General features: G+C 40.3%; 1 protein-coding gene, 2 long non-coding RNA genes and 1 pseudogene across 3 annotated transcripts; all 4 read right to left on the minus strand.

Annotated features, from left to right (window-relative positions):
- Nucleotides 1-13,644: 13,644 nt before the first annotated feature.
- Nucleotides 13,645-33,039, minus strand: LOC120608585 (uncharacterized). The gene is made up of 3 exons (XR_005654435.1): nucleotides 32,124-33,039; nucleotides 16,463-16,562; nucleotides 13,645-16,087 (listed from the first exon to the last, which is right to left on the minus strand). It is a non-coding gene; the product is annotated as an uncharacterized LOC120608585 (long non-coding RNA).
- A 12,403-nt stretch (nucleotides 33,040-45,442) lies between these two features.
- LOC120608584 (uncharacterized) lies at nucleotides 45,443-58,929 on the minus strand. Its single transcript, XR_005654433.1, has 4 exons — nucleotides 58,870-58,929; nucleotides 49,921-50,114; nucleotides 45,896-46,237; nucleotides 45,443-45,553 (listed from the first exon to the last, which is right to left on the minus strand). It is a non-coding gene; the product is annotated as an uncharacterized LOC120608584 (long non-coding RNA).
- Nucleotides 49,609-49,728, minus strand: LOC120608643 (uncharacterized; annotated as a pseudogene).
- A 10,884-nt stretch (nucleotides 58,930-69,813) lies between the features above and the next one.
- SPTSSA (serine palmitoyltransferase small subunit A) lies at nucleotides 69,814-88,568 on the minus strand. The gene is made up of 2 exons (XM_039870521.1): nucleotides 88,337-88,568; nucleotides 69,814-71,173 (listed from the first exon to the last, which is right to left on the minus strand). The coding sequence occupies exons 1-2, from the start codon at nucleotides 88,551-88,553 to the stop codon at nucleotides 71,070-71,072; spliced, it is 321 nt and encodes a 106-aa protein (XP_039726455.1). The 5' UTR covers nucleotides 88,554-88,568; the 3' UTR covers nucleotides 69,814-71,069.
- Nucleotides 88,569-103,971: the final 15,403 nt, after the last annotated feature.

Consider the following 103,971-nt stretch of genomic DNA (forward strand, 5'->3'; position numbering starts at 1 on the left):
CCTCAGTCCATGAGGAATCTGAGTCCATGGCTATGCCCTGTCAGGCCACAGCATCTATTAATTCTTTTCTTAATATGAGAGTACCAAGAGACATGCCAGTGGATCTCCTGAGTTCTAAGCATGCTCTTTCCTGTCCTCATTATGGAGTAGCAAACCCACCTCCTCATGATGATTAGGGTCAATTACTTCTGCCACTATAACTCCTTTCTTAGCCTACTAATCCAATGACAAGAAAAGCATAAAATGTTAAGGTACCAACATACTTTTAAGTTTAGGAGGACTCTGACAGAGACTCCTGATGGCAGTATCCCCATCTGGAAACCAGAACTTCTAGACTCCAGAACTTAAAATTGCAGTGACAAGAAGCACATATTCCCCATGTGAGTCACTGGAATTGATGATGAGAAGGACCACTCTTTCTTCCATCCCTTGGAACCCAGACTCATGCTCTACACAAAACCATGTAATGGTCATTAACTCAAAAGAAATATTGCACCCTGAAAGACAGTGTTCCAACCTTGTAGATTAGCGTCTTCAAGGTGACACTTTAGCCACCCCTTCAAGAAGCTATTCCAATGTTTTTCAACCTGTCAGCATACTATGCACTATATGGTAAAATTAGTGACTCCATGATCATATGTCTGTTATACTTCCTCCACATAAAGTGAGTATACCTTGGTCAAGGTGATATGTGAGATCCCTTGTTGGTACATCAGACACACTGAGAGCCCTGAGATAGCGGTAAATTCAGTACTCTGGGAGATGTTGGATAGTGGTACTGGCTGTGGAACTGAAGACAGAAAAGGAACATCTATACCTAGAATACAGTTTTATTCCAGTTAAGACAAATTGTTGAGAGTCTTAGTTGTTCTGGTCAAGATGGCAAGTAGGTAAATGCTATGCTTGCCTCTTCCACATTAAAATTACAACTAAATTATGGAACAGTCCACCTAGAGAACCATCTGAAGACTAGCTGACCCTAAGTCTTATAACCAATGATATAAAGAGGCCACATGGAGACTGGCTGGAAAGGCAAGAGACACAAAATGGGCTGGTCCCATACTCACATGTGGTCTTTGATCATTGGGAAGGATATGCTGCAGAGGTTCCCTCTGGAGGAGCAAGGAACCCCAACCTAAAACCGGGACTCCCGGCTCAGAATTCCAGTGCTGGGAAGAGGAGTCCTCACAAAATCTGTAAAAATCAGTGGGGCTTCCAAAGACCTGGGTGAGAAGGAAGGCAGCTGGAAACCCCTTAAAGGGCCTGTGTACAGATTCGCTAACTCGCAGGCAGTCCCTCTGGGTTGCAGCAGAGGGACAGCAGTGTGAGAGGTGCCAGAGACATACCGGGAAAGACTGAGTTGTGTGGCTACAGGGTGAGGACTAGAAGAACAGCCACCATTGTCCCTTTGTTGAGCCTTCCTCCTGTGCAGCCTATACGCAGGCATCATCTTGCCTGTGTTGAGCCCTCCCCCAACACAGCCAAATCTAATTGTGCATTGGCCTGGTGAGATCTGCTTGCTCCACCTCTGTGATTCCGAGTGCCTACCCCACCCAACTCGCAAATTGTCCTTGGAAATTTTGTTACCAGGCAACCAGCCCCACCCTACGCTCTCAGCAAGGGACGCCTTCTGCAGCAATCGACAGGCTTCAGCTCATATACCTCAAGCGACACTTTCGGTGGCTGGCAACCGGCCCTGGCCTGAGCAACGGTATTTCTTGAACAAATCTTGGGGATCTGCAAGCCAGAGGTGGGAAGTGGCTAGCCTCAGTATGATCTGAGACTTTCGCAAGTGATCACGGGCTCAGCACTGAAAACAAATCTGAATCTGCACTAACCTGGGAAACACACTCATCCTACCCTGGTGACTCCCTGGGATCCCACCTCATCCAACTCAAGTTACCACTGAGGTTCTTTCAGCTGCTGAGACTTATGGGCAGCAAGCAAGCAGCCTCAGGCCTTGAGGTGCCCTAGGCCTTTTGCTGAGCTGCCCCAGGCCTGGTACTGGTGGCAGCCTGTCTTGGTTTGCCATATGGCCTCTCACGCATGCCTCTAGGTCTGGCACAGACAGTGATCAACCACAGACAACTTTGTAGATCCTACCAGGTAGCGCCGGGCTGTTCACAGGTAATGGCTGACCTCTGCCTGCAGGGAGCCCCTTCCAAGGACCTCCAGAATCAACACACCCAGAGGCTAGTGTTAGACCTCAATAGAGCACCACATGATTAGCCCCACAAGTGACATACCCAAAAGTCCCCCTGAAGGAGCGAGGGGCCCTAGCCCCACACAGGGATTCCCTGGCCCAAGGTTCCAGTCCCAGGAAGAGGAGTTCCCACAAAATCTGACTGTAAAAATCATTGGGAATTCTAAGCATTTGGGTGAGACGCAAGGAACCTGAAAACCTAGGTGTCCCACTTAAAGGGCCCATGCAGACTCACTGGCTCGCAGACACACCCTGGGCTCCAGCAGAGGGTCAGTAGCTCCAGGGTTGCAAGAGACATACGGGGAAAGACTGACTTGTGAAGCCTCGGGGCAAGGGCTTGAGGGACAGCCACCATTGTTCCTTTGTCAGGTCTCCTCTGGAGCATTCACAACGGGTGCCATCTTGCCTGTGTGGAACCCTCCCCCACACGGCCAGTCCTAAATCTGCATTGACCCAGTGAGACTGGTAGATCCACCCCTTTGCTACCCGACATCCTGCCCCACCCGACCCACAAATTGCCCCTGGCAAGCCCATTCCCGGGCAATCAGCCCCACCCTGCTCTTCCCCAGGTCCGTGCATCTGACTGCAATCAACAGCCCTCAGCTCTCTGGACCTGCACATCCCAGGAGAGAAATTTCAGCGGCCGATCACCGGTGCAAGCTAAACTGGAGGAACAGTTTGTTGCCTGAAAACCAGCCCCACCCTACCCTGTCAGCACGGGGTGCATTGGACAGTCCTCAGCTCCAGCATCTCTGGAGAGACTCTCAGAAGCAGACAGTGTCGGCACAAGATGCAGTGTCTCTTGAACAAATCTTAGGGGTTTGCAGGTCAGAGACAGGCAGCAGCTGGCCTGAATACAATCTGAGACTTTTGTAAGGGGCCAAAGACGGCACTGGCTCCAAATCCTAATTTGCATTGGCTTCATGGGATTGGCTCAATCTACTCCATGGCTCCCTGAGACCCCACCCAACTTACAAATTACCTCTCAGCAGGAGGCTCTGTTAGCAATAATCAACAGGCCTCTGCTTATATACCTCCAGAGTTGATCCCAATGGCAGGCAACCAGCACCATCCAGAGGTACAATATTTCTTGAACAGATCTCTGGTGCCTGCAGGCCCAAGGAGGGCAGTGGCTGACCTCGTTGTGATCTGAGACTTTTACAGGAAGCCACAGACTCAGAACTGGCACTAAACCTGAATCCACACTGGCCAGGTAAATAAAGCCGGCTTGCTTTACCCCAGTGACTCCCTGGGTCGCTGCCTCACCCACCTCGCATACCACCCAAAGACTCTTTCAGCTGCAGGCAGCCTCAGGCCTTGAGGTGCACCGGACCCTTTGTTAAGCCGGTACTGAGGACAACCAGCCTTGGCTCACAGAGTGGCCTCCCCCACTTGTCTTCAGACCCAGCATAGGCAGCAACCACCTGTGGATCACTTTGTAGCTCCTACCAGGTAGCCCTGAGCTATCAAAGGCAGCAGCTGACCTTGGCCTGCACAGGAGCCCTTCCCAAGGGGCCACAGAACCAACACACCCAGAGAATGGCATTAGACCACAACAAAGCATCACCTGACTAGCTCCATAAGCAGCATATTCAAAGGGTGGTTTCAACAGGTACACAAGCCTGCTGGAGCGAATTCTACTCCAAGGGGTCAGCCCCTACACAGCAGTTTATATCCTGTGGGCATGGCCAGTCCTCATAGTCAGTCAGCCCAAGAGTCAATCCCAACTATTGACGTGTTAACAGCAATGAAGGCTTAGCTACAATAGGAGAACACACACAACTCACACAAAAACACACCCAGAGCCCCTAGCACAAGTGATCAGGAAGACTGCCACTGGGCCATGAAGGACACCTAATACATGAGGCCATCTGGCCAAGACTAGAAGACATAACTTCCTAATATATAGAATTGAACACAGAGAGGCAACTAAAATGAGAAAACAAAGAAACATGCCACAAATGAAACAACAGGAGAAAACTCCAGAAAAAAACTAAATGAAATGGAAGAAAGCAACCTACCAGATACACAGTTCAAAATACTAGTTAAAAGGATGCTTAGAGGGAGAATAGTTGATCTCGGTGAGGACTTCAACAGAGAGATGGTAAGCATAAAAAAGGACTTAGAAAACACAAAAAAGAACCAGTCAGAAATGAAGAATACACTAGAAGGAATCGACAGTAGACCAGTGAAGCAGGGGATCGAATCAGTGATTTGGAAAGCAAGGAAGGAAGACAACAATTGGAACAGCAAAAGAAAAAAATCCAAAAAATGAGAATGGTTTAAGAGACCTCTGGGACAACATTAAGCATACCAACATTCGTACCATAGGGGTACCAGAGGGAGAAGAGCAAGAGCAAGGGATTGAGAACCTATTTAAAGAAATAATAATAGAAAAGTTTCCTAACCTGCAAAGGAAATAGATATACAACTCCAGGAAGCACAGAGTCCCAAACAAGAGGAACCCAAACAAGCCCACACCAAGACACATCATAATTAAAATGCCAAAGGTTAAAGACAAAAAGAGAATCCTAAAAGCAGTAAGAGAAAGGCAGCTAGTTACTTAAAAGTGTGCACCTGTAAGACTTCAGCTAATTTCTCAAAGGAAACTTTGCAGCCCAAAGGGATTGGCATGAAATATTCAAAGCAATGAAAAACAAGAACCTACAACCAAGACTACTCCACCCAACAAGACTATCAATTAATATAGAAGGTAAAATAAAGAGTTTCCCAGACAGGAAAAAGCTAAAGAAATTTATCACCACCAAGCCAGTATTATAAGAAATGTTGAGGGGATCAATAATCACTTTAAATGCAAATGGATTAAATGCTCCAATCAAAAAAACATAAGGTAGCTGAATGGAAAAGAAAACAAGACCCATGCATACATTGTCTCCAAGAGACCCACTTTAGATCAAATGACACATACAAACTGAAAGTAAAGGGATGAAGAAAGATATTTCATGCAAGTGGAAATGAAAAAAAAAAAAAAAAAAAGCTGGAAAAGCAATACTTATATCAGACAAAATAGACTTTAAAACAAAGGCTAAAATAAGAGATAAAGAAGGACATTACATAATGATAAAGGGATCAACACAGCAAGAGGACATAATGCTAGTACACATTTATGCACCCAACATAAAAGCACCTACATATATAAGGCATATACTGACCAACATAAAGAAAGAGATAGACAGTAATACAATCACAGTAGGAGACTTTAACACACCATTGACACCAATGGACAGATCTTCCAGACAGAAAGTCAACAAGGAAACAATGCCCTCATATGACACACTATATAAGATGGATTTTTTTGGTATTTTCAAAGTATTCACCCCAAAGCGGCAGAATGTACTTACTTCTCAAGTGCACATGGAACATTTACCAGGATAGACCACATGTTAGTCCACAAAACAAGCCAGTAAATTTAAGAAGACTGAAATCATATCAAGCATTTCCTCCAACCACAATGGTATGAAACTAGAAATCAACTACAAGAAAAAAACTAGAAAATACACAAATACATGGAAGCTAAATAACATGCTACTAAACAATAAATAGGTTAATGAAATCAAGGAAGACATGAAGAGATACCTAGAGACAAATGAAAATGAAAATACAAAAACTCAAAATCTATTGGACACAGCAAAAGCAGTCCTAAAAGGAAAATTCATAGCAACACAGACCTATCTCAAGCAAAAAGAAAAATCTCAAATAAATAATCTAACCTTACACTTAAGAGAACAGCAAACAAAATCCAGTTAGTAGAAGGAAGGAAATAATAACAATCAGTGGAAATAAATGAAATAGAGTCTAGAAAAATACAAAAGATCAATGAAACCAAGAGCTGGTTCCTTGAAAGGATAAACTAAATTGATAAACCTTTAACTAGACTCATCAAGGAAAACAGAGATAGGACCCAAATAAATAAAATAAGAAATGAAAGATAGGAAGTGACAATGGACTCCACAGAAATACAAAGGGTTATAAGAATTACTATGAGCAATTGTACACCAACAAACTGGACAATCTGCAAGAAATGGACACATTCCTAGAAACATACAATCTTCCAAAATTGAGTCAAGAAGAAACAGAAAATCTAAACAAACTGGTTACCACCAAAGAAATCGAGTAAGTAATCAAAAACTTCCAAAAAACAAAAGTCCTGGACCAAATGCCTTCATAGGTGAATTATACCAAACATTCAAAGAAGAAATAACACCTATACTTCTCAAGCTATTCATAAAAAATTCAAGAGAAGGGAAGGCTCCCAAACTCATTTTATGATGCCACTATTACCCTGATTTCAAAACCAGACAAAGACATTACAGAAAAAAAAAAAACTATAGGCCAATATTCCTGATGAACATCGATGCAAAAATTCTCAACAAAATATTTACAAACATAATTCAGCAATACATTAAAAAGATCATACATCATGATCAAGTTGGACTTATTCCTGGGATGCGATGTTGGTTCAATATCCATAAGTCAATTAATATGATACACCACCTTAACAAATTAAAAAGATAAAAGTCATATGATCATGTCAATAGATGCAGAAAAAGCTTTTGATAAAATTCAGCATTTATTTATGATAAAAACTCTCAGCAAAGTGAGAATAAACGGAACATACCTCAACATAATAAAGGCCATATATGACAAACCTACAGCTAACATCATACTCAATGGGAAAAGCTAAAAGCGTTTTCCTTAAAATCAGAAATAAGACCAGAATGTCCACTTTCACCATAGTATTGGAAGTCCTACCTATAGCCATCAGACAAGAAAGAGAAATAAAAGGTATCCAGAGTGGAAAGGAAGAAGTAAAACTGTCATTATTTGCACATCGCATGACACTATATATAAAAAACTCTAAAGATTCCACAAAAAAAAAACTCTTAGAACTCATTAATGAATTCAATAAAATAGCAGGATACAAAATTAATATTCAGAAGTCGGTTGCAATTTTATACATCAATGATGAACTATCAGAAAGAGAAATTAAGAAAACAATTCCATTTACAATTGCATCGAAAAGAATAAAACACCCAGGAATCAATTTAACCAAGGAGGTAAAAGATATGTTCTCAGAAAATTATGTCATTTAAAAAAAGAAATTAAAGAAATCGAAATAAATAGAAGCATATACATGCTCATGGATAGGAAGAATTAACATTGTTAAAATGTCACTACTACTCAATCCCTATCAAAATACCAATGGCATTTTTCACAGAACTAGAACAAATAACCCTAAAATTTATATGGAATCATAAAAGATCCCAAATAGCAATCTTGAGAAAGAAGAACAAAGTTGGAGATACCATGCTAACCTGATATCAAACTATACTACAAGCCTATAGTAATCAAAACAGCATAGTAGTGGCATAAAAACAGATACATAGATCAATGAAACAGAATAAAGAACCCAAAAATAAACCCACACCTATATGTTCATTTACTCTATGACAAAGGAGGCAGGAATATACAATGGAGTAAAGACAGCCTATTCAACAAATGATGTTAGGAAAACTGAACAGATACATATAAAAAATGAAACTGAAACACCTTCCTACACCACAAACAAGAATAAACTCAAAATTAATTAAAAACTTAAATGTAAGACCTGAAACTATAAAATTCCTAGAAGAAAACATAGGCACTAAACTCTCTGACATTGCTCTTAGTAATAGTTTTTCTCATATATTTTTCAGGCAAATAAAAATAAACAAATGAGACTACATCAAGCTAAGAAGTTTTTGCACAACAAAGAAAATCAACAAAATGAAAAGACAATCTGCTGAATAGGAGAAGATATTTGCCAACAATACAGCAAATAAGGGATTAATATCAAAAAATTTATAAAGAAGTCATACAACTCAACACCCAAAAAACAAACAATCCAATTTAAAAATGGGCAAAGGACCTGAAGAGACATTTCTCCAAAGAGGACCTACAGGTGGCCAATAGACATATGAAAAGATGCTCAACATCACTAATCATCAGAGAAAAGCAAATTAAAACCACAATGAGATATCACCTCACACCTGATAGAATGGCTATCATTAATAAATCAAAAAACAGGTGTTGGAGAAGATGTAGAGAAAAGGGAACTCTCGTGCACTGTTGATGGGATTGCAAATTGGTACAGCCACTATGGAAAACGGTATGGAAGTTCCTCAAAAAAATTAAAAATAGAACTACCCATGACCCAGCAATTGTACTTCTGGGTATTTATCTAAAGAAATACAAAACACTAATTCATAAAGATATATCCACTCCTATGTTCACTGCAGCGCTATTTACAACAGCCAAGATCTAGAAGCAACCTAAGTGTCCATCATTATAAGATTGGATAAAGAACAAGTGGTACATATATACGATGGAATATTACTCAGCCCTAAAAAATGAAATCTTACCATTTGCAATGACATGGATGGACCTGGAGAATATTATGCTAGGTGAAATAAGTCAGACAGAGAAAGACAAATACCATACAATTTCACTTATACATGGAATCTAAGGAACAAAATAAACCAAAAAAAAAAAATTAAAACACACTCATAGATACAGAAAACGAACTGATGATTGTCAGTTTGGGGGGTCAGGGGAAGCATAGTGAAAATGATGACAAGATTAAGAAATACAAATTAGGCATGCGAGATACAACACTAAGAATATAGTCAATAATATTGTAATAACTGTGTATAGTGCCAGATGGGTACTAGACCAATTGGGGGGATCACTTTGTAAATTATATAAATGTCTAACCACTATGCTGTATACCTGACACTAATATAAAATATTGAATGTCAACTCTAATTGAAAACTAAAAATTAAAAAATAAGACAAACTGTTGACCTTTCAAGAGTGAGGGTGTCTGATATAATCAACTGGTGACCAAGTACCTGCTTGGTCTCCTTCAGCTGCTTACTATATTGAGGACTCAGACTAGATCTCTGCTGCTGACAGATCAAATATTACTTCGGAAACTTGGCGGAGTGAGAGATGTTCCCAGATCTCTCCCCTTGAGATAACAATAAGCTGAACATTTAAAACTCAACAAGAAACACCCAAACTGCACACCAGCACGTCTGAGCGTGGGATCTGTGCATAAGAGCTACCATAGGTCAGAACCCCGGGTGTCAGGCAAAGAAGCTGGGAGAAACAAAGAAGCTGCCTCTCACAGCCACCGGAGCTACCTGCAGGAGGAGGGGGAGAGGAGAAGGAGCTATGATTTCCCTGAACAGCCCTGCCTGGGAAAACTGTGAGCTCCCCGTGGCTGGCTGGCAGAAGGGCCCAGATATCAGGGCAGAAGGCAGAGAAGTGGCCAGCAGAGAAACAACAGTTGATTTTACCAACTGCGGTTGCAAAACAAAGGCTGAGCCACCATTCCCAATACCCAACACAGAGGGCCCTTCTCCCCATACCCTCCAAGACCCAATACCGTGGAGCTCCAGGGGAATCTGAGAAAACTTTACCAAAACTGTTGCTAACCCTGACAGGGACTGAAACTGAGGGTAGTGAGCATGATTAAATATCAGTCAGAAAATAAAAAGGCATTTTTAAAGCTTTATATAAAACAGGGATCCAAAAGGCTTAGACACCACCTACTGGAAACCAAAAGAAAAGTGCCTTCTTTGCTACAGGCTAAAGAGATATCTTTATATAATAAATCTTCTTTCTGGAAAAACAGCAGAATACACTTCCACTAATACCCAGATGGAGAAATAGTCCATTAAACATCACGAACAACCAAGGTGACAAGGCATCTCGGAAAGAAAAAGAAAAATCTCCAGAAAATAAGCTTACAGACATAGAAATATGCGACTTAAATGACAGAGAATTCAAGACGGTACTTCTGAAAAAACTCAGTGAGTTCTGAAATGAGTCATATCAACAATTTCAGGAATTGAAAAAACAACTAGATGAGCAGAGCAAAGAGATTGAAACCCTCGAAAAGAACAGAATAGATCTTGCGGAGATAAAAAACACACTGCAAGAGTTGAAAAATGAAATAGCAAGCTTTGGAAAAAGAGTCAACAAATGGAGGAAAGGATCAGTAATATCGAAGACAGAAATCTAGAAATAAATCAGGAGGAAAAAGAGAGAAACCGAAGAATGAAAAATAATGAAAGAGAAATTCGAGAACTAGCTGATACCATCAGGAGAGGAAACATAAAAATAATAAGCATTATGGAAGGTGAGGAAAGGGAACAAGGATTAGAAAGCATTTTCAGACATAGTAGATAAGAATTTCCCAAATCTAAGGAATGATCTGGAGCTTGGAATTCACGAAGTCAACAGAACACTCAATTATCTCAACCCAAAAAGGCCTTCACCAAGACACATTGTATTAAAATTATCAAAAATCAATGACAAAGACAGAATTCTCAGGGCAGCCAGGGAGAAGAAAACAGTAACTTATAAAGGTAAACTCATTAGATTATCCTCGGAATTCTCAGTGCAAACCTTACAAGCCAGAAAGGAATGGAATCAAATATTTAGACTATTAAGTGAAAGAAACGACCAGCCTAGAATAATGTATCCACCTAAGCTCTCCTTTAGATATGAAGGAGAAATTAAGACCTTTCCAGACATACAAAAATTGACAGAATTCTCCACTACAAGGTCTGCACTACAGGAAATACTGAAAGGGGTCAGCTCACCCAAAATAAAATGATTAAAAAAAAATACATAATTAGGAGTAAAGTGACTATCAGGCAAATAGAAGCAGACGAGTGCAACCCTTACTAAGAACAGGGCATTATAAATTTAAATAATAAGAAGAGAATTGTTATAACAAGATAGTAATGAATGTTCAGCATACATAGGGACAAATTGAGATAACAATGACTGAAAAGAGGGGGATTCAAAGATCTAAATTTGCAAAGGGGAATGGAGATAAGGCACGCACAGAAGAAAAGGGATGACTATATATATATATATATATATATACTATCTTTTACATATTCGTAATGGTAACCACACACCAAAGATTCAGAACTGAAGTATATAACATAAAACAAGAAGAACCAGAGGCAAAAGCCAACCAAAATAAAGAAAACAGAAACACAAGGACAAGGAAGCAGTGGAAACACTGAGCTACTAGAAAGCAAAAGATAAAATGGCTATAAGAAGAGCTCGTATTTCAATAATCACCCTAAATGTAAATGTATTGAACTCACCAACAAAAAGGTACAGAGTTGCAGAATGGATCAAAAAACAAAACCCAACCATATGCTGCCTCCAGGAGACACATCTCAGCTCCAAAGACAAATATAGACTCAAAGTGAAAGGGTGGAAAATGATATTTCAAGCAAATGGCTTTCAGAGAAAAGTGGGAGTAGTGGTACTAACATCAGACAAAATAGACTTTGAAATAAAAAAGGTAAAGAAAGATACCGAGGGATACTTCATAATGATAAAGGGAATCATGCACCAAGAAGACATAACACTTATTAATATCTAGGCTCCTGATCAGGAAGCCCCGAAATATGTAAAGCAATTACTAACAGAACTAAAGGGAGAAACAGACCAGAACACTATCGTAGTAGGGGACCTAAATACCCCACTGTCGGATATGGACAGATCATCCAAACAGATCAAATATTAAATAAGCGGCAGTGCCTAGATCAACCTTAGTGAAAGAGAGCCCAACACATGTATAACCTTTACCTCCATTTATAGACCCCTTGTACAAATGCTAGGTGACGAAGGACAAAGGCTGGCTGACACTATTGGATGAGCCCACTTGATAACCTGGTTGCCCAATGTCTCCTCTGCAGTGGATGCTCTCTACAAGGCATTAATATGCAATGAAAAACACGCTGACACATTTGGCCCACTCTCATCGGTGCATCCACATGCCTCCTCTGAAGACCAGGGAAAAGAGTTTGGGACAGTGCTCCTGGTCATCCATTTTATGAGAAAAGCAATGTTGTCCAAGGGAAAGATACAGTGATTCCTAGACAGTAGAGAATGGTTTGGGGCCTGGAAAAGGGAAGGTGTACTATTGGCCTTTCCAGGTCAAAGGAAGCTGCTTCTGGTGGTCTGCACAAATTGATATGAGTAGTAGAAAAGTATTAGCTAGGTCTATAGCTGCATACCAAGTGTCAGGGGACTGTGTTAATTTGCTCTAATAAAGATTCTATATCCAAGGCAGAAACTGCATTAGAGTCACTACCTGATTAAGATTACAATATTCTTTGTCATTCTATAAGATGCATCCAAAGGCTGCACAGGTGAAACAGGTGAGTTAAATGAGAAAGTGCTGGGTATCACCAACTCTGCCTCTTTTAAGTCTTTGAAGCAATAATACCTATAATTTACCCACAGATGCATTTTTGCTTCTAGTTTACTCCCTTGGTAGAGAGGGGGAGTTCTAGAAGCTTCTATTTAGCCCTGCCTGTCAGAATGGCCTTTAGCTCAATGGGTCATAGAGCTGATGTAGGTATTCTACCAGTTACCAACTGTGTATATCCCAATATTACATTCAGGAATTGGGAAAATAACCACAGAAAGGTTCCAAATTTAGAATTAAGTTTCTATTTATCACCTGACCATTGTACGTCCTCACTTTGACTGCTGAGCCCCAGTAGCATTTTACTTCCTCAGAAATTGGCATCAATACAGAACCAGTATCTAGTAACAACCAAAAGGTCTGAACATTGCCTTTTCCTCAATGTACAGTCACTCTAGTAAATGGCCATCAGTCCCACTAGGAAAAACTGGGGGGAAGATTTACAGTATATGCTTGTGGCAACATTGCAAGGTTCTTCACAGGGGACCCAGTGTCCTTTCATCAAGGGACTCTGAGTCCATGAATGGCTTAGGTATGGAAAATGGGTGGATTGTCATGACTCTCCATTGTGGCAACTCAAATCAGGTTGTTGGCCACCATATCTGGAGTACATTTTGTTATTGTTGTTTTCTGCTATACAGATGAAGCGATATTCTAGTAGACTGCTCATTTTTTTATTCATCATTACACCATGATCACTTGGCCTCTGTGAGAGAACCCTGCAGGCCAAACCATTCTGATTACCAGTGAAGTTTACTGAGTGAAGTGGGGCTGGTGCACAGCAAGCAGATTGTTAAATTGCCACAGCAACTTGTAAGGGAGTGAGCGCCATTGGGCCTCCGCCCGCTGTTAGCAAGCATTCCATGGGAGGGAAAAGAAAGTGGGGAAAAATAAGCACTCTAAAATCAGGCAAAAGCTCCTTCCTTCCCTGTGCTGTGCAGTATCCCTCAGCGCCCTCTACTGCTAAAGACCAATATTATACCAGATGGCAAAAGAGAAATGATTACACATAGTCCGGCTCCAAAAATCACAAAGCAGAACAGAAAAGAAAAAGTGGATTTGGTGCTAAGAGATAATAAATTGGTAACCAGCACATATCCTCACTGTTCTGAGACTTTTGATCACTTACTCAACATTATGCCAATGCAGTTCTGGCCTTTCTACCTCCTTCACTGTGGGCCACCATTTTTTACAAGCTTCCGGGAGTCATCCAGCAGCATATTGAGACTGGTCCAGGAGCACTTGCCAGAACATCAAATCCTGAATCACAGGAGAGTATTTCATAGTAACAAACTCTCTCATTATCTAACTCTGTAACCTACACTCCCAGGCCATCACTCCCAAGACCCATGCCCAAGCCAGTATACTAGCCAGTTCCCGCAGCTCAGCTCCTTTCTCTTCCAGCAGGGCCAGCATTTCCCCAGTTGAGGCATGATAATATTTGACCAAAAGTATTAGTCTAATGGCCAGGAAAGGAGGTGAAGGCAGATCATGAGGATAGCATGTACTGTGTTGTAAAGCATCTGCTTCAATCACAATCTCTGTATAGTCTTTAGACAGGGGGAGGTGCTGCTATCCTCTATCAAGAGGAAATGATCCATTTCTGCAGGCCCAGAGGTTCAGGAGAATCTGGCAATGCAAAGGTCCCTAGTGCACCCAGTTGTCCCCATCCCAAGCCTCAGGGTTTCACACCTTCCCTGTCAGGATCTTGACTTTCACATGAGAGAAGCTGCTAATGTAGTATTCTCTGAAGTTCCATGCTCTTACACTCAGATCCTGAGCTTTATCTTAAGCTTGGTCCACCCTCCAGTTGCTGCACTGGAGGCCTTCAGACTTTCACACCTTACTTTATTTTGGTAATAAGCTTGTCATTTTCTCTCGTCTATGCATCAGTAAGCACTCAAAATCAACTAACTCTTCCACTGTCCTTTTAATTACTATTTCCTTCAAATCTCTCAATGATTAGAGTTAGTGCATAAACCAGAACACCCTCTTCCATCTACATCTCTATCTCAATTCATCATGGGTGAAAGTGTTAGTATTTGCAAGGGTACAGCATGCCATACTATAGAACGCTACCTATTACAATGATAGTTCTCATTGACATCTGGCTAGTGAGTTATCCAACTTTAGAATCCCATCCTAGAATCTGCTGCCTAGGACCAAATGTCTTAGGGAAGGTTCAAGTGCAAGTGATGTATTAAGAAAGAATCCCCTGGAAAAACTGGTAAGAGAATTGAGGGAGTAATACAAGGAATGGCAGGAAATCGAGCAAGGTGCTATATTAGCTATCTATTGTTGCATAACAAATTACCCCAACACTTGGTTGGCATCAAAAATCAACATGCATTCGTTATCTCACAGTTTCCATGGGTCAGGAATCCAGGTACAGTGTAGCTGAGTCCTCTGCTTCATGGTCTGTCATAAGGTTGCCATCAAGGTGCTGGCCGAGGATCTGCAGTCTCATTTGAGAATTCAACCTGAAAAGGATCTCCCTGCACACTCACTCAGTAAATGTTGGCAGCACATAGTTTCAGATGGGACTGAGGGCCTCAGTTCCTAGCTAGTTGTTTGCCAGAGGCTGTCCTCAGTCCCTTGTCATGTGTGTCTCTCCAATAAGGCAGCTTGCTTCACCAAAGCAAGCAAGCTGAGAAAGCAATAGAGAAGAGGCTAGCAAGACAGACAGCACAACTTTTGAAACCTGATCCCAGAAGTGACATCCCATCACCTTTGCCATATTCTATTGGTTAAAATCAAGTCACTATCTATCCCAGACTCCAGGAGCAGAGACTCCACAAGGTATGAATACCAGGAGGCGGGGACAATTGGAAGCCATCTTGGAAGCTGCCTACCACAGGTGCCATCTCAAAGCCCCACAGAGGATAGCTTCGGCATGACTCCACAGGGGAACTCTAGAGAGTACATTGTTCCAACCCAAGGCAAGGGAGCTAGAGCTTTAGACTCCCATCCCCATCAGTCACTGGTTAAGGGTCACCCCAAGTGGGTCACAAATTTCCAGGAACTTCCAGCTCTTTGTACATGCATGTAAGGTGGGTCCCAGTGATCTGAGGGCAGTCCTCCAGAAGAAGAGTGGTGGGGACAGGCTGTTGGAGGTGAAGCACAGTGAATCGAGTTAAAAGGAATCCAAGGGGATCTAGGCAGTAAATTATCATCATGCACCACAGTGAGTGAGAGAATGCAAAAGGGCACTTTCCATGCAGCTATCAGTAGTTAATAATTATTATGCACCTATTATTTTGTGTGGCTATTCTAATCAAACATCTTTGATTTCAAGTAACAAGAACTCACTCTCTTTTTGGTTATTGAAAGGCTGCTGGGCAACTGCTCACAGAACCTAAGACAGTCTCTTGGCTCAAGAGGACTTATCCTGAGAATCTCCCTTTCTTTTTCTTTCTGAATCCCTATCTCACTTTTCTTTCTGGGAACAGATTTTTCTCTACCCACTGATCCACATCCACATGACTTACCATTCCTGCTCTTAAATTCACCTTTCAGCCCCTTCAATGACCTTCTAGGATCATCTCTCTACAAAGAGTTAGCTCGATTTTTCCAAATTCCTATAAAGAAAGAAATATTTCAAAATACTAATTTAAGTTATCCATAAGTGGTAGAATTGTGAATAGTTTCATTTTTTTATATGCCTGTTTTTCCAAATTTTCTACTATGAACATGCTTTACATTTATAATCAGCCAAGGAAAAAACAGCTGGCCTGCATTTTCTCTACCTTGTCCCAATCACCCATCACCAACACCTCTTTCTTTGTATCTCCCCCTCACCCCTACCTGGTAAATGAGCTTTGGGAAGGTAAAGTATTGTTAGCATAACACAGCTAAGTTAAGCAATAAGGGGCAATCATTATCAGCAGTGGAAGGTTTAACATCTTATGTGTTATTTTCTCTGACAAATCTGAAGGACCTCAGAAGTCATATACCATTCCTCCAGGATGAAGCTGGGACCCAGGAGGGTTGCTGGTTTTGTGGGTCCGGCGAGGAAGAAAGGACACCCAAGGTGGACTCAGACTGTTGTTGAGTCTGTGGAAAAAGTAAAAAGTTGCTTGGCGCCCTCCTGTGGACTTGGTGTGTAATCATGAATATGTAATGGCATGAGCTAGTTCTCACTGATCTACAAATGTTACAGGTATAAATAAGGAATAGCAAGCAAACAAAACAAAACTGCAATCTGAGGGATCATATGATAAGTAACAAATCAGAGTCAATAAAATAAGTGTCAGGGGACACATCTGATTCTTCTCCTGGGGTCGCTGTCCTCCCTCTAGTCCAGCCCTTAAATAAATATTTTAGAAACCAAGAAAAAATGCTAGTGACACTATAGCTCTCTAATATTACATATATATATGGGACACTTTAGGACCCTTTTGAAATTACTGCTAATCCTTTTAAGTCGTATCTAGTTCTAGCCTGTGCCAATGGGTAGCAATGAGCATCATCCTAGCCTATAACGTGTCAGGCTGCAAATAAGCTTCATAATAAGGGAGAGAACATTCCTCCATCTTCGAGTATGACTGCAAATAATCTTATCTGAACATGTTGAGACCTTACCTAACTTGTTTTTAATATTAATAAAGGAAAATTTGACAATTTCTCTCATTATAATATTATACACTCTTGATTCCAGAAATTCTTCCCTGCGACTACCTAACATTTCTCCTGTGGTCATTAAGTCCATTTTTTCTTGTTCTATTCTTCCCAGTAGTGAGGAACAGCTGCTTAACATATTCCTTAGGAACCCTTCATTATGACATCCCACCATGATGTTGCCTATCTACTCTTTGAACATCAAGTAATTCATGTTTAGTTGACCTTTCCTCATACACTTCATTTTCTCATTTCAATGAAATCTAGGATTTCCCTTTGAATCTACTCCAAATTTATTGCTCTCTGAAACCATGGAACCAAATCAAAATACGAACTTCTAGGTGATTTCTAAGCATGTTATAAATGAAGGAAACAGATATGTTAAAGGATTTCTTTGCTGTGCTAGAATAAATGGCTCTACTGATGTATGCAGTTAAAAATTGTCTTTTAGCGCGAACAAGTCAAACAGGTTATGTCAGCTGTGAAAGTCATTGATACTTAGTAAAATGGCACCACCTAGTGTCCTGGATTAGTAATAACATCAACAAGAGGAGAGTAGGAAGAAACTGTAAATCAATTACAGTGCAAAATGGCAACTACAGAAACTAGCAAGGCCAAAGCAATTTGATAACAATAAGTCGACTGACTCTGGGGACCATAATTCTCAGTCTATTGACTGGGCCACGAAAGCAGCTTAACAAATAACATAGCCCTTTTCCAGAGAGGAACACACTGTTCTGAAAGTGATAGGTCACACTGGAGGTTTACAAAGAGAGAGGAGAAGCAAGCAAGCATTTACTTCACACCCGACTCTGCTCTAAACATTGTGCGTGCATTTTCTTCACTTAATTATGATATCTACCTTATGCAGCAAGTATATTATTCCTATTTTAAAGATGAGAAACTGAGTGCCAGAGAGGCTAAAATCTTACCCTTAGGTTACACGACAGGGTCAAGCCTGACTCTAAACCCACATTATTTTCCTCACACTGCTCCAAGAGAGGATGTATAGGAAAGATTCCCCTAATCCTTTTTTTTTTTTTTTTTTTTTTTTTTATCTATCTCTCCCCACAGGAAAGACCAGAGAGAAATTGCTGGTCCAGGGCCACCACCAGGGAGTCCTTGCTATAGTGTACAACTCTGTTGAAAGATGCTAAAAGAGAAACTTAGAAATCATGGGACATGACAAACACTGCCCTCCAATATGGACCAGGTAACAGAAGAATTTCCTGTCGCCCAGTCTGAACTAACTTAACTCTCTCTCTCAACACTCACTCTTTCCTCCCTCTCTCCTCTCCTTCCTCTCCATTATTTTTCTCTTCCTTTAAATCAGAAGCTCCTAGCTACCAGGGATAACACCCTTGATGTGTCATAGTAAGGGCTAAAAAAATATTGACCAACTGACTAAATTAAAGTACAATGAAAGCTCCAAGTAAATGTTCTCTGAGGAATCTGAAGGACCTGAGAAATCTATTTGTTCACACCTACATCTCTTTTTCATGACAAAGCTCTTGGTATTGGCACAGACAATCCAAAGAAGGAAGCCTGCATTCTCAGGAGAGAACAGAGGACTTCAACTCAAAGAACAAGAAAAAGCTGCCAAGGATTAAGTCCCTTTCAGACACAGGCTGACTGCTCTCATTGACTAATGGAGTTGCTCCCCAGGTTAACTAAGCAGCACGCATATCAAAGGCAGAGAATAGAGAGAAGGGGTCCAAAGTATTTATTTTTCTGAAAGATGGGCTTTGTGTGAAGAAATAGAGGATTTTCAGGACATTACATTTCATTCATGTAGTTACTTTTAATTCAGTACTTATTTTGCTGAAAGTTGGGCCTTGTGTGAAGAAGCAGGGGATTTTCAAGACATTACATTTTCCTTCATGTAGTTACTTTTAATTCAGCCACGCAGCCCATTAGGGAAACGAATGAATGAGGCAGTTAGACAGAAAAAAGTGAATGAAGCAGCAATGACATTGTCACCCAAATAAAGCAATAGTGAGCTTCTGATATAAAGAGAATAAAAAGATATTAAAAAATAGAATTAAAAAGAATGGGAAAACGCAGTGAGTTCTTTGGATACTCTATGGATAGTTTTTGTCGTTGATTTGTTTTGTTTCCTAAAGGAAATATCACTTGAAGTGTGATTATTATCCAGGAAACTTTTTTGAGAATTCTATTTCTAGAAAGAAATAGAAACCAAAAAAGAAAAAAAAATTAAAGAGCATTTTATAATTCTTCTAATATATATACATACATACACACACACGCACACACACACACAGTCAATTTTAATTTGTAGGCAACTAAAACAGTCTCAGAGAAAAGAAAATCTTAGCCTATTACATATTCCAGCCTAAGTTAAAGAAATAAACTAGTATTCTGTAAAGAAGTTAATTGAGTATCTGAAGGCTTCCCAATAAGTCAATAACGTCTTTAAATAGAATCTAGGTCCCTTAGCTTCTAGGTTTGTCCTAGAATCTCTATACAGCAAAAACTCATCATAACTATGTGGGCCTTACTCTGTGTGTTGCAGTGGGAGTGGGGGATAGACCGAGTCTAGAATCTAGAGTCATGCCTTTCAAGTATGAAGATGAACTCAGTGGCTCTCATCAGTATAACAGAGGTTTAAGAGGTTCCAGAGAAGTCACCATCTGTGCTCACCTCTCCATTCTCTCTTAAGGGGTCTCTGTAAAAACACAAATTTGCACAACCCCTGCCTGTGCTGAAGGGTACTTTCTACTCCCTAAGAATATAGTTATGCTGACTAGTCTTAATTAGGATGCAGATGAATGATGGGAAAAAAAACAAAGGGAATACCATGTGCAAAGACATAAGGGTATGAGAACATGTTTGTTCAGGTAAAAGCAAGTTATTCAAAAGAATTGGCACAAAGTGGGTGTTCATGACAGATGACACTGAAGGTACAGGCAAAGGAAAGATTATAGAAAATCTTATATAAATGCTCGGGAGGTATACACTTTACACTTCAGATTAGTGTTTCTCAGATATAAGTAATACAAAAAGAAAGAAATTCTCACAGACCCCATGTTCACTTAAATTCTCTTTAAATATTGTGGCAGGGACTGCTAATAATTCTCTAATATTCATTCCCTACATCTTCTTTTAGTTAATAGAATTCCTCAAATTTTACCTAGAGCTTACATTTCCCAGCCTCCTTTGCAACTGAGCATGGTCATATAACCACATCCTGGCCAGTTAGAAGTAAGTGGAAAGAATGCATACAACTGCTGGGCTACGTTCTCACACAGAAGTTGCTTACCCTTCACTTCCTCTATACTCCTTCCCACAGCCTAGAAATCCAAAGCAATGGTGACAAACCAGCTTCAACCACGTAAATGAAGGCAATGCTCCTGGACCTCACTGCTCACAGGATGGCCTGTGTGCCAGCAACATCAGAGCCACCTGGGAGTTTGTAGAAGTACAGAATCCCAGGCCCCACAGGACTTACTGAAACTGATTCTACATGAAGTAAGATCTCCAAATGATTCATATCCACATTATAGTTTGAGAAGCACCAATCGAGAAGGTAGAGAAGAAAGCTAGAAGAAACCTGGGTCTCTGAATGGCACTACACTACAGGACCACCTACTAGCTCAGACATTTATAAAAGAGAGAGTAGACCTACATTTGTTTAAGCCACCTTTATTTTTACCTCTGTTTGATCTAATGTACAAACTATATTAATATGTACAAACATAAAACATGGTATAAATCCCCATCCTTAAAGTTTTTTAAAATTATAAATGTATTTGTGTTTTCCTTTGGCTTTATGAAGCACCACCACTGCTAGATCACATATATTCTAGTGTTTTTATTGAGTAGTTGAGCTAACTATGTGCTGGTCCACAGCTATAAAAATTAAAACAAATTTATAAATGAAATAAAAAACATGACCGTAATATCAATAAAAATCCAAATAAGCAATTGTTTTAACATAATGGGATTGATGATGTTTTTCAGCTGGAAGAGAATCACTCTTCACAACATGGCATGGTCCTGCTGCTTCTACACAAACGCTTTCCAATTTGGCAGGTCTGAACGACCACGTGTTTCGTGGCAGCCCAATTCTCTTACCACTTGCCTCTATTTGAAGTACAGCAGATCTTCAAATAAAATCATTTCATTCTAACGTTGATGAGATGCCGTAGGAACTTAATTCTTGTTTATATCATTTAGCATCTGGTAAAATTGGTTTCATTATATGTTGTTTTGCAAAAGTCACAGACCCTATCGACTACGTTGAGGACTTACTGTAGTGTCAACAATCAATAGCACGAAATGCCATATCATTTGACTTCATTTGGCTTAAATGCGTCACTTATATACTGTTTCCTCTGTTTTTTTCTTTTACCAGGACAATTCAAAAAACACTACTTAACACCAGTAATTTAATAAACATAATTGCAAACACAGTTTATAACATAAGATGGTCACCCAAACCTAGAGAAAGAAAACATATTCACACACACACACACACACACACACACACACACACACAGAAACTTCACACAAAATGTCCATAGCAGCTCTAATTGTAATAGCCAAAAACTGGAAATGACCCAAATATCCTTCAACAGGCAAATGGATAAACATAAAATTAGCCATGCCTAATTTTACCTCATACAATGGAATATACTTCAGCAACAAAAAGAAACATATTGGTACAAGCAATAACTTGAGAAGATTGCAAATGCATTATGCTAAGTGAAAAAGAAAAGCTAATTTCAAAAATTTATATACTGTAATATTCCATTTATATAATATTCTTGAAATGATAAAGTTATGGTGAGGAAGAACAGATCAGTAGTTGTCAGGGGTTTGGTTAGTGGGAGGGTGACCATAAAGGGGTAACAACACAGTTTCTTTGTGGCAATGGGAAAGTTTTGTATCCTGTATGTGTCCATGTTTGCACAAATCAACACCTGTGATAGTATTTCATAGAATTATGCACACACACACACACACACACGCAAAACAGTGCATATGAAATCTGAATAAAGTCTATAACTGAGTTAAGACCGATGTCAATCTCCTGGTGTAATAATAATGTACTATGGTTATGCAAGATGCAATCATTAAGGGAAGCTGAATAAAGAGTATTCCGGAACTCACTATACTATTTTTGCTACTTCTAGTAAGTTAAAAGTATTTCGAAATCAATATTTTTTAATATCATAACATAATAACAAAGAGGCCCGTACAGAACATCGTGCAGATTTAGCATGACCCAGGTATGACAGGTATCCAAGAAATACTCAGCAAAAGGAGAATTTAAAAAAAGGAGAGAAAAATTCGCCTTCAAAGAGAGTGAAGGAATCAGACTTCAGAATGACTGGCTCACCAAATAAAAAACAATCAGAACTTAAAGGAAAAATACCCCATATCACTGAGGTTAAAGAAGCAACTCGCTCACATGACTGATATTCACAGAGCTCCTGACCTATATCTCCGGCCTGCAACGAAGCAAATATCAGGGATAAAACTGTTTGTTTGGGAGCCCAGTTATGAGAAATATTTAATCTTTTACTTTTGGGAGACCAGACCAGTCACGGTGACTCCGTTACTTCTGATTTCTCGGGGTGCAAAATGTGTTGTTTATGTTTTTGGTTTTTACTGTGAGAGGAAAAGAGTTTAGACGTTGGAAACAGAACAGGAGTTTATGCGCACACCTATGATCTGCCTAACGCACCTGCACTTGAATCCCTTGGGTCTCAGTGACTGGGGTGAGACTGCTTTTTCCTCACCACCCGCTGTGACCCCACTGTGCTGAGGCTCTGTTTGCTATTTCTGATAGTCAGCATTTGAGAAATTACAAAGAATGCAGTCAGCAAACTATAGGACTTGATGACTCTTACAGGTAAAGTTTAGAACAAATTATTTAATGAATGAATCATGAGAACTTAAGAGATGACAAAACAGCCAACATTAATTGGATTATATAATAGGCACTGTACAAAGTGCATTATGTGTCATTTCATCCTCACAACATAAGGTAGGCATTACTCTCACTCTCAGTAATGGAGCTGGGACTTGAACCCAGGGAGTTCTGACTCTGGAGTCCACTTTCTTAACCAGTATGCTATGCTTCCTGATACAAAATGATGCAGTAATTTCTGGGACCCAGATTAAATTTACTAAGAAAAAGCCATGCCTAATTACATTACCTCTTTAAACAGATCTCCTAAACAAATAGATCTGATTTAGGATAGACCTGATTTCGGCAAAGAATTGACAAGATTTTTATTATTAAAGAGTATTTTCACATAATATGAGATGGAACCTTGAAGGTGGGCCACAAGAAAGAGGGGCCATCATATCTAGGGATGCTGTAGCAGAAATTGAAGCTTCATGAAGCTGCAGTGCACAGATTTTTCCATCGGGTTTCTATATATCTAGTGTGTTCTTCCCAGTACATGAACCTCACCAGTGAAACTCTCCTTCATACCCAATCCCCAGTTTCTGTTGCCCCCAACTAACTGTGTCCTCTTACGGTTGGCTTGGAGTGCCTTGTGAGGAAATTGCACCAGGGGTCAGCAGAGATCAGCAAGCCTCTCCAGAATTAGAGGTTGTCCTCTGGGCTCAGCTCAGACCTCTGTCCTCAAGAGCAGCCAGGCTGAGCCCAAAGTCTGAGTGTGCAAACTTCAGGCTTCAGAAACTGCCCTTTCTTAGCCTCACCTGCCCCATCTGGCACCACAGCTACAAATCATCCTGCCTAGACAAAGCGCAGGAGGCAGGAGGAGGCAGGGAAAAGGAATTTCATCCTCACGGATTTGGAGAGGCCGGGACCTCACTTGCTTTAACACAGTTTTTTTTTTCAGGTCCTGGAAAGTTGCACCTTTGCAACTTTGCTTCACTTCTCACCAAAAAGGCATTAAGTGCAGATTCACAAAGATAAATGGATCATGAGAGCTTTGCTAAAAAAGGCTCCTCTCGTCTCTCATACCTGAAAGCTCATAGAGAAGCAAAGAGGATATGTGGCCTGAAAGGGGGATTTCCTTTCTATCCTCTCAAAATTTGCTTTAAGGACAACTAGAAGATTTGTGGGCCTTAAAATATAGATTCCTAGGGCCCACCTCTCCCCAAAGCAGGACAACTTTGGGAATCCTGAATAAAGATTGATCAACTATTGACACTTGAGTAGTGGAAGATGGTGAGTGAGTTGAAGGGACCGAAGCATTCCAGGTAATTCTTAAATCGGTGAACAACACGAGGCCCAGCATGAGGGCTCTGGCCTCCTGGGTGCCTGGGTTTGGATCCAATAGATGATTGACTTTTACAAGAAAGCTTCTTGTGACCAGAGAATAAGGTCTCCCTTCAAACTCTACCACGAGGGTTCAGATTTCAATTTACAGAGACCACAAATAGTGTGTCTTTATAACAGGTACCTGGGAAACTTTACCTGTCCTGTGATTTGAAAATGGTTGGGGGATACCTTGCATATAAATGAGCTAACTGCAGTTTTTCACTTTTCTTTTTTTAATGACTACCACACAAGTCTCATGTGGGACCTAGAGGCCTAGGTAACAGCCCTCCCAGGGAAAAAGCACTAACCATCCCTTTGTATTCCTCCTCCCCTTCCCCCACAAAAAAATACCTTTAATCCAGCCCTAAACAGTCCCCTTCAACTAAAAGGCAGTCCTCTGGGGAATGCTGATGGCCCCACATCTAAAATTACTGCCTCTGGCAATTCAAAGGCTCTGGAAGCTAAAATAAATCCCACAAGAGCAATTAACCCAGTTTAAGAGACCCTTGGGAATTTAGCTGTTTCTAATTTATCTGAGGTAATCCACTCTCTGTATAGATTAAAAAAAAAAAAAATTGTGAACTAAAATCCATAATCTCCAACATTCCTAATTTTCTGACATTAATCCAAACTATCAATACATATCTTAACTAGAAGGAAAATAAGTGTGAAGGCCAAACTAAAGAATCCTTTCTGCCTTAATCTCTCTGCATATTTAATTTTAGACAATGCCCAGATGTTCTTGAATTTTTCTAGTCTGCTTTCTTAGAGAGACTAGGCTACTAAGAAGTCCTCTTATGCCGATCTGACCAGAAGGATTCTTCTGGCAGTCAGTTTTTCCTAACAACCTTCCTTCATCATGGACACCAACAGGAAGTTGTCACAAATTATTCCAAATCAGATCTTTAAAACAAATGTTGGCATGGTCATCTTGACTCCCAACAACAGACACAGCCCATATTTGACCCAACATTTAAAGTAAGAGGGCCTCCTGGGCCATCACACGTGGAAACTCATGATACCTCCCAGCTCAAGACTCTGCAGTCTTGACTCGTGGAAAACAGTTAGGGGAAAAGTCTCAAAAAACCCTTGGCAGCCTACAGACATGTAAGAGCTGTGGTGGGGAGGCTCGAAACTCTTCAAAACAACTATCTAAGGCTCTTAAAGTCCCCTCACTAAGAATCTTCTCTGGTATAATTGTTGCCAACTAAATTTCTCACTTATCCTATCTCTGTGTCCAGTTAGTTCCCAAATGAGTCATTTTTAATGTCCCACGTGGGGAGCATAACCTGACGACACTCTCACTGACCGACCACCAGATCCCCTCAAATATTTTCTTGATTACTGCCCCATCCCTGCAAGCTGGACCTTAGCTCTACGGTTTTCTGGTAATAGCACCCGAGATTCTCAACATCCAGCTGACTCCTTGATAAACATCCCCTTCCCATCCTCAACTGGACCAGAGCAGGAAGTCCATAAATCTTCTTGATAAAAATCTGGCCTGCTACACCTCATCTCATCTCAGATTAATTACATCTGTCTAATAGATGGTATTAACAAATCAGAAAGAGGAGAATCAGAAAACCTGTAGACCCGAAAGGAATTGGTTGTATTTTTTCCTGACCCTGAAGGTATTTCAGAATCTCTTCTCCAATGTTTTGAAATCCTGGAATGTAGCAGAATGAGGAAGTAAGTGCAAGCGTTCTGATCACCAGCCCAGGTGCCCACATCACTTGTTTAATACAGATCCAGTTTTGGGAAAATGATTTCTCCAGGTCCATAATTTCTGGCTTTTCCCTTATCTTGCTTTCTGGCACAGTAATTGTGATAAATAAAACATAATTTACCATATTACTCTCAGTTAACCAAAGAGGAATCACTTCTAAGCTACTTGTGGGTATTTAATTCATTCATTCATTGGTTCAACAAATATCTATAGGCCAGGTTCTCTTCCAGGATTAGAAGAGGCACCAGAGAGTAAGCAGGCCTCTGCCTCCAACATTGCATCTAGTGGAGGAATCTGGACAAATAAATGGGCAATAATAATAATCGTCAAGATAACCTGGTGATGAGGGAAGCCCAGAGAGCACACAGTAAGCGGTCCTTACTCGGGCCAGTGGGTCAAGGGTAAAGAGGAATCAGCTGAGGAAAGAAATATTCCAGAAATGGGGGTAAGCATGTGAAGGAGAACCAGAGAAAAGGACATGGGTCAGTGGGGACCAGAATGTGGCCCCCAGGGGCTGGAAGAGCGCCAGATGAGAGGCTGGAGAAATAGACAACGCGGCGGGGGTGGGAATTGTGCTGTAAGAGGAAAGAAGACTTAATACTAAAGGCAATTGAAGCTATCGAAGGGCTTTAAACACTCATTCATTGTAGGGCCCTCACAGACAAAAACAAAAACGAAAACAAATAATTTCAGAGTGAGATGAGCACCATGAAGAAAGCAAAGCAGAATACAGAGAAATGAGGCATGGGGGCGTGGCGGGGGGGACTGCTACAGGGCCCTGAAACTGTCCACGCTACCTTTACTTTAGAAATCTGGACAACGTGCAGAAAACCCACTGGAGAAAAAAAAAGAAATCAGGAGTCTATTGCTTAATTCAGAGAGAAAAATCTGGATTGAAAAGATTATTTCCTCTACAGGAGACCACCTAGGAAGACCAGGTGCTGTAGGTGTGAAAAAGAAAAAAAGAAAAGAAAAGATTATTTCCTAATGGATCATTTCTCCAGAGGTAAATTGCATGAACAAAAATGAGGAAAACGTGATCCAGACTCATTTTTCACCCAATTTTAATCATCATAAGTAACAAGAGTTGTGGAAAGAACACTGTGAGTGAATTTCATGTATATCTTTAACAAAGGGATTGGTATTTTTAATTATTCAAAATCATCTTTCCATTGCTTATCTACATTATTGAAATTGATACTTTAGACTGAGTTGAGGGTGATTCTTTATCCCATTAGCTTACTTATAAAGGTAATAATAAGATTAAGGTTAAGCAAATATCTTATTCCTACAAGCAACCTTTTGAGAATTAAAAGAATTTAAACTTCTTTTCTGGATAGTTTTCCCTCTAACCTAGTAACAGACTGCAGACGCTGAAATTAACATTAACTTTTCTACATCCGGGCAGCCAAGAAAAAGAAAATCCTGTAAAAGTATTGGGATCACAGACACAAGGGAAGGAACAGCATCAGCCAGCTTATTGATCTCTGAGATTTGAGGGCAATTAAATGTGTTCTTTTGTTGACAGCTAGGAAGAACAGAAATGGCAAAATCATTTTCATCTGGCATACTCCGATTGCTACACTGCGGCTGCCTGAAGCATCCTGTTGGGAAAGGGTTGAGGGTTTGGTGACACAGCTCAGGTGCTCCAGTAATGACCGCTGTGAACATGGAGGATACCGCTGGCACAGAAGCTAAGAATTTGCCCACCTGGAGGTGAGCCCTACTTTCAGCCTACCCTGAGGCAAGTACACCCGCAGATTTAATTAGAATCATTTGGCAAGAATGGATGACCAACAGGGTGGAATAGGAATAATTCTGGTGCCAAGGAATTGTTTCCTAAAGCTCTTTTCCAAATCTAAATGACTGATTTTTATATTCTTAAGTGAATTGAGTTACCAAATCCCAGCTACAGAGAATCCTGCTGTTTTATATATAAAACAAGAAAAAATCATGCAGAGATTGCAATTCAATAGATTGGAACTGTACACTTAAGGTTTGTGCACTTTAGTGTGTGTGTAATTCAATTTTTTAAAACTTAATTAAAAATAATCCCTGATGCTGATGACCAGCCTACTCCAGAGCCAACACTGTGACTGTTTTCCTTGTTATTGTTCACCCCTCCATCTCCTATGGCTCACCCAGAGCCTGGTACTGGTAAGCAACTAATAAATAAAATTGAATAAACAAATAAGTGCTCTATAGGGGAATTCTTTTAATTTAATAAAGGCTCTAAAGGGGAATTCTTTTAATGCTTTTGCATTTTTTTTGGGTCCAAATCTCTCTTCTGGACATTGTGGTATAAAGTCTCAGGATCTCAAAATATTGTCCAAAAGCCTCGAGCATATTCCATATTTATTTCTCAGAAAAGTTGTTGTCTTCTACATAGCCATCTAAATCATGAAATGGACATGTTTATTGATCAGTCTATTTGTTTTTGCCTCCCAGCATCCATTTCTCCAGCTTTGGTCACAGCACCCCAGTTTTCCTCCAGGGATCCCACCCACTCAATTCACAGTTGCCTGACTAGATCAGCCCCATCCCCCAGCTCCACGTGAGTGAATGTCCAAACTCCACGGCAATTAGCGTAAAACATTCTCTCAGCTACAATAATTTCCTCAGTGGAAGAGAGGTTTGCCAGGCTCATGGGAAAGGGAAACTTCCTCTCACCCTCCACAAGACTGTATGTCAAAAAGATGGGAACTTGAAGATTCTAGGGACCATAATACAGACCCTCAGGGAAAAGCCAGCACAGAAGAACAGAGCCAGACGGGGCATCCTGCAAACATTTTTGAGTCCGGATTCAAGTCTCACCTGAAGCCAGTTTACCTGCGTTCTTCTCAGTTACAAGAGCCAGTGAATTCCTTTGTTTTGTTTGTTTGTTTGTTTGTTTGAGCTCATCTGTCTGTGGTTTGAGGTCACGTACAATGAGAAGATTCCTGACTGATGCATCTTGCACCAAGCACATTTGAAGGGGTTCACAAGTCTGGCTTCGACATCATCACTAAAATATCGATAAGGCAGCATCTAAAGCAAAAGGAGCTGCTTTAACCCAAAATTGAATTATCAGCGCTTCTGACCCTCCTTGGAGAGTTCAACTTTAACATTATCTGGAAGTTCCCTTCGTTTTCTAATATGTGAGAAGCGGCAGTTCTCAACAGTGTCTGAAGTGCATAGTCTGTGGTCTGTGTAAACTACAGAGAAAGTGCCACAGACAGTAAATAAAATGGTTAAAAAACAGTGATCTAAAGGACATATTCATTAACCTTCTCTCCAGGTTCACCTAGATCCATCTCAACATTAAATCAGATGATTAGAAAACAAGAAACCTGACCCAAATTATTCATTCTCCATAAAGGAATTGATTGATTAAATCTCCATATTGGGTCCTTTAAGACAACATAATGGCTTTGGCTTTATAGAGAAAAGAGGAAAAGGAGAGTCAATCAGCAAAAGAAATTGCTAGAGACAAAAGGTGAAAAATGGTCCATGAGAACAAAGAAAAGAATCCCAAAGAAGAATAAATATTAGGTTCAGGATTCAAGTATATAGAAGCCAGGTACCACTCATAAATTAACCACAGAAAAAAGAAAGCTAAAACAAGATTGTTATAATGCCTCAGAGCCAACGTATCTTTCCTGTTTTTCTTCTTATCTACATTGAGTTCAGGAAAGGGGGCAAATTTCTTGAAATTGAGGACTGTGGGCTGTTAGGCCTTGCATTTTACCTCCCAGGTTGCTTGGTGGTCCTATCTGCCTGCTACTACAAGCGGAACCCACCAAACGCAGGCCTGCTCACGCAGGGGCCTCTTCTGGGGCGACACTATCTGGCCAAGTGATTCTTCCATCTGACAAGGATATGAAGTGCTCAAAGGCAAGGGAGTTTATGGTTCTGGGTCACAACCTGACTACAAGAAACCCTACAAGGCAGGAACTACCCCTCAAGGCAAAGGAATTAACAGCAACTGAGGAACTTGAGATCTCGTGGGGAAAATAGTGAGGGGGCAAGGTCACAGAGAGCCTCTTCCTCCCTCACCTACTCAGGGCATAATAGGCTGCTCCTAGCCTAGGAGAACTAACTGGTTCCAGATCAAACAAAAGCGTATGTGTCATGTGCTGATAACCACATTGGCCAGGCTCTGAATAAGAGGGGAGACAGGTTCTTACACATCATTTCAGATCATATCATATCATCCTGTTCCATTTCTCTTCTGTCTGGACAATGACTATCTATTTCTCATGCTGATATGCCACTCCTGGACCACACATCAGAGATCCCCAACCATTTTGTCTGAGGTTTGAGATAACCAGTGTTCTAGCAAGGATTCTCCATAAAAACAGAACTAACAGGGTTGGTTGGTAGGGGGTTGGGGAAGAGATAGAAAGAGAGATTGATTTTAAGGTTTACACAATTGTAGGGGCTGGAAAACTCAAAATCCAGAGAGCAGGCTGGCAATTCCAGCAAGAAGCTGATGTGTTGGGTCTGAAAGCAATCTAGAAGCAAAATTCCTTCTTCTTCAAGAGACTTAAATCTGTTCTCTTAAGGCTTTCAACTGATTGGCTGAAGCCACCACATTATAAAGCGTAATCTGTTTTACTCAAAGTCTACTTTAATGTTAATTTAATGTTAAATGTTAATTACATTTTTTTAAAAAAAATATCTTCACAGCAGCATCTAGCCTGGTGTATGACCAAACAACTGGGCACCTTAGCCTGGCCAAGTTGACACACGAAATTAACCATCACCACCTAGGTGAGGGGAGGACGTTGACCACCGGGCTTTTTTTCTTTTCTTTTTTTTTTTTTTTTTTTTTTAACACCAACGCAGCACCGGTTTCTGAGAGAGAAGGAAGTGCACCATCAGATGTGTAACCCTAAAAAAAAAAAAAAAAAAAAACCCTCAAAAGGGATTTAGAAAGAGAGGAGAAGAGCAAAAGAGTGACAGTTCAACAACAGTAATTGCCCGGAAGGACCAAGCCTCACAGTCAATATTCTGAGCACAACACTCACCTTCTTAAACCAGTGAATAAGTTCCTCGACCTCCTCATTAGATTTAAGCCATTCAATTTAGTATCAAAGTTGCTCACGAGAGACAAAAAGAACTCCAAAGAAATCTGAAGCTTCACACATATATCACTTCACTCATACAATATCATTGTCAATAGTAACAATAGTATTGCAGTTTTGTAACCATTTTATGTAAGTGTAGAATAAAGCAAATAAGCAAAATATATTGAGAAATCAAGATTTTCAACATAAAAGAGATACATGTATAAAATAAAACAAAATTAAGAACCGAAACCCTGTATGTTAAATTAGAATTAGAGTCATTCATTCAAACACATGATTGTTTTCTTTAGTAAACTTCCTAGCTTCTTCCACTAAAAGCAATGACATCCTAGTAGCCATGAGCAAAATTAGGACCTAGATCTTGGTTTTTAAATACTATTCCATCTTCAAAAGAACCAGGGCTCCTCAGAGCAATGGCAGATTCCAGGGCTCAGGCAGAAAGCATACACAATAAGTCCAGGATACCTTCTGCCAGAAAGTAAAAAAAAGTACATAAAGACCAACAAGGTTCTTCTATCAAAAGGAAACAAGAGAAAAACAAGCCATATCAAGGAAAGTTGAACATACTCTATGAACAAGCAATTCCATTGTGAGATATATGGCCCAAGCCCCAAAAACAATGTGTTCACCCAAAGACAAGTACCAAATGTTAGTAGCAGCACTATTGTAACAGTCAGAACCTGGAATCATCCTACATGTCTACCTACATTAGAATGGATAAAAAGATTGCAGGAGCAATGAAAAAGAACCACAGCTACACACACTGTAGATGAATCTCATGAACATAATGAAGAAGCCAGATACAAAAGAGGACAAAATATACAAAAGAGAGAGAGAGAGACAGAGAGACAGAGAGAGAGAGAGATACAAAAAAGCTACAAGATTCCATTTACACAAAGTTCCAAAACAGGCAAACTGATCAGTAAGTTGGTACTTACTCTTGTTGGGGGCAGTAGTGACAGGAAGAGGGCTTCTGGGACACTGGAAATGTTGTTTCTTGAACTGAGATATGGTTACACAGGTGTTTGCTCTGTGAAAAAAGTCTTGAACCACACATTTGATTTTTTGTGTATTTCTTTATGGTGTATTTTAATTTAAAATATTTCCTTTAAAAAAAGCCAGCTCGAAGGGGCTCCCAATAGCCAAGTTTAATATAATTTGAAAATAAAAAAGGACAATGATTATAGCTGGTTATTAAGCGAAAAGACATGAGTCCAGAGGGTGGGAAGAGGATAAAGAGAATAAACAGCTCTTCTTTCAAAAGAGCCACAAAGAAATGTAGAAGGGATGACAAGATTAGATAACCATTTTTAACCCCCAATATAATAATCGATTGTGATAATGATCACTAATGGAAGCTAAAACCATTGTATGAAAACTCATTAGCAAACAGGGTATTCATACAGTGCCAAAATATTTCATCACAGAGACCACCTACCTTTACGAATGAGAGGTCTGGTGGTGACCATCTTGAATTTGGCATCACGAATAATGGAACAGTATAATGTAGCATGCCTCCGAATAGGATGCAAATTAAACAAACAATATAACCTGAGGAAGTGGATCTTCTTGGCTACATTAAAATCACCTGAGGAGATTTTAAAACTCCCAGTGCCTACGCCACCACTACCAAACCAACTATATCAGAATCTCTGGGATAGGACCCACAAATCAGTATTTTTTAAAGCTCCCCAAATGACTGCAATGTACAGTCAAAGTATTCTGGACAAAAATGCATACCCTGAATCTAACTTCCAGTTTATAGGATAGAGGCATACCTTGGAGATATTGCAAGTTTGGTTCCAGACCACCATAATAAAGCAAGTATCACAATGAAGAAATTTCTTTACTGGTGGAGGGTCTTCAGTTTGTAAAAATTGCAGCACCTGTGAAGCACAATAAACAGAGATACACCTGTACGGAGATTGAGCAATAATTCTTATAGAATAGAATCACCTGGAAAATTTTGAAACTAGAGCCACATCTCGAGCCTCTGATTTAATTAGTTTAGGGTGGAACTCAGATATCAATATTCTCTTTTCTAGGCTTTGTTTGATTTAAACAACCTCCAATTAATCAAGATAGGTGGTTCTAATGTGCAGCCAGGGTTGAGGATTACTAGGACAGAGGAACAAGTGAACGTCATGAGGAAACAGACAAATCTAGAATATAGGATATTCTGGAAGACCACTAGCCTGGAAGGTCAACATTCATGAGGGAGGCAAAAAGAGAAAAGAACTATTCTAAGCTAAAATAAGTAACAAAAAAAAAAAATGTAATGTGTGCATTAGTTGATAAAAACAGCTATAAAGGCATTTGGAGAATACAATTGGAGAAATTTAAACGTTGAGTTGATTTTAAATGGTTTATTTTTTCAGTAGGGATATGTTGCTGACCATTGAAATGGTGTATGTACACACACACACACACACACACACACACACACACACACACACACACCTTGAGAGTTCATTGTAAATTCCTGCATGTTTGAAGTAATTCATAAGAAAAAGTTGAGAAAATGAGAAATTTTTAAAATAGAAATACAAGCCTATTCACAAGGCCATCTAATTTCCTTCTGTATTACTTGTCTCTTGAGAATTTTCCAAGAAAACCCACTTACAACTCAACCTTACACAATCAACCACACACCCAACAATCAACCACATACCCAACAATTAAAGCTGCATTTCTCAATCTTTGGAAATTGCTCACTAGATTTAAATAAGAGTTACCGGGAAAAGATCTCTTATTCAAATGAGCTTAACAAAAGCTAAGTTATGCAGGGTTTTCTTGCTCATTTCAGAAATCTTAATATATTTTAATATGCATTGTCCATTGGGGTCAGGAAGGACACCTGTATAGTAAAGCAACATTTCTTATCCCTATTTTGTTTCCAAGCCTTTTTGAGCACAGATGCCTCTTAGCCCAGAGAATCTTACAGGTTAAGTGTTCTGCAGGCCTTTGGAAAAATGCTAGCATAAAACATCCTCTCCCTCATTTTACAACTCCTCTGTCTTCGATTAGCCAAGGAGTCTCTGGGTTTCCATCTGGGCCCTAAAGACTCTAATAGCACATTCGCAGCCGAACGAAATTCTGTCTCCCAACCAGTGCAACTTCCTGTTCACCAAAATACAAAATGTAATTTTTTTTGTTCAGAAAAACTACTTTTTAAAGAAGTATGCACTGTTATGTGTGTGTCTATGCAAACTTTGCTTCAACTGCACTAAAGATGTCTGCTTTAAATTGTGAGTTTCTAAAAGACCACTTATATATCTCCTCCCATTCGGCATCGAGGATGGAACCACACACCACAGACAGAATACATGCTGATACTCAAACATCGAGAAATAAGTGGATAAGGACTCTTGTCCCAGGGTGCCTCCGCCCAGCGCAGCCCTTATAGCTCTGTTGTTTATGCGCATCTCGCTGGTCCTCCCCGCCACACACACACCCTCAGAGGTGTGTATTATGATCACGGATGAGGTTCCTGAGGATCAGAGAGCCTATGAAGCGTGTCCACAGTTACACAGTGGACAAGTAGCGTGGCTGGCACCTGAGGCCCCGGAACCTGATACCAGTGCTTCCGTTCTCACACCAGACACTACTCTGCTTCCTGCACAGTCAGGCTCAACCCTCTCCTATAGTTCCTGCTTTGCCACACAGTGTCAGGACTTTCAGGGCTTCCAGGAAAAGCAGACTCAGTCTACCCCTGCTGCCAGCGGCCTGTGCTTTATGTGTGGCACAAGCAACCTGGCAAATGGCAAGTGCAGACTCAGAAGCTAAATCATCAACAGAGTCACCCTCTGACTAAGCCAAGATAAGATGGCCAGCCCCGTGGCATATTCAACTTCAAAAGATAGCTATAAAATGAAGGGCTAATGACAAGTGTGAACACAGAGGCTCAATGAGCCACCGCCCAGAACAACAGGGGCACACCTGAGGCTCTCCCAATCTCAAGGGCTGCCTGCAACTCTCACTGAACACAGCAGAAAATCCTGGCAATTCCCCACTCACTTCCCTCAGTGCAAAACACAGAAACACTGTAGATAAGGGCAGATGACATTCACTCTACTATGACCAAATTAAGACTACAGTGGTCCTCCCTTATCCCTGGGGTATATGTTCTGAGACCCCGAGTAAATGCCTGAAACCACAGACAGTACCAAACCCTGTACAGACTATACATACATACTTGTAATAAAGTTTAATTTATAAATTAGGCACAGTAAGAGTTTAACAACTAATAATAAAATAGAATAATTATAACAACATACTGGAATAAAAGTTATGTGTATGTGGTCTCTCTCTCTGAATCTTATTGTACTATACTCGCCCTTCTTGTGATGATGTGAGACGATAAAATGCCTACGTGATGAGATGAAGTGAGGTGAATGAGACATTGTTAAGTAAAATAAGGGTTACTTGAACACAAACCCTGCGATATCGTGACAGTCAATCTGATAACCCAGACAGCTACTAAGCAACTAACGGGCGGGTGGCATATGGAGCATGTATACGCTGGACCCAGGATGATTCATTTCCCAGGTGGGATTGAGCGGGAATCACAAGACTTCATCACGCTGCTCAGAAGGGCACACGATTTAAAATGTGTAAATTGCTTATTTCTGGAAATTTTTGTTTAAGATTTTTGCACCAAGTTTGGCCATCGGTAACTGAAACAGCAGAAAGCAAAACCATGGATAAGGGGGGACTACTATAAAAACCAAGCTTAAACTAAAGAGATGAGAACTCATTCTGAGCAGATATTGGATCCAGTATGGAATTTTCAATGGGCCTCATAATATTTCCCCAATTGCTCAGGGGGAAGGGAGGCTTCATACCATTCTTTGCAACTCTTAAGCCTACATCAGAGCCCCAGACTTTGGGGTAGAAGTTGGTTAAGGCCAAATTCATAGAGCCCCCCAGTTGCCATCCGCCCAGAGTTCACAGTCAGTCCAGGAATTTAAATTCCTGCCCAGTATCTGAGTCATCCTGTGATCCATACAGCCTGTGAAGTCATACACCAATAAAACGGTACAATGTAAAGTTCAACTTCAGACCATGCAAACTAGTTTCTCAGCTTACATCATTGCTTTCTTTGTTCATCCCCCATCAAAATGATGGACTTTACAGTCTGTCATAAGGAACATTTTTAGGCAACATAAATTCATGTTGTTCAGTGTCCGTTTTCCAACCACCTGCTCTGAGCTATGTGATTGTACAATATCCTGGTGTTGGACAGTTTTGTCCAAACAGTATGGCAGTCTTCCTTCTCTGATAAGTTCCAGAAATGATAAGCAGGTTCTTCTTATAAATTAAGTTGCAAGAGATTCTGAACTTTCAGACATCATCTGAAAGGCTTTATAGAAGTCTCTTTTTTCTCAACATTAGGAACTAATTAGATATTACTTATATAAGTTTATCAGATTTCTAATGCAAGATTTCTCTCTTCAAATATTCGATGTTTTAGAAGTCCAAATAGGCAGTCAAGACGCCCCAAGTTAGAAGGGGTGAACTAAACAAGACCTGTCCACAGGCAAGCATAGTGAACATGGCCTAGAAAGCCCTTCTTTCTTCCAGCGACGTGCCCCGATCATAACAAAGGTGACTGACAGTGACAGCATCCAATCACAGCTTTTCCTACCCCCTTTCGGTTGAGAAGTGGGCTTCCACTAGGGTCTGCCAGGGGCGCTTGAAAGTAACAAGCCTGAAAATATTATCATGATGTAATACAAACCGCATAAAAATATAAAACTAACCTACAAGCATTCCCTGTCTCGTCTTTTGTTGTGGGATGGAAAGCCGTGCTGCTCGGGCAAAGGAAAGGAAGCTTTAGAACATGACAGACGGCAGAAGGCTCTCTCAGTCTTCTCCCCCAGAATCTCCGGGGGCTCTGCCTACCTGTTAAGAGCACAAAGCAGACAAGACACTGCCAGCCTGCAAAGAAGGGCGTGGACAGACATTCTACTTTTAAGTAGGCAGACTGGAATAATGGCCATTATAGGGGCATTTCCAAAGTGGCATAGGTCTACAGTAGAGGGAGGCATTCATTCCATCTGTGGGTGTTGGGGAAAGCTACTCAAAGTGGTAGCTTTTGAAAGCAGAAAGGTTGAGAAAGTGAAAGTAAGGATATTCTGGGCAGAGAGAACCATGTCATCAAATGCAGCAGCGTATGAAACTACCCAGTGTATTTGGGAAATGGCACCCGATTTGGGGAGGGGAAGAACAAGATAGGACCAAGATGACAATACTTTTTTCGCAGGGCAGATTTTACTTAAGTGATTTGCCTATTTTTTTGTCCTCCTCTTTTTTCTTCTTCTTCCTCTTCATTTCTCTCTATCTCTCCCTATCTCTCTTTTCATTAAACATTCAAAATAGATCCTACGCAGGAACTCAGAGGAGGGAGCAGGGCTTTCCTAGCCTCAGAAATTACCTGCTTGATAACCAGACTGTGGGCGGCAGTGCTGAAGATTCCAGGTCACCATGGCCCTGGAGCTGAGGACAGCTCTTCCTGAAACTAGGTCTCTGAACCTTAAAAGTAGAACACTGCAGCCACTACATCGACACTAGTTTCTTTATCGACACTAGTTTCTAAATAAAAAAAAGGCTAAATTATGCCAAACACTTTTAGGCATCATCTCTAAAAACTCCCAAGAACTCTTGCTCTGTCTTGTGTCTTTCTGTATGAATCTTAGTGTGTCTGTCTCTATGTCATTTTTCTTTTTACCTTTAAGTATCTTCATCACTATCTCTGTCTCTTTCTCTCTCTCTCTGTCTCTCCTCTCTCTCCCTCTCCCTATCCCTCTTCTTTCCATTTCTCCTCTCCTCTATTCCCCTCCCCCTCCTTCTCTCTCTCTCTCTCTCTCTCACACACACACACACACACACACACACGCACACATGCACTCAATTAAATTTCAGAGCTCCACAATGCTTCCTAAAACAAAACACTCTTACCGGAAGCCTGAGGTCTCCAGGAATTAAAGTTAATTATTAAAGGATAAATGAGAGTAGCAGTAAAGAATATGGACTCATGAGTCAATCATACCTAGGCCCTTACAAGCTATATGACCTAGGGCAAGTTATAAACCTATCTGAACTTTAGCTTCCTTGTCTATGAAATGGGTAATGTTGTAAATATTATATAGAGCTGTTGTGAGGATTAAATATAATAATGCATATAAAGTTCTTAATACAGAGTCTGGTACATGCTAAGTAAATAGTAACAATGCCAGTTGCTGTCCTGGAACTCTCTGAGGCATCCCCCAAGGAGAACAGGGCAGTGCCATGTTCAGTCAAGCCCAGGCTGTGCAGACCCTGTGACTTCGAACTCATTTGCAGAGGACTCCTTACCTGAATGAAAAGGGCGCCCATTTTTCCCTCCCTGACAGAGCTGCTGGGCAACATCACAGGAACTTTTCTCCACAAATATAAAGGGCAAACTTTTGTCCTCACATCAGAGGGAAAAACAATCCAGTCCTCTAAAGGAAACATTTCATCCAGTCAGGAGGACACCCAACTTCTCGCTTTGCCAGTATTCAATACAATACTGGCTGTAAACTGCGAGCTTCTTAACTCCTGTCACCAGTACACATTGATAAAACAGGATGAGCATGAATGAGGTCATATTTGGAACAAGGAGGTCTTTAGGGAACAGGTGTGGAACAAATTATTGTGGAAAAGATATCTTTCTTTCATAATGTGCCAGAGAAAGACTGAATCATGGGGAAAGAATTGAAGACCACCAGAGTTCCATGCCTGAAATTTCTAAATTAGTAAGCACCCCACTCCCAGCTAACGACATTTCTCAGATTGCATGGGAAGAAAGGGGAACTTTCCAACAGGATGTTGAGCTGATTTCAACTACCTGAGTATGGTCTCTCTTCCCTCTAGGCAGCAGGCTGGGACAGTATCCTTCTCACTCCCTGAGGACAGACTCTATGCCATTTCATCCACTCACAGCCACCTTCTTGCTCCCTCCTACTGCTTCTGTGTGGCATCGGACAGGCAGCTGAGGCCGCTGAATTTGGGCCACAGGTATTGTTGCCACCACATCAGTCAGCGCTAAGCTGTCCCGAGCTCTGTAGCTCCAGATGTTACAGACACCTGGGAATACTCCTCTGCCCTCCAAATAAACCCCACTTTATCTTGTCAGCAAATAATAGCTGTGAGAACATTCAGGCTGAGCTGTAACAGGAATCCTAAGCTGGACCTTGACGAGGTCAGTCTTTAATGAAGGCCTCTTCTCTTCATATCTTTTCATTTCATTTCAGAACCATTCCTCAGAAATAAGAGGCTTCCCAGAAGCCAAGAGTTACTCGGCCCGCCACCTTATTACAGATCCCCAGCAGAAGGAATCACTGAGGTCAACAAACAGATCATTTACTTTCATTTCTAACAAAGTACAGTTAATTTGGGAGATGGATAATAGGGATGGTTGTACAATGTCACTGTACTTAATGCTGCCAAACTATACTCTTAAAAATGGTTTAAAAGCTAGGTGTTATGTTCTGTACGTTTTACCACAATTTTTAAAAATTAGAAAAGAGTAAATTGAATGTAACTTTTTTAAAAAGTAAAGCTAAGTTCCAGGTAGCTTCATGATTGCTGATTTAATATTATTAAATTATTTCTAAACGGAACCTCAGTAGTACAGAAAGATTACCAGCCTCAAGGATTTATAATAATTAAAATTAGAAAAATATATGCCCTTCTTATCAAAAATGCCCTTAAATTAAAATTCAGTGCACTCTCTCTGCTATATGAGTATCGTCCATGAGTAAGATTTTCTAGAGTTTGTCACTAAGCTTTTCTTGCCGAAACCGGTTCTTCCACAATTGCAGCTTAGAGGACATTCAGATCCCAGGAGGGTTTCCAGCTCTCCCTTTAAGAAAATGTGTTCACCAGTTTGTTCTCACCAGTTTGCTGCTCAGAAATGTCAACAGTCCCAGTTTCCTCATTAACAAAAGTAGAAAATATTATTTGCTTTTGCAGATGGTAAAACTGAAGCATGGGGAATCTAAAAGGCTGAGCCGAGATTGTTCCATGAGAAGTTCAGATCCCAGATGCTGAGGCCACCCTTTCCTTGGCTTCTGGCTTGAGATCATTTAAAAAACAAAGGTCATTCACTTTAAATGAATTAACTCCAATAAATATCCTCCCACATAAGCACCTACTCACTTGAGTTATACTTATTGGCTCACTCTTCCCCCAGGAGACTCCAACACAAGTCTCCTCAAACTGGGGAAAAGCCCTGAACGCAGCTTACTTTTAGGAAAGGGAGACAGTGGATTAATCGTTCATGTCTGTCGGTATCATCTACCAGGAGTAAAGAGTGACCTGTAGAAGGTCTTAGGGGTAAAGCAGGGGACAGCTCCAGCACAGCTCAGGTTCGAACTCACTATGCATGTCAGGCACATATGACAAGGCACATCAGCCAGGAGCAATCATGGAGGCAGAAAACCCAATGGCAAGCCTAAGAAAGAGGACAGGTTATAACCATCTCTTGGCTAGCTGTCTATAGAAAGAGCTTTTGTCCTGATGCCAAGCCAAGATAAACCAAGAACAAAAGGGAGAGCAATGGAATATTCACAGCTCCCTGCCACCTTATCCACAAAGGTGTCTGCTTCTGCCCTGAATTTCACATCTTTCCCCAGTCTCAGCCAAAAAATGTATAAATCCTCCTCTTCCCAAAAAGGATGATAATTTCCTTTGAGTTCTGGCTGCCAGCCCAACCCCCTCCCCACGGGCATGCTTGAGCTAGCCATTATCTCCCCTATTTTTCACCTCTCCCTTTCCATTGCCACATTCCCTTTCGCACAGTGGTTCTCAATATTTGTGAATCACAAATCTCTTTGAGAAGCTGGTAAGTTTTGCATGCCATTTCTAAGGGGTTGATAGATTCCCAGGCTCGTGGAGCCCAGGTAAGAATTCTCTGCTTTCACAGTGTCTTCCACCTTAGACCTAAGCTGCTAGTGGACAGCTCTCTAGAAATGGCTGACCTAAACCTAACTATGAATATCAATTGTTTTGTAGAACAACTGGCTTGGTCTCTCAAAGCATTCAGTGTCATGGATAATGGAGGGAGGGAGGAAGTTCTAAGACTACAGAAAGCTAACAGTCAAATTTCAATGCTTGAAACTTGATTGGAGCCTGGGTTTTAAGGAATATCTTAAAGGAACAGCTTTGGGAATCTGCTTATGGACAAGAGTTTGAATGTTATTGAGTAATGTGGATTTTCTTTGATGTAAAAATGATGTCATGATTGTCTAGGAGAATCTCCTTGTTCTTGGGAGATGCAAGTTGAATTATTTAGGGTTGAACTGTCAGGTTGTCTGTAGCCTGGTGCTCTTTTATCATCCATCTTGTCTTCTCGTTTTTCTTATCAGCTTACTCATACTTACTCATCTACTCTACTCACACTTACTTACCACGCTCACCCACAAGCTTAACTCCCAAATCAGTTTCTCTAGCTCAAAGCTCTGCTCTCAGTTCCAGACCTGCAGAGCCCCTTTGCACTTGACATTCCTATTTGAATGTTCCATCAGCTACTCACACTCACTACATTCAAAGCCAAACACATCTTTCCTCTTCCCAAAAGCGCTCCCCCCACAAAAAAAAGCACCTTCTCCTCTTTCTGTCTTCTCTATCTTAAAAAATGTCAACTTGACCAAGCCAGAAATTTCTCTCTTCCTTGCCCAGTATCTAACCAATTACCAAATCCTGTACACTTCATAAACTTCTCTTCATCTCCTCCCCACTGCCTTATTTTTGCCCTCATTGTCTCACAAGCTAAATATTACTGAAATCATCCTCCCTGGTCTTTCCTGCCTCCAATCTTGCTGCCGTCTAATCTTTCTTCCACCCTTTCACCTGAGTGGATTTTTCTAACATAAAAATCTGATCATATCAGTACACTGCTCCAAATTCTTTAGTATCTCTAAGATGAAATCTAATAAACTCCTTTTCCATGATATTCCAGGCCTTTTAGGATTTTTGTCCCACCTTCTTTCCAATTCTCTTCTTCTTCTGCACCCTACCTCACAGCCAGTTCTTCAAATGTACTAAATTACTATGGTCACTCTGAGCATGCCTTGTCCTTCAGAGCTGCTGGGCCTTTGCACATGCCATTTATTCGGCTTAGATGCCATCCATGCCACTCCTGTAACAACCCCTCCCCATATTGCATACCAGCACACTCCTACTGGAGAAGAAATGTTGGAGAGCCTTCTCTACATTCTCCAGGTCAATTTATGAGCTCCATTTCTCCTATGGCCCCATTAACACCGATACACAACCTCATCAAAGCAATTTAACTTATTGTACGATTATTTGTTTATGTAACTGGCTTCCCAACAGACTGTAAGATACTTAACAACATGAGACCTTATTTTTAGTTTGTTTTTTAAGTGACTAGTCCATCTGCAGTTGGTAGTAGGCTCTCAACAATTATTTACTAAAACATTGGCAGTCGTGGGGAGGGAGTGAGAGAAGGTGAGAGAAAGGGAGAGAGGAAGGGACATTGGTGGAACAGAGAGGATTTTTAGGGCAGTGAAACTACTTTGTGTGATATTATAATGGTGGATACATTTGTCCAAACCCATACAACGTACAACAGCAAGAGCGAACCCTAATATAAACTACAGACTCTGGGTGATTATGATGTGTCAGTGTAGGTTCACCAGTTGTATCAAATGTGCTATTCGGGTGGGAGATGTTGATAATGGAGAAGGCTACATATGTGTGGGACAGAAAATGTATGGGGAATTTCTGTGCTTTCTGTTCAGATTTATTGTGAACCTAAAACTGCTCTAAAGGAATAGATTATATTTTATATATATAGTTTCCCCTGAGGAATAAAATAAAGAAACAAAGAAAGAGAGATAAGGAAACATATAAATACCAGAGCAGACGAGTGCATAACAGCTATTCAGTGCCAGAATGAAAGAAGAAATGGACAGCCAGAAATGACCTCTGCAAAGAGTTTATTGAAAAACTATTTTGGATAAATTACCATAAAAGAACTGTTAACAAGAAAGAGACTTTTAAGGGGGAAATTAGAAATTCAGCCTTCTGTATTCAGTAGTAAGGGACAAGAAACTAGTCAAGCAGTGGAGATAAGAGATAAGCCAGGAATGAAGTGAAAAAATTGAAAGTCCCTTGCATTGATGTAGCAGGATAATTATTTAAACCATGAAGGCAGTAATATAGGTCTAAAATGTCACTGCCATTAATTCTAAGTTTTATTGTAATCTGTTATAGAAGAGTTCTCTGGGGATTATGAATAACTGCTTCTTGAAATGGAAACTCTGCAAAAACAATTGACATTTCTATAATCCCTAAAGAATAGGACTTGGAGAAAAAATGACTTTTCAGGTGGCTATCTGAACGTTAGTATCTGAATAGCTAATATTCATCCTTGCTTTATGTAGCCCTCGTTAATCAGTTCCTATTAAAGATAATGCCACACATGTAATTATATGGCATAGCATTATGTTAAATATTTAAGACTTTCATATTGTACCGTATCTTGGGTGTGGTGATATATTGTCCCAATTTGAGTCCATGTATCAATTTTTCATAGATTTTCATCTATATTCATGTCTCAAGGCCCCTTAGCAAATTAATAACCGAAAGAGTACAGACTCATCTGTTTGTAAGTCCCCAGTGAGTTGTGCAGCATACTTCTCCCCACTTGTTTTATCTTTAAAAACCTCTTCAGCTTTCAAAAAATATGCCTACCCTCTGTTCTCTAAGTGCTCTGGCTCCCACATTAGGTTTTTTTAAATATAATCACATGTGATTTAAAAATCATATCACGCTTGTAAACTGAGTTATCAAAACAAACAATAAAGGAAATAAACAAGACACTACAAGGGAATGCCAGATTAAACTAAACCCGAGATCTTGCAATAAAATCTAGCTGATCTCACTTATTGTGCATTTTTAACATACGACAAAACTCATCTTTAAAATAAAAAAAAAACCCTCATCTTTATAAAGTTTCCAAGTGCTAACGTGGGGTTTCATTCATTATTCCTTATAACAACCTTATGAAAAAAAGTCAGCACTGTCTAATTATACAATCAGGGAAACTGAGAAGACAAAACCCTTGTCCTAAGTTCCATGACAAAAGGCCGAATGGGAATTAAAACTCTCTGTTCACATGCTTATAGTCCATTTCCTTCTGCACATTATTTTGTGAAAATTCTGTTATCAGGTACCTGGCCTCCCCTGGGCTGCTCATATCAATCATTAACTACCATTACATCAATCAGCTTCCACGCTAAGTCCAGCCTGCTCTTGGGAGAATCAGAGTTGTCAGAACTACTGGAGATGGCTGCCTCTCTCTTAGATGGACCCATCCCTCTTCCTTCGGGAACTTCCAAATTTCCTTTACCCTTTCTTTTAAGCCAGACAAGCCCAAACATACTCTTCTAATTTGATGAAAATCTATTCAGTTGTTTCATTTCATGTGTTAAAGAGCAGGTAGAATTTTTTTTTTTTTATCTGCATGGGTGATATTGTCATGGACTCTGGACATACTGATGCTGCCAAACTCTGTGGCTGTCAATAATGCATGACCTGATGCAGTAAACGCTGCTTTGGTGTGTGCTGCTGGCTAGACAGCTACAATATTATTTCTCCATCAGTAGACTTAGCACGAGGTGCTTGTTAAAATGAAGATTCCTAGGTCCCAAGCCAGACATACAGAATCAGACTCAGAAGTGACGATGCATTTAAACCAACATCTTTGTGATTCTTACCCAGTCAGAAGTAAGAAAGCCCCAGGCTGGACTGGGACTTCTCAAACTAGACCACATGCTTCTTGAGGGCAGGAAGCAGCTCTTACTCATCCTCATAGCCCCAGTCTCTCTACCTTAGGTGTTTAATAATGTTCAATAATTAAATGCATATGATTGGCTGTGTTAATTGGTCGTGCATTATAAGTATCCAAAATATTTTATGTCAGAATTGGTTTATGCATAGTTACTTAGAAAGTAGTACAGACACTTATCAACTCTTTAAACTGATTTTTAGCTTTTCCTGGTACGTGGAATACAGAGTTGAATAAGCCAGAGGCATGACTACCTCTGCAAAATTCACTGTATAGACCTGCTCCATTCCAGCCTGAGGCTCATAGGTTCTCCGGTCACTCGGAAAACAGAAGTCCTTTGATCACTTTTAGGCAAAAATCCTAATCTGGTCAAATAGCCAATCTCAAAACTCTCATTCAATTAACACTTCTTAATTCCCTCAATTGGAAACCAGCTGAAGTAGAGTGTGTGGGGTAGAGTCAGCTCCTTCTATACCTCCTTCTCCATGCACTCTACTGCCTCTGGATCCTCCATGGGCTGGGGGAATGCTGGGAGGGAGAAGAGGCAGGGACACGGACAGATTACGCTGGTAGGGTTGTAATCTGAAAGCAGGCCTCGGTGAAGCAGATGCACAATTACTGGCTCCTCCCCCTCACAGGGGAAGTCCTCCTCCTCACTGAAGACCAACCCCCTGATACCTCCAACCACCCAGCCCCCACCTCCGATGTGAGGTGGTGCTTCCTCCAACTGGTCTCTAATGCCATCCTCTCAGATCTAGTTTTCCCTACTGTCCGCCTCCAACCTCTGAATGCTGGGTTCACTTTACCCTTCCAAGAAATCCTCTTTATCAAGATAATCCAAGTCCCACTTTCTCTTCTGTGGGTCCTCACCTGTTCACAACTTAGTTCCTCCACCGGTGGGAGTACGGTTCATCCATCATTGCCTTCTCAACTGATTCTGCCGGCTCTGGCCAGAAAGAAACAGGCACCAGTCCCTTCACCTGAAATTCCGAAGCACCCCATCGGGCTTGGTCCCCTGTGGAAGCTCTCTCTCCCTCCCTCAGGAAAGCAAAGAACTCTCACTGCCCGTCCCCATGATGATTCTTCACTCTCACTTGGAGCACATGAGGCACAAATGTTGGCAACACCAGTTCCACAGTCTCTTAGCGTGTCCTGCGTAGATGGTCCAACATCTCACAAGGAAGTAGAGACATTTGTCACTTGTCGTAGTACCTGGGGAGACAACTGAAAAGTCACATCTAACAGCTGCTACATTTGTCAGACTCTCAGTTACAAGAAAAAAGACTCACTCTATTCGTCTTAATTAGTGGAGGTTTGAGATAAGAATGCTGATGGAAATGAGAAACACTCAAATAGTACTGCAGCCTGAGGACAGCTGTACCCAGACCTCACAGTGACTAGAAGGCAATTCAGAGTGTTAAAAAAATCTAACAATCAGGAACTCTTGTCAGCCCCTTAGCAAAGGACTGCTCAGGCTCCCATGACACAGGGACAGAGCTGCCTCTCTATTTCTGCCGCCATCCTTTCTGCTGCCACCCACATGCCAGCTCCTATTCTAAGCTCTGTTCCATGGAACATAGTGTTTTAAAAGATGTTAACAGGTGAGAGTTCTATTGTCAAATAGATCTGGAAAGCACTGAGTTAACATTAGACAAGCTTCTTACTGTGGGATTCTCAGAGTCTTTCAAATGCTAAAGCACATGTGACTCTGTAAGAGGGGACATAGATGTGGTGTTTCCAAACACACTGGCCTAAGAAGCCTCATTTAAAGAACACTTGTTACTGGCTGTGAGACACAGCTCAGGCTACATAGGCTGGGAGCAATATATCTCCTTCCTCTTCCTCCTGACTTTGGCTTACTCGTGGCTCTGATGTCCCATGGTGCCCATGCAGTCTTTCAGCTCTTGTTCCCACAAGCAACTGACTCTCACTATGTCTCAGTTCTCTTAAAGACAAAGAAATTGTTTATTCCAGTGTAGTACCCATCAGAACAGTTGGGGCAGATCCTTGGTATTGAGCCATCTTATAGGCCATTGACCAACCCACAGCCTGACTCATCTTGGCCTGTGTCCACTCCTGAGCAGGGGTGGAATGAAATATGACCTCCTGCCCTTAGCAAGAGACGGTAAAGGGGACAGCACCATGACTGACCATTCTATAAACGCCACAGCCTCTCTAACGCTTTCGTGACAACCAGTCACTAATTGAATACATACAGCATTTGTAAGTTAAATAAATGTTTTTCAAGTGCCTTGAAAGTTTCCCAGCCTAGTGAAGTATACTACAACCAAAATGAGACGAGGACCCATATTAACTCCTCTAAGTTTCTTCACTGAAGAAGTGAGCCACATTTTAAGTATATATAAAATTTTTAAATAGATGTATTTAAATATACTGAGTATATTTAAGAGCTATGTAGACTATACAGTATATTTAAGTGTATATACAGTATTTTTAAGTACTATATAGGCTATATATTATGTTTTAAGTATATATAGTATACATAAGTACATAACATTGACTTTTTCCCTTAATCTACTATGTACCACATATGTCAAGACTAAATTATATTTCTATATTTTTTATTGCTATTTATCCATATCCTAAAAGTCTTTAATAGCTAATGGCACACCAATAGTAAATAAACTATCCAAAGATTGTTCAAGTTAAAAAATAATCCAATATATGCAAAAATGTTTTGTAGGCTGCTGTGTTTAAAAATGCATATTTGCAACACTGAATTTGAAATGTCCGTAGGTGTGGTTTGGTCTTCCTGGCATGTGTTTATGTGGCCCTGTTTCTATTGGGCAGCTCAGCCCTCCTCGTCTTCAACTCAGCAGTCACATTCGGCCCATGTGAGGAAAGTACTGGTTCATTAACCTCATTCCAAAGATTGGATCATAAAAATGCACCTCTTTAGCATTATAAAAACATAAGTTGGCCAATGTGACTGAAGGTCAATTTAAAAAGCCATGCAGTCTTTCAGTCCCTCTTTCATAGGGTCATTTGTGAGCCACAGTTAACATGCAATGGCCGGACAGAGGACTCCCCAACCAGGAGTTTGGTGAAGTGTAAAGTACAGGACCTGAAGTCAGATGGTGTAGCTCTGTGACTTCAAGCAAGTGTGTTAAATGTTCTACATGGCAGTTTCCTCTTCTATAAAATGGAATGTCGTATTTAATTTTCAGAAAGAGGCTGTGTACATAAAGGGTTAGCCCTGTGCCTAGAACACAGTCCTTGCTCAATAAACAGTGATGGTGCTGGTAATGATAGCAGCAGTAGCAGTAGTACTAGTAATAGTAGTGGTGGGGGTGGTAGCAGTAGTCGTGATAATAACAGTATAGGTATCTCTTTGGTTGTCCATTTATTAGTTACTTTTATGTCTGCCCAACATGCCTTTCCTCCAGATTCTAATAATAACACCCTCATTTGGGGAGTGTAGCTGCCTGCCCAATTCTACGTGGTTCTGGAGGAACTGCCACCCCCTTGACCCCTTGACCGTAGGGAGGACAAATGAATAAAGCAGAACCAATCAGAATCTTTCCTCAGGACTTTATAGAGATGTTGAGAGAGACAGCCTCTCAACCCTCTGGGGTGTCTGGGCTGGGATGACATAAACTCAGAGCTGTCCGCAGTCACGCTGCGCTTCACCTCCTGCACAACAGGGAGCACGTTTTGAAACAGGCAAGAATGGGGCCAACACAGAGAGCAGCAAAACAGAAAGGAAGAGAGAGAGAAAATTATATTTACATCCCTGGATCCAGCTCTATCCCTAGATTTACTATTACTGTTAAATAAGTCAATAAATTAATTCCCTTTTTAGGCTTATGCTAATTTGAATTGAGGGTCTGCTCTTTGCCTTAAAAGATTCCTGTCTGATATAAATATGTTTTTTAAAAAAAGAAAGAAAGAAAATGAGGAGGAGGAACAGGAAAAGGCACAGAAGCAATACCCAGAGGCACAGAAAATGAAAGGCAGCAGGTGTCTATGTCACTGCTACACTAAAGGGAGCAGAAGCTGAAGTGGCACAGCCACTAAATCAGAGGCAGGTGACCTGCTGGAAGACACAGAAAACAATGTGGCATCACTGCGATTTCTTGCCCACAGCTTAGCCAGTGGGGGAAGGAAGGTGACCCCTAATCTTGTTTCCCTGGCCAGGGTTGTCCCTCTCCCCTGCCTTGCCCCAAAATAGGGAGACAATAGCCAGCCAAGTTGGAGAAGTTGGTAGGGACCATATTACAGTGGTCTCACTGTGAAATACAAAGGAGCTTGGATTTTCTCCAGTAAGTCATAGGAGCCATCAAAAACTTTTAAGAAGGAGAATTATGTGATTTTTGCATTTTCAAAAGCTTTCACTGGCCTCAGAACTATGCCTGAATTGGAGGAGGACAAAGCTGGGAGCAGGGAGACCAGAGGAAAGTTTCAGCAACAAATCAAATGAGTGCTTGAATGAAGACAAGCCAGCAGTGACAGAAAATAGAAAATGAATTTTTTTTTTTTTTTTAGGCAAGGCAACCCTTGGTTGACCTCACAGATTGTAAGGACCTTGTCAGTTTACAATCCTTTATTTTTTTTATTTTTTATGCCTACAGCACCTGGTCTTCCTAGGTGGTCTCCCATCCAAGTACTAACCCAGGCCCAACCCTGCTTGGCTTCTGAGATCAGATAAGATCAGGCTTGTTTAGGGTAGCATGGCTATAGACAGAAAATGAATATTTAGCAGGTCAAATCTACAGGACTTAGTGATTGATTGTATGGGGTGAGGTGAGGGTGTGGAGGCAGGAAGCAGGAAGGAAACTAGGCTGTACAGTTACTAATGGACTTCAGGAATCCAGAAATGCAGTTGGGAGCTAGGCGCAGAGGAAGGGAAGGAGTTAATGTTGTAATGTGCTCACCTGGAGAATCCATGGTGATATCCAGGTGGAGATGTCCAGTAAGATATTAGGTCATCGGAGTCACCAATTCTGTGGTCATGGACATGTTACTTAACTTCTTAGAACTTCAGCCTCCTTATTTGTCAAATGGGCATAATATTCTCTTCTCAGAGATTTTAATTAACTTGTCCAAGTCAGCCCAGCATAAAACAGTCCTTAAACAGAAAAAAAGAACAGAGAGAAAGAATGAATTACTCTGAGGGTAAGATTTCCAGGAGGCCACCGGTCCTGGGGGAACCTTCTAGTTCTCCCCAGCCAACCACACCCCTACTCCTGCTATGTTCCTGGGAAGTCCTAAGACTTGGGGAGCACAGGCTTTGCCCTGAAAGTTTTCATGCAACTGAGCCTACCTAAGGATTTAGGCCCACTTTTTGGTCTTTGCATCTATTGTTTCTTTGCCTAGAACATCCTTCTTCCACTGCTTTGCCTAAAGAACTTCCTATCACCAGCCCAGATGTTATATCTGCCTCATCACCATTGAGCAATTCAAATGTCATCTTGCGATAAGTCTTCCTTTAGTCACCAGATTGTCCCTTAAGTAGTTGAAGTTTTACTTGGTGGTTGATTGTATAGGGTGAGATAAGGACATGGAGACAGGAAGAAGGAAGGAAATCAAGCATATGTACTTATGGATAAGTAGGCCTTATCTATAATGCCGGCTCATGCAACTTGAAATAATCTGAATTTAGACACCATTGAGGTGTGTGATGGTTACTAAGCTAGAGTCTCTCAGCTCCAAACCCATCTCTCTGTGCCCTGTGGTGCTGGGGTTGGGGCTCTGCGGGCCACATTTCCACTTGGCTAACGGTCTCCCTGTCAGGCTTTGGCAAGAAGGGGTGCTAAAGGGAGGCTGAGAGGCTGGACAAGGGAGAAGGGACTCCTTCCTGTGTGCTCACAAGTCCCGCGAGCATCGCACCAGCAATGTTTCTGCCCCCCTATAGCAGCATTCAAATCCAGTTTGCAGTTTTTCCATTGCTTGTAGTATTAGCCTCATCCCAGCTAGTGACTCCTTCCTAGATCCTAGAGGTCTGGTTCTCAAACCCACAGGGCCTCTTCTCCAAGCTCAGAGACACCAGTGCTGTCAGAGCTGCGCCTTGTCCTCATAGGTCTGGGCTGCATGCCACAGGGCCCTTCCTCCAAGTTTCTAAATTTTAATAACTCGGTCTTTGTTCCCCAAGTCCTGTGAGTGCTACCTGCTTCCTGTAGTTAATTTGAACTGACTTGACTGAACAATGATGGTAAAAGGTGTTTTAATGTAAGCATGTAATTGGCTTAGATCCATATATTTTATAGGCTTAATGAGTCATCTAGCCTGGGGATCCCCAGCTCCCAAGTGTTTGGCCACCCTTAATGTCATTGCATAGTCCAACTCCTAAATGCATGAACACCTGGATGTAATTAGGCTGCTTGACCCAACTGCATGAATTCTTTCTAGATTCCAGACCCCACTAGCTGGCCCCATTCAATGACAGACCAATGGAATAGCCTAAGGCAACAGGACACAGACCTGGCTGAGGTATCTGCTATGATGTACCTGACAAGATTAAAAAAACACTCCCCAGGCCCATCCCCAATGAACCCATGTCTGAGTCTGTGGAATATAGGTGGCATAAAAATAAAAATTTCAGGTGGTGTGCTTGGGCAAGGAACGCTTTACGACCCCTTTAGCTGAGAGCAACACAAAGCTCCAGTGTAAGAGGGCATCTTCCCTACCTCACAGATGCCACATGGGTGCCTCTGTGAACACCCTAGGGCCTCGGGAATGTCAGGACTCAGGACTAGGACACATGGCACTGGGACTCGGCAAGTGACAGTGGGACCCTAAGGGTACTCTGTGGAGGTGGCGAAGCAGCAGCAGTGCCAGGCTGGAGAGTATACATTTCTATGGACCTGGGAGAAGCCTCCTAGAGTACCCCAGAAATATTTTACAGGGTGAAGTCCTGCTGAAGTGGGTGAGATAAGAGCCAATATCATTTGGGTCATTGTAATTGCTGTGATCCCATTTGTACTAATAGGCAGTTATCTTGGGTCGCATGTGAGATGTTGCCTAACAACCAATCATAATCATGTTGCAATCAATGTCACCTTTATAATAAGAGGCCCTACATTTAATATGACAACCAAAACATGCCACCTTATTTAAATATAAGGAGTATTCATTTTCCTCGGCCCAATAAATGTTTTAACATACTTTTATCTAAGCAATAACTCTGTACAAACACAAAAACAAATAAGGGTCCAGGTGTAAATTGAACTTCAGATGCAAATCGAATTGAAATCAAGTACTACCAAGAAAAGTCAGTGATAAAAATATTTTAAAACAAAAATATAAAAATAAATAAATATATATATATATATATATATATATATATATATATATATATATATATATATATATATCACTGTAGCAGGGCTGGACATCAGGATATAAGATCTTCCCTTTGTGCTCCTGCTACTTTCACACGTTAATATTAAATTCAGTATTATCTATAGTTCAATATTTCTTTAAAGGATGACATGCCAATACACTTTCAGACAAGTCAGAGGGACTTGGCTTGACTGAGAATTCCTCAAATTCATAAGTGATGACTTCTTTAAATAAAGGGGATCTATTGCAACCTCATTTCTACTAATGACTAAGGTATCCTTCAATCCTGGGACATATAGAAAAATTAGTTTTGGTTTCTCTTATGGTCAACTATGCTTGAAGGATGAGACAGTTTGAAGAATTCCATAACAGACATTTCTTTTTCTCTCAAATTTATTAAAAGGGAAACCAAATGTCTTGGCTAGAGTACAAGCTGACCCTCTACTAAATTGATAGATGAAAACTTCTCTTGGCTAATCCAGAGTTCCTTGAATCAAAAGGGAAGTTCAAGGCCACTGCTTTCATAGATAAATTGGTTCAGTCAAGGAAAGACTGCAGATCTAACAAGAAAAAAATGGCATGTTCAAGAGAAGATGAATTTTTACTATATTTCATTATAGAAGACCACAATGAAAGAAAAATGACTTCATCAATCCCATTCTGGTAAGGCTAAGAATAAAAGAAGAAAGCCCCTGGAACTGGCTTCCTGTCATACGAGTTGCATCCATCAATGCAGGGAAGCTTCAGAGAGGCACATGCAATCACAGCTGACAGTGGATAAATCAAAATTATCAAGACCTTATTAGCTATTGCCCTAGAGTTAAAGAGGGTCATTTGCCTCTATCGGGTAGCAATCGATTGCTTTGTATGGGCTATAACTTATAAGGCCAAGGTCAAGGTATGGTGATGGAAAATTAGGTTAGATATCATAAATCCTCCAGCACCAATTCTTCTTATCTGAACGAGAGTGCTATAAACTATTAACCCTGAAGACAGGTTTGTGGGAAATAAAACAGAATCCAAAATCATAGCGAATTTTCTGATGGATAATACGGTATACCAGAAAAACCGAGAAAGATTGAACTTTCTTCACCTGATAAGAAGAAAATTGAATTTGCCCTGCCTTGATGCACATGGTTAATTCCTCAGACCAGCAAGTACTCATCAAAATGGGAGAAAAGACACTTTCTAGAGGAAAGATCCTCATATTTCTCCTCCTCATCTCCTCTTGCTATGATCCAAGAGAACTCATGCCCTAAATGAATGGGTCACAAGTAGAAGATACCATGAGGCTGCACTGAACAATGGGAGGGGATAATTCTGTCACGGTGTCTCTTTGTCTTTGTAACAAATCACCAAGAAGCGAACTACCAAAAAAATATATATATATAGATATACATACACACACACACACACACACACACACACATACATATATATTATATATGTATGTATATACATATATATACATACACATACATACATATAAAATTCTCAACCACTAAAATAAAAGATGTCTTGTTACTTTTTAGAACTATCAGAAACTATGAACAATTAGTAAACCTAGGTAAAGTGTATATAGTGTTCCTTGTATTATTCTTTCTACTTCTTTGAATGACTGAAAATATTTCAGTTTAAAAGTTAGAATAAAATCTCTTCATAGTTGGCACTAAAGTAAAAGTAGCTGTAGTTTAATTCATAAAAATAATTTATATTTTTCTTATAGAATAGTTACTTGCATTTTTATGGGCATAAAAAATGGCTTCTATTTTTATGTATACTGAAGTTTTTATACCTAGCATTGTACCAACTAGAAATATCTACAAACCAGCATTTTCATATTGATCACAACACATATTCAATCAGTGAAACTACCTGTGTTCTTATTTGGTAATTTCGAAAAACTTTGAAGAAGATAAGACAAAAAGTCAAAAATGAATGTCATCTGATGACTGTCTTTAACATAGTTGAATCAAGCACACAAAAAAGAATTGATTTTCTAAACTTTACAGCTGAAAAAGCATAAAGTTTTATTAAGCCCATGAAAAATAATAGATATTTCTCAAATGAGTCTTGTTTAGAAATGTCAGAAGTTAGAGATTGTTCTTAAAAATCAATGGATAATGAGAATCAATCTGATAAATTCTCTAGGCTTGGAAAGGGAAAAAAGAAAATGTAAATCCAGAGTTGTCTCTGGATTCTCAGCTAGTTGAACAAATCTTGACACCAAATCAAAATTTTTTCTTCATCAAACTGAATTTTTCTATAGGTTTCCGTAGAGGCAAAAACAGGATGCTTCAGAAGCGTATAACATGAAAACTTTTAAGTGTTCGAAATATTTTACTTTGCAATCTCCCGCTGTTTTCGTCCACTATTATTGGACAGTATTCTGCTAAAACGATCCATTGGAAATGTTAGATTTATCATCAGTTAATACACCTCAAAGTCTCACTAGCTTACATGTTAATACACCTCAAAGTCTCACTAGCTTACATGTCTGCCCTGATATTCCTTCAGTCGAAAGTATAACTTTTTACCAGAATTCGTATTTAAAATATTATTATCCTCCACTATCATATCAAATTAAAAAGAAAACAAAACTCGTTGCACCGCTAATTATAGTAAGTTTTAGAAGATTTTGGTAAAGTATAAAAGCTTACTGAATTTAATTACATTTTTACGTTACTTATGCTGAGGATTTAATGATAAGTATCTGAAAGGGAAAATTTGTCCTGGAAATGTAGTTTCTTCTGCTAGCTAAACTTTAGTGGTAAATAATCAAGTGGACTGTTACTTTCCAGGTTCCTAACTAAAAGACTGACGTTTCAGGGAAGCCTCTTTAAAAAAAAAAAAAAATTACTATGAAAGATGGCAGGAATGGAGAACAAAGACAAATTGCCAGCAATCTAAAAGGTGAGCGGCTGATTTGTAAAGCAAAGAGAGAGAACGAATAGCTCCACACGCTAATAGATAAGCTGTGAAGCACAAGAAGAGCCCTGGGGTCTTACCAGTACTTAAACATGGGCCCTGCAAAAGAGACAGTCCAGATCCCATCCCCAAACATTTCAAGCCAGTGGTGAACTAAACCAAACTGCAAAAAAGTGCACACTCAGCTCAAGGATAGATCAGATGGACTCTATCCCTACTCTAGTAGCCTGATATACAAAAGAGTGTGCACCTTTCTGAAAGTAAACATTATTTACTTCAGTCTCTACTATTCTTTTATATCAAATGCCTAGAAAGCAGTTAAGAACTGCAGGACATATATAAATACAAGAAAATGTGACCCATGGTCAGAAAAGTACTAGAAATGTCCCAAATGTTGAAATTATCAAACTAGATCTTTAAGATAACTATGATAAAAATGCTGAAGTATCTAGTGGGAAAGATAAAAACATGTTAGAAGGAATGAAGGACTTCAATATAAAATGGAAACTATAAAAAATAGTCTAATGGAAATGTCAGAAATAAAAAATATGGCATCAGAAGTAAGGAATTCATGAGATGGGTATAACCACAGATTAAACAAAGTAGGGGATAAAATCACAAGGGCCAAAAATAGATCAATATAAGCATCCAAACTGAAATATAAAGAGGAAAAAAATAAGGGACAACAAACAGAAAAGATCTGTGAAAAAAAATATCGAATGATCTAACATACCGGTAATTGGAATCACAGAAGCAGAGGAGGGAGAAAGTAAAGCAAAAGAAATATCTGAAGATCCACTGGCCAAGAACTTCTCAAAATTGATAAAAGACAACAATCCATAGTGGAGTGGATAAACAAATTGCAGTGTATGTTTATAAAATGGAATACTACATAAAGCAATGAAAATGAATGAATCACAGTTACATGTAAGAGCAGGTAATTGCACAAACATAAGCAAAAGAAACAAGATGCAATATATAAAGCATTTTCCATCTATATAAATTTCAAAATTAGGCAAAACAAAACTAATTAATAATTCATGAATGCAAATACAGGTGGTAAAATCTAAAAAAAAGGACTAAATTTATTATCAAAAGTCAAGACAGTGGTTACTTGTAAAGCTGTTCTGACCAATATAAATGTGAGCCACAGAAGCAAGCTCTAAATGAAATTTCAAGTTTTCTAGTGGTTCCATTAAACAAAGGGGGAAAAAAAATGAAATTAATATATATTTTATTTAATCTGATATATTTCAACATGTAACCAATATTAAAAATTATTAATGAAATACTTTACATTTTTTTATACTAAGTGTTCATAATCCAGTGTGAATTTTACGCTACAGCACATCTGAATTCCAACTGACTGCATTTCAAGTGTTTATTAGCCACGTGTGGCTCGTGGCTACCATACTGGACGGCCCAGTTTTAGCGAATATGAGAGTAGAGAAAGAGGTCATCTCTACAGGAGAGATGTAGGACTGTAACTGAGAAGGACACATAGGCACTTCTGGGGAACTGGCATTGTTATCCTTCTTCATGAGTGTTGGTGACATATAAATGTTTACTTCATAATTATTCATCAAATCATAGATGTGAATTTTATTATTTTTTTGGATATGTTTTGTTCCATCAAAAAATTGTTTTAAAAATACTAAATGTATATCCTTGTACCTTTATATTTATAAATGAGCAAATATTTCTGAAAGATAAGTTTATAGAAATGTAACTACTGGATCAAATGATACAAACAATAAAATATTTAATAGTACTAAATTACCTTCCAAACACTTGTACCAATTCCCACTCCTACCAATAATGAGTGAAAACCCCCATTTCTCTACATACTTGCCAACATTGGGTTTTATCAATTTTAGGACATTTTTGACAGTTATGTATAAGAAGACATTGGAATACTTAGGGTCATTCAATGGCTATTTAGAAATTACAAAATATTCCATTCAGTACAAGTTCTCCTTTAGCATACATAGGCACTAACAATCAGGTTGCTGGTCCTTCTGGTGCCTCTGAAACAGACAGGCACCTGCATTCTTGAGCTGCCATTCTCCTGCAATAGCATCTTCACTCTGCAGCTAGAGAGTATTTGAAAAAGCCTTCTCTTAAAAGTGCATACACCAACCTCCATTCTGACTGCAATTTCAGCCTTTAATATTTCACCTCAGGGTCGTTCATGCTGTCAGGCTTTGGCTTGAATGGTAGCCAAATGCAAAATCTCAAAGCCAACAATGACCTTGATTCCGCAGAATGAAAATTCTTTCCAATTTGATAGTAGTCCAACCTTTCTCTTCTAAAGGATCATTACAATTGCTTCCTTTTATGTGACATTTGTTTAAAATACATGTTTGGGACTCCTGTAATAAAACTGCCTTCAGAGATGGATTATCAGGCACACAAGAAAAATTAGTCTTGTTACTCTATAATCACAAAATATTTTCTTTAGATTCTTCTCTCTCACTTTCACCTTCTCTTTCTTCCTTCTCTTTCCTCATCCTTCTCTCTCTCTCTTTCCCAACATTGCTTCACTCAGTTCTGATCTCTCCTTCATTGTTCTTCAATTTGAGCCCACAGCCTGAGGATCCCTGGAGCTCACAGTCCACAGGCAAAATGCCCTAGGACAAAAAGATGGGCAGCAGAGAAGTAAGGGACCCTGGAGACCAACTGAAGCTTTAACCACAGAAGGATTTACCCAGAGCTTAGCAAGTAGATCTATGTAGGAGGGCTTCCATGCTTAGTGCCAATCTGCTGGCAAAAGTCAATTGCATGGGCACAACTTGGCTCCCTAACTGAAATGATGAGGTCTGTGTATACTTTTCTCTAAATCGAGAAAAGGAGACTGTCTGGTATTTTAGAACTATAATTATACAAAAGCATAACTGACTAGTAAAGATGTCCAGGCTCCACTGCAGATCTCCTGAATCAGAACCATCAAGAATGATCATCCCAGTTAGGAACCACTTAGCAGAGGGAGGCATACAGAGCTTCCAGCCTCATAGCTGTGGGCACAAATCACACGCACACACACAGACACACACACACACATCATTTATTAGTATGTGACCTTTGAAAGTTACTGAGCCTTGCTTTCCTTATTTGTAAGCAGAGCTAGTGTAAGGATTCTGTGCGTAAAGCACTTGCACATAATAGGCTTGTAACACATATTTATTATAATAATATGATGAAAATAATAATAAGATGATGATTTTAACAAAATGTGATAAGTGCCATCCAATTTTCCTGAAATTTTTTACAATAAGCTCATGCTATTTTTATACTTAGGGGGAAAATAAAGCTACTTCTATTTTTAATGGGCCTTGCTTTCTCAAGAGTATAGCCTTTAAGTATCCCTTATAGAATCTGCTATTAAAAGTCTAAAGAGGAGGGAAAATGTGGGTCAGTTTCATGGAATAGAAGAAATTAGGGGAAAAAATAACTTTCATCTCTTCAAAATGTAGATTTTTTCATCCCATAGTTTCAGAAATAGAAAGAACAAGAAAGATACAAGATCTACTCTCAACGTTTTTGTTGACTAGGAGACAACTTATAAGAGACACTAGAACTGTGCTAAGTGATACTTGTGTCACAGGGCCCCTCACCTGGTCTGGAGTGTCACAGAGGTTTCCTGAGGAAGAGACATCTGTTCTGGTAGACAAGAGAAAAATCCAGAAGAAGAATGAGGAATCACTCACAGGGCAGAGGAAAGAGGCTGGGTTAACATTTTGAGGTGGAAAGAAGGCCAGAGAGGGAGAGGGAGTAGGTTGAGAGTCATGCCAAAAAGCTTCTGAAGCAGAGAGGGGTAGATCAGCTAGGCCTAATGGAAACGTTCAAGATTTGGAACTTGATCTCAAATGCAGTAGAAAGCCATAGGTGGGTTTTAGGGGGAAGTGAAGTAATCTGATCTGTTTTTTCGTAGATCAGTCTGGGTGCTTCATGAAGAATTGAGATGTCGTGATATAATGAGAAATACATATTTGGTCTCTGTCCTGGGTTCCCGGCACAGATCTCCTCAAACCTTTGGAATTTCCTTAATGATAATGGTAAGAGAAGTGTTTTTCATTAGTCATAAATTCCCTTTCAACCATACCTGGGTTTAAGTTAAGGTGGGCCTTCGGATGGGGTCCTAGATAGCGTCAGGATGGGGCTGGAAAAACCAACCATGTGATTAAAGTGTTGGAACTTTCAACCCCACCCCACACCCTCGCTGGAGATTGAGTTTAATTGCCAATGACAAATGATTTAGTGGATCTTGCCTATATAACCAAATCTCCATAAAAGCCCTAAACAGTGGTGTTGGGAGAGCTTCTGGGTTGGTGAACACATTGAGGTGGGAAGGTGGTACACTTGGAAAGGGCATGGAAGCTCTGTGCCATCCCAATACTCACCCTATGCACCTCTTCCATCTAGCTCTTCCTGAATATTCCTTATAATAAACCAGAAAGTAAAGTGTCTTCCTGAGTTCCAGCAAACTATCAACCCTGAGGAGGGGGTTATGGGAACCTCTGAGTTATAGCTAGTAGGTCAGAAGTACAGAAAGTCCAGGGCTTTCCATTGGATCTGAAGACTGGGGTAGTCTTGTGGGGCTAGGACCTTGACCTGTGTGATCTGACACTAACCCCAGGTAGATAGCGTCAAAATTTAATGGAATTGTAGGACGCCCAGCTGGCCACAGAAAATTGGTTTCGATGTGAGAAAACACACACACATTTTGTGTAAGGGTTTAGAGTACAAAACAAAAGTACTATTTTAAGAATGGATTCAGGGGAGGTAAGAGTAAATGGGGTAATGGCAGTGTGGGTAAAAAATAATATTAAAATAAAATATCAGACAACTTAGATTTAGCAGTTGGAATCAACAAAACTTGATGGTTGGTGGAAATGGTAATGAGAAGAAGGGAAGCAATAAGGGTAAATCCTGGGTTTCTAGTTTGGGTAACTGAGCTTAGGAAAACCATTTTTGGAGATGGGGAACACTGATGAAGCAAGATCAGGTCTTAGGGGTCAAGAAGGGGAAATTAGAGTATCCAATATATAAGAGGAAAGACAAGATAGGCATTTAGAAACAAAGTTTGGACTGCATTAGAATTTGGGAGTGGTCAGCCCAGAGATGTGTATGTCCCCAGACCCCACCTCCTCTAACTGCAAAGTAAGGCCACATCTCCTTGAACATCTAAATTGCTCCATTCTTTCCCAGAGCTCTCTTCTAGAGATAATCAAAGTCTCTTGAGGCTGCTCACACTAGCCCAGCTCTCTCAATCCTCACGTTACTCTTGCTGCCACCAGAGTAAGGGCGGAGGACTCAGATGTGCCCCTCTAGGCAGGTCTCCACCATGACTAACTTCTCTGTGGCCAGACCTACAGGCTGCCTCCAGCACCTGCTCCCTAAAGGGCAGAGTCAGAGGCCAATGTTGTTGCCACCAGTGGAAGAATTGCTTGAATGCACTGCTTGGCGTCTTTCCACTGGGCGAGGCGAAGTGACTAACCTGATGGAAGTTTGCGAAGAACTGGGAATGCAAGACCCATATTTGCCTATGTTCTTGGGAATCAGCTACCCACAAGGAGCATCATTTTGGCTGCTCCTCCCAAGGCTGGCTCTTCTCCCCATGCCCTGCCTGGTCCAGCTCTGTCTGTGACCAAGAGAGAAATTCTGCCTAATTCTGGGCTTTGAGATGAGCAAACCCATTTGAATAACAGACATAAAATACATCATGCCCCTTGCCAGTAAAAAGGTGGCATTTTGGCCCATTGTAGTATCTAGTACATAACATTTATTACTTGCCGTCTCTCCATAATAAAAACTAGATGTGCACATCATGTTTAAGGGTTGCTTAACAGTCCTCAATATGATATATCATAATTTAACCAGACCTCTACGTACCGTCGTTCATCTTGTTACAATTTTTCTACTATTTTAAGCCACATCTCAGTTAATATCCTTGAACATACAATTTTATACAACTGTCTATAGTCTAAGAGTGGAACTGCTGGGTCAAAAGGCATATATATTTTTTGTTTGCTTGGTATAAGATTGTTTTTAAATATTGATACATCTTGTTTGAGACAACATACACTTCTACCAGCATGAAGGTATTAGTCTTTTATTGCTGCATAATAAATTACCACAAACTTAAAAGCATAAAGTTTCTGTGGTCTGAAAGTGCAGGTATAGCTTCCCTGTGTCCTCCACTCTGGGATTCACAAGGTTACAGTCAAGACGTCAACTGGGCTGCATTCTCATCTGGACACTATCAACTAGGGAAGAGTTCTCTTCCTTGTCACTGTTTGACTGAGGGTCTGGCTTCATAATGGATGTCCGTGAGCGGCTGCCCACAGCTTTTAGAGGCCACCCTCAATTCCCTGTCACATGGCCCTCTCCACAAAAAGTTCACTGCATAGCTCTTGGCTTCTTCAAGGCCAGCAAAAGAATCTCTCTCTTCAGTCTGCCAAGATAGTCTTATAAAAGGTAACATAGCCCAATCTCGTCTGATTTTGGAAGTTAAGCAGGGTCGGGCCTGGTTAGTACTTGGATGGGAGAGCACCTAAGAAGACCAGGTGCTATAGGCATAAAAAATAAAAAATAAGGGATTGTAAGTTGACAAGGTACTTGCAATCTGTTGCCTCACCTAAAAAAATTTTTAAACTTTTTTTTAAAAAATACATTTTAAAAAAGGTAACATAATCATGGAAGTGACATCCCCTCACTGTTGTCACAGAAGCAAATCACATGTCCTACCCACTCTCAAGGGGAGGGGATTGTAGAGAACATAACACCAGGGGCAGAGATCACGGGGCCATCTTAGAATTCCGCTTACCACAATGAAGGTGCCCAGCTCCCCATGCCGATCGTAGATTATCAACTTCTGCCAATCTGATAGGTAACAAAAGCTATCTTGTTTTTATTGGCATTCTTTGATTACCAGTGAAGCTAAATATCTTTTTATATGTTTAGTGGATATTTCCTACTTCTTTTGTGACATTTTTGCTCTTTGCCCAAATCAACTATCTCTTTATCTGCAATTCAAAACATTTTTTTAAATTCTAAAAATCTTAAATTATTCGCAACCCATTTATTAACATAATCTGGCTTAAGCTAAACTCATTTGTCAGCAAAACTTTCTCTGGACTGATGTAAAGCTATTTTTAGCTTTATTTATTTCATTTAGTGTGAATATTCATGTTATCTCAATGCAGACCTAAAAATGTATTTGATTAACTGCATGCCACCCTGGATCTCACTGGGCATATAAAATAATACATATTATTTACCTTTCTAAAGCCACCCAAAATAGAATTCTGAAATATTGGTAGTCCCAAGGGTTTTTGATAAGGAGTTATGGAACTCTATTTCTTATTGATTCCTAATCCAAAAGAACATTTTGGATTAGGAATCAATCCAAACAGTGCCGGTGTCTCCCCATTTTGTCATGTTCCAATCTATCGTATGGTACCACAGGCTTCTTAAATTAGTAATTGATTCATGTTCATTTCAAAACATTTTAACAGTGATTATAACAATGGTTCTTAATCCTTACAAGTCAATGATGACTTTGAAAATCTGAATAAAGGGATGGGAAAGCTCCTCAGGAAATTTATATATAATTTTGCATATAATTCCATGTTAAAAACCTCTGCTTTCTATGCTCTTCCTGGGAACTTTTCATCCTTTGACTTCATTTATTATCTGTCTATGACTCCCAAATACATATACATATGTATATATAATACATGTCTATATCTATCTACATATCTATCTATATATCTATAGATATCTTCAGCTCAAATCCATTTCCTGATTATATCTCCATATTCACACTACTAAACATCTCCACTCAAATATTTCACTACTATCAAGCTCAACATAACAAAAACTGAAATTATTTTCTCCTATGCCAAACCCATTCATCTTTTTATATTAATTTTTAATGACTAGAACCACTAACAACTCAAACGAGTCAGCCAAAAATCTAGTCAGCAACCATGACTTCCATCCTTGATATCTTTCAATTTTCTCCACTTCTCATCTCCATTGCAACAAACTTAGGTTTGGCCACCATGCATTGCCTGAATTACTCTAACAGCCTCCTAAATAGTTTTTCTTAAAAGTTTTTAGTCCCTCCAATCTATGGTCAACATTGTAACCAGGGTGATCTTTCTAAAATGCAAATCCGATATCACTTCCTCACTTAAAACTCTTCAATGACACCCTACTACTCTCAAAATAATGTCCATATTCCTTAACGTGGCTCACGAAGTCCTTGATCATCTATGACCTACTTAATTCCTGCATGGTCACCCCTACCCTGATCTTTCCACCACTGCCCCAGTCCCTGTACTAGTGAATGTCACCACTTACCAAGGCGCTCAAACAAAAAAAACTGGACTCTCTCCCCCATCTCATCCTCTAAATCTAATTAGTCACCACACCCTGCTGTTCGTATCTCCAGTGCTAACCACCTTGGTCCAAGTTACCATCTTTTCCTCATCTGGACTACTAAACTAGCCTTCTCTCATTGATGAGAGAATAAAACAACAGATAGTTCTCTGAATAGCTTGACCTACTAGGCTTAATAGACTGTAAAAATGTTTGTGTAAGAACATATGATATGCCCTTAAAAACCCTGGTGAATTTTTAAGAATCATGGAAATTAGAGTTTCCATGTACACTATTTTTTTTAAAGCCACAAGAGCAAGGCTTTATGTATATTCAGAAGACTGAAAGTTGACAAGCAAAAAAACAAAAACTAAGAAAAAAATTATGCTTTAACTAAACCATAGAACTATTTTATTGCTCAAGGTAAATTCAGTAAAGAAATATAAAAGGACTGAGATTTTAACCTGCTTGAAAGCTAACAGGTTAGCCTATTATTAACTGTTTCATGGATGCTGACAGAAGACATGAGATTCTTGGGTAAAAGACAAAGGTCTTCGTTGCCCACAGCAACAGCAGTAGCTGAAGTATAAGCATTTTCTTGTTCTGGTTCCTCAAGCTCTAATTCCCACAGGGAGACACAAAGTTAGGTGATAACTACACATACAATAGGCTTCATTACAAGCGAGAGCCCTTGAGCTTAGAGAACCCAAACCCTTTCAAACTGGAGAGTAAGCATGTCTGCCCTTTGTCCAGTGGTAAACACTATATATTCCAAGTTTCTAAGCAAACCTACCCCTCGCTCTAAAAGGAGACACTACATCTTCCAAGGCTGTTCCCTTTATAAACATCGTTTAAAAGATAATCTGGAACAAATACAATCAGAACCACTGTTCCCAAGACATGCAGAAACATGACAGGTCCACAGAGAGCTATTTCCCAATAATAACCGCTCCCCAAACACACTCATTTCTACACATGATTAAGCCACTCCAGCAGCCACTCTAATTAATCTGACTAACAGAGGCTGGAACCAAATCAACTTGTCTAACACAGCATTTAATTAAGACTACTACTATCAATAGAACTCCATACAGCAGAATGAGGCTATCCTATATTGATCTCAATCATGGCGCCGAGAATCCTAGAACCAACTTAACAAATCCCATAAACCAACTTAACAAATCCCATAAACCATCAGGCTCTACCCTAAAAGGCCAAGTGGCTTCTTTTCTTTTTTCAAGTTTCTGTATTTACCTTTCCACTTGACCTGAGGTATTAATCCAGACACAGAAAGATATTATAGAGATTGCACAAACTCCACCTTGGCCAATGAGAAGGAAGTCTAGGGCAATTCTCTCATCCATAACAACTTTGGGTAATGAGCTGAGGCCAACCTGAATTCCTTCCAGGACTAAGGCAGTGTCATTAATCGCTTCAGCTAAAATCATGAATAAATTTCGTACTACCTCTTCTAATTGGATGACTCCTGTTATAGGGATAAATGCCCACAAGGAGTGCATAAATAATGAATCAGTTATCTTTCCAGAAAGCCTCATTTTACAGAGATCTCTGCAGTCATCTGAAGGGCCACATGATCTATCAGTGGTGTTTCCTTAAACACTCAAAGGTCTCTTATGATTGTCCCAAAGGTGTTTTCAGGAAAGGCAAGTTAACTCCTGACTTCTGCACAAGAAATAAAGTCCAGAGGCACACAGGATGTCCCTGAAAAGAAAATGTTTGCACTTGTTTGCTTCCTCAAGTGTATCTATATCATTCAAAGGGCATAGAGGTTGACAGTTCCTCCAATGGTCAGTCTTAGTTGTTTCCCCGTTCAGTTTGAATAATTAAATCTAGTTCCTATTTTTGGAGGCTTTGCCTAAGGGTTGTCAGTCCAAACTGTCCTGTCTGTCCATACCACTAGAAAGATAGCATTCATTCACCACCACCACCCTCACCCCCAGAATGACTGAACAATGGCTATTGGAATGGAAGATATCCAGAGGTATTAATCGGTGTTTTGCATGGAAGACGCAGAAGCTAGGGCTATCCTCCTCTTTATCTGATAGATTTCTTGGTAAGGTCAAAGGGAATGGCAATCAAAATCATAGTCAGAGACATCTGGAAGTGGGAGAGGGAGATGGCAGGTTTGGCAGTCAGTTCTCTTCACGGTGCTTGCAACAGTTTGGAAGGGCCACGCCAGGGCATTTTCCTTCCGAGGAAGGATCTAGGGTGGCTCTGAAAGACAAAATGTTATTAGAGTCCCATCCTCCCCGCCTCTTGGGGTCTAAAGTGTTGGAGCTGTTGCTCTCTATCACTACAAAACCAGTTTGCCCAACCCAGTAGCTGTAACTTCACCTTTCTCCCGATAATCTCTACTCACCCTCAGACCTTTCATTCAGAAGAGTCAGGTGCAAAAGGGATAAGGCATTTTAGAAAACTTACAGAAACTCATCATGCCACCCATGTTGGCCTGCATAAAGCACTGGGTGACTCACAAGGTAGTCTACTCAGCAAGTGGTGATCAGCCTTATGATACGATGCTATATCAATCCAACAAGAGAATCCAGGTGGCTGAGCCAGTGTGAAAGCCTTAGACCCCCTTTTGGCTGGGCTGCCTACTTAACCAGTCTGGGGCTACCACAAGTGAAAAGAAAACATCATGCGCAGGAACAGTGAGGGAGAAAGGCCCAAATTTTAAAATAATAGATCATCCTGATCATTAAGCAGGAAGTGGCTGAAATGACATAATCCCTTTCTGAGCACAGCCACGTTCGGTGACCAAACTGCCTTATTAAAGTGTGTGGACCAAGAAGAGATGAGGAAGCTAGAATCAAAAATCTATTTGAATTGATTTTGAGGAGGCCATTCCAATACTCAACAGATGCCTGTGAATGATAGGGAGCATGACATGTCCATCACATACCTTGACTATCAGCACACTGGTGAGTAGCTTTTGTAATAAAAAGCATACCATCATCAAGCCATCAACTGTGCAAAAAGCTGAAAACATGACACAGATTAGTTTCAAAGGCCACAACAGAGTGGCTGGAACTAGCTGATTAGGCTGGAACCTAACTGTAAGCCAAAATTGAACCTTATTGTAAGCGAAAAAAGTGTCATCAGCAGTAAGGCACAACAGGTAGCCCTGAGAGCAGGTCAAAGATCTGATATATTCAATCTGCCAAGAGCAAGGAGATGGGGGTGAAGGCCCATGCTATGTGACCCCTCTCACTAAACCTCTTTTGGTAGCAGTCACAAGTCTGACTTGCCATGATAGCCTCTGCATCAGAAAAAGGGTCCTTTACTTTGTACTGAGCTTAAGAGGGTGAATGTGTCACCTTGTCCAGTATGACAATGCACCCAGGCAGAAATGTGTGGCATGTCTCAATGTGAACAGCAGCTCGATACCAGAGAACTGGCCCTTATGGGCATCTACATGAGTGACCCAGTCTGATCAACAGCTGTGATTTATCACATTTTGCAGCCCCAAAGAGAGGTGTCATTAACCTAACAATCTGTAGTTTTCCAAGGAACAGAACAAACTGCTAAGCCATTAGCTACTGCCCAGAAGTCAATAAAATGCAACAAATTTTATCGAGGGGAGTACTGGACAGGGCTGTGAGAACAGCCTTAAGTTCTGCACAGTGAATGGAGCGACTGTGCCCATGTTTGGCTCTGCAGAGGTGGTGCTAAGGCTGGACAGCAGCACAAGCTCACTGGGCCCTACTGGGTTTAAGCCTAGGCAAACTGTCAGTGAACTCAGCCATGGCACTTAGGGTAATCTCTGTGGATTGATGTTCCCACCAAACCAGCAGTTTTGCTTCAGGGAGAACAAGAACAAAAGCAAGTTTACCATAGGCCAATTGATATAAATGAGTTAATTTCCTATGCCATACTTCTGTTCACAAAAACTCACCAAACTCCTAAAGATCTGAACATTTCTAATATCAAACATTAAATAGATGTGAACTGTACATACATTTAAGAAAGATGAATAAAAACAAGTATAATTCTTTGCCAACTCACCCATTCCAGTCCAGGGTCAGGTGGCTGGAGTCTATGCTGGCAGCTCAGAATACAAGGCAGGACACTCCCCTACCCCGACCCCCGGACAGGATACCCTTCCACAGAGCCACTCACACACATACCCACACTCATTCATATTGGGACCACTTCAGACACACCAGTTCACCTGATGTGCACGTCTTTGGGATGTGAGAAGAAACTGGATTCTCCAGAGAAAACTCACACAGACATGGGGAGAATGTGCTAACTCCACACAGACAGTGGCCTCAGCTCGGAATCCTCTTCCTCATCGTTATAGTGAAATGACATTGAACAAAATTATTCAAGGACCTGCTGTTTACAATTATCAGGGGAAGCTACGACTTCACGTTGAATAGGCCCAAAGGGCGTCATCCAACAGGGTCACATTAATTTCCTCTCTCCATTGCAGAAATTGCCCAAACTCTATCAGTTGAATATGGTGCCCGCTCCTCCCACAGGACTGGATGACGACTTGGATGGCTATATCCAACAGAGCCATGAAAGTTTGAATAACCCTCCTCTGAAAAGATCCCCATCATACTCAGAGGGGTGTGTATTGGGTCTCTCAATCATCTTTTTCCTTAATGAAACTGAAATTAGGGTAGAAGAGGAGAGAGAAGGGGACACAAAGGGGGAGAGCAGCTCTAAACCAATATGCAAGGTTTTGTATTCAATGTGTCAGTGGCCACTCATCTCAGGGTTCACCCTAATAAGCTTCAAATGTTTTCAGACCACCCAAAGGTCTGTATGAAGCAACACGTCCCTCACTGCTGACACCATTTATTTCCTTTGGGGGATTCTTTGGCTTAGCAGCCACAGTCACTTTATCTTTAGAGCTGTCCCATTATCATGATTCCTACTTCCACCTGCCCAGGGGAGAGTAAACAACTAAGGCACCATTTAGTTAGGCAGCTTGTTTCAATCCTACCTCTCACGGCTCAGCCTCTAATCATTAATTAACAAGTAGGATACTGGGGAGTCCTTATTCCCCTAACCAACCCAATACCTGGGCAAGAGCACTTACTATTGGATACCAGCGAGTTGTCTCATCTCTCAATCTGGACTTGGGGGTCTTTATCCTTCATGTTCCAGCAGACCATGTCTCTGTCAGCATCCCAACCTCATCATCAAAACTGTCCATAACTGTGGAGGGTCTGAGACTTTACCCTACTTGCAAGCTAACAAGTTAGTCTGGCACAGCTTTGTGGATGCTAGAAGACAAGAGATTCCAGGGTCAGACACAAAGGACTTTATTACTCACAGCAATATTCAAAGTATCATTTTCTTGTTCTGGTCCCCAGCCCCAATTCCCACAGGACAATGCAAAGAAGGCCAAGTGGTATTAATACATGAAGAGGATTGAGTTACAGGAAAGGAACCATGAGCATAGAACCCAAATTTTCATTAGAGCCCTTAGCTCCAGAAAGAGACTATCCTGCAAGACTCTAAGCAAACCTGCTCTTCGTTCTTGGGCGGGGCACTATCTCTTCTCTATATTCTCTATCATACGAACACCCTTGGAAAATACTCCAGAATAAAATGAGTCAGTACTTCTGCTTGCAAGACATACAGAAACTAAGAGGCCCATAGAGAATTGTCTAATATCCTCTTGTAAACAGATAAAGTGGAATGATCTCCCCATTTGTTCTTTACTAACAAAGAGGCACACTTAAATCGGTTGGTGAGAATATGCTTCCCTGATTTATTTCACATTTATGTATTATTTTTCTTGAGATAGTATGAATACAGCTCAGACTAACCATATCCAACTACTTTTAACTACTTAAAAATTAAATAATTACATATTAACCTCACCTTCCCTAAGAGTGGTAATATAAACTGACTGTTTAAAAATACCAAATTTTTATATATTACTCATTACCTCTAGACTAGAAAATACAAGTCTAGTCCTTAAAATTTAGGAATAAAAATACTTACATCTTTTAAAAATAACAAAACTTATTCTGGAGAGCATATTATGTTTGGCTTTTTAAATTAGCAATGCTTTTACGTTGAGACATGTTAAAATATACTTACTGCTTATCTGTCCACAGCAATCGACTAAAAAACACAAATACTAGATCAATATTTAACCACTAAGGAAAAAAATATACTACTACACCAGCTGATTTTTCTCTTTGAATTTAATGAATTTACATCAAAAAATTAGGTAGTCATTTTACATGTAAGGAATAAAAATATTTTAAAAAAACAATACAAAGAGCGAAAGAATTTTAACCAAGTTTACATTTCTTTTTGCTAGTTTTTAACAATTCATCTCATCATATCTTACTGCAAATGCATCTGCAGCACAATCATGAAACTAAACATAAGGAAATATGTTGTTAATAATGACCCTCTGAGGAAACCGATTTGTTTTCTATTAAAAACTCTATGGTAATTCTAAGCATTACACAATAATGCTACTTAACCACCTTTCATCACAAGAATCATCACCAAAGTTTTCTGGAAATGAGTCCATATGAAAATTAAATGTTTAAAATGTAACCATATATCATGAATACTTCAGACTTTCCATGGTACCATTGTCTTCTAAAGCAGCGTTGCCATGATTTCATATTTCATTAAGTAAAAGGCCATATTTTGCCTGACCATTACCCTATTATCCTATTTTGGGAAATATTTAATGAAATTATATAGTCCTTTGTTATTTTGATAAACATGCTTTAATAAACATCTTGATAAATATAAAAAAAATTAAATATTTAAAAGGTGAAATGTCCCTTATTTTTAATTTTAACAAGATCTTCCTTTTTCATTGTTAAGAAACACTAAAATAGTCTTAAAGCAGAAGCTGTTAGTCTAGATGGCTAAAACTGTACTCCTGAGTTCAAACTTACAGATAAGTCTTTTGTAAATAGTTCTCAATAAAATATCCTCCCTCCCAATCCCCCTGCCCAATTCTTACAAAACTTTGGTCAAGAGTAGAAATATATCCAGGCTGACATATATGCCATACAACAGCAAGAACAGTAAAGCCCAACTAATGACTTTGGGTCTTAGAAATAGAAGGCAATTAATTAAAATGTACTCAAAGTTAGTTATATTAAGAAAAGCTTTCAGAGGGTAATATTTAAACAGTCACAAAGGTTAAGAAAATACTGATATCAAAGTACAAATGACTACAATGTTAAAATAGACAAAAACTACTATACAAGAGCCTCTTTTAAAATTAAAAATAAAGAACACAACACATGAGTCAGGATTATTTTCCTGTTCTACTCATGAATTTTGGTCTTTATATTCACAGGGTTGGTTATGTTGACATCTAGTAGAGTTTCTTATGACATCTGATGAAGTCTCATTCCAACTTCAGAGGGTGGTTCTTCCCTAAGGAAACTTGATTCTGGACACATCTTGGTCACTGTACAATTTCAAAGTAGTGCAGTATCGCCATGATGTGCTGAGGCATGAAGACATATCCTGTGTACAGTGCCATTCCCACGATGGAAACCAGCATAGAATCTGAGTTGTAGCTAAGGAAAATTATTTTTATTAACTTATTCAAAGTTAAATCCTAACATTTTTTTCAACAATTTTTATGTTGAAGTACCCATTCACTTGGTGCTTTCACATATACATTAAGTAGTTATAAAGAATAACTATAGCCACTAACATTAACTGTGCCTGGCACCACTCTAAGTTTTTTTAAGCTCATTTTATCTTCACCATCACCTTATAACAGGGGACCCCAATGCCCAGGCCGCGGACAAGTACCTGTTAGGAACCGGGCCATACAGCAGAAGGTGAGCAGCAGGCCAGCAAGCGAAGTTTCATGCTATTTGCAGCACTCTCCAGCACTAGCATCACCACCTCAGCTCCACCTCAGATCATCAGGCATTAGATTCTCATAGGAGCACCGGTCCCTGGTACCAAAAAGGTTGGGGACCACTGCCTTACAAGGTAGTTACTGTTATTCTCCCTATTATATTTCAAAGCATCAGACTGCTTAAAATCAAGCACAGAAAGAGACACCGTTCAACCTAAAACACAGAAATATATAAAAATAAAATTCTGTTTAATGACTATAGAAGGTCTACCAACTTAAATAATAAGAATGTATGACCCAGGAATTTTAGATTTAGACTAGAATATGGCTAAAACCGTTGGCTTTGGAGCCAAAGCTAAAATCAATCATACGGTAGTGACATATAAACTGACAGCACTTGCTATTAAACATTTATCATTATCACTGAATTTTGCAACATTATATAAAAGTCATCTTCATAACCTAAACAATAAACATTCTGTACAGTGTCCCTTCTCATTCCAAAAGGAACTGAAACAGTATATATACAAATCAACAAGGGCCACACAAAATACTGCTAGCAAAAATTATGTAAAATCTAAGAGCTTTTCACTATGTAGTCATGTGCCCATGCTAAGAGGAATAACTGCTTCTGAACTGGAACCACCTTTTATTCATTCATTCATTCATACACTCTTATTCTCTTTCTCTCTCTCCCTTCTGGCCCCTCCCTCCTGCCTTTCATCTTTCAGCTCTATATACTAACAGTTAGTTATATAATACTTCACATTCTTTTATAAGATAGGGTTTATATAAACAACGTGCTTACTACAAACTAATATTTGTATAACAGTTCAGTTGACAAACCTCTTTTATATATTATCTTGCTTGACCCTTACAGATTTCCTGTGAAATGTTTACTGAGTATTACTACTCAGAGGTTGACAAAATATTGAGTGACTTGTCCACGGCCATACAAAAAGCTGTCTTTAGGGTTGGAGAGCAAACCAAAGCTACCTGACTCAAACTCTAAATTCATTCTCCTCATCCAGCAAACATTTGTAAAAATTCTCCCATAATCATTTTTCTTTTAATTTCCTTTTTAGCCTCCCTTAATACAGTTCTTCCTTAAACTACCATCATCTACTTACCACTTAATTTCTTCCTTTAAAAAAGTACATACTAGTTGCTTCCATATCATTCATTGCTCACAACCCATACAAATGTCTGACTTCTAACCCTCCAGATTATAACCACTGCTCTCAGGTCACCAATGACCTCCTATCAAACTCAATGGCTATTTGAATTGATGCTATTTTAGTTTTCCTTCCAAAACTCATTCCACCCCGGGCTAAGGTACTCACTAGGGCTCTCTTCTCTTCTATCTCACCATATTCCAGTTTCACTGGCTCTTTTTCCCTGTCTGGCCCTTATGTGAATTTTGTGCTTTTCTCTCAAACATCCACTCTATCCCTCCTCCTACTATAGCAGCCTAGCCTATCCCATCTCCACGGAGAAACCCTAATTGATCTTAACCTTAATTAGTAAACCCTTCTCTTTGTAACAATGCCCACCCCCAAAACTGATCAACCAGCTCAAGATTTAGGACTTCTGCAAGGAATTCAGAAATGCAGATTTTTCTCTCTCCACCTAGAATATGCGATTTGCTGATGGACTCCTGGAATCACTGGCATCATTTTGCCTCCATAAGGAAAGCAAGACTCAGAACAAAGCTGACTCATAAAGGTGATGGAACAAAAATAATTGCAGAAAAATGGAGCCAGAACCCTGATCAAGCCACTCTGAAGCCCACCCTACCACTCGATTTTCTGATACATAAACCAATAAATTCCTCTCGCTCTTAAACCCAGTTTGAGTCAGATTTTCTTTGTTACTTGCAGCTGAAAGCATTCTAAATATAAAAATGGAGTTCCTAGTGTTGTCTTGAGCCCTATACTCATAATGTAAACAATCACCTTTATGTTGTTGACCTGACCCCACCTTCCATATTGCAAATATTTCCTTTGACTGATGGAACATTTCCACCTGTGACATTCCATAAGGTACCTTGAATTCAACCGAGCCAAAATTGAACTCATTAATTTTCTCCAAAACTACTTCTTCCTATTAGTCCTATTTTTTCAACTACTTAAAAATAGTTGATATAAACTATTTGATGTAACTATACTATTTGCCTAGTAATCCAATCTAGAAACTTCTTTGATTCCTTCTCCCCACATTCAAATTATCTAAGACTTCTTGATTCTTCCCAATCCCTACAAAGGACTCTTACATCTCATGTCCCGCTACCCTAATTAATGACAAACGACTGAGGTATTTATCATTCCTTCCTTAATCATGTAATAGCTCCCATTTTAGGCCTCTAGCCCCTTCCCATGCCACTCTTTACTAGAATGATCCTTTCAAAATGCATTAGGCTTCCCAATGCCCATAGGATAGCATTTGAAATTCTAAGCCAAGCATCTATTCTAGTCCAAAGTACCTGTCTTAGCTTGCAGTCCATAGAAGTAGACAGGAATTGAGAGAGTGGGACAGGGGTTCTTCTCTAAGTTACACTTCAGGGAGTTTTATCAGAAGGGAAATGGGTAGAGCAGGAAAAGGTAAGCAGGTTCAGGGGCTCAGCTCCCAAGGCTGCTCTAGAGCATGAACTGTACCACAGAGTTGCTTTTAGGCAAGAGGACTGACCTTTTGCATCCCTTTATCCATCAACCATTGACTGCAGGATGTGGTGAGGGAAAAACCACCTGAGTAAGACAGCTGCCTTGGCTGAGGGCAATACTCTGGGGAAGAGAGAGGGCAGCTAGATGGCATTAGCAGACAACACTCAAAGCAGCTGGGGGATCGACGTAGGGACCAAGAGCATGTGCTATGCTACTTTTCCACTGTAGTCCAACACTCCAAATCATCCCAACACCATCCTACTCAGAGCCATATTACATGAGTCTTAGAAAATAATGTTCTATATTTTCATACTGCTTTGCCTTTTCCTATGGTTTAATAACAATATGAGTAAGAACAGTTAACAGAAGCTTTGATTTTGTGAATGTCTAGCTTGTGCCCAGCAGTTAGGCACTTCAGCAAATTCAAGTAAGATCCCCAGCATCAGAGTAAACAATGGAGCCAATTCCAAACCAAATCAGCTAACTCCAAAAATCTGTGTTCTTAACCACCATACTATCATACCTTCCTATATATGAAAAGCCCTATTCTCCCTAGTAAAATCTAATCCTTCTTAGAGCTCAGTTATCTCCTCTTGTGTAAGGCTTTTCCTAGCACTCATTTTTCCCATTCTTACCCCAACCTCCTGGCAGTATTATGCCCTACTGCTCATAAAGCTCTTTATTCATACAATACAGCACTTATCACCTGGCATTACCTATTTGTAGATTTATTTATCTCTTCCAGATTATCAACCCCTTGAACACAGGAACAGTGTCTTATTATTTTTGTATCTCTGACATCTCACATAACACATAATAATATTTGATGAATGAATGGCTCAAGAAACATTATTTGACTCTAGATTCACTTTGGTGCTTTCTATGTATTCCACTCATTATTGTGACTGACAAAATTTATAGTGACTACAAAAAAGAAAAATCCATTTCTAAGCAATATTTTTTTAGACTGTTTTCTGGTTTTTTTAAGTTTTTATGTAATTATTATAAATGTATACACCAAGCAAATGAAATTATATAGTAACAATCTTCAGGTCCTTGGTTCAAATTCAATTCAAGTAAGAAGTGACTACTAAAACAACCATGTGATCGATTATATTATACACTCTTTGTGGTTCTATAATGCTCCACTTTAGTATGGAGAATATATCAGTTAAGGAACATGCATGAATTAGCTTAACAGAGATTACCCCACTGTAAGAATCTAAAACTTATGCTCAATTTTGTGAACACGATATTGTCCAACTTTTAAGTTTTAATATGCATATAAAACCATGATGTAAGTGAAACAAGAACTCATCTAAACTGATTAAAATACAAGATTTTTTGCCTGATTAAAATACAAGATATTAGAGTTTGTGACTTTATATAGCACTATGTTATGATGCAAACATGTGGAGTAAAAGTAGTAAGTGGTAATTATATATGCTAAATTCAGGTCAGTGGTTACTTGGTGGGTGAAACAGGGAGAGGAAGAAGGGAGAAGCAACTGAGAAGAGGCATAAAGGGAGCTTCAAATGCATAAGGAATGTTTTTCTCCAGTTAGTTGGTAGTACATGCACATTCGTTACATTCTTCTTTGTGGGGTTTTTGTATGTCTGAATAGTCAGTAACTTTTTTCAATAAGCAAGAACTATAAGAGAAAATGGAACTACATATAGTACTAGACTAAAAACTGTTTTGTGCAAAATACCTTCCTCCTTTACAAAGTTTGGGTTAGGCATCACTGAATCTAATTTGTTACTAGGAAATAAATAGAAAATCTTAGCTCCCAGAAATAAACAACTTTCAATTTGGGCCAAGAAAAAGAGAAAATGATTTATAAGCTGCTTGGGAGGGGGGAAAAAAAAAAACCTAACCTTTTACCCAGAGCCACTTATATATTTAACTTTTATCCTATGTCCCCCCCAAAAAAGTTCCTATATTCTGATTCCAGTTCTCCTAAATTTCCAGAATCACAAATAAACTTCTAAAAGTAAATTTTCTATACTATTAAATTTCAAAATTATTACCCAAAATTATCTTAAAGCTCTCAACCACAAGAGAATATTTAAAACTGATTTAACTATACACTGACACACTAAGTGAACAAGTAGACAATGGGACCATGAGGAACTTCCACTACCCTAAAAATCACCTTGCAAAGAAGGCACCTTTTATAAGTAGCTTTCTACATATGCAATTTAAGCAATATAGTGGAAATAGCTCCAATGTACTGAGTCGAATATTCCGATATTATGCTTGACATCATTTACAATCGTATAGTTTTATTGACATTGCTAGGCATTGGTTTTATTGTGGCAATTTCAAGGTTACGGAAGATGTCATGTTCATCTCCTTAGAAGTGTTCTCACAGAGATAAATATATACCATTTAGAGCAGGGGTCCCCAACCCGTGGGTACCGGTCCACGAACTGTTAGGAACTGGGCCACACAGCAGGAGGTGAGCGGCAGGCAAGCGAGCAAAGAAAGCTTCATCTGTTATTTGTAGCCACTCCACAGCACTAGCATCACCACCTCAGCTCTACTTCAGATCATCAGGCATGAGATTCTCATAGAAGCACTGGTCCCTGGTGCTACAGAGGTTCAGGACCACTGATTTAGAGTATACCAGCTATAATTTGCTATCTGGTACTTGAGTGGATTTCTCAATCCATCACATTCTTTAACATACATATCAAAGTTTAAAGTATCTTTGACACACTGTAAAGTACAAGAAACAGATACTAGAAACACCACAGCACTGGAGGTGACCTAGGCTGGAGTTGTGACTCTGCCAATCCCTGCATGGGTCAAAACTCTGATCACCATTCTCCTTATCTATAAAAGAGAATGAACGTCACCCATCTTTCTGAATTGATGTGATAATTTGTAGTCAAATCTATTCTGCAACAAACAGCAATATAATCCTTATTAAAACTATTGTTTGAGGGCTTGGGCATTTAACATCATGATTCAGATCAATGTTTGGGAACTGCCCAAAGTCACTCTATTACTAATTTGGTATTAATTTATAGTACAATCCTGAGACACACAAACTCTCTGGACTCAAGTTTCTCCATAAAATGGAGTTGCTTCTTGCATTAACATTTTAGGATCCTACTTGCTGAGGGCATTTAGAAACCACTTTTTAACCATCTTTACTGTTTCACACACACGCATAGAAAATAGGTAAGTAATCAATATTATATAATGCACATATATTGGAAGGTAACACACAAAATGATAATCTTTCTATTTGCCAAACTCTTATTGTTGTTTGTATAAGTATCAGTAGCTATACACAAATTAATCAGGTCTGTAAAAGAGGCTACATGATTCAAGAAACAGAATAAGTTATTGAAATAGATGATAAAACAAAAAAAACTCAAAAACTAAAGCATAGGGTTTTCTATTTTGTGTGTTTATAACTGTCTCTACCACTGAATTTTAAGTGCTTGAGAATGAGAGCACCTCGACTGAGCTGCTCCTTTGCTTCCATCTGTAGTGCACTGCTAGATAAAGCAGGCACTTCATAAATCATTCAAGAACTCAGCAGACACTGTGCCAGGATATGTGCAGGTGCTGAAGATAAATGTTCAAGGGCTGAATGAACAATCAGAGGTTATTTATAACCTGGACTTATAAATATTTTATGGGTTCAACAGATTTAAAAGTATACAGATGTGAAACCATATACCCGCAGGTCGTTTGCTGTTTCTTTAACAGGGATCCCCAACTGATCAGGAGCTGGGAAGTTCCCAGATAGGAAAAAACATTTTTATCCATACAAAGGTTGTCTCCAACCCTTTTCCCAGCAACAGCAACAAGAGCCTAATAACAAAGAGAGGAAATGCTTTAAAGTACAATAATCTAAAGAGAACAGTAACTAACATTTCTTGTCCCAACCAATAACTCTGCATGCACTATCACCACATACCTTAGTAACCTAATTCGCAAAACTCTGGAGAAATCAAAAGTAGTTTCTCATTGGGAAAAGGCCAGGGACCTTTGGTCCAGTGGGTATGAATGATACCTCTTCAATGCTTTAAGTTTCTGATTGCACTGGTCACATCAAAAAATAAAGCTAAAATATCATCTAAAACAATCCAACCTTCTATTAGTCAAACTTTTTTTTTTAATCAATTCTAAAATGCTACTTTTATGCTTAGAAATACTCAAAAGTTTTGATAAATCTAATTTAAGAAACCATCTCACTGAAAATAAAAATAAAGGATTTGACAAAGTATTACCATAGGCTGTTTGGAGAAAAAAATCAAAGCCCTAAGTAAAAGCAGTCATCAGCTACCAAATGAAGCTCCAAAAAGGAAATCTTCCTTATTACTGTGGGTGTTTTCCCTTGCCCTTTAAAGCCTAGAGATCACCACCAAGAGAAATGTTAAGAAAGTTTATTTTTACTAAACATATTAACTAAACATATTAACATATTTACTAAACATATTGATACTTTTCTAGTTGCCTTAAAATGAAAGTAAGTGGAAGATACACTGTTCCAATCCTGTGTGTGTTAGCCAATTTGATATTCTTGGGTCATACTAAAGGATATCACATCAACATGAGAAGTAATGTTTAGCAAGCAAAATCCACTCTCTAGGCTTTGTGTAGTGTTGACTACCTAAGTTTGGAAACTGATTTTAGAAACTACAGCTTGATGACAAGCTCTTTAAAAACTAAACAAAAAAGAATGCTGCTGTACCCAGCAATAACGATGTTCAACTCTGAACTAAAATCCTGGAAAAGGTTTGTAGCTCTGAGCCCAGCGATACCAAAACTATGCATCACTGTACACCTTTACAATTAGACCTTCTATTAAATTCATGAAGATTTGAAGTCTTAGGATCAGGAAGGAAAAATTCCCAGTCTGCTCTTAAATATAATCTATTCTGCTACAATACATTTCTGGAACATTAGTTAGTTCAACATGACTAGCATAGCACAAGAGCTACATCGTTTCATTGAGATTTTTCACAAGTCAGAGGAGCCAAATTAGTGGGAAAAGAATTATAAACTTCAGCATGAAACATCCCTCAGCTCAGCTGCTGCACAAGTTGAGTCCTTTTAGCTCCACTTTAAGAAAATTTAAAATTAGCATCTGCACGTGGGCTCTCTATCGGGAAAACTGCACCTAAAGGCTAGCACAGCTCTCTGCTAGTGACAGGTTGCACTGCCACCTGCGCCTCCTCAATGGCAGCCCACACCATCTACATTACTTCAGCATTTGCAGTCAATTCTGCCCATGCATTTTTAGTATCCCCTGGGGCAGCCTCCAGCCTACCTGCCTGGCTATCCAAGTCATACCTCAAGATACCAATTATTGTTTTTGTTAGTGCCTGCTTACTAAATTGCACAGATTTTGAGTGGTCTGCTCCAATGCTATTTTCCTATAAACCCTTTGTTGGGGGGATTTTTCAGGAACACATATAAGACACGATGGCTGAAATTTCTATGTTAGTAATTCCATTTTTCATTATTGATCATAAATACTATCTATCATTCCATAACTTTTTTAAGCTTCCAATTTATAAAAAATATATATATACTCTATTAAGTAGATCTTCTGGAATGCATAGTTTTAATTATTAAATTTGAGCATTAGGTTTTTTTTTAAAACAAAAGAATTTATCCTTGTTCCTAAATACCCTAAATGTTACAACACTCAAAGCCTGAGGGGATGGGTCACAAGTCCTTAAGAATATGAAGCAGTGGAAATAGGATCCATAGTCACCTTTTCTCACGAATCACGGGTGTCATAAGCTGAAACACTGTAAAACATCTACGTGTGCTCTGTCCCCACTGCCATCAACCTCCCATGACTTTTTCTGCCTGTCCTGATACACACCACCTGGTGTAGTATGGTTTTCTTCATTTCCCACCTTTCCCAAAAGCTTCTAAAGAAAAAGTTATAGTATCCTAAGAAGTACAGATTAGGGACATTCTAACATTCTCACGTAGCCAGCCAAATATCAAGGCAGTGCAAAACATGCTAGAGCTGTCTTAAAACCAAAGCACAGGAGCCCTGCAGGTACAAGAAGACTTTCCGAAAGATTAGGATCCATTAAAGGGAATCAGTTTACAGATCTTCGGCTTCCACTGTACTCTTTCCTAAAGGGGATCTGAGAATTGTCATGATCTGTTAGTTGTCCTTCCCATCCTCCCTTGCCATTTCACTTCTCCCACTTTACTTCCTGAATTTAACAGTTATGCATTCCCTGAGGGTATAAAATAACATCTAGAACCACAAACAAAGGAATAATAACTTGGGTTGTACCTTATTTCATCCAGGTAACAAAGTCCTGGCACATCTCCAAGCCTCACCTATCTATCCAATAATCTGAATTCAAAAGTGAACCACCTTTCCAACCTGGGCCCAGCAGAATGGCTCCCACAAAGAAGGATGGCAAGAAGGGCCATTCTGCCATCAGTGTGACAGTGACCAGAGAATACACTGTTAACATTCACAAGCACACCCACTGAATGGGCTTCCAGAAGTGTGCCCCTCAGACGTGCAGAGATCTGGAAATTTGTCATGAAGGAGATGGGAACTCCAGATGTGCCCAATGACACCAGTTTCAACAAAGCCACTTGGGCCAAAGGAATAAGAAATGTCCCATATGTATCCATGTACAGTCATCCAGAAAGCGTAATTAGGATAAAGATTCACCAAACGAGCTCTACAAGCTGGTTGTCACCACTTTCAAAATTCTACAGATAGTCAATGTGAATGAGAACTAATAACCACTGTCAAAAAGTTATAAAACCACAAAAAAAAAAGTGAGATAAGAGTGAAGGTGTTTACATAATTCATATTTATTTGAACAGAAAAATGGCACTGAGCTTTTTCTGATAGAAATTAAGGCTAATTTTGCCTACTTGTCTTCACATTGAGGACAGGCTTTGTCAATTAGGTTATGTAATGAACATTTTCTATGCATCGTGTAAAAAAATATATATTTTTAAGGTCTTAACAAAAATATACAATAAAATATATATATGAAAAGAAACTGAATCCTTTTGTAAATCTCCAAACTTACTATGAAAGACTTTAAATGTCCACTAAATAAGCAATAGGATACATAGTTATGTTCTTTTTTGTTCTTTGAGGAGCTACACAAATGAGAAGTCTGAATAGCACTGGGCTGGAGGATTGGAAGTATTAATTTATCAATTACAATTATTCCCACCTCTGCTTTCTCCATTTAGTCCTTCCTGGTAATGGAAAGCTGCATTCATTTCTCTGAAAAGATCAAAAGGAAATGGCATAAAATAAAAAATACTAAAGACTGTTAGGAAGAAATTTATTTTCTACATACGTCTGAAGGTAGTGCAAAATGTTCAGGTTATTTCAAGGTTATTCTGAAATCACATTTTGTTTTAAAGTACCTTGAGAAAATCTTTCTAAAAGGCATTATGGTTATTTACTAAGAATATTTTCCTAGAAGTAACCTTCTCTGATATTAAATATTGTGCCGAATCCTCAAATCACATGCTGATTTTTACTGGAAATCTATTTAAAGTGTCAGATAATTCTTTAAAAAAAAAAAAAAAGCTCATTAAGAAAAAAGTTCTAGTAAAAGATTCCGGTGAATTGGGGTTTTAATAATTCCCTTTACTGAATAGCTCAGAAGAAGCTCTGCCAAAGATGGAGTCAGACAGTAATCTAAAGGTCCCCACTGGCCAAAATATAGTGTTTTTCTTGGTCAATTTTGTTTTATTTGTTGTGTTTTATTTACAAAATATGCCTTATATAAAAATATATAAAAATGAGAGATATTAAACTGTAGGGAAACATATCAATCATTATAAGTACCTTCCACAGAAGCATGGCAAAATGTATTTCTCAAATACTTCTCTATTGGCTTATAAAAACTGATTTCACCAAACCAGGTACTATTAAACAGCAACTATTAAGAGTATTTTCCAGCTTTGCATATTGGCAGTATCATAGTCAATGAGGTTTATCTGAGGCACGATTATTGCTAAGAGTATTTTCCAGGAATTCACAGAATATCTCAGAAATGCACAAGAAACTGCTGACACTGATTGCCTCAAGGTGGCTGGGTGGGGTAGAGATGGAAAGAAAAATTTCACCATCTACATTTGCACCTTTTGAGTTTTGAACCACAAGGATGTATATAATCTATTTATTTATAATTTAAGAATTCACATTTTCTAAACTCTCAAATACTTTAGTATATTGAAATACAAAGAAAAATGCTTCTCAATTCTAGCTGTAAGCATGTGATACAGCAAAAATCTCAGAAGATAAATTAACTTAGCTGCTACTGAAAAAAACATACAGCTTAAAATGTTTAATACTCTTTATTTTCATTATCTTTCAAAGCCTATCTCAATCCAAAACACCTACCTTTGCTTCTATCCTTGCCTCCTCTCACCACCTTTAATCTGTTCCAAACCCTACAACCAAGTAAATCTTTTCAAACTTAAAGTCAAATTGATCACTACTCTCTCAAAACCTTCCAAGAGTGCCCTTTATCGCCAAGATTAAAAACCAAACTTCTTACAATGACCTCCAGAACTTCTAACGACTCTGACCTCACTGTCTACTGCTCCTCTCCATGCTCACTTGGCTCTAGACAGACTTGCCTCAGCGATGGCCTTCACATATGCCAAAGACTCAGAGACTTTGCACTGGCTGTTCCCTCTGCCAGCTCTGTTCTTCCCTCAGATTCTAACCTGCTAACTCCCTCCTCCTCTATGTTAGTACTCAGATATCCTTTCTCAATTAAGCCTCTCCTGATATCCTCTCTAAAAACAGCAACTCCTTCCCATTTGCATATTTATTATCCCCCTAACATACTTTTGTTTTCCATAATGCTTACCACCTAACATACTACATAATTCACTTACTATAAAAGTTCTGTGAGGACAGAGATCTTTGTCTCATATACTCACTGATGTGTCTGTCATAAGCACCTATGCTGACCTAAGTATGCTGAATTAATTTTTAAAAACCTGCTTTTTCAATTTTACTTCCTTCCTATTCTGCCTTATGAAATCTCTGATCCGGCCAGTCAGCTGACATACTCTTTATTCCAGCACAACTCTGCACCCCATTCCACACCTTCTTTCAATGTGAGAAAAACTAAACAAAATACCCAAATACCTCCCTGAAAATGTTCTGAGCACTCCGGTCCACCATGCTCTTCCTGCCCTGCTTTCCAGAGCACTTGCTGCCCAGCTCCCTGATCTGAACTGACTTGGAGAATCTATCTGAGAATATGTGTATATATGAATTTTTCCTAAAACTTGGCTCTAATTTCTTTGAAGGAAGAAGTGAAATCCACCTTCTTGGACACTTACTAAAGAACTCAGTACATTATAAAAGAGAAAAAAAATGGTCCCTAATTGTATTTTTTTCATTCGAAATGAAAGAGCTTTGAGACATGGGGAAAATAAATGTATATTCTTATGGCTCATTTTCCTATTTTATTAAATATTAAAATGTCAGTATATGCGGTGACAGAAAGAAATCTAACTATGGGAGGTGAACACAGTGTAAATATATATATGCCTTACTGTTAAAATGTACAGCTGAAACTTATTGGATTTCGTTAACCAATGTCACCATAAATAGATAAAATTTTAAAAATAGTAAAAAGTAAAAAATGTGAGAAAATTGTTACTAGATTTGAATGACTCCACCTAAAATATGAGGTACTTTCTTTCATCTCCTGAACCCTCACTACAACATATAGGAGACCCCACAGAATCTGACCTCCTTTCCTGCTGCTCACAACCCCTTCACTCAGCCCCAGCCACACAGTCCTTCTGAATCTCTGAAACATGCCAGACATGCTGGTGCCCTGAGGCACTGGTACTTACTTAACTTATGATTCCTTCTGCCTGCAATGCTCATTCTCTGGAATTCTTGCCCTGCTTAAATCTTTCTAAATGTCCCCTTCCTGACCAATCAAGCAAAAATTAAAGAATACTCCCTCTTCCTTATTTCCTAGCCTCTTCTGTTCTATTTTTCTCCAAAACAGCTATAACAATCTAATCATTTATTTTTTTTTACTTATTTATCTAGTGGCATTAGAATAAATATTTATATCTGTTCTACTCGCAGTTATAAGCCCACTATCTAGAATAGTTATCTGGCAATTAGAAAGTATGTAATACTTTTGGAATACAGAATTGAGCAAATGTATACATAATACAAGAAGAGTACACAGAACAATGCAAATGTTTAACATCTCCGAAATAAATCAAAGAAGTTCTTTAAATCTATAGCATCATCTACTTTTTTAAATTTGAATTCTCTCCAAGAACTGAATTCTGTTCATCAAAAACAGCCAAGCTCCAAAGCTACAATTAAAGTGGTTTAAAATAAAGTCTCTTTCACCATTCCCAAATACTTACGCAATTGCTTTGAAATGACACATCACTATATAAAGGAATGTTTCTCAAGCAATATTTGTGCGCCCAGCACTATGATTTAAAAAACTCTTTAAGAAACATGGACTGTCTTTCAGGGGGAATCTAATTCCTAACATAACCCCAAAACTGCCCACTTTTGTTTAAAATGAATACAAGTATAAAATGCATGGAAACATAAGAAGTGGTAGAGAGATGGCAAATAATAACCCAGTGATTACAGAAAAAACCTGATTAAATTTAAAATTTTAAAAAGCAAGGCTAAAATGACTTATGTTCCAAATTATTTTCACAAAGTATTTTAATTTTTCCACCTACCTTCAACAGCATGGTTACAATGTTATTCAATGAGGCACTACAGGGAGTGTCTCACTGGTTCCAAACACTGTCTTGGTTACAAAACCTGATCTTTTCCTTTAGCTGGGATGGCTGCCAATAGGGAAAGGGGGCTTTTAAAACATGTGAAAAACCTCTCCTCAACCCAGAGGTCAATGGTTCTCAGTCTGCACACGTCTCCTTCTATAGTATTCATTGTAATACAACTTAGCACTTGTATGATTCATTTTACTGTTACCTTCTATCTTAATGCAGGTGTCATGCTGCATTTTTTTTTTGGTAAGATAGAAACCACGTCTGTACATGAAGAAAGTTTAAACACTGATTGACAAATCAAAAACTAATTATCATTTCAAGTGTGGTATCAGAAGACAAATAAGAAAAAATTTAGGATGCAGGTCCTAGCATGAAAGGATTTACAAAATGAATTTACAAATGTTATTGTTTCAAGAACTATTTACAATGTGTCTGACTTGACACGGATGCATTTAAAAAATATTTTAAATTATTTTTTGTTAATCACAATATTCTTACTTAGATAACTTCAAAAACCCTCATTTTCAATTGTGATTGACCTTTATTAATTCACTTCCAGCTATCTGGGAAGAAAGAGAGAAGCAAATTCAGATGTCAAGGATGCCCCCTAGAAAGTATACAGAAAAAGTTATAGCTAACTGTTTTCCCTAAAATAGGGACAACTTCAAATTGTTAAAGGAGTTAGAGCAGTGAAATGTAAATTGATGCATTTACCTTCTTCTACAGTTCTTCTGTCCAGGACTTCTCAGAGACCATTTTTCAGATAGCCAGACAAATTTCTCTTAGATTTTAGGTTTCTGGCAGTGATGACTGTGTTCAATGTAATTTTTAAGACTGTCTCTTTCCGCAACTATGTAACTGGCTGCAAAACAGTTCTGGGTGAAGCTTATTAATTATTAATGAACTTATGAAATTCAAACGACTTCGCCATAATTAAGGCTGTCCATGAAGTAGGAAAAAAATCCAGCTTTCTCATTCAGTTCTTTCCTCCAAGCTAGAATGTGGATTCAATCTTAAATCAATGTTCCAAAGTATAGAATAATTAAATGTCTGACTTCAAAATAACTCTAGAAGTTGAGTCGGAATAATATAAATGCAACGGCTGGTAGTAATTTAAGATTGGCTTATGTCAAAGGATTGCATTTCTATCCTGGGCTAACTCAATAATGTAAACTTTGAAATAATTTTTAATCTTAGGTTTAAAAACCATAGGATTCTACAGTACCCAATGCTGGTTAGTTGCAGTTATCACTAGTTCTTTTAAAAATTGAAATTTCTTGGTCACATAATCCAATGAGAACTCAAAAGCTTCTAAGGCAAAAATCTACCGAGGCACTACATTTCATTTCATAATTTACTTCTCCATCCCAAAGAAAGCCATCGCCTAGGTATTTATGAGACACTATTACTACTGCAACATAATACTGAAAAACCATAATGCCACTGATGCTGTAGCATTTATCCACATGGCAACAAAAACTTTTAAGTGTAAAATACAGTACCCCCATGCACCGGGCATACATTCCGAGACCCCAGTGAATGCCTGAAACCACTGATAGTGCTGAACCTTATGTATACTGTTTTTTCCTGTACATATACAACTATGATAAAGTTTAATTTACAAATTAGGCACAGTAAGAGATTAACAACAATAACTCATAATAAAATATGACAAATATATAATATACTGTAATAAGTTAGGTGAATGTGGTGTCTGTCTCTGCCTCTCGCTCTCTCTCTCTTACACGGCTACTAAGTGGCAGGTAGTGTATACACCGAAGAGACTCTGGACAAAGGAATAGTTCACATCCCTAGTGGGGAAAATGGTATTTCATCATAACATGCAATTTAAAACTTATGAATTCTTTATTTCTGAAATTTTCCATTTAATATTCTTAAACCATGGTTGACCAGTAGTAACAAGCCATGCAAAGTGAAACCACAGATAAGGGTGACTACTGTAACAGACTCCGACAGTGGGCTCTATATTCAACTTCTGATTTAAAGAGTTTCAATTTAGCACATTGTTTGAAGTCCTTTTAAAGATGACTTTAACTGAGTCAAGAAGTATGTGCTCCTGTTATTTCCATATACATTTCAAGGATGACCTCATGAGCTCTAACCTATCATAGAATTTAGAATGAGACTAAACTGCAGCTACAAATGACTGGTGCTGGAAATCATAAAATATTTTACATTCAGACATTATACTCAGAATATGAGTTCTGGTTCTTAAATCCCTGGTTTGGAAAGAAATGCCAACAATAAGAAAAATAAATTTCCTTGTAGGCAGCTAAGAGTCCTCAAAACGGTTGAAACAAAACTCAGCTTTAAGTACAAGCTTATGCTAGTTCAATATAAATAAACACATGTATTAAGGCTTGAAATGAAATTACCTCAGTCACTCCACCAGAATGCAATTATGCATTCCCCAAGTTATTCTGAAGCTACTCCAAATTAAATCGAATTGAAAAGGAGAGGCCCTGTATGAAATGAGCATGCCCTGTGAAACAGTTGTTTCATAGCGGCCCCCAAGATAAATTTTAAAAAATGTTACATCTCATGATTAGTACTTACTCTGCAAGAATAATATTAAGGAATGTCAACATAGAGAGACAAACATTACAAGACTCCAGGAAGCTTATCCTCAGAACCTTGAGTTCTTGACGTTATGAAAGATGAGTTAAGATCCAGGCAAAAGGCTTAGCACAGTTGCTCGGCTCATAGTAAAGTCTCAACAGTCATTTAAGTATTTATTAGCTATCCACGAAAACAGTTTCAAACACTGTCTACAACTAATCACAAATTCCTTTTCAAGCTCTACTTCACAGACTGTGCAAACAGCAAATTAACGAATAAAACACACTTTTTAAACTACCCATCTTGAAGACCAAATAGTACAATAACAAACTGCTTCCAAAAACTGTATTAGGGCTGTCATGAACGCACATTCACCACCTGATTTTAAAAGCTGGAAACTGGTTAGCATTCCCATTCGGACCAGAGCTAGCTAAATCAGGGACAGTTAAAGGTCAAAGGCTTGCGAGTCGGAGCGGTTTGCTCCACTGACACGGTCCCTGCCTCCCACAGAACAGGGAGCTGAACCAAAGGCAGGCGCGGCCGAAGTGCAGGCGAGGACACGCCAGGTTAGGTATCGCCTTGGGGTAATTCTCCCAGTAATAAAGACGCTCCTACCTGGGGTCAGCCGACTCCCAGGCGACCTGGATCTCAAGAGAGGTCGCCAGCCCCCGCCTCCCCAACCGCGGGAGCGCGCCCCCGACCCCGGACGTCCCCCCGCGTGCCCGCCGCGCAGAGGCGAGTCCGCGCACGCGGTTCCGCGGGGCGTCCCCCGCCCCCCGCCGCCCAGGCCACGGCCCCCGCCCCGGCCCCGCGCCCGCGGCCCGGGCAGGATACTGAACACGGTCCGCTCCCAGGGCTCCAGCATGTAGAGAGCCGTGACCAGCAGGTACTGGTAGTAGAACCAGGACATCTGTTTCCAGGCCCGCGCCAGCGCCATGCCCGCCGCGTGCCTCCTGCGCTGCGGCCCAACGTCAGTCTGTCCGGCAGGCCTCCGGTTGGCGTCCCACAGCCCCCGGCCGCGAGGCCCGCCCGCCTGCCACCCCGCGCCCATTGGCCGCGCGGTCCGGCGCGTCACGGGGGGCACGCCCAGCCCCGCGGGTGCCCGAGCTGCGGGCCGCGAGCCCCGCCCGGCCGGTGCTCATTGGCCAGGCCGCGCCCTCGCGTCGTGCCCCTCCCCCGCTCCCGCCCCGGCCCCCGCCAGCGCCTCCCCGGGCCGCGCCCACGCGAGCCGGAGCACTGTCCCCGCGAGATCGCCGCCGCGCGCTGCGCGCCCCGCCCCGCCTCTCCGGCCGTTGGCGGGCGGGGCGTTGGCGCTGGCTGGGGTTCACCCGGTGCGGCCCAGAAACGCTCCTTGAGAAGGTGATTGTGGAATATACCAGTGATGCCTCGGGCTACCTCCTGGGCAGGAAGGTTGCAGGGGTTAACAGGGGCGTATTAGGTTCCTATCCTCGTGAATTTACGATCTAGCAAGGGAGACAGGTATTAATGACACGAATTCAAGTAAAGCCGTGATGGGCGCAGAGGAGGAGAATAAGGTGCTCAGAGAGGTTGGGGAGGCGAAAGTCACCTAGTCAGGGAGATTGGGAAAGGCGTCTCTGAAGTGATGCACACACTACCTCCTTCATCCCTCCCCTACCCGCACCTGCGCTCAGGTAAACACACAAAAATACACTTACATAGACCAACATACCCATGCACTCCTTAACGTAAAGACAAGAGAGATTACCACAAATAGGTCTATCTGTCTAGCTCTTTAAGTGGCTGCAGGTCAAAGCGGGGAGAAGGATGCTGATCTGGCAGGTTCTGCAGATGGCAGGCTGCTTGAGACCTGTCTGTGGGCCGATAACTCCTGGAGGTGCACTCTTGAATGTCCAGATTTTCTTACTGGCAAATGGACCAGCAACATTGCACTCACCTTCAGGAATGAGATGCATGATCAGCATGTGAAATGACACAACTAAATGGCCTGTTTAAATGTTTAAAAGATTTCTAGGTTAAATAGCCTACTGCTTAAACTTGAAAACTTCCACAGTTGATAATGTTTTATTTATTCATTTAAAAATATCAAGTGCTGTTCGTGAGCTAAACCTTGGAGATAGAAAGCCAGATAGACTAAGATCTGCCTTCATAAAGTACCCAGTCTAGTAGGGAAGAGAGGCAAATAAACTAATTACAGTGAGATGCGGTAAAAGGTATTTTTATGTTATATGTAGGATGCCACATAGCCCAGAGAAAATTGGATTGAGGTTGTAAAAGGCTTCTGGGAAATGGTGTTTAAACCGAATATTGAAGGAAAAGTAGAAATGTCAGAATGAATGGGGTTGGAGAGGAGAGGGTGGGACAGATGTTCCAAGTACAGGAGCATGAAGGCCTGATACATTTAAAGAGCTGAAAGAACTTCCTCATGGCTGAAGCAAAGAGAATGTATAGGCAGTAGCTAGAGATCAGGCTAGATAGTTAACAGGAACCATATCTCGAAGGACCTTGTATGAGGAGCTAAGGAATTTTTAACTTGATGTCCAGAAGTTAAGAGTCAATGGCTTAATAAGATTTACTTTTTGGACAATACTTAGGGGTAGGCAGTAGCCTGGGGGCTACTGAGAGAAAAGGGATCTAGTAGGAAACATTATAGAGGTAAACATGTCTAACCCACACTCACTTGGGGTCTACTTAACCCTTGAGAGATCCAAGTGCACTCAGCCCTCCCACTTTCGAATCTTACTGTTAGGCTTCTCTCTTTCACTGTTCCTCACTGAGCTATCTCTGTTCAGATATGTTCGGGCAAAGGCAAACTCTGTTCTTTTATCTTCAAGAACTTCAGGTGCCTCAGCACTTGGTGATACTCAGTTAAGTTTACCCAGGATTGGAAGCATAACCCACAGCTACCCTGCTGTCACTGGGCCAGCTCTCTTAGTGCCATTCCTACTATGCAGTCCTTCGCACTGTGCACAGCTCCCCAGTCCACTGCACCTCTTCGGAAGAGCAGCCCTGCCAAGCCAATCTGCATACTTCAGCTGCCCTGGGATTCTAGTAAACAAAAATCCATCTTGCTAGAGTTGACAACTGGGAAAAAGAGGATGGGATCTTGGATGGTGACAATATTCACAAAGAAGTTTGGCTGAAAAGATACGAATTATGTTAGGACAAGGCTAAGTCTGAGGTACCTGAGGGACATTTAAGGTATCCAGGGGACAGTTGGACACATGGGTCTAGAATTTATAAGAGAAGACTGCACAGGAGCTAGAGGCATGTGAATTTTCAATAAGCCCCTGGTAATTGAAGCCCTGATTACAGATGAGGTCACCCAAGGAAAGCACACAGAGAAGAGCAAAGTATAGAATAAACCCAAGGGACTCTGGCATTGAGAGGATGAAAGTCCAAAGGGAACCAATAAAAGGCACTCAGAAGGAACTGAGATTTGATAGCAAAGAGGAGAGATGTATGGGAGAAGCCCAGGGAGGAAGGGGTGGCCAACAAATCACATAGCTCAGGAAGAACAAGCAAAAGGAGGAAGGGAAGTGCCAATGTGTCTTGTCCACTTGGGGCTCAAGTGATGATTCATTCATTGTGGAGTGATAAGGGCAGAAATTCGATTCAAGGAGGGGTGGAAAGTAAAACTAGCTAATCAAATTTATCTTTACAGAAAGCTTGACTTTGAAGGGAAAGAAATGGTATGGTAGGAGGAGTTTTTGTGTAGTTTGATTTTCAGATGGGAAAGATATGAGCAAGTTTATGGGCTTAGAGTAAAGATACAGGTGATGATAGTAGGATGGGAATTTGATCTAAAGCCTTAATGAACTGGAGCCGTAGCTCTTTTTCTAATAGAGGAAGGATGGAAAGATGGGACTCAAGTGGACGTAAACACGGAAGAGTAAGTTAAGGAACTCCCTGCTTTACAGCCTGTTTTCTTAATGAAAAAAGAAAGGCCTTCTGTTTAGAGTGAGCAAGATGTTGAGGTGGGTTTGAAAGAAAAGTGGTGGGAAAAGCGCCTTGAAGCCACTTTAGGGAATGTCAGGCAAATATTATATAATTTTCACCAGCAGTCCACAAGGACCCATGTGTAGAACTGGAGAGGATGAATTAGGGGGCTTGCTCCAGAGTGGATTCTTGCTGGATGAGTACAAGGGAGAAACAAGGAAGCAAGAAGGTTGGTGGGGAGAGAATAAATGGAAACAATGGCTGTGGGGATTAGGTCAAAGAAGGAAATAAATGCAGAAAAGAGAAAATGGAGTAGTCAAGAGCTGTGTAAGGTTGGAAACTAGAAGTGGGAGACCTTCCATCCTGAAAGATGTTAACCACCGATATGCTTCTGAAGTTTAAGATGGGCCAGTCCTAGACAATGGCAGGCGCAGGTTGTAACTACAGGGCCAGCAGCCAGAGTAGAGTGGAAGGGAAGTAAAAGACAGTCAGCGCCGATGGAGTCAGCAGGGCTGACCACATCAAGGTTGAAGTTGTCCGGGATGATGGATATTTGTTATTTGCCAATTTTTGTGTGTTTTTTATGCCACAGGAAACATTCACTAAATACCTAGCTTTTTCCAAGCACAGTTTCAGAGCCTCTCAACTGCTCAGTTTCTACCCATGTCTCTCTCCCTCTGTGCTCATGGGTGGCCTCTCTCCTGCTTTCCCTCTGCTACTCTGCCAGTCCTCTGAGACAACCCCTCTCCGCATCTCAAAAGAGTTCTCTCCGATCTGTAAAACTACTCCTTCCCCTTACACTGAATTCCCCTTTTTCACAGCTCCTAAAGAGTCTTCTCTCCTCCCTCTCTACTTCCCCGCACCCTCCCAACATTCTCAGCCAATCTTCCTGCCCCTATGTTGCCCTTTAAATCCTTTTCGGAATAAGAGCATTAAAATATTTATCAAGCTGTCTTCCTTTGCTGTTAAGTACCTACAGTTGTGATGATACAGATACCACCTCCTCTCTTCCAGAACCTGAACACCCGGTCCGGACTACCCACCCCTTCGAAGTATATGAAATATGGGTTCTACCTCTACCCTCCACTGAAACCATTTACTCAAGTTTCCCAACTGCGGTGGAGTTTAATCACTTCTCTCCTTACTCAGCCTCTCTGTGGCATTTGACGCTGCTGAACATTTCCAGCTTCTAAAAATTCTCCATGGTCTTGGTTTCCACCGCTCTGCACTATCCAGCCTTCTCTTGGAGTTCTCACTACTCCTTTGATAAACCCTATTTTCTTCCCCATTCCTGAAGACTTGCTGGCCCCTCTCTCTCTCCATTCATGCCTGCTTCCTCAGTGGCCTCATCCCTTCCTTTGTATTCCGAATGTCACTCCAAGTGTTTATTCTAACTGCTGGCACAATATATCTAAACATAATTAGAAGAATAATAAAGGTTATCACAACCATAATTGTCTAGTCCTTCCCAGTTTTCAAATTTCAAAGTGCTTTTCATCCATTATCTCTTTTCCTCAGAAAGAGCAAGTACAATCCCTAGATAATAACTGTGGAGTTCAGAGACTTAATCAAGTCCAAACTAATCCTACACCCAAAACTCACTTTTCTTATCTCCATTAAAGGCAAAAAGTACCTTGATCTCTAGGCTAGAAAACTTGTACCAGTTTTAATTCCCTTCCCTCCTCCCCACCCCTGATTTCTGTCCCTGAGTGATGTGGAGTCATTCTGCCAGGTATCTCAGGTTTGCCATCTTTGGTAGGCTCAGCCATTTTATGTGTTTGCACACAACCTCATTCTTATCAAGGTAATGGGCTGGCTATTGTCACCCAACTTTGGCTTACCTGCTACCACTAGCTATTCCTGTTTGTTAACCCTGAAAAGGTTCATCCTGACAGCAGATGAGAAGAATGACAGGTTTTCAAAAAATTATCCCATGTTGTTTGCCTCCTGAAAGTTTTTACTTAAATCTTCTTTTTAGTTAAAATGACCCAGTAATTCACCAATACATTTACTCACTGCCCACTACTGTGCGCTCACAATATGCCAGCTGTGCTACTAGCTGGTTACAGAATGACCAATGCAATGTGACCTCTGAGTTTATGGTCTACTAAGAAACATGTCCATGTGTCCCATGGAAAGAATGTTATAATTAAGTTTAAAACTGTAGTGAGTGCTTCCTTTTGCCAGGGGCTATGGAAGTGATAGGTCCAGTCCTTAAGGAGTGAATGGCCCAGGAGAGCCAGGGGCTATGGAAGTGATAGGTCTAGTCCTTAAGGGGTGAATGGCCCACAAGAGCCAGCCCTTAAGGGGTGAATGGCCCAGGAGAGCCATGAACACACAAACTGGCAACGAAACATGGGGTTCATCCTGCCCACTAGGTTTTCAGGATATTCCCGGACCAGTAGCCACAGCAACCTCCAGGTTCCAGGCTCAGCCCCATCTGCAGGGGCATGGGAGCAGGGTCCCTGGTGGCTGAGCTGGGCAGGGACCCTGGTAGCTGAGCTGGACAGGGACCCTGGTTCCAGGAGAGGTGATGGAACCATTTGTGAGTGGAAGGCGAAAAAAAAAGGAGATGAGAAGCAGAAGCTCCGGGGACAGCATAAGTGAGAGCTGGTTCCCAGGTCAGAGAAACTATGGCTTGGTGTGGGGAGGAACGGGGTCAAGCAAGGCTAGTCGGTTTGGATATAAACTAAGGAAAACATATCACGTGATATCTCAAAACACAGTAAATGCTTGGTTAAAAGTTTGTGCATTTTTTAATATAACAAATACAGAATGACACAAAGAAGAAAAACATAATAGAATGACTATCAACATTTCCTTCATATATAATTTATTCAAATGGATTGTTAATGTAGAATAAGAACAGAGGTCAGCAAATGTGCGTACTTCAAAACTGAGTAGAATCAGTTTGGAGATACCCTCAGCAATGTTATGTATAAAGGTAAATATGCCCTAACACTTGGTTGAAATATGGCTAAATATAGCAAAAAATTTAAGTCAAGATAAAAAGAACTACAAGAAAGTTGATTTAACCACTGTATTCATTCATTTATACATGCATTTAGCAAATCCTTATTGAATCCCTACTATGTGCTAGACACTGAGGCCTGATTTCTAATATTACCATTCTGTTTGGCACCAGGTTACTACTAGCAACTTCTGAGAATGCCAAGGAACAGAAGAAGTGACATTGGTAGATCAGGAACCCTGATGTCGGCTGATGTGTAGTCCAGATGTCAGTGCTCTTTGTGGTTTCCTAGGAGATGAGCAGCGGCAAGAGAGGAGCTTTTCCCCATCACACAAGGACCTACTGTCAGCACCATCAGTCCCCACTCTGACCTCAGGTCTATAAGGAAATGAAAACTTGCTACCCTTTGCCAAACGCACCACCCCCCCAAGCAATCCACAGACCTGTGGGACTGACTAGAAGGGTGACATAATCTTCCCCTCTTCCCACCAGAAGTAAATGAAAAGAGTTCATCCAAATACCCTGGCCAACAAAGGGGGTGCTGAGGGAAGGAGATCCAAACTCTGAAAGATGACAGCTGGAGAACCTGAGGCTTCAGAAGAAGTCTAAGGCTGAAGATGCAAGGAGACAAGGAAGCAAGGAGCTGTGGGGGGGGTGCAGGGCAGGTGGAAGGTGGAGAAGGCTGAGGAGGCTGAAGAGGTAGAAGCTCTGATGAGAACTGGAAGGTGGGGAGAAGTGTCTGGCTGGAAGGGTGGGGTCCTGCAGGTAGATCCAAGAGGAAGGGCCAAATGTCCCCTTTCAGATGCCATCAGTTGCAAACCTGCCTATAAAGATTGTAAACAAGAGGCCTCATATAAACACACCTTACACTAACACCACCTCCCGCTTTCTCTAACTCATTCTGCCAAATTTCCAAGTACAAATACAATAGCAATTTCATGTTTAGTTTCCTGTGTGTTGCAAATAAATAGCAGGCCATGCTCTGTTGTGTCATTCTTTGTAGCTTTGATAATAACCTCTGAGGGAGCAAATATAGAATAAAACAATTTATCTTAAAACTTTGCTGCGAAAGGTGAATCATTTTGACAAATCATCAGTTTTAGGGTTCTAAACTTTTAAAGTCTAAAATTCATATGCATGAGATTTGGTTAGCAGTTCACCTATGAGACAGAATTCTACAAAACAATTATTTGGTAAAATAACTTCTATGACTGAAAATTATAGGTTTCGGAATGAGCTATTGTTGACATAAGAAATATACAAACCTGTAGAGGATTTTTATAAGAGATTATTTGAGTTAAACTGAGGACATGTAGTGGGAACCAAGATCTCAAATGCTGCAGAGAATAAGTTTTACAACTTCTTTTAAGCATTTGAAATTAAAGGAGGGAATGTAAGGAAGATCACAAGGAGGTGGGAGAAAGCAAGGCGGGGATGGATTACAAAATAGTTAACAAGATTATGTGCTCTTGTGAAGATGGTTACTTATTCCAACAGTGTGTTAACCTAGATGCACAAAACAATGGACGGGGCTTCCTTAAAGCAAAGAGAAATCTTGTACTAAAAAGTTATATGCCTGGGGCCTGACTACCCACCATGACCTGCCCAGTTAGGAACTGATGATCAAGTCACCCTGCGAGGTTACTTTCTATAGAACACCTTTTTTCATCCACACTATATAATCTAGACAAAATTAAATCGACTTAAGGTCTTGGAAGGGCTTGTCCAAAACTTAAGGTTAAGGTGGTTTCCAACTCTGCTTAATTTGCAAATCTGCTTTTTAAAGCTGATTAGTGTTTTCTGTCATCAGTGCTAGAATGCTGATCTTCCTGGTGCTGAATTTCAACCCCATCTGGAACATATATGCTACACAGGCCAGAGATTTAGGTCACACTATATATTATCTCATTAGAATTTTACAAATTATACATACAGTAAAAGCTGGATTATCTGACATTGCCCCAAGAAGTTCTAAGAATTGATGTCTCTCATACTCTCCCAAAATAAATCTTTCTGCTAGTTGACTACTAATACTGAAATTTAACCAGTGTCAACAACATATAAGACAAGAAAACAAATTTCAGAAAAATTCAAAAATGAGAAAAGCTTCAGAGATTTATAAGATAACTTCGTTTTTGATTTTAGGCTATTGCATTTTATGCAAAAAAAGTGTGTTCCTAAAAACTTAATATAATTTAAACATGAATTCAAGATAGAGCCTGACAAAGTGTAGCCGTTGTTTTTGCTTATCTACTAAAGAAGAAATGCCATGTGCAAAACAAATGCAGTTTACAATTTACTAACACAACCAGTTTTAAAATATAAAATTCTTGATTATTTGTAATTTGGATTTTTATTATTTCAAATTTTGCATAGAAATTGCGACAATTTTTACCATGCTGTATTTCAAATTTAAATAATTGAAAAATATATTAAATATGATTATATTACATAGAAATTGGAGGAGGTTTATAGATAGAAAAGGAAAAAGAAACTGGTTAATACTCATTAAAATAATCTAGTTTAGCCCTATATAGTTTGCCTTCATCAGATTTGCAACATATATGATGAAGAGCCAGTATGACTATTATGTACAAAGAATTCTTACTGGTCAACAATAAAAAAGATAAGCTAATGACATAAATCCTATCTCTCTACAGAATCTTTAGTAAAATCCACTTCACTCCTAAAAAAGAGAAAAAGATAAACTATATTTTTTAAATGGGCAAAATAAATGAACAAGTGTTTCACAGAAGAAATACAATCTATAAACATGAAAAAATGCTTGATATCAGAAGTAATTAAATTCAAATTAAAGTAATGATGACATTTTCACCCTATCAGATTGGCAAAGGTAAAAAAGACTGATGAAAAGCCATTGTTGTCACAGGTGGGGGTAGGGGTGGAAGGACTTTAACCACTGTTAATGGGGGTATAAATTCTTCCAGTTGTCAAAAGGTGATTTGGCAGTCCACTTGGGAACCAGAAATTTCACTTGTGGGAATTTTCCCTAAGGAAACAAATCCATGCCAAGAGGCAGATGTCCATAAACATTGTTTACAGGACCCAGGATGTGGTTATCCAGGAAGACTGACTTGGGTTCCACCAGCGCCAATCTCAACACAAGACACGCCCTTTCAGTGGCTTCCACCAGTGAATGCAGGCACAGGGAGAACACAGGGATGGATTTTTTGTAGCCCATCTAATGTGGGCAAGAATGCAAGCAGGATTTCCCATCTCTCAGTGGCATTTTACTGGAAACTCCTCCAAATATCTGCCTCTACACTTGGGCCTCTGGCCAACCTTGCAGCTCTTCCTAGGTTCCTACTTGGGAAATCTAATGGCTGGTCTTGAAAAGTCAAGCCCAGAGCTGGCATTCACCCTACTTACCAGACTTCCTCGCCCAGGAGGCGGGATTGCTCTTGCTAGCTACTGAGAACATAATCCCCTGTTGTTATTATACTTGTACTGGTGAAAAGCTAGGCCACAAGTATAAATATACATTTATAGGGGATTAGACAAATCATGATATGTTCATACAAGGGAATATATCTTTTGGAAGGAATGAGTTGGGTCTGTTTTGGACTAATGTGGAATGATGTCCAAGATATACAGCTAAAAGGAAAAGACTTGTCGAAGAACAAACAATATAGTTGAAGTTTATCTGAGTATATTTGAAGATCTAAATAATTTTTAAGTGATTCACAAATCAAGTAATGTTATAGCCGTCAGCCCCCGAAAGACAGACAGACCACCAGAAATCAGTGAGTCATAGGAAACACACTCTTTATTCAGCCAGCTGGGTCTGCCAGGGGTACGCAGACCCCAAATTAAGCAGCCCTGAAATGTAGAGGTACAGGGTTTTTAAGCCCTAAATCCCATTCCTCATTCTGTCTTAAACACAAAGGTCTATTTTTCTCCCTTTCACTACCTGTCAACCCACAGGTCGGTTGTGCAAGCGGGGGTACAGAAGCAGAAAGCTTATTGTTAGAATGTTATGTTCCCATGGGCAATAGCCTATGTTCCCATGGGCGATAGCCAAGCAGTAATTTTCCAGCCAGCATATTCCCCACTGGCCTTAGAAAATCAAATCCTTGATTCTTCATGTGGAATTTGCTCATAGCCTCTATTTTGTAATACTAAAAGTTTAATAGAATTAATTCTCTTCCTTATATATGCAAACAAGAAATCGAAGAAACATGGGCCAAAAGTTAACAAGAAGAGGAGGAGGATTAAAGGTCCAGCTATAGCAGATAGAAGGGTTGTTAACAATGGGGACCAATTGAACATCCTATGAAACCAGTTATCTGATTCTAGTCTTTGTTTTTCCCTGGCATCTAAATTTCTCTCTGCTAGTCCTAAGCTCTCTCTAATTATTCCAGAATTATTGGCATAGAAACAACAGGTTTCACTTAGAGCCATACATAATCAATCCATCTTGTTCTAAGAATAATAAATCTAAACTTCTTCTATTTTGGAAGACTACTTCTGCTAGTGAACGACTTGAAGTTCTAACCTGCTGAGGTCAGTTAAGTTTAAGGGAGTTCCTACCCCGATATAGTAAGGGGGTTTTTGGGATTAGGCACAACCAGCATTCCTGTCCTATGTCTGGGGTGGTCTTATTTAAGACCTTGTGTATTGTCGTTAGCAAAGTTATTAATGCTCCTTCTGATTTTGGTTGTGGCTGGTCGAATGCCTGGGCTAAAGAGATAAAAAGGAAGAAACAAAGGGTTAGACTTATGTATGCTTGAGTCTTAGTCTTAAGGGCCCGTCTTTCTGAGCTCTCCACTCTAGTGCTGCCTTCACGATGGAGTGATGAATCCATGATGGGATGCCGTCTACTTTAACTGCAGAGGGCGTCGTCAGGTAGACAGTGAAGGGTCCTTTCCATTTGGGTTCTAGTCCCTTGGAAGTGAACTTCCGGATCCACAAAGAGTCCCCAGGCTGAAACTGATGGAGAAGTCTGTCCCCTGGGGCTGAGTGGACAGCACGAACCCCAGAGCAAATCTCCTTCTGTACACTTTGAAGGGCCTGTAAAGACTTAAGTGTGCTTGAGTCTTAGTCTTAAGGGCCTGTCATTTTGAGCTGTCCACTCTCATGCTGCCTTCACGTAGGAGTGATGAATCCATTAATATACGGAGTACATCTGGCTTGGAGAAGAGCAAAGGGGAGAAGTTCTACCCAGGTCCCAGCAGTTTCTAATCCTAACTTGACTAATGTCTTTTTTAGGGTCCAATTCATTCGCTTTACTTGGCCTGAACTTTTGGGGCCAGTAGGCGCAGTGGAGTTTCCATTGCAAATTTAGGTACCTTGCCAATTGCTGTGTTATCTTTGCTACGAAGGCTGGCCCATCATCCGACCCTAAAGTTCCAGGGAGACCAAATCGAGGGAGAATTTCTTGTAGTAGTTTCTTAGTAATTACTAAGGCAGTCTCTTTCCTGGTAAGGAAGGCCTCTACCCATCCTGAAAATGTGTCTATAAAAACAAGTAAATATTTGTAGCCCCTCCACAGCTGGGGTTACCTCAGTGAAATCTACTTCCCAGTGGTCCCCCGGATAAGCTTCTCTTTCCCTATGCCTAGGTTCTTCTATCTTCCCCTTCTGTGGATTAACTTGGGCACAAGCCGGGCATCGTGAGGCAATCTCCTCTGCAGTTCTCCCTTCTAACAAGTGAAAGTAGGGGTCTAAAGCTTGGAGCATCTTAGTTCACCCTAGGTGTGTGGTCTGGTGTAGTTGGTGGAGGATAGTCCTTCCAAGGGCCGTGAGAGCCCAGTTTTTCCATCTGGGGTTGTTGGTTCCTAGTGGCTCCCTTATCTTGAAAATATATGTTCTCTTATGCCGTATAGGTCAGAGACGGAGGCAGTTCTGGGTAAGGGACAACAGTCAGTAGATGTGGTGGAGGCCCCACTGGCCTTGTGGCCACTGTTCTTGTCTCTGCATTGGCTCGTCGGTTTCCCTCAGCCTCAAGACTATTCCCTTTTTGATGCCCTTTACAAAGAACAATAGCAAGAGTCTTAGGCATCTAAATGGATTCAAGTAAGGCTAAGATCTCCCCCTTGTTCTTGATGTCCTTCCCAGCTGAAGTCAGAAGCCCTCTTTCCTTGTAGATGGCTCCATGTACATGTGCAGTGGCAAAGGCGTATCGGCTGTCAGTGTATATTGTGACTGCCTTATCCTTTCCCCATCTTAGTGCCTCAGTGAGGGCGACGAGTTCTGTCTTTTGAGCAGAAGTCCTATGGGGAAGAGCCTGTGACCAGATGATGCCAGTTAGAGTTACGACAACTGCCCCAGCATACCTCCTTCATTCCTGCATGAAGCTGCTCCTGTCCTTGAACAGAACTTCATTGGCCTCAGGCAGAGGGCAGTCTTTGAGGTCTGGCCGCAAGGAACACACAGTGTCAGTGAAATCTATGCAGTCATGAACGGGAGTCTTGGGGTCTGGGTCTGGCAACAGATTGGCTGGGTTGATGACAGTAGCTTTGGATTTTAGCCATACGTTTGGGGTTATCCGGTGCCTCCCTGTTGTTGAACACCTTCTGGGCTATCTCAACAAGTTGGGACAGGTTTATCCCTGCAAAATCTTCTAATTTTTGCAATTTACGCCGGATATCAGGGGCTGCCTGAGTAGCAAAGTCTATATTAATTGCCTGATTGTTCTCAGGGGCCTCAGGATCATTGGGGGTGTATACCCAGTATGCCTCGTTCAAGAAATGCTCCAGGGGATTCCTGAGGTCCCTGTATAACTTCAGTTACCTTAGAAAGGTTAGTTGACTGACGAGCAGCCATCTTAATTCCCCCAATTAGAATCTGGTGGTACCGATCTAATGCCGTTCTCCCTGCCTGAGAATTGTGTCCCCAGTCTGGGCGGGTGGAGGGAAATTCCTCCTCAGTCTGTTCCTGTGCTTCCTCAACGCTCCTCCCCCCGACCCGCAGCTATCTTTTGTGTTTCAGTTCGAATGCATCTGCGTTCTTCCTCGGTGAAGAGGGTAATTAAAAGCTGTTGGCAATCATCCCGGGTGAGGCAGTGAGTCCGAAAGACACTTTCTAAGAGTCCTATTAATGCCTGGGGTTTCTCAGAGAAAGGCGGATTCTGTGCCTTCCAGTTGTACAGGTCACTAGTCAAGAAAGGCACGTAAACCATAAAGGGCCTGTCTGTGTGATGTCCCTGGGGTGGTGCTTCTCGCAAGGGGAGGATGGCCAGGGTGGTGTTATTGGTTGGTGCCCCGCCCGGAGCCAGAGCAGGAGGCCCATAGGGGTTACCTGCCCGCCTCTGAGGAGGTGAGGCGGTGCTATTTGGCCTCTGTTGTCCTGGATTATAGGGTGGGGGAAGGTCACTGTCCTCTGGTGGAGACTGGAGGACTGAGGGACTGGGCTGTCTTAGAGATTCAGTTGCTGCATGTTTCAGGGGACCCACAACTAAGACTCACGCCCCTGGAGAAAGGGCACACTGGCGGAGCCAAGGAGGGGGTGTCTGAACAAGGCTTAACCATTGATCAGTGTAAGGAAACTGATCGGGATGTCCCAGGTCTCCCGTGACAATCTTCCAAACATTCTTCACTAAACTCCTGTCAAAAGAACCCTCTGGAGACTAGTTTACATCAAAAGACAGCCATTCAACTTCACACAATGTTTTTAGTCTGCCTGGAGAAAACCTTATGCCATAGTCAGCTCCTCCTACAAACCCTTCTTTGAAATGTCGCAGGAGACAACCCAAGGGTGTCTTCTGTGAACTCAGGCTTCCCCCCATCGCTTGCGCAGAAAACACAAAACAGACATTCAGACAAGAACACTCAGACACTCAGACAAGAACAATTACTGGAGTGTAGGTGGACCCAGAGAAGTCTGCCACCTACAACCTAGACAAGACCAGAGACAATAAACAGAACCTGACAACAGGGCACAGGAGGCGGCATCCCGCGGCCTGGCCACAGTCCGGGAGATATGACGGGGTCCAGTCTCTCCATGGACCCCCGGTGACCGGTCAACAGAAACAGGAACAGAAAGGTACCTTTTATCCAGACGTTGAGGCCTCGGAGATTCCCGTCAGGACCAGAAACAGAGTGTGTCCTAAAGGTTGCGTCTTTGACGATTGTACTGACACCATCAAGGCATTCAAGGGCCCTGGAACGTCTCAGATTGGCCACCCCTTTGAATCCACAACAGGGACAGCAATCACTTTGGAGGTCAGTCTGGTCTTAGATCTCAGGGCCACTCCCTGAGATCTCGCTGGGGCCTCCAAATGTTGTAGCTGCCAGCCCCCGAAAGACACACGGACCACCAGAAATCAGTGAGTCATAGGAAACGCACTCTTTATTCAGCCAGCTGGGTCTGCCAGGGGTACGCAGACCCCAAATTAAGCAGCCCCAAAATGTAGAAGTACAGTTTTTAAGCCCTAAATCCCATTCCTCATTCTGTCTTAAACACAAAAGTCTATTTTTCTCCTATTTACCAACTGTCAACCTACAGGTCGGTTGTGCAAGCTGGGGTACAGAAGCAGAAAGCTTATTGTTAGAATGTCATGTTCCCATGAGTGATAACCTATGTTCCCATGGGCAATAGCCTATATTCCCATGGGCGATAGCCAAGCAGTAATTTTCTAGCCAGCACAGAGGCATTATTTCAGTCATTGGGGTACATCTATGCTCAAACCAGACAATGTTACCATGGCATATACACTGTTAAAAGAAGAAACAACAAGCCAAAATGGAGTCACTTTTGCTAAGCCACATCACCAAACCAAACTTTGATAGTCAGCTTAATCGTAGTTTCAGCTTCTTCCAGGAGTAGAATTTTAAATCAATCAATCTGGAATTTCCTAATCAACACTAGTAAACTAATCTGCTTGATAAGGCACCCTTCATTCCCCTAAGGGAAGGTGTCCATGCCTGAAATAATCCATAGTTATTTAACTTTTCAGTTCTACCCTCTTTCTGTCTATAAAAACTTTCCATTTTGTACAACTCATAGGAGCACCCTTCTAGTTGCTATATGTGATGTTACTGTGCTGGCTGGAAAATTACTGCTTGGCTATCGCCCATGGGAACATAACATTCTAACAATAAGCTTTCTGGGTAAGGGACAACAGTCAGTAGATGTGGTGGGGGACAACTGACTGTTGTCCTTTACCCAGAACTGCCTCCGCCTCTGACCTATACGGCGTAAGAGAACATATATTTTCAAGATAAGGGAGCCACTAGGAACCAACAACCCCAGATGGAAAAACTGGGCTCTCATGGCCCTTGGAAGGACTCTCTTCCACCAACTACACCAGACCACACACCTAGGGCGAACTAAGATGCTCCAAGCTTTAGACCCCTACTTTCACTTGTTAGAAAGGAGAAGAACTGCAGAGGAGATTGCCTCACGATGCCCGGCTTGTGCCCAAGTTAGTCCAAAACAGTAGGGGAAGATAGAAGAACCTAGGTATAGGGAGAGAGAAACTTATCCGGGGGACCACTGGGAAGTAGATTTCACTGAGGTAACCCCAGCTGTGGGGGGGCTACAAATATTTACTTGTTTTTATAGACACATTTTCAGGATGGGTAGAGGCCTTCCTTACCAGGAAAGAGACTGCCTTAGTA

The sequence above is a fragment of the Pteropus medius genome, unplaced genomic scaffold, assembly GCF_902729225.1.
Source record: "Pteropus medius unplaced genomic scaffold, Ma_sr-lr_union100, whole genome shotgun sequence".
NCBI lineage: Eukaryota > Metazoa > Chordata > Mammalia > Chiroptera > Pteropodidae > Pteropus > Pteropus medius.

What these genes read in the sequence shown, in the direction of transcription:
- SPTSSA (XM_039870521.1), bottom strand. Translation starts at nt 88,553, where the DNA reads ATGGGCGCGGGGTGGCAGGCGGGCGGGCCTCGCGGCCGGGGGCTGTGG. An exon ending in CTGGGAGCGGACCGTGTTCA is followed by an intron (nt 71,174 to 88,336) that starts GTATCCTGCCCG and finishes GCTACAACTCAG; the next exon opens with ATTCTATGCTGGTTTCCATC.